Source organism: Tachyglossus aculeatus, chromosome 5 (assembly GCF_015852505.1).
Source record: "Tachyglossus aculeatus isolate mTacAcu1 chromosome 5, mTacAcu1.pri, whole genome shotgun sequence".
Taxonomy (NCBI): Eukaryota; Metazoa; Chordata; class Mammalia; order Monotremata; family Tachyglossidae; genus Tachyglossus; species Tachyglossus aculeatus.
In genome coordinates this window covers 11,932,927-12,054,822 of record NC_052070.1, presented here as the reverse complement: position 1 = coordinate 12,054,822, position 121,896 = coordinate 11,932,927, and the positions used below count along the sequence as shown (strand labels likewise).

At 44.4% G+C, this 121,896-nt stretch overlaps 2 protein-coding genes and 1 non-coding gene across 4 annotated transcripts; 1 reads left to right on the top strand and 2 right to left on the bottom strand.

Annotated features, from left to right (window-relative positions):
• Positions 1-602: 602 nt before the first annotated feature.
• NDC80 (NDC80 kinetochore complex component) lies at positions 603-59,647 on the bottom strand. 2 transcript variants are annotated; one of them, XM_038747157.1, is made up of 17 exons: positions 59,404-59,647; positions 48,662-48,823; positions 47,127-47,213; positions 43,947-44,067; positions 43,670-43,842; positions 41,348-41,450; positions 38,444-38,533; positions 32,028-32,121; positions 28,727-28,833; positions 27,441-27,585; positions 26,184-26,389; positions 24,874-25,026; positions 20,617-20,706; positions 15,131-15,223; positions 7,734-7,864; positions 6,112-6,214; positions 603-2,432 (listed from the first exon to the last, which is right to left on the bottom strand). In XM_038747157.1, the coding sequence occupies exons 2-17, from the start codon at positions 48,760-48,762 to the stop codon at positions 2,280-2,282; spliced, it is 1,950 nt and encodes a 649-aa protein (XP_038603085.1). In that variant the 5' UTR covers positions 48,763-48,823; positions 59,404-59,647; the 3' UTR covers positions 603-2,279. The 2 variants fall into 2 exon arrangements, with proteins under 2 accessions (XP_038603085.1, XP_038603086.1); XM_038747158.1 differs by having other exon boundaries at positions 48,662-48,820.
• Positions 59,648-59,902: 255 nt separating this feature from the next.
• METTL4 (methyltransferase like 4) lies at positions 59,903-108,597 on the top strand. The gene is made up of 10 exons (XM_038746552.1): positions 59,903-60,003; positions 68,487-68,588; positions 71,620-72,055; positions 73,579-73,641; positions 80,993-81,362; positions 85,297-85,366; positions 98,235-98,409; positions 99,644-99,759; positions 100,480-100,571; positions 108,178-108,597. Exons 3-10 carry the CDS (start codon positions 71,690-71,692, stop codon positions 108,321-108,323), a joined length of 1,398 nt encoding a protein of 465 aa, XP_038602480.1. The 5' UTR covers positions 59,903-60,003; positions 68,487-68,588; positions 71,620-71,689; the 3' UTR covers positions 108,324-108,597.
• A 3,477-nt stretch (positions 108,598-112,074) lies between these two features.
• On the bottom strand, positions 112,075-112,181 carry LOC119929179. The gene has a single exon (XR_005451316.1). It is a non-coding gene; the product is annotated as a U6 spliceosomal RNA (small nuclear RNA).
• Between the last annotated feature and the right edge of the window lie 9,715 nt (positions 112,182-121,896).

Sequence of the window (121,896 nt, the reverse complement as noted above, 5' to 3'; positions counted from 1 at the left end):
CTTGTATCCCCCCAGCGCTTAGAACAGTGCTTTGCACATAGTAAGCGCTTAACAAATGCCATTATTATATATATATATATATATATATATATATATATCTTACGACATTTGTGCAACCCAGCCCTTCCCCACCCAAACATCACTACGACATATTAGAAAAACCCAGATATACAAGTCAACTGCGGAGAGGGAAGGTTGAGGGGAAAGGGGCTAAAACCAGAGATTTATACATCTCTCTACACACTCCCTCCTCCCCACCCACCAGATGTGACAACTTAGGCAAATGAACCAAAACCAAAAGTCATATTCAAAAAGAAGATCATGTGAGAAAACAAAAGACGAGTATCAGAGGAAAAATAATCAATTGCCAACTAAAAAATTTGGAAAAAATTCCACAGGAAAGTCTTCAAAAAATTAAGTAGTCCATTCCAGATTGAGGCTTAAGACTTACAAACAAAAGCACCAACTAAGAACGAAAAATAAATCAGTACGATGACTGAATAGGGAAGAAGCACAATAGCCATTTATACGACAAAGGGAAGGAGTAGAGAAGTAACTGATTAAAGAAAAACAGAGTTGAATTGAGCGTAAAAACAATTTTCCAATGCAGTCCTTTAATACCATATAAAAATGATCGTTCCGTTAATATAAAATTTATCACACTGTCAGATCAAGAAAATGAAAGGAAACACGGAAGGCGCGAGTGCCGACCGGAAAGGGAAAAAGTCAGAGAGAATCCACAGTGGGGAAGGAAAAGGAGGAGCACAACTGAAAGGGAATGGAAAGGAAGGGCCAAAAAAGGAGAGTGAAACGCTTCAAGAAATACAGAGGACGGAAAAACGGGCAAGAGACGTAACCGGGAGAAAACAATGGCACCAATAGAAGACTATGTACAACAGTTGTGACTCCTTTTTGGAATCAGAGAGTAGAAACTATAACTTCTTCGTAAAAGTGGCTTAGCATTTGCAGGTTAAAACAAAACCGAAAAAAGAAAGGTTTACATGGGCCGCTACCTTACCCTTCAGGTTTTGGGACTTCAAAGACTCTCTTCCATATGTCCGGTTGGCGAGAATCCGGCTCCCTCATTAAATCTGGATACCTAGGATCTATCCCTCCGGGAGGCTTTGCAAAATTTCAAATCTTCTAAGCTACGCTGAGGCTACGCCTCAGTTGCCTAGCTTTTATTCCACAGTGAGGCCGTATTTCAAAGTAACCGTAGAACTGTGGGTTTAGAAACACCCTGCACCTCAAAACACCGGCCAGAGCCCACCCTCTTGCCGTAAATAAAGCTCCCTAGGAAGGAACTGCAGCTGCTTGGATGCCCTTTCCAAACAGCCCATCATCCTGTCCTACGGTGAAAGCCCCGGCTACTATCCCCTTCCCTCACTTGTCGGTCCTGGGCAGCGTAACGGTCAGCAAAAGCATTCAACAATTGCCCTAATTCCTACATCTCTTCACAAGCCTCAGTTTCCCCACAACTCTGTCTCCCCACCCGCCTCCCACCGAAAAAGAGAGAGATGACTTTTAAGTTCTAACGGCTGGCTATCCTTAGTCTGACTTGCGTACGCTTTGCTAATGGCATTTTGGCTTCATTAATTCCTTTCCTATCCTCAGTCTATCTGACTTGTGTATGCTTTGGAACGGCATTTTGGCTTCATTAATTCCTTTCCTATAGCCCCAGTTGCAGGTGCATGGAAGTTACGGCAATTCCCAAAGCCAACCGATCGTCATCGTAAATATAGAAAGGAATGGATGCTCTGGGCACTTAGTTCAGTTCAACGTCCCTACTTTCTTCTTCTTTCTGGGGGGTTTTGAAGCCCAAGCCCGTCCTTGGTCTTCCAAGAGAAGGTAGATGCTACTACCGCCTCTGATGTTTTACTTTTGGTCAGGGGGACACACACAGACTCCGGGTCCAGTTCACTTCCAGCATTTTTCTCTTCGAATGGAGACTGCAATCTTCAAGAATTTCAGATTTCTGAACACCCGAATCCCTGCGTTTTTACCTCATCACCTGGATAGCGCCTTCCAATTCCCCGCAAGAAGCACTAGTGGACTCCTCTCTGATCACCCTCGCCAATAAAATACTGACGACAATAAAAGCCACTCATTCAATGAGGAAGTCTACTCCGTGGGCATTTTGCCCACTCTTTTTCAAGTTGCCAAGGCACATAGATATTAACAAAGAGGAGAGGGCCTGACTCTAGCACACGGACGGCAATTGCGAGAAGAGACACATTTATACATATTTCTACATCAGAAGGGAGTGAGAGGGCCGTCGATCACTCGCGAGTCGGCATTTCTTCTTCCGTCTCCAAGATGGCAGCCTTCTGTTTATACTTGTCTATGATTTCATTCAAATCTTTCAAGGAGTCTTCGGACAGAAATTCTTCAAATTCTCTGTCCGCTTTGACAATCTGTTCCTCGAGGTATTTCTACGGAAAAGATGTATAGATCGATAAATTTAGTTATATTAACGGCTGTCTACCCCTCTAGACTGTAAGCTCACTGTGGACAGGGAATGTGTCTCCCAGCTCTGGTGTATTGTAAAAATAATGGTGTTTTTTAAGCGCTTCCTATAATAATAATAATGTTGGCATTTCTTAAGCGCTTACTATGTGCCAAGCGCTGTTCTAAGCACTGGAGAGGTTACAAGGTGATCAGGTTGTCCCACGGGGGGCTCACGGTCTTCATCCTCATTTCACAGATGAGGGAACTGAGGCGCAGAGAAGTGAAGTGACTGGCCCAAAGTCACACAGCTGACAAGTGGCGGAGCCGGGATTTGAACCCATGACCTCTGACTCCAAAGCCCGGGCTCTTTCCACTGAGCCACGCTGCTTCTCAGATATTTGTTAAGCGCTTACAAAGCACCGCTCTAAGCGCTGGGGGGATACAAGGGGATCAAGTTGTCCCACGTGGGGCTCACAGTCTTAATCCCCATTTTACAGATGAGGGAATTGAGGCACAGAGAAGTTAAGTGACTTGCCCAAAGTCACACAGCTGACAATTGGCGGAGCCGGGATTTGAACCCATGATGTCTGAGTCCAAAGCCTGGGCTCTTTGAGCTTATTGTTCTAAGCGCTGGGGTAGATGAGGTAATCAGATCGGACGGAGTCCATGTTCAATATAGGGCTCACAGTCTTAATCCCCAATTTATAGGTGAGGTAACCGAGGCCCAGAGAAGTTAAGTGACTTCCCCGAGGTCACAGAGCAGACAGTACTATCCCAAGTGAGAAGCAGCGTGGCTTAGTGGAAAGAGCCCGGGTTTGGGAGTCGGAGGTTGTGGATTCTAATCCCACCCCTGCCACTTAGCTGTGTGACCTTAGGCAAGTCACTTCTTTGTGCCTCAGTTACCTCATCTGTAAAGTGGGGATTAAGACTGTGAGTCCCATGTGGGACCACCTGATTACCCTGCATCTACCCCAGTGCTTAGAACGGTGCTTGGCACATAGTAAGTGTTTAACAAATGCCATTGGTATTAAGTGCTTAGTACAGTGCTCTAAAGCAGCATGGTGTAGTGGATAGAGCCTGGGCATCAGGAGTTCGTGGGTTCTAATCCCTGCTCCGCCACTTGTCTGCTGTATGACCTTGGGCAAGTCACTCCACTTCTCTGTGTCTCAGTCACCTCATCTGTTAAATGGGGATTGAGACTATGAGCCTCATGTGGGACACGGACTGTGTCCTCCCTTATTTGCCCTGTATCCACTCCAGCGTTTAGAACAGTGCCTGGCACATAGTAAGTGCTTAGCAAACACCGTAATTATTGTAATTATTCATAAATGGCATTGATTTATAAAGATAAGGCAACTAGTAGCACCATTTTTTGCGTGCCCACTTGGTGTCATGCATAATACCAGAGGCTTGGGAAGAGTGGAACAAAATCACTTGTGGTCTGACCATAAAGAGCTTACACTCTAACAGGAGAGAAAAACCGAATTATTTACCACTATGGGGTGGTTGGGGGTGCAAAATACCCAGAAAGAACACACATACTTGAGTGCTAAGGTGTAAAATAATTTCATAAATGCTAGAGATTGGCTGAAGGAACAGCAATCAACTGTATTTAATAATAATAATAATAATGGTATTTGTTAAGCGCTTACTACGTGCCAAGCGCTGTATTTGAGTACTTACTGTGTGCAGCGATGTACCAAGTATTTGGGAGAGTGCAATGTAAAGGAATAGGCACGCTCCTTGCCCACAAGGAGCTTACGGTTTATAAGTCAATCAATCAATCAATCCATCGTATTTATTGAGCGCTTACTGTGTGCAGAGCACCGTACTAAGCGCTTGGGAAGTACAAGTCGGCAACACATAGAGACAGTCCCTACCCAACAGTGGGCTCACAGTCTAGAAGGGGGAAAGGCTCTTGAGATATGAACTGAAGGAAGTTTATTGGAGAAGGTGGAATTTTAGGAGGAATTTTAATATGTGGGAGAGGGAAGTAAGATGGAGGAACAGCAGGGTTGAGGGGACTGAGGAGAGTTGAGAGTGACGTCTAAGGGGGCTGGCTTGGGAGGAAAAAGAATGGAGTTGGGGGGAGAGGAAGCCCATCGTGGGCAAGTAATGTGTCTACTGACGGGGTTGTATTGTACTCTCCCAAGAATTCAGTACAGTGCTCTGCACACAGTAAGGCTCAATAAATACTGCTGATCAGTAAGGGGTCAGATAATGGAGAAGCTTGGAGTTGACTAAGGAGTTTGATTCAGAGAGACAAAGGAGGCTAATGAAGGGTTTAGAGAAGACTGATGCTTCAGGAAGATGATCCGTATAGCGGGATTTGGAAAAAAAAAAAATAGCTGTTAAGCACTTACTACGCGCCAGGCACCGTACTAAGTTCTGGGATGGGTACAAGCTGATCAGGTTAGACACAGTCCGTATCCCAAATATGGGGCTCGCAATCTTAATCCCCCTTTTACAGATGAGGCACAGAGAAATGACTTGCCCAAGGTCACACAGCAGACTGATTATCTTGTATTTACCCCAGCACTTAGTACAGTGCCTGGAACATAGTAAACACTTAAATACCACCATTATTATTATTATTATTACAAGTGGTGGATCTGGGACTAAGAATCCAGGCCCTTCCGACTTCCTTCTGACACTGCGGTTCAGAACAGAGCACGCTCGTGTGTGCGAGAGATGGAGAAGAAGCTAGAAACTGGGATCCTTACTGTACATGACTTTCAGAACTTAAATTTTTGCTTCAAGAGAGCCAGACAGTGGCGGGGAGGGAAGAGAGGAAAAAAAAAAAAACTCAACAAAACACGCTATTTGTAATTAAAGACTTCATTAAAGAATTATTTAAATAGGATCTCTCAGACAATTCAGCTTGATCTTTCTATTGGACAGTGTCTCTACAAAAAGAACATTGTAAACCCTGGCAAAAATTAGTAATAACAATAATCATGGTGTTTGTTAAGCACTTACTATGTGCCAGGCGCTGTACTAAGTGCTGGGGTGGATACAAACAAATCCCGTCGGACAAAATCCCTGTCCCACATGGGGCTCACGGCCTCAGTCCCCATTTTACAGATCAAAAAAGTCACCAGTGTGGTGCCAACCGGTGAGAGCCGCATTAACTTACTATATTTCGAGTAGTTCTGAATTGAAGGGATTACACGCTACACTCAGGGAGAAGGTTGGAGGAAGCTTGTCCACAATTTTCCCATTAGATTGCTAGCTCCCTGAGGGCAGGAAATGGATGTTTTGGTTCTGTAGGTTCTCCAAAGCACCTCATGCAGTGGCCTTTCTCACTCAGTATGCACCTGTTTAGGAGTCAGAAGGACCTGGGTCCTAATCTTGTCTCCGCCACGTGCCTGCTGTGTGGCCTTGGGCAAGTGACTTCACTTCTCTGGGCTTCAGTTACCTCATCTGTAGAATGGGGATAAGAATGGGAGCCCCACATGGGACAGGGACTGCGTCCAACCTCATTATCTTGTATCCACCCTAGTACTTAATACTATATATATATAGTATAGGATTTAATATATATATATATCTATATATATATCTATATATGTGTATATATATATATATATGTATATATATATATTAAATCCGTTCATTGAAATTACTTTGAACCTAGATAGGAGTCAGTTTCCCACCACTTACTTCCACAGATTCTACATGAGTGGCGACGACTTCCAAGAGACGTTGCACATTGATACCGATTTTCCATCTTTCCTCAGTTGTCGTCTGCAGGACCACCTGATATCTATGGGGAAAAAAAAAAGTTGATAGCGGTTGAAGGAGGTTTCACTATAGGTAAATTCGCCTAGACTGAATTTTCTGTAAAAGAGCCAAAGGAAGGCATTATATACACATAATGAAAACTGAAGTTCAGTGAAGACTCCCAATATATCCGCATACTCTTTTCAACGGGTAACCTTCCTACCCTGCTAAGGAGAAGTCAGGTTTTTAATCAATCAATCAATCAATCGTATTCATTGAGCGCTTACTATGTGCAGAGCACTGTACTAAGCGCTTGGGAAGTACAAATTGGCAACATATAGAGACAGTCCCTACCCAACAGTGGGCTCACAGTCTAAAAGGGGGAGACGGAGAACAAAACCAAACATACTAACAAAATAAAATAAATAGAATAGATATGTACAAGTAAAATAGAGTAATAAATAGATATAAACCTATATACATATATACAGGTGCTGTGGGGAAGGGAAGGAGGTAAGATGGGGGGGATGGAGAGGGGGACGAGGGGGAGAGGAAGGAAGGGGCTCAGTCTGGGAAGGCCTCTCATTTAACAATGAGCTTGCTTCTCCAGTTGAAGTTCACTGAAAATTACCCAGTGGTCAATCAATCAATCGTATTTATTGAGTGCTTACTGTGTGCAGAGCACTGTACTAAGCGCTTGGGAAGTACAAGTTGGCAACATGGTCTAGAGACATCTTTTTTTTTTAACCTTCTGTAGCAATTACAAGGAGTCTAAAAAGTTGTTTCCTGCTTGCTTGCTCACCCACGCACCTGCCGACCCCCTGCACACCTACCATTATGTAAGACGGCAGTGCGGTCTAACGGATAGAGTTCGGGCCTGGAAATCAGAAGGACCCGGGTTCTAATCCCTGCTTCGCGCTACCTGTCTGCTGTGTGACCTTGGGTAGGTCACTTCACTCCTCTGGGTCTGTTACCTCGTCTGCAAAATGGGGATTAAATTATAAATTACTTATTGATGCATATTAACGTCCATCTCTCCCTCTGGACTATAATCTCATTTTGGGCAGGGAACGCGTCTATTAATTCGGTTGTACCGTGCTCTTCCAAGCGCTTAGTATAGTGGTCTGCACATAGTAATTGCTCGATAAATACCTCTGATTAAGGCTTTGAGCCCCATGTGGAACATGGACTGTGTCCAACCTGATTACCTTGTATCTATCCCAGTGCTTCGAACAGCGCCTGCCACGTCGCAAGCACTATGTATATAGGTTTGTACGTATTTATTACTCTATTTTACTTGTACATATTTATTTTATTTTGTTAATATGTTTTGTTTTGTTGTCTGTCTCCCCCTCCTAGACTGTGAGCCCGCTGTTGGGTAGGGACCGTCTCTATCTGTTGCCAACTTGTAAGTACGCTTTTCCCAAGCGCTTAGTGCGGTGCTCTGCACACGGTAAGCGCTCAATAAATACGATTCAATGCATGCATGAACTTTTTTTTTTAAAAAATACATAAATTGGGAGACTGATTCTGAAAATGCTCCTTTGAAAAACTGTACTTACTGGCGCTGAATATCATTCAGTTCATTTGTAGCTTCGCTGAGGCCTTCATTTACCACGCTCTCAAGTAAATGTTTGTGCTTCTCCAGGGACTCTAGCTCGGAGGCACACTTCTTCTCCTCTTCTTCTGCTTCCTTCAGGGATGAGAACACACCAGAAGTCGGTTCAGCCCCGTTCGTGTCCCTCTGTCCCCGCAGAATCTCCTCGCATCTACCCCCGAGCTTAGCACATAGTAAATGCTAACATTAAACATTAATGCTAACGTTAACATAGTATGTGCTAACATTAAAACCACCACCACAACCACATATGTCAGTGTCGTTTCAGGGTGACTTTAGAACAACAAATAACCCTCAGTGAAGTGCAAAGAGAGAGCAGCCCGCCGAAAGACCTGTTTGCAGAACTGGAATAGAGCTTGTAACAGAGTCAGGGCCTTAAGTGCGTGGATGCCTATTGCGAAGGAGTTTTCACTAGGTTTTTTTTTATTTGTTCTTTTAGATTCTTTCAAGAAGAATTCTCACGGCTTTAAAATTAGATTAGTGAGAAAATTCCAGTGTTGGAAGTCACTGAAACAAAATGTAGAAATCCTGAAGTAAGTTGGGGGGTGATAAGAAGGGGGAAAATATTTGCAAAGCCATAAATCAAAGGCTTCCGTTGCTTTCAATATTATAAACATAATATATATGTACTTAATATATACAATATATATATTATATATATATAATATATATGTACATAATATATGTACTTCTCAAGCACTTAGTACAGTGCTCTGCACATAGTAAGCGCTCAATAAATACGATTGATGATGATGATGATGATAAACAGGCTTTTCGACTGTGAGCCCACTGTTGGGTAGGGACTGCCTCTATATGTTGCCAATTTGTACTTCCCAAGTGCTGAGTACAGTGCTCTGCACATAGTAAGCGCTCAATAAACACGATTGATGATGATGAAAGTTCGTGAAATTAGGAGCTCTCAGTCTATCCAAGCAGAAAATACTTGTAGCTAGATAACACCCAAGAAATGGGCTTGGCTGTGGTCATATGGATCCAACTTGCATGTACGGAACATTCTGGTCTAAGGCCGCAGCTACATTACTGAGGATTAGTGATTTTGAAGCTAGCAGTGGATTTCTGTTCCATTTTAGGGAACGGAATGGACTCACTTGAAAAGAAAACTAGTGTTTATGTGGAGTCTTTCTCTCTCTCCCTCCCCTGCCCCCAAGAAAGTTTCCAGGAAATGCTAACTCGTCTGCAGATGATACTCTTAATGGAGACTTTCAATTCTCCAAAATGGCTGCAACTGAAAACTGTCAAAGAGGAAGAAAAAAAAAAAAAGTCTGGTGGTCAACTGTTCTACCTACATGGCAAATGATGATTTTAGGTAGTTTTATACCTGAGGCATGTTTTCTAAATTCAACAGACTGTGGGATAACCAAAGTTTGTTCCTGATGTTGCCCAACACAGGACATCCCAACCAACTGGAAATGAGGCATGTCACCGAGGTCAAAAGCCTTGGTTTTACTGACTCTCCTCACTCTCCAACCCCTCCTCCTCCGTCTTGTGTTCACTTCTGCCCTCACCCTCCGCTTTTTGCTAACCCCCTGTATGTGGGGTCACTCAAGGCTCTCTTTGGGGTCCTCTTTTCGCTTTACTCTCACTGCTTCGGGGGAGCTCAGCCGCTCCCATTGCTTCGGCGGCCCCCACTCCCCATCTCCTGGAAACATTATAATAATGAAGGCATTTGTTAAGCGCTTACTATGTGCCAAGCACTGTTCTAAGCACTGGGGGGGATACAAGGTGATCAGGTTGTCCCAACGTGGGGCTCACAGTCTTCATCCCCATTTTACAGATGAAGGAACTGAGGCTCTGAGAAGTGAAGTGACTTGCCCAAGGTCACACAGCAGACTGAGCCCCTTCCTTCCTCTCCCCCTCGCCCCCCTCTCCATCCCCCCCATCTTACCTCCTTCCCTTCCCCACAGCACCTGTATATATGGATATATGTTTGTACATATTTATTACTCTATTTATTTATTTTACTTGTACATCAATCAATCAATCAATCGTATTTATTGAGCGCTTACTGTGTGCAGAGCACTGTACTAAGCGCTTGGGAAGTACAAATTGGCAACACATAGAGACAGTCCCTACCCAACAGTGGGCTCACAGTCTAACATATCTATTCTGTACATATCTATTCTATTTATTTTATTTATCTATCTATGTATTCTGTACATATCTATTCTATTTATTTTATTTTGTTAGTATGTTTGGTTTTGTTTTCTGTCTCCCCCTTTTAGCCTGTGAGCCCACTGTTGGGTAGGGACTGTCTCTCTATGTTGCCAATTTGTACTTCCCAAGCGCTTAGTACAGTGCTCTGCACATAGTAAGCGCTCAATAAATACGATTGATGATGATGATGATGATGTGGTAACCTCGGCTTCACTGACACTGTCCTCTCCTGCTTCTCCTCCTCAGTCTCTTTCGCCGCAGGCTCCTCCTCTGCCTCCGGCCGCCTAATTGTGGGGGTCCCTCAAGGTTCAGTTCTGCATCCTCTTCTATTCTCCACCTATACCCACGCGCTCGAAGAGCTCATTCCTCCCTCCCGGCTTCAACCGCCACCTCTTTGGGGATGATCTTGTCCTAAAAAGCACATTTAGTCCGTGTGCCCTCTAGGCTGAAAGCCCGTTGTATCGTACTCTCTCAAGTGCTTAGTACAGTGCTCTGCACATAGTAAGCGCTCAATACGATTGATGATGATGATGATGCTCTGTAAACTAAGTGCACAATAAATACCATTGTTTGATCTCTTCTCCCGCTTCTCCCGGCACTCTCTCAAGTGCTTAGTACAGTGCTCTCTGTAAACTAAGTGCACAATAAATACCATTGTTCGATCTCTTCTCCCGCTTCTCCCACACTCTCTCAAGTGCTTAGTACAGTGCTCTGTAAACTAAGTGCACAATACCATTGTTTGATCTCTTCTCCCGCTTCTCCCGCACTCTCTCAAGCGCTTAGTACAGTGCTCTGTAAACCAAGCGCACAATAAATACCATTGTTTGATCTCTTCTCCCGCTACACCCCCGTTGTCTATTTCTTTGAAGCCAGCCTGCTCAACTTCCCCACCTCCAACATGTTGCACACGCTCTTCATCATCATCACCATCATCAATCATATTTATTGAGTGCTTACTATGTGCAGAGCACTGTACTAACCGCTTGGGAAGTACAAGTTGGCAACATCTAGAGACAGTCCCTACCCAACAGTGGGCTCACAGTCTAAAAGGGGGAGACAGAGAACAAAACCAAACATACTAACAAAATAAAATAAATAGAATAGATATGTACAGATAAAATAGAGTAATAAATATGTACAAACATATATACATATATACAGGTGCTGTGGGGAAGGGAAGGAGGTAAGATGGGGGGATGGAGAGGGGGACGAGGGGGAGAGGAAGAAAGGGGCTCAGTGTGGGAAGGCCTCCTGGAGGAGGTGAGCTCTCAGCAGGGCCTTGAAGGGAGGAAGAGAGCTAGCTTGGCGGATGGGCAGAGGGAGGCCATTCCAGGCCCGGGGGATGACATGGGCTGGGGGTCGATGGCGGGACAGGCTCTTCCTCCTTCCTGGAGCTCATTCATTCAATTGTATTCATTAAGCACTTACTGTGTGCAAGACACTGTACTGAGCACTTGGGAGAGGACAACATAACAATAAACAGACACCTTCCCCTTTTCTTTATGGTGTTTGTTAAATGCTTACTATGTGCCAGGCACTGTTCTACGCGCTGGGGTCGATACAAGATATCAGGTTGGACACAGCCCCTGTCCCACATGGGGCTCACAATCTAAATCCCCATTTTACAGATGAGCTAACTCAGGCACAGAGAAGTAAAGTGGCTTGCCTAAGGTCACAGAGCAGACAGGGGGTGGAGCCGGGATTAGAACCCAGGTCCTTCTGATTCCCAGGCCCGTGCTCTACGCAATAGGCCAAAACCCACCTCCAAGAAGCATCTCCCATTCATTTTTCTTCTCAGATCAAACCCCTGGAAGTATCGCCTTTTAGACTGTGAGCCCGCTGTTGGGTAGGGACTGTCTCTCTATGTTGCCAACTTGGACTTCCCAAGCGCTTAGTACAGTGCTCTGCACACAGGAAGCGCTCAATAAATACGATTGATGATGATGATCACCTCAACACCTGATGGGCCACCACAGCAGAAAAATCCACTGAAGTATACACAGTATACTTCTATATGTTGCCAACTTGTGCTTCCCAAGTGCTTAGTACAGTGCTCTGCACACAGTAAGCGCTCAATAAATACGATTGATGATGATGATGATCACCAGTTAATGACCTCCAGGGCACCGTTGGTGGTTCTGTGCTTCAGATAATACTAGGTTTATCTTCAAACTAAGTGAGAAATGATGATTCTAGCCTGCCAGCACTTTGCTTACAGAAACTCCTGTCTGTCTGACAGTACTTCAAATTGATCACCCCTTCAGCCAGAGATAATAATAATAATAATAATAATGATGGCATTTATTAAGCGCTTACTATGTGCAAAGCACTGTTCTAAGTGCTGGGGTAGATACAAGGCGATCAAGTTGTCCCCCGTGGGGCTCACAGACTTAATCCCCATTTTACAGATGAGGTCACTGAGGCACGGAGAAGTTAAGTGACTGGCCCAAAGTCACACAGCTGACAAGTGATGGTGATAAGAACAGCAGTCAAATACCCAGGTGTCACAACCATTAATAAGCAGGGTGATATTACTATATTCATTCAATCGTACTTATTGAGCGCTTACCATGTGCAGAGCACTGTACTAAGCGCTTGGGAAGTACAAGATTGCAACATATAGAGACGGTCCCTATCCAACAGCGGGCTCACAGTCTAGAAGGGGGTGACAGACAACAAAACAAAACATATAAACCAAATAAAATACAATAAACATGTACAAGTAAAATAAATAGAGTAATAAATATGTACAAACACATATAATAATGATGATGGCATTTATTAAGCGCTTACTATGTGCAAAGCACTGTTCTAAGCACTGGGGAGGTTACAAGGTGATCAGGTTGTCCCTCAGGGGGGCTCACAGTCTTAATCCCCATTTTACAGATGAGGTCACAGGCACAGAGAAGTTAAGTGACTTACCCAAAGTCACACAGCTGACAATTGGCAGAGCCAGGATTTGAACCTTGAACGAGCTGTCTACACGCGCTGCCTCGAATTCCTCAACACCAACTCTCTCCTCGACCCCCTCCAGTGGCTGGCTTCCGTCCCCTTCATTCCACGGAAACTGCCCTGTCAAAGGTCACCAATGACCTCCTGCTTGCCAAATCCTAACGGCTCATATTCTGTCCTAATCCTCCTCGACCCCTCAGCTGCCTTTGACACTGTGGCCCACCCCCTTCTCCTCAACACGCTATCTGACCTTGGCTTCACAGACTCCGTCCTCTCCTGGTTCTCCTCTTATCTCTCCGGTCGTTCTTTCTCAGTCTCTTTTGCAGGCTCCTCCTCCCCCTCCCATCCCCTTACTGTGGGGGTTCCCCAAGGGTCAGTGCTTGGTCCCCTTCTGTTCTCGATCTACACGCACTCCCTTGGTGACCTCATTCGCTCCCACGGCTTCAACTATCATCTCTACGCTGATGACACCCAGATCTCCATCTCTGCCCCTGCTCTCTCCCCCTCCCTCCAGGCTCGCATCTCCTCCTGCCTTCAGGACATCTCCATCTGGATGTCCGCCCGCCACCTAAAACTCAACATGTCCAAGACTGAACTCCTTGTCTTCCCTCCCAAACCTTGCCCTCTCCCTGACTTTCCCATCTCTGTTGACGGCACGACCATCCTTCCCGTCTCACAAGCCCGCAAACTTGGTGTCATCCTCGACTCCGCTCTCTCATTCACCCCTCACATCCGAGCGTCACCAAAACCTGCCGGTCTCAGCTCCGCAACATTGCCAAGATCCGCCCTTTCCTCTCCATCCAAACCGCCACCCTGCTCGTTCAATCTCTCATCCTATCCCGAATGGATTACTGCACCAGCCTTCTCTCTGATCTCCCAACCTCGTGTCTCTCCCCACTTCAATCCATACTTCATGCCGCTGCCCAGATTATCTTTGTCCAGAAACGCTCTGGGCATATCACTCCCCTCCTCAAAAATCTCCAGTGGCTACCAATTAATCTGCGCATCAGGCAGAAACTCCTCACCCTGGGCTTCAAGGCTGTCCATCACCTCGCCCCCTCCTACCTCACCTCCCTTCTCTCCTTCTCCATCGCAGCCCGCACCCTCCGCTCCTCCGCCGCTGATCTCCTCACCATACCTCGTTCTCGCCTGTCCCACCATCGACCCCCGGCCCGCGTCATCCCCCGGGCCTGGAATGCCCCCAATCCCTCCGCCCATCCGCCAAGCTAGCTCTCTTCCTCCCTTCAAGGCCCTGCTGAGAGCTCACCTCCTCCAGGAGGCCTTTCCAGACTGAGCCCCTTCCTTCCTCTTCCCCTCGTCCCCCTCTCCATCCCCCCCAATCTTACCTCCTTCCCTTCCCCACAGCACCTGTATATATGTATATATGTTTGTACATATTTATTACTGTATTTATTTTATGTGTACATATCTATTCTATTTATTTTATTTTGTTAGTATGTTTGGTTTTGTTCTCTGTCTCCCCCTTTTAGACTGTGAGCCCTCTGTTGGGTAGGGACTGTCTCTAGATGTTGCCAATTTGTACTTCCCAAGCGCTTAGTACAGTGCTCTGCACACAGTAAGCACTCAATAAATACGATTGATGATGATGATGATGAACCCATGACCCATATACATATATACGGGATATACATATACACTGTACCTGGGTAAGATATATTTGGATTAAAGAGATGATGCTATTATTTCGAAGCTTGACATCACATTAAAAGCGCAGTCCTGTCAGTTTACACGCAGAAAAGATGTACTCTTTTGGGGAGGGATTTTCTAGTTTTGTCAATTAGTGCCTAATGGAGTAAGAGGGAGAACGGGCATTGAGTTTCCATTTTACAGATGAGGAAACTGAGGCCCAGATGGGAAGTGACTAGCTCAAGCTCATATAGAAGGGAAACACAACGGCTGGGATTAGAATCCAGATTCTCCCGACTCGCAGGCCCTGGCTCTTTCCACGAGGCCAGATTCATGGGAAAAAACAGAGGGGCGGTGACTTGTTTTCAAAGAGGGAAGGACAAAGTGGAGTTGGAAAAAAAAAGACAGCTCAATTCCTTCCTCAAATTTTATATTCAACAAATGGAAAGCCCCTCACAATACTAGCATTGTTTCATTGCCTCTGCTGTGGTAAGAATCCTGGCAGTTACGGCTGCATATACGGGAACAAGAGAATGGACAACAACTTCCCAAATACTAGATCCGTACCTTTATTTTCTGCTGGTAAAGATCGTCCAACTTTTGTATTTCTTCTTTCAACATTTTTACAGTCCTCTTGCTTTCTGCCACCATTGTGTTCACCTGGAAGACAATTTCGTTTTAAAAAAATGAGCTGTTACTACAGTTCTAGGATGCAAATACTTCAATTTCCCTAGCAAGAAATGGGCAGTACGATTTTACTCTTCTTTCACTGACCTTTATTCATTCAATCATATTTTTTGAGTGCTTACTGTGTGCAGAGCATTATACTAAGCACTTGGGAGTAACAATAAACAGACATGTTACCTGCCCGCAGTGAGCTTACAGTCTAGATGGGGAGACGGACATTAATATAAAAAAATAAGTTGCAGATACGGACATATGTGCTGTGGGGCCGGGAGGGGGGGATAAATGAAGGGAACAAGTCAGAGTGACCCAGAAGTGAGAGGAAAAAGAGGGAAAAAAGAGGATTTAGTCAGGGAAAGCCTCTCAGAGGAGATGTGGCTCAACTAAGGCTTTGAAGGGGGAGAGAAATAATGGTCTGTCAGATAGAGAAGCGCGGCTCAGCGGAAAGAGCCTGGGCTTTGGAGTCAGAGGTCATGGGTTCGAATCCCGGCTCCGCCACGTCTGCTGTGTGACCTTGGGCAAGTCACTTCACTTCTCTGAGCCTCAGTTACCTCATCTATAAAATGAGGACTAAGACTGTGAGCCCCACGTGGGGCAATTTGATCACCTTGTTTCCTCCCCAGCACTTAGAATAGTGCTTTGCACATAGTAAGCGCTTAACAAATGCCATTATTATTATTATTATTATAGAGAAGCAGCATGGCTCAGTAGAAAGAGCCCGGGCTTTGGAGTCAGAGGTCATGGGTTTGAATCCCAGCTCTGACACATGTCTGCTGTGTGACCTTGGGCAAGTCACTTAAACTTCTCTGAGCCTCAGTTACCTCATCTGTAAAATGGGGACTAAGACTGTGAGCCCCATGTGGGGCAACCTGATCACCTTGTATCCTCCCCAGCACTTAGAACGGTACTTTGCACATACTAAGCGCTTAACAAATGCCATCATTATTATTATTATTATCGAGAAGCAGCATGGCTCAGTGGAAAGAGCCCGGGCTTTGGAGTCAGAGGTCATGGGTTCGAATCCCAGCTCCGCCAATTGTCAGCTGTGTGACTTTGGGTAAGTCACTTCACTGGGCCTCAGTCCCCTCATCTATAAAATGGGGATGAAGACTGTGAGCCCCACCGTGGGACGACCTGATCACCTTGTTAACCTCCCCAGCACTTAGAATGGTGCAGTAAGTGCTTAATAAATGCCATTATTATTTATTATTTATAAGAGGAAGGAGGACGTTCCAGGCCAGAGGTAGGATGTGGGCGAGGGGTCAGTGGCGAGAGACGAGATGGAGATACAGTGAGAAGGTTAGCATTAGAAGAGCAAAGCGGGTGGGCTGGATTGTAGTAGCAGAGTAGCGATAAACTGCCTTCCTCTTTGTTTTTAGGACCGCTTCCTGTTTTTGCAAATCCTTCCACTTTCATTTTTTCATTGCTGAAAATTTACACTTTTACAGAGAACTCTCAAATAAGAGCCATCGGCTTCAACTGGGACAATTTGAAACAGCTCAACTACTTGGTGACAGAACTGGTCCATGGGATAGGACACACTGGACCAACAAGGTCTCAATTTTAATTTATAAATATCAACATTTTTTGCTATATACTCTATTAGTCTATTATTTATTAGTCTATTATTTGCTATATACTCTATTAGGGATGAAGACTGTGAGCCCCACGTGGGACAACCTGATCACCTTGTATCCTCCCCAGCGCTTAGAACAGTGCTTTGCACATAGTAAGCGCTTCACAAATGCCATCATCATTATTATTATTATTATTATTAGTCCTGCGTATAAAATCCATTAGAAAAAAGTGACAAATAGGTTCATAACCATGTATTACTGAACACTGGAGGACAGATTCTCCAGGGTGAGAAGAAAATAGAATTTAGCCCAAAAATAGGGGAATGAGTAAGATAGTTTTATTCTCCCTCAGCACAGGTCTTGATTTGGGGCTAATAATAACAATAATAATATTTATTAAGTTCTTACTACATAGATAATAATAATAATAATGACATTTATCAAGCGCTTACTATGCACTACTATCCCTAAATTCTGGGGGATACATGGCAATCAGGTTGTCCCACGTGGGGCTCACAGTCTTCATCCCCATTTTACAGATGAGGTAACTGAGGCCCAGAGAAGTTAAGTGACTTGCCCAAAGTCACACAGCTGACAAGTGGCGGAGCTGGGACTTGAAAATGTAAGATGTAAGAAAATCTGGTCCCACTGGGGCTCACAGTCTTAATCCCCATTTTGCAGATGAGGGAACTGAGGCCCAGAGAAATTAAGTGACTTGCCCAAGGTCACACGGCAGCTAAGTGGGAGAACCGGGATTAGAACCCAGGTCTTCCGACTCCTAGGCCCGTGCTTGTTCCGCTAGGCCAAGCTGCTTTCGTGGCCTTGAAGTCTTACCGTACACTAGAATTTTAAAAAGTAAAGGATAAAGTTTCATTAAAATAATAATACTTTAAAAAACAAAACAACAAAACAAAAGCCACAACATTTCAACAGCTTTGGCTGTTTTTGTCCAGGGTCTCATCTAAACAAAAACACCCAAGGGGTGAAGGAGGGAGAGGGGGAGAAAGCCACTTTTCTCCTCCTAAAATTGATGGTGACTTGTACTTGAAAAGGGGATTCATTTAAAAAGTCTCCCCTGCCGTCAGATACCACGACAATAGGAACAGAGGTCTGGAATTCATGTTTACTGGGGAAGTGAAACAAAAAAAAACTTGCCCCATACAGTAGGTGCTCAGTAAATGTCACCAAAACAGAAGGGATCAATCAATGGTATTAATTGAGCACTTATTGGTAGTAAGAGCGCTTTGCACATAGTAAGAGCTTAACAAATACCATCATTATATGTATATATGTATATGTATACATATACATATATATGTATATATGTTTGCACATATTTATTACTCTATTTATTTATTTATTTATTTAATTTTATTTGTACATATCTATTCTATTTATTTTTTTTTGTTAGTATGTTTGGTTTTGTTCTCTGTCTCCCCCTTTTAGACTGTGAGCCCACTGTTGGGTAGGGACTGTCTCTATATGTTGCCAATTTGTGCTTCCCAAGCGCTTAGTACAGTGCTCTGCACATAGTAAGCGCTCAATAAATACGATTGATTGATTGATTGATTATTATTATTATTGCTATTATTAAGCACTGTTTAGTTTTGTTGTCCGTCTCCCCCTTCTAGACTGTGAGCCTGTTGTTGGGTAGGGACTGTCTATCTGTTGCCGGATTGTACTTCCCAAGCGCTTAGTACAGTGCTCTGTACACAGTTAGCACTCAATAAATACGACTGAATAATGAAGGAATGAATTTTACCGTGTGCAGAGCACTTGAAGTGCTTGGGAGAATACAGTACTATTAATAAACAAACCAACAACAAAGAAAGCGTTGTAGACACATTGGTAGACAAATCCCACAAGGAATTTACATCTAGAGGATGTTTTTGAAGAACTGTCCAATCCATTAATGGCCTTAAGTGCCAAAAGTTTTGGGGAACTCTCATTTCACACCTCTTCCATGAAGTCAAAACCAGCGTCTGTATCAGTTCTGAATCCCTCCCTCAAAAAAGCCAAAGCTCAACTTGAAGGAAAAAAAAAAAAATAAAAATCAGTCCTCAATATTTGGCAGTCAAAACCAGAGTCTGTATCAGTTCTGAATCCCTCCCTCAAAAAAGCCAAAGCTCAACTTGAAGGAAAAAAAAAATATAAAAATCAATCCTCAATATTTGGCACTTTGCAGCTCTTTCCTCAAAGTTCCTGATGAAGGCCCAAAAGGATTTATCTGCTAACAGAAACGCCACACTCCTTTTACTACTATTGTGTACCTATTTGTTATTTATATTTATTCATTCATATTAATGTCTGTCACGCCCCTAGACTGTAAGCTCGTTGTGGGGTGGAGAACGGGAAGCAGCGTGGCTCAGTGGAAAGAGCACAGGCTTGGGAGCCAGAGGTCATGGGTTCTAATCCCAGCTCTGCCACATGTCTGTTGTGTGACCCTGGGAAAGTCACTTAACTTCTCTGAGCCTCAGTTACCTCATCTGTAAAATGGGGATTAAGACTGAGCCCCACATGGGACAACCTGATCACCTTGTATCCCCCCCAGCGCTTAAAATAGTGCTTTGCACACAGTAAGCACTTAAATGTCATCAAAAAAAATTTGTCTGTTTATTGTTCTGTTGTAATCTCCCAAGTGCCTAGTACAGTGTTTTTCACACAGTAAGTGCTCAATAAATACGATTGAATAATAATAATAATAATGGTGGCATTTAAGTGCTTACTATGTGCAAAGCACTGTTCTAAGCGCTGGGGGGGAGATACGAGGTGATCAGGTTGTCCCACGTGGGGCTCAGTCTTCATCCCCATTTTACAGATGAGGTAACTGAGGCACAGAGAAGTTAAGGACCTGCCCGAAGTCAAACAGCTGACAAGTGGCGCAGCCGGGATTAGAACCCAAGCCCTCTGACTCCCAAGTCCAGGCTCTTTCCATTGAGCCACGCTACTTCCCTAATGAATCAATCAATCGTATTTATTATTTTTTATTTTTTTTATTTTCTTTATTTTTTTAATGGCATTTGTTAAGCGCTTACTATGTGCAAAGCACTGTTCTAAGCGCTGGGGAGGATGCAAGGTGATTAAGTTGTCCCACGTGGGGCTCACAGTCAATCCCCATTTTACAGATGAGGTAACTGAGGCTCAGAGAAGTTAAGTGACTTGCCCAGCATCACACAGCAGACATGTGGCGGAGGCGGCATTCGAACCCATGACCTCTGACTCCAAAGCCCGTGCTCTTTCCACTGAGCCACGCTGCATTTATTGAGCTCTTACTGTGAGCAGAGCACTGTACTAAGCGCTTAATGAATAGCATTGACGCTAGCTGAGTGCTTCTCGGGATTGGTGTCTAATAGGAGTGATCTGTTTATAAAATATTTTCTCTGAATCCACATGAAACGTGACACCTTACTAGGATTATTTTAGCCTAAAGTTATTTCAAAACAAAAAAGAAAACCCCAACACGCCCCCCCAAAACAAAAAACACCAAACCTTTCCTATTTCTTCAATTGAAAAGCAGAAAAACCCCAACAACCTTTTCAAAGTTTGCAAGTCATCCAAGTTTTGTCCATTATTCTGTTAACAGCTTCTGCTGAAAAAGCAGCTCCCCCTCAACTTTCCCAAAGTCACGTCTGTTTCACAAGTTTTATTTGTTTTTAAGTGACTTCATTTCAATATTTTAGAAATACCCTACTGCATCAGACAGCTGGGCCTCCAGCCCAATATTCAGTCTCTAATAATGGAACGAAAGGTCGCTGGGACAACGATTAAGATATAACATTGCCCTGGACTTACTTGTTCCAGAGCATCCTCCAAACTGATTTTCTTATGGAGCGCTTTACTGATTTCATCTTCGGTTTGGTTTAAGCGTTCCTTAAGAGGCACCTTGAAAGCAGAAGAAAACATTTTTAACCCTCGCACGGTGGAGAGTGGCTAAGGGTTCATAAAGATAAATACTCCAAAAATACAAGTTATTTGGTACTAGGAATAGTTTTCCTGTGATCAATTCTGTGTTTGAGTCATTTTACAGTGCCTGGATCACTCTCAAAAAGATAAAGAGAATTACAAACTTCATACTCTTCATTACAATGCAGTAGTTTAACCCTCGCACGGTGGAGAGTGGCTAAGAGTTCATAAAGATAAATACTCCAGAAATGCAAGTTATTTGGTACTAGGAATAGTTTTCCTGTGATCAATTCTGTGTTTTAGTCATTTTACAGTGCCTGGATCACTCTCAAAAAGATAAAGAGAATTACAAACTTCACACACTTCATTACAATGCAGTAGTCCCTTATATTTCCAATTTCCGTGGTTCTGCTGATCCTTGCATTGTTCCATTATCATCTATCCCTCACCCCACAAAATAATAATGATCATGGTATTTGAGCTTAGAACAGTGCCCCAGCACTTAGAACAGTGCTTTGCACGTAGTAAGTGCTTAATAAATGCCATTATTATTATTATTATTATTATTATTATTATTAAGCGCTTTCTATGTGCCAAGCACTGTCCTAAGCGCTGGGGTAGATACGGGGTAATCAGGTTGTCCCTCGTGGGGCTCATACTTTTAATCCCCGTTTTACAGATGAGGGAACTGAGGCACAGATAAGCGAAGTGGCCTGCCCCAGGTCACACAGCTGACAAGTGGCAGAGGCGGGACTGGAACCCACGCCCTCCGACTCCCAAGCCTGTGCTCTTTCCAGATGTGCTCGAGCAGAAGCTAACGAGACGTACTTCCCAAGCGCTTAGTACAGTGCTCTGCACCTAGTAAGCGCTCAATAAATACGATTGATGATGATGATTTGACTCAAAAGTGATCTTCAGATTTAAGCAGTCGCTTTCTACCTCCCGCTCCCTCTTTTTAAGCTGCTGAGAAGCAGCGTGGCTTAGTGGACCGAGCATGGGCCGTGGAATCTTTGGCCCTACTGAGAGCTCACCTCCTCCAGGAGGCCTTCCCAGACTGAGCCCCCTTTATCCTCTCCTCCTCATCCCTCCCACTCTACTACCTCCTTCCCCTCCCCACAGCACCTGTATATATGTTTGTACAGATTTATTACTCTATTTTACTTGTACATATTTACAATTTATTTTGTTAATGATGTGCATATAGCTCTAATTCTATTTGTTCCGATGACTTTGACACCTGTCTACATGTTTTGTTGCCTGTCTCCCCCTTCCAGACTGCGAGCCCACTGTTGGGTAGGGACCGTCTCTATATGCTGCCGACTTGTACTTCCCAAGCGCTTAGTCCAGTGCTCTGCACACAGTAAGCGCTCAATAAATAGGATTAAATGAATGAATGAGTGGACGTGGGTTCTAATTCTCTCTCCCCATCTTACCTCCTTCCCTTCCCCACAGCACCTGTATATATGTTTGTACATATTTATTACTCTATTTATTTATTTCACTTGTACATATCTATTCTATTTATTTTATTTTGTTAGTATGTTTGGTTTTGTTCTCTGTCTCCCCCTTTTAGACTGTGAGCCCACTGTTGGGTAGGGACCGTCTCTAGATGTTGCCAATTTGTACTTCCCAAGCGCTTAGTACTATGCTCTGCACACAGTAAGCGCTCAATAAATACGATTGATGATGATAATTCCCGCTCTACCACTTACCTGCTGCGTGACCTTGGGTGAGTCACTTAACTTCTCTGTGCTTCAGTTCCCTCACCTACTTAAAACGCAGACCCCATGTAGGACCTGATTTTCTTGCACCTACCCCGGTGCCTGGCACATGGTAAGCACTTAGAACTTAGCATTTACTTAGCACTAACCCCAGCGCTTAGAACAGTGCTTTGCACATAGTAAGCGCTTAATAAATGCCATCATTATTACTTGACAAGGATCACAATTATTACCCCAACTCTCCACAAACGATTAAGCAAACCGAGGACAGTAGGCATAGCTGCTACATTTCTTCTTTACACTATTGCTACGCATCTGACCACACTACGGTAAAAACACATTTTAATAATATTTGGTAATTACAGTGAAGTGATTATTTATTACTATGGGGAAAAAACACAAACATTTTAATGATATTTAATAAATGTGGCATTTAAGTGATTATTCTGTGTCAAGCACCGTTCTAAGAGCTGGAGTAGATACAAGTTCATCAGGTCCCTGTTCCAAGGGGGCTCACAATTAGAGAAGCAGCGTGGCTCAGTGGAAAGAGCCTGGGCTTTGGAGTCGGAGGTCATGGGTTCAAATCCTGGCTCCGCCAATTGCCGGCTGTGTGACTTTGGGCAAGTCACTTCACTTCTCTAGGTCTCAGTGACCTCATCTGTAAAATGGGGATGAAGACTGTGAGCCCCCCGTGGGACAAGCTGATCACCTTGTAACCTCCCCAGGGCTTAGAACAGTGCTTTGCACATAGTAAGCGCTTAAACCCGCTTTTCTAGACTGTGAGCCCACTGTTGGGTAGGGACTGTCTCTATGTGTTGCCGACTTGTACTTCCCAAGCGCTTAGTACAGTGCTCTGCACACAGTAAGCGCTCAATAAATACGATTGATTGATTGATTAATAAATGCCATCATTATTATTATTAATTAGTAAGAGGGAGAACAGGTATTGAATCCTCATTCTTCAGTTGAGGAAACTGGCCCGGACGAGTTCATTCAATTGTATTTACTGAATGCTTACTGTGTGCAAAGCACTGTGCTAAGCGCTTGAGAAACTGCGAATGGTTTTTGGAACTGCCCATGGTCACGGAGCAAGAAAGTGGCAGAATCAGCATTAGAGCCCAGGTCCGTTCTTCTTTCCACTGGGCCACACTGTTTTAAAGAATTAGCAATTAAAATTTAAATGGAGTAAAAAAATGGAAGTAGAAAAAAACAAACAAACAAAAAAAACAAAGCACAACCTATCAATCTTTCCTCCCTCTCCCCAACTTGAGTCTTTGGAAATATGGCCAGCGAGAGAAGTTATTCTGCTGTTACATTTAATAATAATAATATTAGTTAAGCGCTTACTGTGTGCCAAGCACTGTTCGAACATATGTTTCGATTATACACTTCGTATAGAGTAAGACGGAGGAAAGGGGAACAGTTACCGTGTCGTGAAGGGGTTTCAAAGCAATGGAGCCGAGCGTGCAGTAGCATGAATTTATATGTACTCCAGCAGCATGAACTTATATGTACTCCAGCTCTTAGAACAGTGCTTGACGCAGAATAATCACTTAAATACCACATTTATTAAACATCATTAAAATGTTTATTCCCTTAGTAAGAAATAGACTAATCACTTCACCATAATTACCAAATATTATGCATGCAGTTTTTTTTGCAGCATGCAAAAAAAAAAATAAATGCAGTGCTGAACCTCTGCTTGAACCTTGCAGAAACCTATCTTCCTTTCCCCTCTCCCCCATCATATTTATTGAGCGCTTACTGTGTGCAGAGCACCGTATTAAGCGCTTGGGAAGTATAAATTAGCGATCTATAGAGACGGTCCCTACCCAACAACAGGCTCACAGTCTAGAAGGGGGAGACTTTATTAACACTGCAAGGGTATCCGCTTCTAACAACCCTAAACAGTTTGCTAACTAATAATAATAATGTTGGCATTTGTTAAGCGCTTACTATGTGCAAAGCACTGTTCTAAGCGCTGGGGGGGATACAAAGTGATCAGGTTGTCCCATGTGGGGTTCACAGTCTTAATCCCCATTTTACAGATGAGGTAACTGAGGCTCAGAGAAGTTAAGTGACTTGCCCAAGGTCACACAGCAGACATGTGGTGGAGCCAGGATTCAAACCCATGACCTCTGACTCCAAAGCCCGTGCTCTTTCCACTGAGCCACGCTGCTTCTCAACTAGAAAGCTTTTTAAACTGGAATCAAGATCTTTGACTTCCACAACTTATCACGCTGCGAAATGACGAAGTCTTGGGTTATTTCTAATAATCTTTACCCTGTTTCCACTGAAAACGGTTTTGAAGAGCGGTACTTTTGGATGAAACAATGGGTTTGCAGAAACGCAATGACTTGCGGTAGGAGAAATGCCTGCACGTTCTTCGGTTCATTAGATACACACCCACGCGGCATCCACTTACGTAGATTTGAGTTCTATATTTCACTAGGCAATTTGGGCCCGCTTCGGGGTTAAACTTGATTTCGTAGTCACAGCCTTTGGAATTCTCGGCACTCTGGGGGATGAGTTTTAGTTTTCTAGCCAGTTTGTGATATTCTGCTAATTGGGTTTCAATCTGTGAAGGAGAGCAACAAAAAGACACGTCAGAAACCATGCCCACTCTACCCAAACTGGAAAACAAATCGCTCCTTTTCTGCCTTCAGTTTGGCAGCAATCATTCACTCATTCGTATTCATTGAGCGCTTACTGTGTGCAGAGCACTGGACTAAGCGCTTGGGAAGTACAAGTTGGCAACATATAGAGACAGTCCCTACCCAACAGCGGGCTCACAGTCTAGAAGGGGGAGACAGACAACAAAACAAAACATATAAACCGAATAAAATAGAATATGTACAAGTAAAATAAATAGAGTAATAAATATGCACAACTGTGTATACATATATACAGGTGCTGTGGGGAGGGGAAGGAGGTAAGGCGGGGGGATGGGGACGATCAATGGTATTAAGTGAGTAAGCGCTCAATAAATACGATTGATGATGATGATGGTATTTAGTGAGTGCTTACTATGAACAGAGCACTGTTCATAGTTGTAATGAACACAACCTTGGTGTCATCCTCAATCAATCAATCGTATTTATTGAGCGCTTACTGTGTGCAGAGCACTGTACTAAGCGCTTGGGAAGTACAAGTTGGCAACATATAGAGACAGTCCCTACCCAACAGTGGGCTCACAGTCTAGAAGGGGGAGACAGAGAACAAAACCAAACATACTAACAAAATAAAATAAATAGAATAGATATGTACAAGTAAAATAGAGTAATAAATATGTACAAACATATATACAGGTATATATGTACTTGGTGCTTAGAAGATCACAACACAGCAGATAACTTCCCCACCCACTTCGGCGGACCATTTCAGAAGAGAGCAGTCTTTATTGACTCATTTGGGAAAGCCAATTTTCTCTAGCTTCTCAATTACTAACCCAATTTACTCGACTGCATCATGTTTTCTGCCTCTTCAGAAAGGTGACAGTTTTGCCGCCATGCTTTCTTGGAAATAGAGGAGGGACTCTTAGATTTCAGTTTTACAGGGCCCTTCACATACGATACGAACACAACAGTGTAGACGGATCAGGGCATTCGTAGAACACCACAGCGGAGAGGTTCAAGCCCAACCGACTAGCTCTACGATGAGTCCATTCCGCAAAGCAACTCTAGCTTAAATCAGCCATGACCATTATGAAAATAAATGAAAATATCCGTGTCATACCCCCTCTTTGCCTCGAGCATACTTTAGTTCCTCATTCCAGAGCTGCTGCTGCTCGGCCTCCAGCTCTTTGGTCAATTTGTTGATGGTTTGCTGCAACTCATTTCTTTCATGATTTATTCTTTCAATGTCCGCGACTGAGTACTTCTGGTTATCAAAAGTATGCTGCAGTTTGGCATTCTCCTGCTTTATTGCTTCAAGCTCCATTTCTGCATTAAGGAAACCACATTTCTTCAACTTCACTTATCAGGGAGGACTTCGCGGGCGGATATTAACAAGTCCTACGCTAGGCTTGTTTCGAACGGTGACACTGGAAGCCTGTCCGTTCCAAAGACAAGTGCTCTTGATGAAAAAGGAAGCTTCAGAGTGGAAAAAAAAAAATCAGGAATTTTGAAAGTTTCTAGTGGAAAACCGTGTAAGTCGACAATTGTGAGATTTGAAATATTAATGAGTCAGGATCTCTCAAAAGGGAGGTTAGAGAAATATTACGTAGCACTGACAAGAACTGCAAGACTAGAAATGGGGGAGTAGTAATTAGTGAATATAAGGATCATATGAACATTGGAGGAAGAAGCCGGCCCCCTCCGCTTCAAAGTATTTGCTCTTAATGAAGAGTAATCTTTGGCAAAAATTTCCTCCTTACCCAGGAAGTGGACAAGAACCTGCCAAACGAAAGAAAGCATTTGCCCCACTTCACATCTTATGCTCGATTTCAGAATTAAATGTACCTACAAACATACATCCAATTGCATTTACTGAGCGCATACTGTGTGCAGGGCACTGTAGTAAGTGCTTAGAAGAGCACAATACGATAATAAACAGTGACAATCAATGCCCACGAGCTTACAGTCTAGAGGTGGGGAGACAGACACCAAATTCAAAGAAATAAAATGACAGATATGTAAGTAAGTGGTGTGGAGCTGGGAAGGGGGAAGAGAAAAGGGAGCAAGTCAGGGTGATGCAGAAGGGAGGGGGAGATGAGGAAAAGTGGGGCTTAGTCTGGGAAGGCCTCTTGGAGGAGATGGGCCTTCGGTAGGGCTTTGAAGTGGGGGGAGAATGGTTATCTATCAGATTAGAGGAGGGAGGGTGTTCCAGTCTACAGGCAGGACCTGGGCTGGGGGTTGGCCGCGAGACGGGCGAGATCGAGGCACAGTGAGAAACTGCTAGGCCTCCGAGGTTTGCAAATAAGGGCGTTAATGCAAATCATCAGTTTCCTAACCGGGCTATTTCAGGGGTTGGCCTACCGGGCTATTTTCCCACCTGCTGCGGCAACCTCCTCTGAAACATCTTTCACCTTCTGGTCGAGGATGCCCGCATGAGACTCCAAATTGGTCATATAAGCCTGATATTTCTGAACATCTCCTTGTAGGGACGCTTTCAGTTTCCTCAGCGATACTAGACGATTCTTGGAGAAGAGAAAGAGGGACCGATAAAACTTGTTTATGGAAAAGCACCTCTCAGATCCACACATCGGAGATCGGGCATATCGTGGTCCAGTTCAAGCGATAAATTAAGGTAACGGTGTTTAATCCCCAGCCAAAGTCCATTGGGAACCTGCACCTCATTTTTTTCCTTACAGGGGAACATTTGGCAAATGTAAGAGAGTTTAACTCAGAAAACACTTGTAAACATTTTGGGTGAGGAGGTAAAGACCGGAAGGAGATTATTTGCAAAGTTTCGTCTTGGGTAACAGTGCACTGACTTATTTTAGGAGGCTCATAAGAGTCTGAACCTGGCATTTCAAAAACAAACAAAAAAAACAAGTTCTTGTCACTCAAGACCCACATGGGTTAATTCATTCAGTCGTATTTATTGAGTGCTTACTGTGCGCAGAGCACTTGGGAAGTACGAGTTTGCAACATATAGAGACGGTCCCTACCCAACAACGGGCTCACAGTCTAGAAGGGAGAGACAGACAACAAAACAAAACATGTGGACAGGTGTCAAGTCACCATAATAATAATAATAATTAATTATAATTAGAGTAATAAATTAATAGATTAATAGATGTCCATCATCACCACAGCAGCAGCCAGAAAAATAAGAAGAGTACCCATGTGCTGTGGAGAACATGCAAATTCTTTTTTATCAAACATTTCTGGTTCAGCAACTTGGCAAATTTTCACCAACTAGCAAATCTGCTAACATTAACAGTCTTATGCAAATAGAGAGGTATCTTGCACCATACATTAATTAGTAAGCTTCTTCAACACCTCAAGGGACAACCATATTTTCGATAAACCGGAACAAATATTTCCATAGAGCTTCTTAGTCTTGGCTTAAGGAAACTTTTACAAGGAACATTTATCTATTCCTCTGATTAAGATCAAATGGCGATTTATGTTAGGAGCCTGATTTATTTGATTTCTGTTAGGAACCTGAAGATGACAAATCCAGTTCAGTTTCCATTTCCCCATTGGGTGAGGTTCCCCCAGAGAAAAACATGTTTATTTGATTTCTGTTAGGAACCTGAAGATGACAAATCCAGTTTAGTTTCCATTTCCCCATAGGGTGAGGTTCCCCCAGAGAAAAACATGTTTACTAACCGGCTCATTCTCTCTCTCTCTTTCCAGTCTCGCAATTTCTATATTCAGTCTTTTGTTTTCCGTTGTTATGGATTCCAAGTGGGATTCGGCCACATTATATAAATCTTCTGCAAGGAAGATAAAAGGTATAACTGGTTATTGTCCCGAAATAACATACTTTGCATTATATTGTCCCGGAGCAGCAAATCAGATAAGCAACTCCACAATTAGGAAAACAAAGACAGAACATTTTAAACGCATCCGGTTTCTCTCTTCCCCATGTGGCTCAGTTGCAGAAATCAATCAATCAATCATATTTATTGAGCGCTTACTGTGTGCAGAGCACTGTACTAAGCGCTTGGGAAGTACAAGTTGGGAAGTACAGAAAGCTCCTAAACCAGGATTCCGAGGAAAAACTAAAAATGAAGAGGTCCCGAAACAAGCTTAAAGTCTTTGGACGCTTTGTCGGCAATAAAGTTTCCTCCTCTGGAAATAATACCTATGTTTTGGATTAAATTAGCTCAGGTAGTCATCATCCTTACCTCACCTTAATCAATGACTCCCTTGGCTTTTCACATAAATTGCTAATTGCAAAGAAGGAGGGGGAAAAAGAAAGCTAATGTAAAACCTCTGTGCAATTTATGAAATTAACAGGGCCAAATGCACACTGCAACTAACCTTCATCATCATCATCATCAATCGTATTTATTGAGCGCTTACTATGTGCAGAGCACTGTACTAAGCGCTTGGGAAGTACAAATTGGCAACACATAGAGACAGTCCCTACCCAACAGTGGGCTCACAGTCTGAAAGTCTAAACCTTCTAGCTTTACCTCATTCTCCACCTTTCTAATCACGGTCGCCTCGCTCTCCCCGTTTGGAACTCCCTCTCCTGCTAATAATAACAACAATAATAATAATAACGATAATTATGGTACTTGTTAAGCACATACTACTGATAATTATGGTACTTGTTAAGCACATACTACGTGCCAAGCACTGTTCAAAGCACTGGGATAGAAACAAGGTAATCAGGTGGATACAGTCCCTGTCCCGCAGGGGGCTCGCGGTCTTCACACCCATTTTACAGATGAGGCAACCGAGGCACTGAGAAGTGAAGTGGCTTGCCCAAGATCACCCAGCAGGCGCGTGACAGAGCCGGAATTAGAATCCAGGACCTCCAACTTCCAGGTCCGTGTGCTTTCCACTAGGCCACGCTGCTTCCAACAGTTGCCAGTCCTCTTGATATTCAAAGCCCTCTCTAAAAGCCACCTCAAGGCATAATCAGTCAATCAATCAGTCAATCAATCGTATTTATTGAGCGCTTACTATGTGCAGAGCACTGTACTAAGCGCTTGGGAAGGACAAATTGGCAACACGTAGAGACAGTCCCTACCCAACAGTGGGCTCACAGTCTAAAAGGGGGAGACAGAGAACAGAACCAAACATAGCAACAAAATAAAATAAATAGGATAGAAATGTACAAGCAAAATAAATAAATAAATAAATAAATAGAGTAATAAAATAAATAGAGTAATAAATAGAGTAATAATATATATCATATATATATATATGATATATTATATATCAGTCATATATATTGAGCGCCTGCTGTGTGCAGGGCACTGTACTAAGTGCTTAAGAGACAATAATTTAACAATATAACAGAGTCGGTAGTCACGTTCTGTGCCCACAACAGGCTTATAATAAATCCAGCAGCCACCTCTGCCACTTATACTCCTCCTCAGCACTTACATTCGATGACCAAGCAGCGTGGCCTAGTGGAAAAGAGCCCGGGCTTGGGAGTCAGAGGACGTGGGTTCTAATCCCGCCTCTGCCACTTGTCAGCTGTGTGACCTTGGGCAAGTCCCTTAACTTCTCTGGGCCTGTTACCTCATTGCAAAATGGAGATTAAAAGTGTGAGCCCCACGTGGGACAACCTGATTACTCTGTATCTACCCCAGTGCTTAGAACTTGGTTAGTGCTTAACAAATGCCATAATAATTATTTTTATTATTAATTATTATTCCTTTGATTACTCTGGAAATACTTTTTTTTCCCCCGTCTCCTCCATTACGATCTAGGCTCTTTGTGGGCAGGGGATATGCCATTTGGTTGCTTTGTGCTTCTCAAGTTCTTCTCAGTGGGTGCTCAGTGAACACTATTACTGCAGCAGTCTAATAGAAAGAGCATCAAGCGCTTAGCACAGTGCTCTGCACACGGTAAGCGCTCAATAAATACGATTGATGATGATGGTCTAGACGGCAGGTTCCAGCCCTGGCTCTGCTCCTGCCGGGGATAAATCGGGGCCGGGCACATAGACCTCACCGTGCCTCGGTGGCTCAATTCATAAAGCGGACAGAACGAATGCCTCTTTCAGAGATCATCAATCATCAATCGTATTTATTGAGCGCTTACTATGTGCAGAGCACTGTACTAAGCGCTTGGAAAGTACAAATCGGCAACATATAGAGACAGTCCCTACCCAACAGCGGGCTCACAGTCTAAAAGGGGGAGACAGAGAACAAAATCAAACATACTAACAAAATAAAATAAATAGAATAGATATGTACAAGTAAAATAAATAGAGTAATGAATATGTACAAACATATATACATATATACAGGTGCTGTGGGGAAGGGAAGGGGGTAAGACGTGGGGGATGGAGAGGGGGATGAGGGGGAGAGGAAGGAAGGGGCTCAGTCTGGGAAGGCCTAAGAGATGTTAAGTATAAAATAATAATAATATCTATCTAATTTGGGTTGTATTACTCCCACTGCCACCTTAGCTCCTTCGCATTATTAAGCGCTTGGGTTCTTCTCTGCGTCCCTCACCCACCCCCTTTAGAGTTTATATAGATATCTTTAAATTCTGTGGTTTTCCCCCTGCCGATAATTCATTTGAGTAGGTCTTCCTCACTAGATTGTAAGCGCTCTGAGGGCAGGGATCATATTTACTATTATACGCTCCCAAGTGCCTAGTATTTTGTTACTCTATTTATTTATTTTGTTACTCTATTTTGTTACTCTATTTATTTTGTTACTCTATTTATTTATTTATTTTACTTGTACATACCTATTCTATTTATTTTATTTTGTTAGTATGTTTGGTTTTGTTCTCCGTCTCCCCCTTTTAGACTGTGAGCCCACTGTTGGGTAGGGACTGCCTCTATATGTTGCCAACTTGTACTTCCCAAGCGCTTAGTACAGTGCTCTGCACACCGTAAGCACTCAATAAATACGATTGATGATGATGATGATAGTACAGTGTTCCACATAGAGAAAGAGTTCTCTCGATGCTTTTAATCAAATTTAGCACTTACTTAGCTTTGCCTCCAGTTCTGCATCAAATTCTTCAAAGGAATCTGCACCAGTCATGAAATGCTCATAGCACTTTATAGTGTAGTCCAAAAACAACTGAAACAAAAATTTTAAAAAAATTGCATTTATGAGAAAGCCAAGATTCCATATCACCGTTAGCTACCCAGCGAACGTTCCTACCTAGAATCTGAACTGTTAAAAATGAAGAGGTACCAAAACCCCACTTGCCCTAATATCCAGAGAGTCCATAGCTAATTTTCTATTCTACCCAGTACCAAAACAAATAATTTGGGCCCAGTCATTTTTCAGCATGAAATAGTATCAAAGGTAGGAAGGCTGGATGATAATGACAAATTTGAGAGTGACAACTCTTCTTCGACTGTGAGCCCACTGTTGGGTAGGGACTTTATATGTTGCCAACTTGTACTTCCCAAGCGCTTAGTACAGTGCTCTGCACACAGTGAGCGCTCAATAAATACAATTGAATGAATGAATGAAAGGATTAAATTCCTGTTCTCCCTTCCCTTAGATTGAGTCCCATGTGGGATAAGGACTGTGTCTGACATCGACTCCACCACTTAGGACGGTGCTGAGCACACAGTAAGCATTTAAACATAATGCGAATCATTGATGGATCCTATTTAGCAATTTTTATTAAAATGGTATTTGTTAAGCGTATTTTGGGTGCGGCAATAAGTGCTGAATAGATACAAGTTAGTCAATTTGGACACAGACAATGCCCCATGTGGAGGTCACTGTCAACCCCCCACTTTACAGATGATGTAAAAGGCACAGATAATAATAATAATAGGTATTTGGTATTAATTGGTATTAATAACATGGTATTTGTTGAGTGCATACTATGTGCCAAACACTGTTCTAAGCACTGGATAAGTTAATCAATCAATCAATCGTATTTATTGAGCACTTACTATGGTGCAGAGCACTGTACTAAGCGCTTGGGAAGTCCAAGTTGGCAACATATAGAGACAGTCCCTACCCAACAGTGGGCTCACAGTCTAAAAGGGGGAGACAGAGAACAAAACCAAACATACTAACAAAATAAAATAGAATAGATATGTACAAGTAAAATAAATGAATAAATAGAGTAATAACTGCAAAAGAGACTGAGAAGTTAAGTGACTTTCCCAAGGTCATATACTAGACAAGCGATGGAGCTGAGACTAGAACCCAGGTCCTGACTCTCAGACCTGTGATTTAGCCTCTAGGCCACACTGTTGTAGTCATTCATGCATTCAATCGTATTTCATCATCATCAATCGTATCTATTGAGCGCTTATTATGTGCAGAGCACTGTAATAAGCGCTTGGGAAGTACAAATTGGCAACATATAGAGACAGTCCCTACCCAACAGTGGGCTCACAGTCTAAAAGGGGGAGACAGAGAACAAAACCAAACAAAATAAAATAAATAGAATAGATATGTACAAGTAAAATAGAGTAATAAATATGTACAAACATATATACATATATACAGGTGCTGTGGGGAAGGGAAGGAGGTACGAAGGGGGGGATGGAGAGGAGGACGAGGGGGAGAGGAAGGAAGGGGCTCAGTCTGGGAAGGTATTTATTGAGTGCCTTCTGTGTGCAGAGCACTGTACTAAGCACTTGGAGTACCAGAAGAACAATAAACAGATGCATTCCCTGCCCACGTTAATATAAATAAATTCCAGATATGTACACAAGTGATCGGGGGCGGGGGGGGGGGGGGGAGAGAAGGGAGGGGGAAATGAACAAAGGGAGCAAGTTGGGGAGATACAGAAGGGAGTGGGGGGGAAGAGGAAAGGGGGGCAAGAGGAAACACGCCCCAATACTTCTTTGAAGGGAGGGAGAGCGATTGTCTGTCGAAAATGAGGAGGGAGGGAGTTCCAGGCCAGAGGCGGAATGTGGGCGAGGGGTTGGTGGCGAGGCAGGCGAGATCTAAGTACAGTGAGAAGGTTACTCATTCATTCAATTGTATTTATTGAGCGCTTACTGGGTGCAGAGAACAGTGCCAAGCGCTTGGGAAGCACAAGTCGGCAACATATAGAGATGGTCCCTACCCAACAACGGGCTCACAGTCTAGAAGGGGGAGAAAGACAACACAAAACATGTAGACAGGTGTCAAAATCGTCAGAACAAACAGAATTAAAGCTATATGCACATCATTAACAAAATAAATTGTAAATATGTACAAGTAAAATCGAGTAATAAATCTGCACAAACATATATACAGGTGCTGTGGGGAGGGGAGGCAGGTAGTAGGGCGGGAGGGATGGGGAGGAGAGGAAAAAGGGGGCTCAGTCTGGGAAGGCCTCCTGGAGGAGGTGAGCTCTCAGTAGGGCTTTGAAGGGAGGAAGAGAGCGAGATTGGTGGATGTGCGGAGGGAGGGGATTCCAGGCCAGGGGAAGGATGTGGGCCGGGGGTCGACGGCGTGATAGGCGAGAATGACGTACGGGGAGGAGGTTAGCGGCAGAGGAGCGGAGGGTGCGGGCTGGGCTGGAGAAGGAGAGAAGGGAGGGGAGGTAGGAGGGGGCGAGGGGATGGATGGACAGCCTTGAAGCCCAGGGTGAGGAGTTTCTGCCTGATGCGCAGATTGATTGGGAGCCACCGGAGATTTTTGAGGAGGGGAGTAACATGCCCAGAGCGTTTCTGCACAGAGATGATCTGGGCAACAGAGTGAAGTATAGACTGAAGTGGGGAGAGACAGGAGGCCGATGCAGTAATGCAGTCGGGATAGGATGAGAGATTGAACCAGCAAGGTAGCGGTTTGGATGGAGAGGGAAGGGCGGATCTTGGTATGTTGTGGAGGTGAGACCGGCTGGTTTCGGTGACAGATTGGATGTGTGGGGTGAACGAAAGAGCGGAGTCAAGGATGACACCAAGGTTCCGGGCTCGTGAGACGGGAAGGATGGTAGTGCCGTCTACAGTGACGGGAAAGTCAGGGAGAGGGCAGGGTTTGGGAGGGAAGATAAGGGGTTCAGTCTTGTACATATTGAGTTTTAGATGGCAGACAGACATCCAGATGGAGATGTCCTGAGGGCAGGAGGAGACGCGAGCCTGGAGAGAGGGGGAGAGAGCAGGGGCAGAGATGGAGATCTGGGTGTCATCAGCGGAGAGATGATAGTTGAAGCCGTGGGAGCGAATGAGTTCACCAAGGGAGTGAGTGTAGAGAACAGAAGGGGACCAAGAACTGACCGTTGAGGAACCCCTACAGTAAGGGGATGGGAGGGGGAGGAGGAGCCCGCAAAGTAGATTGAGAAAGGTTAGCATTAGAGGAGCAAAGTGTGCAGACTGGGTTGCAGTAGGACAGTAGCGAGGGGAGGTACGAGGGGGCAAGGGGATTGAGGGCTTTAAAGCCAATGGTGAGGAGTTTCTTTGATGCAGCAGTGGACGGGCAACCACTGGAGTTTCTTGAGGAGTGGGGAAACATGTCCTGAAATTTTTTGTAGAAAAATAACCCGGGCAGCAGAAGCATGGACTGGAGTGGGGAAGAGACAGGACGTTGGGAGGTCGGCATGGAGGCTGATACGGTAATACAAGTGGGACAGGATAAGTGATTGTATTAAGGTGGTAACAGTTTGGATGGAGGAAAGGGAGGATTTTAGCGATGTTGTGAAGGTGGAACCGACAGGATTTAGCGGTGGATGGAATGTGAGGGTTGAGAGAGAGATGAAGGTTTGAGTACAGTCTCACTGGGATCACTGTTGACTGGCAGGACATTTTGGATTCTATCACCTATAAAATGGGGATGTGCTCCCTGCTACTTCACCTGCCTGCCCTATGTGGGACGGGAAGGAACTGTGTCCAACATGATTATCTTACATCTACCACAGTGCTTAACAAATACCCCTATTATTATTAATCCCCATTGTCATCAAGATGGCTGAGTTGTTGGAAGAACATTCCCTAACAACAATAACCAAATTTTCTAAAAATACCAATCGTCAAGTGTTTACTATGGGCCAAGCATTGCATTAAATGCTGAGGCGGATAGAATAATAATAACAATGATGATAATAGTGGTTTTGCTAAGCCCTTATGTGCCAGGAACTGTACTAAGCACTGGGGTGGATATAAGCAAATTGGATTGGACACAGTCTCCCTCCCTCCCTCCCACCTCTCTCCCTTGTCAGATCAGACACTGTCCCTTTCCATCATGGAGATAGAACAGGCATTTAAAACACATTTTACTGAGCTTTAGAGAAGTTAAAATTGCTTGTCCAGAGTTACACAGTAGGTAAGTGGCAGAGGCGGGATTAGAAACCCGGCTGCTTCCTAATCCTGCATTCTTTCCACAAGACCACCTTGCTTGGTTAACAGCCGTCTAGACCAAACACATCATGGAAAAACCAAGCAGACTCCTTTTATGATCTCCTGATTTAACCAGGCACTTAGAAGAGAGATTTTCCCGCACTGTTTCCCCACTCACTATAGAGACCTGAGGAAAATCTTTGCTCGTGTTCAGCCTAATGTTCACATGCAGCACTATTTTCTGTCAGACTTTTGATTCTAGCTCATTTTTAATTCCTAAAGATATCTTTCCCTCTCAGGGTCACAATGGGAGAGTTTTGGGTCCTCTACCAGCCTCGACTATGGGAGGGAGAGTCACGCAGAGGCCTATCCATTCCATTTCTAGTTTGGCCAGTGGCTGGGCATGTTGCCCCGCTCCTCAAAGGTCTCCAGTGGTTCCCTATCAACCTTCGCATGAAGTAAAAATTCCTCACTCCCAGCTTCAAGGCTGTCCATCCCCTCGCCCCCTCCTCCCTCACCTCCTTTCTCTCCTTCTCCAGCCCAGCCCGCACCCTCCGCTCCTCCGCCGTTAATCTCCTCACCGTACCTCGTTCTCGCCTGTCCCGCCATCGACCCCCGGCCCACGTCATCCCCCGGGCCTGGAATGCCCTCCCTCTGCCCATCCACCAAAACTAGCTCTTTTCCTCCCTTCAAAGCCCTACTGAGAGCTCACCTCCTCCAGGAGGCCTTCCCAGTCTGATCCCCCCTTTTCCTCTGCTCCTCCTCCCCATCGCGACTCCCTCCCTCTGCTCTACCCCCTCCCCGCCCCACAGCACTTGTGTATATATGTGTACATTTTATCATTCTATTTATTAAGGACGTGTATATATCTACACTTTTGTTTATTTTGATGCTATGGATGCCTGTCAACTTGTTCGGCTTTGTTGTCTGTCTCCCCCCTTCTAGACTGCGAGCCCGTTGTCGGGTAGGGATTGTCTCTATCTGTTGCTGAATTGTACTTCCCAAGCGCTGCACACAGTAAGTACTCAATATATACGATTGAATAATGAATGAATGGCTAGCGAGTGGCAGGCCATCTGCTACAAGTCAAAACTCCCCCGTGCTGGGCACCATCATCATCAATCGTACTTATTGAGCGCTTACTGTGTGCAGAGCGCTGTACTAAGCGCTTGGGAAGTACAAATTGGCGACATATAGAGACAGTCCCTACCCAACAGTGGGCTCACGGTCTAAAAGGGGGAGACAAAACCAAACATACTAACAAAATGAAATAAAACCAGCAGCGGCAGGGGAGAGAGTTGAGGGCGGAGACTCAGCTTTACTGCGTGGAAGGAGGCAATGGTAAACCAATTCCAGATTTTTATCAAGAAAAACTCTCTGGATCCGCTACCAGAACGATTGCAGATGGAGGTGGGGCTTTCTGGGAGAGATGCGTCCGTGGTGTGGTTATGGGTCGGAGGAGACCCGACAGCATAAGACAAAGATATTTTAAGGAGAATGGTATTTTATTAGACCATCAACATTTATATCATTTACTATTTATTGAATTAAATTACCTCCTTCCCTTCCCCACAGCACCTGTATATACGTTTGTACATATTTATTACTCTATTTATTTTACTTGTACATATCTATTTATTTTATTTTGTTAGTATGTTTGGTTTTGTTCTCTGTCTCCCCTTTTTAGACCGTAAGCCCAGTGTTGGGTAGGGACTGTCTCTATATGTTGCCAACTTGGACTTCCCAAGCGCTTAGTACAGTGCTCTGCACACAGTAAGCGCTCAATAAATACGATTGATTGACTGAATTCATAGCGATGTAGTCGGTAATTTTTTATTTAATAGCACACACACAAGAGTGCAGGAGTATAGTCTATTATAAGACTGTAATAAGCAGCATGGCGCAGTCTTGTTAGGAGTCCGAAGCTCATGGGTTCTAGTCCCGGCTCTGCCACTTGGGTATTGTGTGACCTTGGGCAAGTCACCTCACTTTTCTGTGCCTCGGTTTCCTAACTGTGAAATGGGGATTGAGACCGTGAGCCCCACGTGGGCCAGGGACTGTGCCCTGTGCCATTTGCTGGTATCCACCCCGATGCTTAGAACAGTGCGTGCCACGTAGTGCTTAGACACCACAATTATTATAATAATAATAAGCAGTTATGATACCTTATTATGAATAATTCCATCTTCAGTCTCTCCGCCCCAGGGCTGTCCGTCTTCAAATGATGGGGAACTGTCCTTCTTGGCGTGATAGAGCTATGTGAGGTAACGAATCCAATAGTTAGCTGATGTTCAAGAATAGAGGCCTATCTTCCCAATCAATAAACTACCTAAAATATCAGGGAAAAGGATATTAAAGGTAAGTCTTTAATCCATTCTCTACTCTTGCTCGACATTAGCATAACCCAAACCATAAAAAATTCAAATGCAGTTGTGGTTCCTGCTTCTCTATACTTTTGCTAAGTTTTACAGTGATTCTTTATAGATTAAGTGTTGCTACTAAAGATATACTATTAGTATTGCCCAGTCTAGAGGCCCAGTTGTGAATATGAGCGATTACCAAAAAGGGAATGACTTCAGATCATTGCAGAACAGCCTGGTTATACTTTTTATCTAATACCATGAATGCCATTCTTTACTTCCAAAGAGCTCAATGCATTTTCTAAACTTTTATATTAACATCCCCCCTGAAGTCAGCAGATGGCAATTCTACCCAAGTTGGAGCAACGGAGAAGGAGGCTTAAGGCTTTTCCATGGATAACCACTGGAAAGAGAATTTGAATTTCTTGACTTCCCCAGTGTTCCATGTATATCATCTTTTAATTAGAATAAAATTAACTCAACCCCAATTATAATAATAATAATAATAATAATAATAATAATGGTATTTTATTAAGCGCTTACTATGGGCAAAGCACTGTACTAAGCGTTGGGGAGATTACAAGGAGATCAGGTTGTCCCACAGGGGGCTCACAGTCTTAATCCCCATTTTACAGACGAGGGAACTGAGGCCCAGAGAATAATAATAATGGCATTTATTAAGCGCTTACTATGAGCAAAGCACTGTTCTAAGCGCTGGGGAGGAGACAAGGCAAATCAGGTTGTCCCACGGGGGGCTCACAGTCTTCATCCCCATTTTACAGATGAGGGAACTGAGGCCCAGAGAAGTGAAGTGACTTGCCCCAAGTCACCCAACTGACAATTGGCGGAGCCGGGATTTGAACCCATGACCTCTGACTCCAAAGCCCGGGCTCTCTCCCCTGAGCCACGCTGCTTCTCTTGCCCGCCAAACTGTATCCAAAAAATTATAAATAAAAATCGACTGAAAATCTCATCTTTAGGCATAACTTCAAGAAATTCCTCTCTAAATGAGAACATCTTCTCTTCTGCCCCCACCTCTCCAGTTATTTTTTTTTCCTCCTAGGTAAATAGTAGTATAAAGAGAAGCTTGGAGAAGCTGCTGTGGCTCAGTGGAAAGAGCCTGGGCTTTGGAGTCAGAGGTCATGGGTTCAAATCCCAGCTCTGTCAACTGTCAGCTGTGTGACTTGGGGCAAGTCACTTAACTTCTCTGGGCCTCAGTTACCTCATCTGGAAAATGGGGATTAAAATTGTGAGCCCCCCCGTGGGACAACCCGATCACCTTGTAACCACCCCGGCGCTTAGAACAGTGCTTTGCACATAGTAAGCGCTTAACAAATACCAACATTATTATTATTATTATATAAAAGTATCCACAGTAAGACTCCTTCCTTCCAGGCATTTATAGCCTTCTGAGGTTAAGCCCCCAAATGGCTCATAAGCAAAATCAAATTGCAGGGTGATCATGAAAAGGGATGCGTGGCTATGGGCGAGGGGGTGAGGTTGAGGGAGATTTATTCAGTGAGGTTGAGACTGTGGAAGGAAAAACTATGTTGGGAAGTTGCCCAGGGGTAATTTGTGGTGTCCCTGCAGTTCAGGGTGGGGGTGGATGGTTGGGCAAGCTCCATATGGCTTCGGAGTCAGAGGTCGTGGGTTCTAATCCCGCCTCCGCCACTTGTCAGCTGTGTGACCTCGGGCAAGCCACTTCACTTCTCTGTTCCTCATTTACCTCAATCTGTAAAATGAGGATGAAGACTGTGAGCCCCACATGGGACAACCTGATTACCCAGCGCTTAGAACAGTGCTTGGCACATAGAAAGCGCTTAACAAATACCAACATTATTATTATTATTATAATATGGGCAGGGATCACGTCTACAAACTCTGTTACTGGACTTTCCCCAAGTGCTTAGTACAGTGCCGTGCACACATTAAGGGTTCAATAAATACCACTGATTAAGCAGAGGTAATCAATGCTTCCTATTCTTCACAGCTCGATAAAGAGCATTGCTTAGAAGCACTGGTGGATGATTCTATCCAAATTTTACCCAAATGGGTTATATCTGTTCAGTACCCTTCCCCCTCTGGGTACTTAGATCAGCTAAATTCGTGTGTGGAATGGATATAAAACTCCTTTCCTTTGAAATCAAAGTGACAACTAAACGATTACTTCAGGATAGAATTATAGGTTTTAATTCATTTATCTTGGAAGTTGTTTTTTTTTTTCTGGTATTTGTTAAGCGCGTACTTTGTTATTTTGTTGGGTTTTTTTTTTTTTATAAATTAGGGTTTGTACTTAAAATCCTTCATTTCAAAAACCTATGACAATTTTCAAGTTAGCCTAGTGAAAAGGGCACAGGACCAGGAGTAGGAGGCCTGGCTTTTCAGCCCGGTCCTGCTACCTGACTGCTGTGTGGCCTTGGGTAGGCCGCCCATCGTCTATGGAAACTGCGGACACCTCAACTTGAAATGTGAAGTTTTGGCCAAGATAATTACTCATCCCAGCCCTGGACCACCAGATCTTTACTTTTATAGGGTCATGAGACTATAAAACATATTTTCAACCATTCAAATCAACTAACTGCAACCATGACATCTACAGAGGGAGTTCTTAACGGACTGGGGAGGGAGAAAGAGGAGGGCTGGAGGAAACAAAAATTCTGAAAAATGTAATCGCGGGCTAAAAACTTCTCTATGGAAAGTTGACAATACCTTGACACAGTCGATCAGCCAAACCAAGGCGGCCACAATCTGAGGCCACGTGTGCGGTGCCCCCACGGTGTACATGGAGCTTTTGGATATCGCAAAGGGATACCTACAAAAGAAGAAAATAAGCTAGTTTTTTTTCCAGAGTTCGTTCTCCGTCGAACGGGCACGAACAAAGCTAAAGAGGGCCAGCTTCATAACCACAACCTTTTTAAGTTGGTATATGTCATCTGGTCCACTGTCCCTATTTACTGACGCAAATGAATGTGCTAAACTGTGAGGTAGATAGATCCAAATGAGCTGGGGGAGTACGTGTAGGCATGGAGTCATAAAAGAGCGGTTTCTATCGCCTATCTCCCGCTGATCATCACTCGCATTTATTGAGCACTTACTATGTGCAGAGTACTGTACTAAGCGCTTACGGGAGGGGGTCATCTTCGACAGGAGGCCTTCCCAGACTGAGCCCCTTCCTTCTTCTCCCCTTCGTCCCCCTCTCCAACCCCCTCATCTTACCTCCTTCTCTGCCCCACAGCACCTGTATATATGTATATATGTTCGTACATATTTATTACTCTATTTATTTTACTTGTACATATCTATTCTATTTATTTTATTTTGTTAGTATGTTTGGTTTTGTTCTGTCTCCCCCGTTTAGACTGTGAGCCCACTGTTGGGTAGGGACTGCCTCTATATGTTGCCAACTTGTACTTCCCAAGCGCTTAGTACAGTGCTCTGCACACAGTAAGCGCTCAATAAATACGATTGATTGATTGATTGATAGGGGGCCTGTCTCCGTAAGACCAGCCAGGACTGTGTTATTCGATGACACTGGCTCTTCTCCACGTAATTGAAGGAAAAAGAAATAAATTCTGAGATGAGGTGTAGTCTTAATCAAGGGTCCTTGAGGGCTTAGTGTGTACAGAGCACTTTACTAAGCGCTTGAATGTGCCAGGGATGATGGATGCGCCTCAGACCTGAAACTTCAGAACCCAGAACCCATCCAGAGCACGGGGTTATAATAATAATAATAATAATAATAATAATAATGGCATTTGTTAAGCGCTTACTATGTGCAGAGCACTGTTCTAAGTGCTTGGGGGGAATACAAAGTGATCAGTTTGTCCCACATAATAATAATAATAATGATGGCATTTGTTAAGCGCTTACTATGTGCAGAGCACTGTTCTAAGCGCTGGGGGGGAATACAAAGTGATCAGTTTGTCCCACGTGGGGCTCACAGTCTTAATCCCCATTTTACAGATGAGGTAACTGAGGCTCAGAGAAGTTAAGTGACTTGCCCAAGGTCACACAGCAGACATGTGGGGGTGCTGGATTCGAACCCATGACCTCTGACTCCAAAACCTGTGCTCTTTCCACTGAGCCATGCTGCTTCTCAGAGTAGGAATGGCTTGTTCGGTGACACCCGCTGGGATAGAGAAGCAGCGTGGCTCACTGGAAAAGAGCCCGGGCTTTGGAGTCAGAGGTCATGGGTTCAAGCCCCGGCTCCGCCAATTGTCAGCTGTGTGACTTTGGGCAAGTCACTTAACTTCTCTGGGCCTCAGTTACCTCATCTGTAAAATGGGGACTAAGACTGTGAGCCCCATGTGGGACAACCTGATCACCTTGTAACCTCCCCAGCGCTTTGAACAGTGCTTTGCACATAGTAAGCGCTTAATAAATGCCATTATTATTATAAGAAATGCCACACAGTCAGGCTTTTAAATAATAATAATAATTGTGGTATTTGTTGAGAGCTTACTATGGACCAGGCACTCTACTAAGTGCTGGGGTGAATACAAGCAAATAGGGTTAGATGTGGTCCCCGTCCCACGTGGGGCTCACAGTCTCGGTCCCCATTTTCCAGATGAGGTAACCGAGGCCCAGAGAAGTGAAGCGACTCGCCCAAGGTCGCACAGCAGACAAGTGGCAGAGCCGGGATTAGAATCCATGAACTTCTGACTTCCAAGCCCGGGCTCTATCCACTATGACATGCTGCTTCTCGTACACTTGGGATCCCCATCATAGGTATAAACGCATCTTTACTCTTACATAAGTTCCTGTGTTGCTTCATTCATTCAGTCGGATTTGAGCGCTTACTGTGTGCAGAGCACTGTACTAAGCGCTTAGGAAGTACAAGTCGGCAACATATAGACAGTCCCTATCCAACAACGGGATCACAGTCTAGAAAGGGGAGACACCCGGCATTTATTAGTCCCAAATTTCAGAGGAGGGAATCTGTTTTTTCTCCTTCGCCACCTTATTGGTTTAAACATTTGCCTTCCCCGATACTCTTCAAATAGGACTAATGTGAAAGTCGAATGCACAAACCCAAGGTCTTTGAAGATTCGAGGAACCTCTTCCTCAAACTTAGCATCAGGAAGCTCATAAGAGGGGCACAAGAAACGATAAATAAAAGTGAAGATCTTTAGGAAGTCTTTAACGGACGGTGCTTGAAGAGATTTCATGGACACGTTGAAAGCGTAGTCATTTTCTGAAAGAAACTGAGCCAGGAACAGTAATTAGAAGAAAAGAAAGCATGGTGGGGTTAGAAATGCAGATATTGCCTGTCCATTTTGTACATCCAAAAAAAGACAGGGCAGGGTACCTCGCAGAGTTGACGGATGGACTGTTGGATAAATGCCTTGTCATTAAGTGGCCTGGGATCCTTGATTTTTTCCGTGCCAAATATACCATACTGGCTGTTGCGTGATCCAGGACCACTTGTTCTGGAAAGAAAGAGAAAGTTGTTTGACATCTTTACACGTACACCCAGCCCAACTCGCTCTCTAATCTGAGCAGCCCATAAACTTCCTTCCGACTCCTCCCCTTCTCAGCCTCTCCCCGATAGTCTTCCCATTCAAGGACATAGGTCCCTGCTTTCTAGTAGTAGTAGTATTTATTAAGTGCTTATTGTGTGCAGAGTTGTGTATTAAGTGCTGGGAAAGAGTATTCAGCCTAGTCTCCCATCCCACTCCAAAGGCCTTTTAAAATGCGGGTATCCCGCCCAGATTTACCCGCATTTTATACATATTTATTACTCGATTGATTTATTTTACTTGTACATATCTATTCTATTTATTTTATTTTGTTAGTATGTTTGGTTTTGTTCTCTGTCTCCCCCTTCTAGCCTGTGAGCCCACTGTTGGGTAGGGATTGTCTCTATATGTTGCCAACTTGTACTTCCCAAGCGCTTAGTCCAGTGCTCTGCACACAGTAAGCGCTCAATAAATACGATTGATGATGATGATGTCTTCCCCTTCTAGACTGTGAGCCCACTGTTGGGTAGGGACTGCCTCTATATGTTGCCAACTTGTACTTCCCAAGCGCTTAGTACAGTGCTCTGCACACAGTGAGCACTCAATAAATACGATTGATTATGATGAGGATGATGATGTCTCCCCCTTCTAGACTGTGAGCCCACTGTTGGGTAGGGATTGTCTCTATATGTTGCCAACTTGTACTTCCCAAGCGCTTAGTCCAGTGCTCTGCACACAGTAAGCGCTCAATAAATACGATTGATTGATTGATTGATTGACTGATTTGCCCCAGGTTCTCCCAGCCCTTTCAGCCGCTAGCTTTGTTTATCTCAAGTCCTTATTGCACCCACCAACCCTTTACAGTTTAAGTCGAGATCCTTAAAGATCATCGAGCTTAGTTTCTTCTCTCTAGGCAGAGAGAGAGCACTTAGAATCTCCTAGTGGCCTTCTAGTATTAAGTATTAAGTGCTTAGTACAGTGCTCTGCACACAGTAAGCGCTCAATAAATACGATTGATTGATTGATAGTATTAGTCCAGACCAGCCTGCTTAATCTACTTCCAGTAAAGGAAAAGATATTTGGCTTTCCAAATATCATCATCATCATTTTAGACCGTGAGCCCACTGTTGGGTAGGGACTGTCTCTATATGTTGCCAATTTGTACTTCCCAAGCGCTTAGTACAGTGCTCTGCACATAGTAAGCGCTCAATAAATACGATTGATGATGATGATGATGGGTATTTATTGAGTGCTGGCTATGTGCAGAGCACTGTACTAAGCACTTGGGAGAGAATCCAAAAGAGTTCGCAGACACGCTTAGTGCCCACAGCGAGGAAACTTACAAGCTAGAGGAGGAGACAGACATTAATGTAAATAAATTCATTCATTCAACCGTATTGAGTGCTTACTGTGTGGAGAGCACTGTACTAAGCGCTTGGGAAGTACTAGTTGGCAACATATAGAGACGGTCCCAACCCAACAACGGGCTCACAGTCTAGAATCATTTTTAACATAATAATAATAATAATAATGGCATTTATTAAGCGCTTACTATGTGCAAAGCACTGTTCTAAGCGCTGGGAAGGTTACCAGGTGATCAGGTTGTCCCACGGGGGGCTCCCAGTCTTCATCCCCATTTTACAGATGAGGGAACTGGGGCACAGAGAAGTGACTTGACCAAGGTCACACAGCTGACAACTGGCGGAGCCGGGATTTGAACCCGAGAACTCTGACCCCAAAGCCCGGGCTCTTTCCATTGAGCCACGCTGCACAGAAGTGCGTTTTCACGATCAGAACGATGAAGAGTAGAAAGCGCTCGCGCCTGGAATGGCCTCCCTCTGCCCATCCACCAAGCTCGCTCTCTTCCTCCCTTCAAGGCCCTGCTGAGAGCTCACCTCCTCCAGGAGGCCTTCCCAGACTGAGCCCCTTCCTTCCTCTCCCCCTCGTCCCCCTCTCCATCCGCCCCATCTTACCTCCTTCCCTTCCCCACAGCACCTGTATATATGTTTGTACATATTTTTTACTCTATTTATTTATTTATTTATTTTATATGTACATATCTATTCTATTTATTTTATTTTGTTAGTATGCTTGGTTCTGTTCTCTGTCTCCCCCTTTTAGACTGTGAGCCCACTGTTGGGTAGAGACTGTCTCTAGATGTTGCCAATTTGTACTTCCCAAGCGCTTAGTACAGTGCTCTGCACATAGTAAGCACTCAATAAATACGATTGATGATGATGATGATGGCTTTTTCTGTCTGGGACGACACATAGATGGTCAAAGTGACCACAGCACAGTGCTGATGTCAGCCCTTAGTGTTAGAACCCAGCTGACGGCCGTCCCGGTAGCCGCTCCCGGTCGCTTCCGTTAGCTTGTCCGCTTCCCGGAAAGCTCCGGGGGCTTTCTTTGGCAAGGAACTGTCACAGCTAACCGCACGGCTTCCGAAGACATTCCCCTACTTTAGAAGCCCAGAATCCACATTTTCTGCTTCACCGCGGCCGTGCTTTTTTTTCCTCTCCGAACCAATATTAGGGCTAAATAATTTTATAAACTTGGCTGAACTGACTGGCCTACTGACACAAAGAAGGCTCCTGAGTGCTCAAGAGTATTTTGCAATTCATCACTCGACACACGTCGAGAAGCGGCACGGCGCAGTGGATAGAGCACGGCCCTGGCAGTCAGAAGGTCGTGGGTTCTAATTCCGGCTCGGCCACTTCTCTGCTACGTGACCTTGGGCAAGTCACTTCACTGGGCCTCAGTTACCTCGTCGGTAAAATGAGGATTGAGACTGTGAGCCCCACAGGAGACAGGGACTGTGTCCAACCCGATTTGCTTGTATCAACCCCAGAGCTTAGTACAGCTGAGTGCTTAACAAATACCACTATTATTATTATTATACGTACAGAGCTAAGTCGTAGATAGCAAACAAAATAAAGATGCAAATCCCTGATCTTAAAGAGCTTATATTCTGAACAGAGGGTTGGGTGTGTGTGTTAAATAAGATTCCTGTTAAAAAGCAGCATCATTACCTTTTACCAAAGAAGCTGACTCTTCTTTCCGACGTACCAGATTGGGGTTTACTTACACTCAGTTTCCCAAATGTCGGTCTTTCTTTGCTTTAACAAAAAGAGTCACATATCTTTTAAGACACACAGCACAACGTCCACTTGAATAACAGTTCAATATAAGAATAAGATCTACTCGCTAGAAGGCATATGGTTCTCCCCCCTCCCACAAAGGCTATCTTTGAAAAACCTCAAGCCGTTCCTATCCAAGCTACATTGATGATTCCCAAACAAAATCAGATTTAAACGGTACTGCTTTCCCACACTGGTGCCCTCTAAGTCTCCCCCAAGGACTGACAATGGCAGGGGTGGAGACTCAGGGAGCAAGTTTTTGGTTTTTGTTCCTTAAAAAAAGCAAACTGAACGGGTTCAAGTCAGGTAGCCTCAGGACCCAGGAATAATAATAATAATTATTATTATTACGGTATTTGTTAAGCGCTATGTGCCAAACACTGTTCTAAGCACTGGGGTAGATACAGGTGGTAATAATAATAATGATGATGGCATTTGTTAAGCACTGACTATGTGCTAAGCACTGTTCTAAGCGCTGGGGGAGATACAAGGTAATCAGGTTGTCCCACATGGGGCCCACGTTCTTAATCCCCATTTTACATATGAGGTAACTGAGGCCCAGAGAGATATAAGGTAATCAGGTGGTCCCACGTGGGGCTCACACTTTTAATCCCCATTTTACAGGTGAGGTAACTGAGGCCCAGAGAAGTGAAGCGACTTGCCCATGGTCACACAGCAGACAACTGGCAGAGCCTGGATTTGGGCCCGGGCTCTTTCCACTAAACAACGCTGCTTTCCTAAGTTTAAAAAGGGAAGGGCCGGGGTGGGGAATAAAGAAAATAAAATCAAATGGCTTAGCTGGGCAAGAGCTAGGAGTGCTAAGGCGATTTCTCGTGTGCCGATTAGCCAGCCTACACATCTCTCACCCTGCTAATCGATCAGTGGTATTTATTGAGTGGAGAGCACCATGCAGTAGAGTTGGTAGATAGGATCTGTGCCTACAAGGGGCAGATAGACTATAATAATAATAATGATGGCATTTATTAAGCGCTTACTATGTGCAGAGCACTGTTCTAAGCGCTGGGCTAGATACAAGGTAATCAAGTTGTCCCACGTGGGGCTCACAGACTTAATCCCCACTTTCCAGATGAGGTAACTGAGGCCCAGAGAAGTGAAGTGACTTGCCCAAAGTCACCCAGCCGACAAGTGGCGGAGCCGGGATTTGAACCCATGGCCTCTGACTCCAAAGCCCGGGCTCTTTCCTACTGAGTCACGCCGCTTCTCTTTAAAATAAATGACTTTAAAATAAATGACAGATCGGGGAAGTGGCAGAGTGGAAGGATACGGACAGGAGTGTCAGGGGGCTGGGGTGGGCATCAACGTGCTTAAGGGCCAGAGGGTAAAGGGCAGAGGTGATGGCGGGTACCGCTTTGGCGTAACCTTTCTTTCCCAAACAGGTGACAGAATAGAGCGAGGGGGAGACTTACGTTTGGGGAGTGTGGAGGCCCAGTTTATTGGAATCCTGCGCTCTGAGGGCCTGCATGGACTGCCGGCCGGCGCCGCTGCCGGTCAGCGTGCTGCGTCTCATCCCGTCAAGCTACGCCGACGGCCACTAGTAACAACCGGGTGGTCGAGGAAGGCAAGACCTACTTGGTTCAAAATAAAACGATTATCTCTTCGAACCGGAGAAGAGTTGCAGTTCCAACTTCCACACCTCCCCGCGCTTCCTGCCCTGGCCTACTCCTGGCTCATCGTTCTCCTTCAACAATCGTATTTATTGAGCGCTTACTGTGCGCAAAGCACTGTACTAAGCACTTGGGAAGTACAAGTTGGCAACATAGAAATCTCCATGGGAATCCTGCGCTCTGAGGGCCGGCAGTCCGGTCAGCGTGCTGCGTCTCATCCCGTCAAGCTACGCAGACGGCCACTAGTAACCACCGGGTGGTCGAGGATGGCAAGACCTACTTCGTTCAAGATAAAACGATTATCTCTTCGAATCGGAGAAGAGCTGCAGTCCCAACTTCCACACCTCCCCGCGCTTCCTGCCCTGGCCTACTCCTGGCTCATCGTTCTCCTTTGGGGCCTGTCACGCCCCTCCTCAAAAATCAATCAATTGTATTTATTGAGCGCTTACTGTGTGCAAAGCACTGTACTAAGCGCTTGGGAAGTACAAGTTGGCAACATAGAAATCTCCATTGGAATCCTGCGCTCTGAGGGCCGGCAGTCCGGTCAGCGTGCTGCGTCTCATCCCGTGAAGCTATGCCGACGGCCACTAGTAACAACCGGGTGGTCGAGGATGGCAAGACCTACTTGGTTCAAAATAAAACGATTATCTCTTCGAACCGGAGAAGAGTTACAGTCCCAACTTCCACACCTCCCCGCGCTTCCCGCCCTGGCCTACTCCTTGCTCATCGTTCTCCTTCGGGGCCTGTCACGCCCCTCCTCAAAAATCAATCAATCGATCAATCGTATTTATTGAGTGCTTACTGTGTGCAAAGCACTGTACTAAGCGCTTGGGAAGTACAAGTTGGCAACATATAAATCTCCAGTGGTGGCCTTCGAATCAAGCAAAAACTCCTCACCCTGGGCTTCAAGGCTGTCCATCCAACACCTCTCCCCCTCCTCCCTCCCCTCCCTTCTGTCCTTCTCCGGCCCAGCCCGCACCCTCCGCTCCTCTGCCGCTAATCTCCTCACCGTTAGGCCTCGTTCTCGCCTGTCCCGCCGTCGATCCCCGGCCCCCGTCCTCCCCCTGGCCTGGAACGCCCTCCCTTCTCACATCCACCAAACTAGCTCTTCCTCCCTTCAAAGCCCTACTGAGGGCTCACCTCCCCCAGACTGAGCCCCACTTTGTCTCTGCTCCCCCTCCCCACTATTTATTTTTTATTTAATCTATTTATTTATTTATTTATTTATTTAATTAATTTACTTGCACATATCTATTCTACTGATTTTATTTTGTTAGTATGTTTGGTTTTGTTCCCCGTCTCCCCCTTTTAGACGGTGAGCCCCCTGTTGGGTAGCGACTGTCTCTATATGTTGCCAATTTGTACTTCCCAAGCGCTTAGTACGGTGCTCTGCAATCAATCAATCAATCATATTTATTGAGCGCTTACTATGTGCAGAGCACTGTAATAAGCGCTTGGGAAGTACAAATTGGCAACATATAGAGACAGTCCCTACCCAACAGTGGGCTCACAGTCTAAAAGGGGGAGACAGAGAAAAAAAAAACCAAACATACTAACAAAATAAAATAAATAGAATAGATATGTACAAGTAAAATAGAGTAATAAATATGTACAAACATATATACATATATACAGGTGCTGTGGGGAAGGGAAGGAGGTAAGGCAGGGGGGATGGAGAGGGGGACGAGGGGGAGAGGAAGGAAGGGGCTCAGTCTGGGAAGGCCTCTGCACATAGTAAGCGCTCAATAAATACGATTGATGATGATGATGATGATCTACCCCCCTCCCCGCCCCACTGCACTTGTGTCTATTTGTACATATTTATTACTCTACTTGTTTCATTAATGATGTGTATACAGCTATAATTCTATTTAATTATATTGACGCCCATCTACTTGTTTGGCTTTGTTGCCTGTCTCCCCCTTCTAGACTGTGAGCCTTGTTGGGTGGGGATTGTCTCTATCACCGATTTGTACTTTCCAAGAACTTAGTAGGGTGCTCTGCCCACAGTAAGCGCTCAATAAATACAATTGAATGAATGAATGAGCCTGAAAATCTGCCCTTTTCGCTACGACGCGCTTCTCCTCCTCCACCACCGCCACAGCCCAACTCGGACCTTTCCCTAAACTCAAACGTAATAAGGCCCTGCTGAGAGCTCACCTCCTCCAGGAGGCCTTCCCAGACTGAGCCCCTTCCTTCCTCTCCCCCTCGTCCCCCTCTCCATCCCCCCATCTTACCTCCCTCCCTTCCCCACAGCACCTGTATATATGTGTATATGTTTGTACATATTGATTACTCTATTTATTTTACTTGTACATATCTATTCTATTTATTTTATTTTGTTAGTATGTTTGGTTTTGTTCTCTGTCTCCCCCTTTTAGACTGTGAGCCCACTGTTGGGTAGGGACTGTCTCTAGATGTTGCCAATTTGTACTTCCCAAGCGCTTAGTACAGTGCTCTGCACATAGTAAGCGCTCAATAAATACGATTGATGATGATGATGATGGTAATACGGAGAAGCAGTGTGACCAAGTGAGAAGAACACAGCATGGTTCAGTGGAAAGAGCCCGGTCATGGGTTCTAATCCCGGCTCTGCCGCTGGTCAGCTGTGTGACCTTGGGCAAGTCACTTCACTTCTCTGTGCCTCAGTGACCCCATCTGTCAAATGGGGATTAAGATTGTGAACCCCATGAGGGACAACCTGATCTCCTTGTATCCCTCCCAGCGCTTAGGACAGTGCTTCACACATAGCGCTTAACAAATGCCATTAAAAAACAAAACAGGCCTGGGAGTCGGAGGGCCTGAGTTCTAATCCCGGCCCCACCACGGCTCCACTGTGTGACCCTGGGCAAGTCACTTCACATCTCTGAGAAGCAGCGTGGCTCGGTGGAAAGAGCCTGGGCTTTGGAGGCAGAGGTCAGGGGTTCGAATCCCGGCTCCGCCGGTTGTCAGCTGTGTGACTTTGGGCAAGTCACTTCTCTTCTCTGGGCCTCAGTTCCCTCATCTGTAAAATGGGGATTAAGACTGTGAGCCCCCCCGTGGGACAACCTGATCACCTTGTAACCTCCCCCAGCGCTTAGAACAGTGCTTTGCACATAGTAAGCGCCTAATAAATGCCATTATTATTATTATTATTGTTATTACTATCTCTGTGCTCCCTCATCTGGAAGGGATTCAATACCTATTCTCCCTCCTATCTAGACCGTGAGCCCACGTGGGACAACCTGCTTACCTTGTGTCTCCCCCAGTGCTTAGAACCGTGCTTGGCACATAATAATAATAATTATAATGGCATTTATTAAGCGCTTACTACGTGCAAAGCACTGTTCTGAGCACTGGGGAGGTGACAAGGTGCTCAGGTTGTCCCACGGGGGGCTCACAGTCTTCATCCCCATTTGACAGATGAGGGAATTGAGGCCCACAGAAGTTCAGTGACTTGCCCACAGTCACACAGCTGACAATTGGCGGAGCTGGGATTTGAACCCATGACCTCTGACTCCAAAGCTTACTCTGGAGTCAGAGTAAGCGCTTAACAAATAGCATTATCATTATTATTATTATCTCCTCCAAGAGGCCTTCCCTGACTAAAACCTCCTTTCCCCTTCTCCCATTCATTCAGTCGTATTTATTGCAGCATCACTTTGATTTACTCCCATTATTCACCCCCCGCCCCCCAACCCCACAGCACTTATATCCATCTCCGTCATTTATTTATTTCTATTAATAGCTGTATCCCCCCAACCTCCAGACTGTCAGTTTGCTGTGGGCAGGGACTGTATATATGTTTGTACATATTTATTACTCTATTTATTTATTTTACTTGTACATATCTATTCTCTTTATTTTATTTTGTTAATATGTTTGGTTTTGTTCTCTGTCTCCCCCTTTTAGACTGTGAGCCCACTGTTGGGTAGGGACTGTCTCTATATGTTGCCAACTTGTACTTCCCAAGCGATTAGTACAGTGCTCTGCACACAGTAAGCGCTCAATAAATACGATTGATTGATTGATTGATTGACTGTGTCTGTTTATTGTTCTACTAACTCTCCCAAGCATTTAGTGCAGTGCTCTGCATACAATTAGCACAATAAATACGAGGGATTGACTGTGGTGCTCAATCAATACGATGGACTGACAGTGATGCTCAATAATCATAATAACCAATAAATACAATTAATTCATGGACTGACGAATTCACGGATTCCCGAAGGCGCTCAATAAATACGAGGGATTGACTGGTGCTCAATACATATGAGGGATTGAAGGTAGCGCTCAATAAATGAGATGAATTTACAAATTCACGACAGTGCTCCATAAATACGAGCGATTGACTGTGGTGCTCAATAAATACGAGGGATTCACGGTAGCGCTCCCTAAGTACAATGAATTTATAAATTTACGAATTCACGATAGCGCTAAATATGAGGGATTGACTGTGTCGCTCAAAAACTACAAGGGATCAAAGGTAGCGCTCACTAAATACAATGAATTCGGGGATTTACAAAAGCGCTCAGAAAACAGGAGGATTTCATTCATTCAATCGCATTTATTGAGCGCTTACTGTGTGCAGAGCACTGTACTAAGCACTTGGGAAGTACAAGTCGGCAACATATAGAGACGGTCCCTATTCAACACTGGGCTCACAGTCTAGAAGGGGGAGACAGACAACAAAACATTTACAAGAGCGCTCAGTAAATAGGACGATTTGACGGATTTATGAAAGCGTTCAGTAAATAGGCTGATTTAAAAAAGTTACAAAAGTGCTCAGTCATTGCGGTTTTAGGGATTTACGAGCGCTCAGTAAATAGGATGATTTGACAGATTTCCGAAAGCGCTCAGTAAACAGGAGGATCTTACGGATTTGGGAGCGCTCAGTAAATAGCTGATTTTATAGATTTATGAAAGCGCTCAGGAAATAGGCTGATTTTAAGAAGTTCAGTCATGACGATTTCTCAGCGCTTACAACAATGCTCAGCACCTAGTGTTTAACAAATACCACCATTGACAAATTGCCAAAAGCGCTCAGTAAATAGGAGGATCTGACGGATTTACGAGTGCTCAGTAAATAAGAGGATCTGACGGATTTAGGGACGCTCAGTAAATAGGCTGATTTGGCAGATTTCCGAGCACGCTCAGTAAATGGACTGATTTTAAGGAGTTACGAAAGCACTCAGCAAATAGGACGCTTTTACCAATCTAGGAGAGCGCTCAGTAAACAAGACGATCGGACGGATTTAAGAGCACTCAGTAAATAGGCTACTTTGACAGATTTATGAAAGCGCTCAGTAAATAGGCTGCTTTTAAGGAGCTACGAAAGTGCTCAGTCATGACGATTTCCCAGTGCTTACAACAGTGCTCAGCACCTAGTAAGCGCTTAACAAATACCACCGTTTATGAACTGCCGAAAGCGCTCAGTAATAATAATACTAATAATGATGGAATTTATTAAGCACTTACTATTTGCAAAGCCCTGTTCTAAGCGCTGGGCGGATACAAGATGATCAGGTTGTCCCACATGGGGCTCACAGTCTTCATCCCCATTTTACAGATGAGGGAACTGAGGCGAAGTGAAGTGACTTGCCCAGTCACCCATCTGACAAATGGCGGAGTCGGAATTCGAACCCACGACCTCTGACTCCCAAGCCCGGGCTCTGGCCACTAAGCCACACTGCTTCCTTGAAAATAGGACTTATGAAAGCGCTCAGTAAATAGGGTGATCTGATGGATTTAGGGGAGCTCAGGAAATAGGCTGCTTTGACGGATTTATGAAAGCGCTCAGTAACCAGGCTGATTTTAAGGAGCGATGAAAGCGCTCGGTCACGACCGTTTGATGGATTGCCCAAAGCGCTCAGTAAAGAAGCAGTGTGGCTCAGTGGAAAGAGCCCGGGCTTTGGAGTCAGAGGTCGTGGGTTCAAATCCCAGCTCCGCCAACTGTCAGCTGCGTGACTTTCCCAAAGTCACTTCATTTCTCTGTGCCTCAGTTCCCTCATCTGTCAAATGAGGATGAAGACTGCGAGCCCCCCGTGGGACGGCCTGATCACCTTGTAGCCTCCCCAGAGCTTACAACAGTGCTTTGCACATAGTAAGTGCTTAATAAATAATAATAACAAGTGATAGCATTTATTAATGAGAACAATAGCATTTATTAATGATAATACTAGCATTTATTAATAACTAATAATAACAATGATAGCATTTATTAAGCGCTTACTTTGTGCAAAGCACTGATCTAAGCACTAGGGAGGATACAATAATAATAATAATAACAATGATGGCATTTATTAAGCACTTACTACGTGCCAAGCACTGTTCTAAGTGCTGGGGAGGTTACAAGGTGATCAGGTTGTCCCACGTGGGGCTCACAGTCTTCATCCCCATTTTCCAGATGAGGGGACTGAGGCCCAGAGAAGTGAAGTGATTTGCCCAAAGCCACACACCTGACAGTTGGTGGAGCTGGAATTAGAACCCATGACCTCTGACTCCAAAGCCCGGGCTCTTTCCACTGAGCCACGCTACTTCTATCATTAATAAATGCCATCATTATTATTAATTCATTCATTCAATCGTATTTATTGAGCGCTTACTGTGTGCAGAGCACTGTACTAAGCGCTTAATAATAATGATGGTATTTGTTAAGCGTTTACTATATGCAAAGCACTATTCTATGTGCTGGGGGGATACATACAGCTAACAATTGGCAGAGCCGGGATTTGAACCCATGACCTCTGACTTCAAAGCCCGGGCTCTTTCCACTGAGCCAGCTGCTTCTTCTTAATAGGACGATAATAATAATAATAATGACATTTATTAAGCGCTTACTATGTGCAAAGCACTGTTCTAAGTGATGCGGGGATACATACAGCTGACAATTGGTGGAGCCAGGATTTGAACCCATGGCCTCTGACTCCAAAGCCCAGGCTCCTTCCACCGAGCCAGCTGCTTCTCCTTAATAAATAGGATGGTAATAATAATAATAATAGTAATGAGGATGGCATTTCTTAAGCACTTACTATGTGCAAAGCACTGTTCTAAGCGCTGGGGTAGATACAAGGTAATCAAGTTGTCCCCCGTGGGGCTCACAGTCTTAATCCCCATTTTACAGATGAGGTAACTGAGGCCCAGAGAAGTGAAGTGACTTGCCCAAAGTCACACAGCTGACAATTGGCGGACCTGGGATTAGAACCCACAACCTCTGACTCCAAAGCCTGGGCTCTTTCCACTGAGCCACGCTGCTTCTATCATTAATAAATGCCATCCTTTGTGCTTTGCACATAGTAAGCGCTTAATAAACGCCATCATTATTATTATCCTTATTATTAATTCACTCATTCAATCATATTTATTGAGAGTTTACTGTGTGCAGAGCACTGTACTAAGCACTTAATAATAATGATGATGGTATTTGTTCAGTGCTTACTACGTGCAAAGCACTGTTCTAAGCGCTGGGGAGGTTACAAGGTGATCAAGTTGTCTCACAGGGGGCTCAGTCTTCATCCCCATTTTCCAGATGAGGGAACTGAGGCCCAGAGAAGTGAAGTGACTTGCCCAAAGTCACCCAGCTGACAAGTGGCCAAGGTGGGATTTGAACCCACGACCTCTGACTCCAAAGCCCGGGCTCTTTCCACTGAGCCACGTTGCTTCTATCATTAATGCCAGCATTATTATTATTAATAAATAGGATGACCTGACGGATTGACGAGTGCTCAGTACACAGGCCGACTTGGGAGACTGAGGAGCGTGCTGAGGGACCACGGCTTTCCAAAAGCGCTCAGTAAATAGCGCTCCTCCTCCCTCTCCCCCCTTCCCCCCACCTTACCTCCTTCCCCTCCCCACAGCACCTGTATATATGTTTGTACAGATTTATTACTCTATTTTACTTGCACATATTTACTATTCTATTTATTTTATTTTGTTAATGTGCTTTGTTGTCTGTCTCCCCCTTCTAGAGAAGCAGCGTGGCTCAATGGAAAGAGCCCGGACTTTGGAGTCAGGAGTCATGGGTTCGAATCCCAGCCCCGCCACTTGCCAGCTGTGTGACTTTGGGCAAGTCACTTCACTTCTCTGGGCCTCAGTTCCCTCATCTGTAAAATGGGGATTGAGACTGTGAGCCCCAGGTGGGACAACCTGATCACCTTGTATCTACCCAGCGCCTAGAACAGTGCTAGACATAGTAAGCGCTTAATGAATACTATTATATTATTATTAAGAGCACGGGTTTAGGAGTCAGGGATCGTAAATTCTAATCCCAGCTCCTCCACTTGTCTGACTTGTGGGCAAGTCAGTTCACTTCTCTAGGCCTCAGTTACCTGTTACTTCATCTGTAAAACGGGGATGAAGACTGAGAGCCCCCCGGTGGGACAACCTGATCACCTTGTAACCTCCCAGCATTTAGACAGTGCTTTGCACATAGTAAGTGCTCAATAAATGCCATCATTATTATTATTATTATTACTTTCTGTGCCTCAGTTCCCTCACCCGTAAAATGGGGATGAAGACAGAGCCCCCTGTGGGACAACCTGATCACCTTGTAACCTCCCCAGTGCTTAGAACAGTGCTTTGCACATAGCAAGCGGAATGCAATCATCATTGTTATTTTCTGGGCCTCAGTTCCCTCACCTGTAAAATGGGGACGAAGACTAAGAGCCCCTCATGGGACAACAACCTGATCACCTTGTAACCTCCCCAGCACTTAGAACAGTGCTTTGCACACAGTAAGCGCTTAATAAATGCTATTATTATTATTCTAGAGTGTGAGCCCACTGTTGGGTTGGGACCGTCTCTAGATGTTGCCAACTTGTCCTTCCCAGGCGCTTAGTACAGTGGTCTGCACACAGTGAGCGCTCAAAAACTACGATTGAATGAATGAATGACATAGGATCAAGCGCTCAAAACTACGATTGAATGAATGAATGACATAGGATCAAGCGCTCAAAAACTACGACTGAATAAATGAATGAATGAGGATCAAGTGCTCAAAAACTACGACTGAATGAGGATCAAGCGCTCAAAAAATACGATTGAATGAATGAATGACATAGGATCAAGCGCTCAAAAAATACGATTGAATGAATGAATGAAATAGGATCAAACGCTCAAAAATACGGCTGAATGAATGAAATAGGATCAAGCGCTCAATCAATCGTATTCATTGAGCACTTACTGTGCACAGATCACTGTACTAAGCGCTTGGGAAGTACAAGCTGGCAACATATAAAGACGGTCCCTACCCAACAGCGGGCTCACAGTCTAGAAGGGGGAGACAGACAACAAAACAAAACATATTAACAAAATGAAATAAATAGAATAGATATGTACAAGTAAAATAGAGTAATAAATCAGTACAAACATATATACAGGTGCTGTGGGGAAGGGAAGGAGGTAAGGCGGGGGGGATGGAGAGGGGTGGATTGAATGAATGAATGAATTAGGATCAAGCGCTCAAAAATACGACTGAATGAATGAATGAAATAGGATCAAGCGCTCAAAACTGTGATTGAATGAATGAATGAATTAGGATCAAGCGCTCAAAAATACGATTGAAATGACTGAATGAATGAAATAGGATCAAGCGCTCAAAAACTACGATTGAATGAATGAATGAGGATCAAGCGCTCAAAAACACGACTGAATGAATGAATGCAATAGGATCAAGCGCTCAAAAACTACGATTGAATGAATGAATGAATGAAGGAGGATCAAGCGCTCAAAAATATGCTTGAATGAATGAATGAGGATCAAGCGCTCAAAAACTACGACTGAATGAATGAATGAGGATCAAGCGCTCAAAAACTACGATTGAATGAATGAGTGAATTAGGATCAAGCGCTCAAAAATACAATTGAATGAATGAATGAGGATCAAGCGCTCAAAAACTACGATTGAATGAATGAATGAAATAGGATCAAGCGCTCAAAAACTACGATTGAATGAATGAAGGAGGATCAAGCGCTCAAAACTACGATTGAATGAATGAATGAAATAGGATCAAGCGCTCAAACACTACGACTGAATGAATGAGGATCAAGCGCTCAAAAACTACGATTGAATGAATGAATGAATGAAGGAGGATCAAGCGCTAAAAAATACGCTTGAATGAATGAATGAGGATCAAGCGCTCAAAAACTACGACTGAATGAATGAATGAGGATCAAGCGCTCAAAAACTACGATTGAATGAACGAATTAGAATCAAGCGCTCAAAAATACAATTGAATGAATGAATGAGAATCAAGCGCTCAAAAACTACGATTGAATGAATGAATGAAATAGGATCAAGCGCTCAAAAACTACGATTGAATGAATGAAGGAGGATCAAGCGCTCAAAACTACGATTGAATGAATGAATGAATGAAATAGGATCAAGCGCTCAAACACTACGACTGAATGAATGAGGATCAAGCGCTCAAAAACTACGATTGAATGAATGAACTAATTAGGATCAAGTGCTCAAAAACTACGATTGAATGAATGAATGAAAGAAATAGGATCAAGCGCTCAAAAACTACGGTGGAATGACTGAACGGGTGAAATAGGATCCGGTCTTACCGAGTTCGGAGGTCGCCGAGCAGGCGGGCGGACACGAAGGCGTTGGGAAAGCGGTGGGGCCGGAGGAGTTTTTAGGGATGGAGGAGATGCCTCAGGTGAGGAGAAAGGAGAGGAGAACCCCCTCAATGGCGGCGACCGCCCCCGTTACCTCAGCCATCACCAGCCCCCCCAAGATGGCCGCCAGCGGCTTTTCCGCCGCCCGCCTTTCAAAATTCGCGCCCGGCGCCTCCGTCATCACGCCGCGACGTGCGTGCGCGCGCGCCCCCCGCCCGCCTTGGCGTCCCCTCGTCGCGGGGGGGGGGGGGGGTCCGCGACGTGCGTGCGTGCGCGCCCCCGCCCGCCTTGGCGTCCCCTCGTCGCGGGGGGGGGGTCCGCGGCGTGCGTGCGTGCGCGCCCCCGCCCGCCTTGGCGTCCCCTCGTCGCGGGGGGGTCCGCGACGTGCGTGCGCGCGCGCGCGCGCGGACGCCGGAAGTGCCTCACGCCCCCGCACCAAGATGGCGCCGCCTCCTCAGCCTCGCGCCCCGGGTCCGTCGGACTCTGTACTGAGCGCCTTCCCCAGTCCCTCAGATCCGCCTATTTACTGAGCGCTCCCCCAACCCCGTAAGCTCTCTAAACTTTCCCCCTTGACGGAGCGCTCCTGAATCCTTAAGATCGTCTTGGGGTTGGGTTTTTTTTTCTTTAATCTTTATTGTTTTCTCCTTCCTTCCTTCATTCACTCAACGGTATTTATTCATTCATTCATTCAATCGTATTTATTGAGCGCTTCCTGTGTTGCCAACTTGGACTTCCCAAGCGCTCAGTACAGTGCCCTGCACACAGGAAGCGCTCAATAAATACGATTGATTGATTGATTAATAAATACGATGGAGTGAATTTAATCTTTAGTGTTTTCTCCTTCCTTCCTTCCTTCATTCATTCACTCAACGGTATTCATTCATTCATTCATTCGACCGTAATTTAATCTTTAGTGTTTTCTCCTTCCTTCATTCATTCACTCAACGGTATTCATTCATTCATTCATTCATTCGATCGTATTTATTGAGCGCTTCCTATGTTGCCAACTTGTCCTTCCCGAGCGCTCAGTCCAGTGCTCTACACACAGGCAGCGCTCAATAAGTACGATTGATTGATTGATTAATAAATACGATGGAGTGAATTTAATCTTTAGTGTTTTCTCCTTCCTTCATTCATTCACTCAACGGTATTCATTCATTCATTCATTCGGTCGTATTTATTGAGCGCTTCCTGTGTTGCCAACTTGTCCTTCCCGAGCGCTCAGTACAGTGCTCTGCACACAGGAAGCGCTCAATAAATACCATTGATTGATTGATTGATTAATAAATACGATGGAGTGAATTTAATCTTTAGTGTTTTCTCCTTCCTTCATTTATTCATTCACTCAAAGGTATTCATTCATTCATTCGATCGTATTTATTGAGCGCTTCCTAGGTTGCCAACTTGGACTTCCCAAGCGCTCAGTACAGTGCTCTGCACACAGGAAGCGCTCAATAAGTACGATTGATTGATTGATTAATAAATACGATGGAGTGAATTTAATCTTTACTGTTTTCTCCTTCATTCATTCACTCAACGGTATTTATTCATTCATTCATTCGATCGTATTTATTGAGCGCTTCCTAGGTTGCCAACCTGTCCTTCCCGAGCGCTCAGTACAGTGCTCTGCACACAGGAAGCGCTCAATAAATACGATTGATTGATTGATTGATTATTAAATACGATGGAGTGAATTTAATCTTTAGTGTTTTCTCCTTCCTTCCTTCATTCATTCAACGGTATTCATTCATTCATTCGACCGTATTTATTGAGCGCTTCCTGTGTTGCCAACTTGTCCTTCCCAAGCGCTCAGTACAGTGCTCTGCACACAGGAAGCGCTCAATAAGTACGATTGATTGATTAATAAATACGATGGAGTGAATTTAATCTTTAGTGTTTTCTCCTTCCTTCATTCATTCACTCAATGGTATTCATTCATTCATTCATTCGATCGTATTTATTGAGCGCTTCCTGTGTTGCCAACTTGGACTTCCCGAGCGCTCAGTACAGTGCTCTGCACACAGGAAGCGCTCAATAAGTACGATTGATTGATTGATTAATAAATACGATGGAGTGAATTTAATCTTTACTGTTTTCTCCTTCCTTCATTCATTCACTCAACGGTATTTATTCATTCATTCATTCGATCGTATTTATTGAGCGCTTCCTAGGTTGCCAACCTGTCCTTCCCGAGCGCTCAGTACAGTGCTCTGCACACAGAAGCGCTCAATAAATACGATTGATTGATTGATTAATAAATACGATGGAGTGAATTTAATCTTTAGTGTTTTCTCCTTCCTTCATTCATTCACTCAATGGTATTCATTCATTCATTCATTCGATCGTATTTATTGAGCGCTTCCTGTGTTGCCAACTTGGACTTCCCGAGCGCTCAGTACAGTGCTCTGCACACAGGAAGCGCTCAATAAGTACGATTGATTGATTGATTAATAAATACGATGGAGTGAATTTAATCTTTACTGTTTTCTCCTTCCTTCATTCATTCACTCAACGGTATTTATTCATTCATTCATTCGATCGTATTTATTGAGCGCTTCCTGTGTTGCCAACCTGTCCTTCCCGAGCGCTCAGTACAGTGCTCTGCACACAGAAGCGCTCAATAAATACGATTAATTGATTGATTAATAAATACGATGAAGTGAATTTAATCTTTATTGTTTTCTCCTTCCTTCCTTCATTCATTCACTCAATGGTATTCATTCATTCATTCGATTGTATTTATTGAGCGCTTCCTGTGTTGCCAACTTGGACTTCCCGAGCGCTCAGTACAGTGCTCTGCACACAGGAAGCGCTCAATAAGTACGATTGATTGATTGATTAATAAATACGATGGAGTGAATTTAATCTTTACTGTTTTCTCCTTCCTTCATTCATTCACTCAACGGTATTTATTCATTCATTCATTCGATCGTATTTATTGAGCGCTTCCTAGGTTGCCAACCTGTCCTTCCCGAGCGCTCAGTACAGTGCTCTGCACACAGGAAGCGCTCAATAAGTACGATTGATTGATTGATTAATAAATACGATGGAGTGAATTTAATCTTTAGTGTTTTCTCCTTCCTTCATTCATTCACTCAACGGTATTCATTCATTCATTCGATCGTATTTATTGAGCGCTTCCTAGGTTGCCAACTTGGACTTCCCAAGCGCTCAGTACAGTGCTCTGCACACAGGAAGCGCTCAATAAGTACGATTGATTGATTGATTGATTAATAAATACGATGGAGTGAATTTAATCTTTAGTGTTTTCTCCTTCCTTCATTCATTCACTCAACGGTATTCATTCATTCATTCATTCGATCGTATTTATTGAGCGCTTCCTAGGTTGCCAACTTGTCCTTCCCGAGCGCTCAGTACAGTGCTCTGCACACAGGAAGCGCTCAATAAGTACGATTGATTGATTGATTGATTAATAAATACGATGGAGTGAATTTAATCTTTAGTGTTTTCTCCTTCCTTCATTCATTCACTCAACGGTATTCATTCATTCATTCATTCGATCGTATTTATTGAGCGCTTCCTGTGTTGCCAACTTGGGCTTCCCAAGTGCTCAGTACAGTGCTCTGCACACAGGAAGCGCTCAATAAGTACGATTGATTGATTGATTGATTAATAAATACGATGGAGTGAATTTAATCTTTAGTGTTTTCTCCTTCCTTCATTCATTCACTCAACCGTATTCATTCATTCATTCATTCGATCGTATTTATTGAGCGCTTCCTAGGTTGCCAACTTGTCCTTCCCGAGCGCTCAGTACAGTGCTCTGCACACAGGAAGCGCTCAATAAGTACGATTGATTGATTGATTAATAAATACGATGGAGTGAATTTAATCTTTAGTGTTTTCTCCTTCATTCATTCACTCAACAGTATTTATTCATTCATTCGATCGTATTTATTGAGCGCTTCCTGTGTTGCCAACTTGTCCTTCCCAAGCGCTCAGTACAGTGCTCTGCACTCAGGAAGCGCTCAATAATCAATCAATCAATCGTATTTATTGAGCGCTTACTATGTGCAGAGCACTGTACCAAGCGCTTGGGAAGTACAAATTGGCATCACACAGAGACAGTCCCTACCCAACAGTGGGCTCACAGTCTAAAAGTACGATTGATTGATTGATTGACTAATAAATACGATGGAGTGAATTTAATCTTTAGTGTTTTCTCCTTCCTTCCTTCATTCATTCACTCAACGGTATTCATTCATTCATTCGATCGTATTTATTGAGCGCTTCCTAGGTTGCCAACTTGTCCTTCCCGAGCGCTCAGTACAGTGCTCTGCACACAGAAGCGCTCAATAAATACGATTAATTGATTGATTAATAAATACGATGAAGTGAATTTAATCTTTATTGTTTTCTCCTTCCTTCCTTCATTCATTCACTCAATGGTATTCATTCATTCATTCAATCGTATTTATTGAGCGCTTCCTAGGTTGCCAACTTGTCCTTCCCGAGCGCTCAGTACAGTGCTCTGCACACAGGAAGCGCTGAATAAATACCATTGATTGATTGAGCGCTTACTGTGTGCAGAGCACTGGACTCAGCGCATGTCTGCTGTGTGCCCTCGGGCAAGTCACTTCACTTCTCTGGGCCTCAGTTCCCTCATCTGTAAAATGGGTGTTAAGACTGTGAGCCCCCCGTGGGACAACCTGATCACCTTGTAACCTCCTCAGCGCTTAGAACAGTGCTTGGCACATAGTAAGCGCTTAATAAATGCCATTATTATTATTATTATTATTATTATTATGCTTGGGAACTTTTCTCCCCCTGCGCTTAATACAGTCTAATCTCCACCCCCCCCCAACTTACCTCCTTCCCTTCCCCACAGCACCTGTATATATGGATAGATGTTTGCACGTATTTATTACTCTATTTATTTTACTTGTACATATCTATTCTATTTATTTTATTTTGTCATATTTATTACTCTGTTTATTTTACTTGTACATATCTATTCTATTTATTTCATTTTCTTAGTATGTTTGGTTTTGTTCTCCGTCTCCCCCTTTTAGACTGTGAGCCCGCTGTTGGGTAGGGACCGTCTCTATATGTTGCCAACTTGGACTTCCCAAGCGCTTAGTACAGTGCTCTGCACACAGTAAGCGCTCAGTAAGTATAATTGATTGATTGAGCGCTTACTGTGTGCAGGGCACTGTGCTAAGCGCCTGGGAACTTTTCTCCCCCTGCGCTTAGTACAGTTTAATCTCCACCCCCCCCACCTTACCTCCTTCCCTTCCCCACAGCACCTGTATATATGGATAGATGTTTGCAAGTATTTATTACTCTATTTTACTTGTACATATCTATTATATTTTATTTTGTCATATTTATGGCTGTATTTATTTTACTTGTACGTATCTATTCTATTTATTTTATTTAGTTAATATGTTCGGTTTTGTTCTCTGTCTCCCCCTTTTAGACTGTGAGCCCACTGTTGGGTAGGGACTGTCTTTATATGTTGCCAACTTGTCCTTCCCAAGCGCTTAGTCCAGTGCTCTGCACACAGTAAGCGCTCAATAAATACGATTGATTGATCTCCCTCCTCCCCATGCCCCCCTCCTACCTCCTTCCCTTCCCCACAGCACCTGTATATATGTTTGTACATATTTATTACTCTATTTATTTATTTTACTTGTACATATCTATTCTATTTATTTTATTTTGTTAGTATGTTTGGTTTTGTTCTCCGTCTCCCCCTTTTAGACTGTGAGCCCACTGTTGGGTAGGGAGCATCTCTAGATGTTGCCAACTTGGACTTCCCAGGCGCTTAGTACAGTGCTCTGCACACAGTAATAGCTCAATAAATACGATTGATTGATTGAGCGCTTACTGTGTGCAGAGCACTGTGCTAAGCGCCTGGGAACTTTTCTCCCCCTGCGCTTAGTACAGTTTAACCTCCATCCCCCCCGCCTTACCTCCTTCCCTTCCCCACAGCACCTGTATATATGGACAGATGTTTGTACTGATTTATTACTCTATTTATTTTGCTTGTACATATCTATTCTATTTATTTTATTTTGTCATTTATTACTCTATTTTACTTGTACGTATCTATTCTATTTATTTTATTTTGTTAATATGTTCGGTTTTGTTCTCTGTCTCCCCCTTTTAGACTGTGAGCCCACTGTTGGGTAGGGACCGTCTCTATATGTTGCCAATTTGGACTTCCCAAGCGTTTAGTACAGTGCTCTGCACACAGTAAGTGCTCAATAAATACGATTGATTGATTGAGCGCTTACTGTGTGCAGAGCACTGTGCTAAGCGCCTGGGAACTTTTCTCCCCCTGCGCTTAGTACAGTTTAATCTCCACCCCCCCCCACCTTACCTCCTTCCCTTCCCCACAGCACCTGTATATATGGACAGATGTTTGTACTGATTTATTACCCTATTTATTTACTTGTACATATTCATTCTATTTATTTTATTTTGTTAATATGTTTTGTTTTGTTGTCTGTCTCCCCCTTCTAGACTGTGAGCCCGCTGTTGGGTAGGGACCGTCTCTAGATGTTGCCAACTTGGACTTCCCAAGCGCTTAGTACAGTGCTCTGCACACAGTAATAGCTCAATAAATACGATTGATTGATTGAGCGCTTACTGTGTGCAGAGCACTGTACTCAGCGCATGTCTGCTGTGTGCCCTTGGGCAAGTCACTTAACGTCTCTGAGCCTCAGTTCCCTCATCTGTAAAACGGGGATTAAGACTGTGAGCCCCCCGTGGGACAACCTGATCACCTTGTACCCTCCTCAGCGCTTAGAACAGTGCTTTGCACATAGTAAGCGCTTAACAAATGCCATTATTATTATTATTGGGAACTTTTCTCCCCCTGCGCTTAGTACAGTTTAATCTCCACCCCCCCACCTTACCTCCTTCCCTTCCCGAAAGCACCTGTATATATGGATATATGTTTGCACGTATTTATTACTCTATTTATTTTACTTGTACATATCTATTCTATTTACTTTATTTTGCCATATTTATTACTCTATTTTACTTTTGCGTATCTATTCTATTTATTTTATTTCGTTAATTTGTTTTGTTTTTTTGTTTGTCTCCCCCTTCTAGACTGTGAGCCCGCTGTTGGGTAGGGACCGTCTCTATGTGTTGACAACTTGGACTTCCCAAGCGCTTAGTACAGGGCTCTGCACACAGTAAGCGCTCAATAAATTCGATTGATTGATTGATTGATCACTTACTGTGTGCAGAGCACCGTACTGAGCGCTTGGTAACTTTCCTCCCCCTGCGCTTAGTACAGTTTAATCTCCATCCCCCCCCACCTTACCTCCTTCCCTTCCCCACAGCACCTGTATATATGGATATATGTTTGTACAGATTTATTACCCTATTTATTTATTTTACTGGTACATATCTATTCTGTTTATTTTATTTTGTTAATATGTTTTGTTCTCTGTCTCCCCCTTCTAGACTGTGAGCCCACTGTTGGGTAGGGACCGTCTCTATGTGTTGCCAACTTGTACTTCCCAAGTGCTTAGTCCAGTGCTCTGCACACAGTAAATGCTCAATAAATACGATTGATTGATTGATTGATCACCTTGTAACCTCCCTAGTGCTTAGAACTGTGCTTTGCACATAGTAAGTGCTTAATAAATACTATCATTATTATTATTGTAGACTGTGAGCCCACTGTCGGGTACGGACCGTCTCTATATTTTGCCAACTTGTACTTCCCAAGCGCTTAGTACAGTGCTCAGCACTCAGTAAGCACTCAATAAATACAATTGATTGATTGATTAATCTCCCCCCTCCCCCTCCCCATCCCCCCCCACCTTACCTCCTTCCCCTCCCCACCGCACCTGTATATATGTCAATATGTTTGTACAGATTTATCACTCTATTTTACCTGGAAATATTTATTCTATTTATTTTATTTTGTTAATATGTTTTGTTTTGTTGTCTGTCACCCCCTTCTAGACTGTTGGGTAGGGACAGTCTCTAGATGTTGCAAACTTGTACTTCTCAAGCGCTTAGTACAGAGCTCTGGACACAAGCGCTCAATAAATACGACTGAGTGAATGAATTGTCCTGTTTACTGAGCGCTGTCGGAAATCCGTCAGATCCTCCTATTTACTGGGCGCTCTCCTGAATCCGCCAAATCGGCCTATTTACCTAGCGCTTTCGGGAGTCTTTAAGATAGTCCCATTTGCTGAGCACTTTCAGAAATCCATTAGGTCCGCCTATTTACTAAGCTCTTTGGAAATCCTTAAGATCGTCCTATTTACTGAGCGCTTTTAGAAATCCATCAGATCTGCCTATTTACTGAGTGCTTTCGGAAATCCGTAAATTTGTCCTATTTAATGAGCGCTCCTGAATCCTTAAGATCGTCCTATTTCCTGAGCACCTTTGGAAATCCGTCAGATCCTCTTATTTACTGAGCTCTTTCGTAAATCCTTAAGGTTGTCCTGTTTACTGAGCGCTCTCCTAAATCTGCCAAATCGGCCTATTTACTGAGTGCTTTCATAAATCTGTCAAATCAGCTTATTTACTGAGCGCTCTCCTAAATCAGTAAAGCATCCTACTTACTGAGCGCTTTCAGAAATTTGTAAAAATCGTCATGACTGAGCGCTTTTGTAGCTCCTTAAAATCAGCCTATTTATTGAGTGCGTTCAGAAATCCTTAAAGTCAGCCTATTCACTGAGCACTTTCAGAAATCTGTCAAAGCAGCCTGTTGACTGAGCACTCCTAAATCTGTCAGATCATCCTATTTATTGAGCACTTTCATAAATTCATAATGAAATAAGATTGAATGAGTGCTTTCATAACTTCTTCAAATCAGCCTGTTTACTGAGCGCTGCCACAAATCCGTCAAACCGTCCTATTTACTGAGTGCTCTCGTAACTCCTTCAAAGCGTCCTATTTACTGAGCGCCCAGAAATCCGTCAGATCGTCCTATTTGCTGAGTGCTTTTGGAAATTCGTTAAACCGTAGTGACTGAGCGCTTTGCAACCCCTGAAAATCAGCCTATTTACTGATGACTTTTGTCAATCGGTCAGGTGGTCCTATTTGCTGAGGCCTCCCAGCCCCACTCCATCCAATGTCTGGTCGACTCCCACTCTCCGGCGCTCAGAACTGATTGGTGTGACCTGCCCCGAAAGGTAAGGGAGGATACGTTTCTTCCTGGGGTTGGAGGGCATGGGCGGGAGAGATAATAATAATAATGGTATTTGTTAAGCGCCTACCATGTGCCAAGCAGGCTCCCTCCAGGCTTGCATCTCCTCCTGCCTCCAGGACATCTCCATCTGGATGTCTGCCTGCCACCTAAAGCTCAACATGTCGAAGACTGAACTCCTTGTCTTCCCTCCCAAACCCTGCCCTGTCCCTGGCTTTCCCATCACTGTTGACGGCACTACCATCCTTCCCATCTCACAAGCCCGCAACCTTGGTGTCATCCTCGACTCCGCTCTCTCATTCACCCCTCACATCCGAGCCGTCACCAAAACCTGCCGGTCTCAGCTCCGCAACATTGCCAAGATCCGCCCTTTCCTCTCCATCCATACTGCAACCCTGCTCATTCAAGCTCTCATCCTATCCCGTCTAGACTACTGCATCAGCCTCCTCTCCGATCTCCCATCCTCGTGTCTCTCCCCACATCAATCCATACTTCATGCTGCTGCCCGGATTGTCTTTGTCCAGAAACGCTCTGGGCGTGTCACTCCCCTCCTCAAAAATCTCTAGTGGCTGCCTGTCAACCTTCTAATCAAGCGAAAACTCCTCACTCTCGGCTTCAAGGCTGTCCATCCATCCCCTCGCCCCCTCCTACCTTACCTCCCTTCTCTCCTTCTCCAGCCCAGCCCGCAACCTCCGCTCCTCCGCCGCTAATCTCCTCCCCGTGCCTCGTTCTCGCCTGTCCCGCCATCGACCCCCGGCCCACGTCCTCCCCCGGGCCTGGAATGCCCCCAATCCCTCTGCCCATCCGCCAAGCTAGCTCTCTTCCTCCCTTCAAGGCCCTGCTGAGAGCTCACCTCCTCCAGGAGGCCTTCCCAGACTGAGCCCTTTCCTTCCTCTCCCCCTCGTCCCCCTCTCCATCCCCCACATCTTACCTCCTTCCCTTCCCCACAGCACCTGTATATATGTTTGTACGTATTTATTACTCTATTTATTTTACTTGTACCTATCTATTCTATTTATTTTATTTTGTTAATATGTTTGGTTTTGTTCTCTGTCTCCCCCTTCTAGAGTGTGAGCCCACTGTTGGGTAGGGACTGTCTCTAGATGTTGCCAACTAGTACTTCCCAAGCGCTTAGTACAGTGCTCTGCACACAGGAAGCGCTCAATAAATACGATCGATTGATTGATTGATTGACCTGGGTCTGGGCCCGGCAGCTGCTTGGTCCCCAGGTAATAATAACGACCGGTATTTGTTAAGCGCTTCCTATGCACCAGCACTGTTTGAAGCGCTTGGGGCGATGTGAGGTCGTCAGGTTGTCATTCAGTTGTATTTATTGAGCGCTTACTGTGTGCAGAGCACTGTACTAAGCGCTTGGGAAGTCCAAGTTGGCAACATCTAGAGACAGTCCCTACCCAACAGTGGGCTCACAGTCTAGAAGGGGGAGACAGAGAACAAAACCAAACCTACTAACAAAATAAAATAAATAGAATAGGTATGTACAAGTAAAATAAATAGAGTAATAAATATGTACAAACATATATACATATATACAGGTGCTGTGGGGAAGGGAAGGAGGTAAGATGGGAGGGACGGAGAGGGGGATGAGGGGGAGAGGGAGGAGGGGGCTCAGTCTGGGAAGGCTTCCGAACATGTGGGATGTGATCACCTTGTATCCCCCCCAGCGCTTAGAACAGTGCTTTGCACATAGTAAGTGCTTAACAAATTCATTCATTCATTCAATTGTATTTATTGAGCGCTTACTGTGTGCAGAGCACTGTACTAAGCGCTTGGGAAGTACAAGTTGACAACATACAGAGATGGCAACAAATGCCATCATTGTTACCCAAGTGCTTAGTACAGTGCTGTGCGCACAGAGTGCCAGAGCCTCAATAAATACGATCGATTAAAATCTTCAACCCTAGGTGGGATGACTCAAAGGAGTTTGAATTAGTTGGGATGGCTAAAAGAGTGTGAATTAGCAGGCTGGCTAGGGAACCCTCCTACCCTGAAGAAGCTCCTGTGCAAGGCCTGGTGCTCAGAAGGACCTGGATTCTAATCCCGGCTCCACCACTCGTGTGCTGGGTGACCTCGGAGAAGTCCCTTCGCTTCTCTGGGCCGCAGTTCCCTCGTCTGCAAAATCCTCCTCCTCATCAATCGTATTTATTGAGCGCTTACTGTGCGCAGAGCACTGTACTAAGCGCTTGGGAAGGACAAGTTGGCAACATATAGAGACAGTCATCATCATCATCAGTGGTGTTTATTGAGTGCTTACTGTGTGCAGAGCACTGTACTAAGCGCTTGGGAAGTACAAGTTGGCAACATATAGAGACAGTCATCATCATCATCAGTGGTGTTTATTGAGCGCTTACTGTGTGCAGAGCACTGTACTAAGCGCTTGGGAAGTACAAGTTGGTAACATAGAGACAGTCATCATCATCATCAGTGGTGTTTATTGAGCGCTTACTGTGTGCAGAGCACTGTACTAAACGCTTGGGAAGTACAAGTTGGCAACATATAGAGACAGTCATCATCATCAATGGTGTTTATTGAGTGCTTACTGTGTGCAGAGCACTGTACTGAGCGCTTGGGAAGTACAATTTGGCAACATATAGGGACATCCCCTACCCAACAGTGGGATCACAGTCTAAAAGGGGGCTCACAGTCTAAAATGGGGATTAAGAGTGTGAGCCCCGTGCGGGACATGGACTGAGTCCAACCTGACATCCTTGTGTCTACCCCAGCCCTTTTTTCAGTGCCTGGCCCGTAGTACACGCATAACAAACGCCATTAAAAAGACAATATCTCCAGAATTAGCCCCCCACGCACTAAAACCTGGACCCCAAATGCTCTGTCAGTCGCAGGCTCGCTTTTAAATATTGTTATTGAATCTCCTGTCTCCTGCGTGGGACACCCTGATTATCTTGTACTACCCCAGCTCTTTGCACGTAGTAAGCGCTCAACAAATACCATTGTTATGATTATTAATAAACCAAATTGATGTTTTTATCCCCATGCAGGAAGATGGAAATATTGCCCTGAGAAGTTGGGCTGGAGGTTTCACTCCCAAACTCAGAAGTCAAGCCCAAAATGTCCGTGGTGTGCCAGTGTTCAGCCGGCTGGCTGCTGGATCACCTGGCCTTCGTCAACGAGGCCGGCTACCAACTCCGCCAGGACAGTCGCCCTCCGGCCCCAAACGCCGGGAATTCCTCTCCCGCGGCTCCGAATCCCGCCTCGGCCTCGCTCGGGACCGATCGAAGGCCGGGGGAAGAAACCCCGGGGCGAAAATACGTATTTCGAGCCGAACTGTTCCGGGTCGATAAGCCGCACGTGGCTGCAGCCGTGGGTTGGGAAAATCCACCGGGACGCGCGGAGTGGGATTCCAAGGAAGGAAACGGCGGCGGGGAGAAGGAGGTAGATGGAGGAGGTCGGCGATCCCTCCCAGCCGCTCCGAAGGTACAGGGTTGATTGCGGAAATATACCGTCTTGACCGTAGGCTCGTTGTGGGCAGGGAATGTATCTGTTTCTTGTTGGATTGTACTCTCCCGGGCGCTTGGTACAGTGCTCTGCACACCGTAAGTGCTCAATTGGGTGAATATTTTATCATCTGGAAGCCCACTAGATAATAATAATTGCTTTTTTATGGTATTTGTAAAGCTCTTACTATGTGCCAGGCGCTGTACTAAACGCTGGGTAGATGCAAGCCAATCAGGTTGGACACAATCCCCGTCTCACATGGGGAAGCAGCCTGGCCTAAGGGGAAGCAGTGTGGCCTAATGGCTAGAGCCCAGGCCCGGGTGTCAGAAGGATCCGGGTTCTAATCCCCGCTCCGCCACTTGTCTGCTGTGTGACCTTGGGCAAGTCGGTTCGCCTCTCTGGGCCTCAAGTCCCCTCATCCGTCAATTGGGGATTCATTCGTTCGTTCAATCATTTATTGAGCGCTTACTGTGTGCAGAGCACTGTACTGAGCGCTTGGGAAGTACCGGTCGGCAACATCTAGAGACGGTCCCTACCCAACAGCGGGCTCACAGTCTAGAAGGGGGAGACGGACAACGAAACAAAACACGTGGACAGGTGTCAAGTCGTCAGAGCAAATAGAATTAAAGCTAGGTGCACATCATTGACAAAATAAATAGAATAGTAAATATGGACAAGTAAAATAAATAGAGTAATTAATCTGTGCAAACATATATACAGGTGCTGTGGGGAGGGGAAGGAGGAGGAGGGGAAAAGGGGGCTCATCATCAATCGTATGTATTGAGCGCTTACTATGTGCAGAGCACTGTACTAAGCGCTTGGGAAGTACAAATTGGCAACATATAGAGACCGTCCCTACCCAACAGTGGGCTCACAGTCTAAAAGGGGGAGACAGAGAACAAAACCAAACATACTAACTAAATAAAATAAATAGGATTGATATGTACAAGTAAAATAAATAGAGTAATAAATATGTACAAACATATATCCATATATACAGGTGCTGTGGGGAAGGGAAGGAGGTAAGATGGGGGGATGGAGAGGGGGGCGAGGGGGAGAGGAAGGAAGGAGCTCAGTCTGGGAAGGCCTCTTGGAGGAGGTGAGCTCTCAGAACGGTGAAGACTGTGAGCCCCACGTGGGTCAACCTGATTACCTTGTATCCACCCCAGTGCTTAGAACAGTGCTTGACACATAGTAAGTGCTTAACAAGTTATTATTATTATCATTATTGTTATTATTATTATTATTATTATTATTATCCTTCTGATTCCCAGACTTAGGCTCTATCTGCTAGTCCACCCTGCTTGGTACAGCGTTCTGCACACAGTAGGCACTCAATCATTTAGATGGAAAAACAGTACTACCGATACTTTTGAAGGAATGACGTGTGCAATGAAAAGGTAGAACAAGAGAAAACCATTTTGTGCCCTAAGCCCGTCACGATTCATTTGCAATATATAGCAGGAGAGCTAATTTTCTTTCTGAATTTTGTCACTTTTTAGAAGCGAAAACGATGCTCTGCGTTCAACCAAGGGGAATTGGATGCCATTGAATACCATTCAAAGGTAAGTTGGATGTTTGTAGCCGTTACGTTTGAAAATGCAGGTTGAAATGGTTTAGAACCTCTAGTGAATGACATCTGTCAGTCAATCAATCAATCGATTGTATTTATTGAGCGCTTACTGTGTGCAGAGCACTGTACTAAGCGCTTGGGAAGTCCAAGTTGGCAACATATAGAGACGGTCCCTACCCAAGGCAGTCGGATTTATTGAGCGCTTAATGTGTGCAGATCATTGTACTAAAAACTTGGGAGTGTGAGCCCACTGTTGGGTAGGGACCGTCTCTATATGTTGCCAACGTGTACTTCCCAAGCGCTTAGTACAGTGCTCTGCACACAGTAAGCGCTCAATAAATACGACAATGAATGAATGGGAGAGGACAATGTATCAGACACGTTCTCTGCCCACAACGAGCTTCCAGTCTAGAAGGAGAGACAGACGTTAATAAAAAGAAATGACAGGCATGGACATAAGTGATATGGGGCTGGGACGGGGGATCATCATCATCATCATCAATCGTATTTATTGAGCGCTTACTATGTGCAGAGCACTGTACTAAGCGCTTGGGAAGTACAAATTGGCAACATATAGAGACAGTCCCTACCCAACAGTGGGCTCACAGTCTAAAAGGGGGATGAAAAAAGGGAGCAAGTCAGGGTGATGCAGAAGGGAGTGGGAGAAAAGGAAAGGAGGGCTTAGTCAGGGAAGGCCTCTTGGAGGAGATGGCCCTTCAGTGAGAAGCAGCGGGGCTCACTGGAAAGAGCCCGGGCTTTGGAGTCAGAGTTCATGGGTTCAAATCCCGGCTCTGCCGCTTGTCAGCTGTGTGACTTTGGGCAAGTCACTTCACTTCTCTGGGCCTCAGTTCCCTCATCTGTAAAATGGGAGTTAAGACTGTGAGCCCCACGTGGGACAACCTCATCACCTTGATGATGATGATCATCATCATCAATCGTATTGAGCGCTTACTGTGTGCAGAGCACTGTACTAAGCGCTTGGGAAGTCCAAGTCGGCAACATATAGAGACAGTCCCTACCCAACAGCGGGCTCACAGTCTAGAAGGGGGAGAGAACAAAACCAAACAGATTAACAAAATAAAATAAATACAAATTTGCTACTATTGTGGTTTTGTTAAGCACTTACTAGACTCTGCCCCTTCTAGACTCTGAGCCCGTTGGGTAGGGACCATCTCTATATGTTGCCAACTTGGACTTCCCAAGCGCTTAGTACAGTGCTCTGCACACAGTAAGCGCTCAATAAATACGATTGAATGGATGAATGAACTTACTGTCTGACAAGCCCTGGACCAAAGCAGTGGAGCAGACAGAGTGCAGTTAATGCAGTGCAATGCAGTGCAACGAGAAGCAGCATGGCGTAGTGGATAGATCCGGGGGCCTGGGAATCAGCAGGTCGTGGGTTCTAATCCTGGCTCGGCCACTTGTCCGCTGCTTGGACAACCCGCTGTCGAGTAGGGACCGTCTCTATAAGTTGCCAACTTGTACTTCCCAAGCACTTAGTACAGTGCTCTGCACACAGTAAGTGCTCAATAAATGCGATTGAATGAATGAATGAATGGGCCTCGGTGACCTTATCTGTAAAATGGGATTGCGACTGTGAGTGCACAGAAGGGGTAAGGACTGTGTCCAACCTGATTTGCCTGTATCCGCCCCAGCACTTAGTACAGTGCTTGGCACATAGTAAGCGCTTTCTAGACTGTGAGCCCATTTCCAGACTGGGAGCCCGTTGTTGGGTAGGGACCGTCTCATTATGTTGCCGATTTGAACTTCCCAAGCGCTTAGTACAGTGCTCTGCACACAGTAAGCGCTCAATAAATACGATTGAATGAATTAATACCATTATTATTATTATTATATATTCTTGCAGTCAGAATAGTGATTATAAGATTGCTGTGGTCATGGACTATGTCTGATATATTGTACTCTCTGAAGCGCTTAATAATGATGATGATGGCATTTATTAAGCGCTTAATAATGATGATGATGGCATTTATAAGCACTTACTAATTTATTAAGCATTTATTAAGTGCTTAATAATAACAATGATGATGGCATTTATTAAGCACTTACTATGTGCAAAGCATTGTTCTAAGTGCTGGGGACAGGGTAATCAGGTTGTCCCACTGGGGGCTCACAGGCTTCATCCCCATTTTGCAGCTGAGGGAACTGAGGCCCGGAGAAGTGACTTGCCCAGAGTCACCCAGCTGACGATTGGCGGAGCCGGGATTTGAACCCGCGACCTCGGACTCCAAAGCCCGGGCTCTTTCCACGGAGCCACGCTGCTCAGTGCTTAGTACAGTGCCTGGCACAAAGCGAGCGCTTTAACAAATACCAGTAAAAAAATAGGAGCAGATTGGACACAGTCCCTGCCATTGTACTCTTCCCAGTTGAGGTTGTAGAGGAGCTTCACACATCCTCAGCTCCTGGGGAGAAGTGGAGACCCCTCCGTTGCTCCTGTTGGGGCAACTTACGTCCCTCTCGGGGACAATCTTTTTCCAAGTGTCACTATTCTCAAGAATTTCCCCTTTCCAAGAATTTCCTCTTTCCAAGCTGCAGTCAGTTATCCTTTTCGGGAAGCAGCCCGGCCTAGTGGCTAGAGCCCGGGCCTGGGGATCGGAAGGTCACGGTTCTCATTCCTGCCCTGCCAAATGTCTGCTGCGTGACCTCGGGCCAGTCATTTCACTTCTCTGGGCCTTAGTTCCCTCATCTGGAAAATGGGGATGAAGACCTTGAGCCCTATGTGGGGCAGGGACTGTGTCCGACCCGATTATCTTGTATCTACGTCAGGGCTTAGAACAGTGGCTGGCACATAGTAAGCGCTTAACAAGTACCATAATTATTACCATTACCATTAGTACCATCATCATCATTGTTATTATTAAGCACTTCATCATCATCAATTGTATTTGTTGAGCGCTTACTGTGTGCAGAGCACTGTACTAAGCGCTTGGAAGTACAAGTTGGCAACATATAGAGACTGTCCCTACCCAACAGTGGGCTCACAGTCTCCCAACAGTGGGCTCAGAGTCTAAAAGGGGGAGACAGAGAACAAAACCAAACATACTAACAAAATAAAATCAATAGAATAGATATGTACAAGTAAAATAAATAAATAAATAAATAGAGTAATAAATATGTACAAAATATATACATATATACAGGTGCTGTGGGGAAGGGAAGGAGGTAAGATGGGATGGAGAGGGGGACGAGGGGGAGAGGAAGGAAGGGGCTCAGTCTGGGAAGGCCTCTTGGAGGAGGTGAGCTCTCAGTAGGGCCTGGGCACTTACTATGTGCAAAGCACTGTTCTAAGCGCTGGGGACAGGGTAATCAGGTTGTCCCACTGGGGGCTCACAGGCTTCATCCCCATTTTACAGATGAGGGAACTGAGGCCCGGAGAAGTGAAGTGACTTGCCCAGAGTCACCCGGCTGACAATTGGCGGAGCCAGGATTTGAACCCATGACCTCGGACTCCAAAGCCCGGGCTCTTTCCACTGAGCGCTTAACAAGTACCATAATTATTACCATTATTATATCTAACACTTTCAAACTTCTTAGAAAAAGGTAGAGTCTTTTTTCCCCACTAAGATTAATAAAGTTCTCTGCTAGAGAAGCAGAGTGGCTCAGGGGAAAGAGCCCGGGCTTGGAGTCAGAGGTCATGGGTTCAAATCCCGGCTCCGCCAATTGTCAGCTGGGTGACTTTGGGCAAGTCACTTCACTTCTGCCCATGCTCTTTCCACTGAGCCACGCTGCAGTGGGACTGAGTGGGGGGAGAATAAAGGGAGCAAATCCAAGTGCGGGGGTGACAGAAGGGAGTGGGAGAAGAGGAGATGAGGGTTTAGTTGGGGAAAGCTAATTAAGGGGAGTCGAAGGGAGAGGAAGAGTCGAAGAAGGGGAAGGATGAGGAGAGGAGCAGTGCGAGACCGTCGGTTCCATATGTGTTGGAAATAATAGCAACGTATAATAACTTTTTTTCCCCCAAACCTGCCACCCTGAAAAATATTTGGTTTAGTTGAGATGCCCACCCCCAGCAAAAAAAAAAATTAGCATTCTGGGAGAGGGCCTGCCCGGAAAGTATCAAATGTTTGGGATCTTTTGCCTTATTTTAAGAGGTTGCGCTGGGCATCATCATCATCATCAATCGTATTTATTGAGCGCTTACTGTGTGCAGAGCACTGTACTAAGCGCTTGGGAAGTACAAGTTGGTAACATCTAGAGACGGTCCCTACCCAACAGCGGGCTCACAGTCTAAAAGGGGGAGACAGAGAAAAAAACCAAACATACTAACAAAATAAAATAAATAGAACAGATATGTACAAATAAAATAAATAGAGTAATAAATCTGTACAAACATATATACATATATACAGGTGCTGTGGGGAAGGGAAGGAGGTAAGATGCGGGGGATGGAGAGGGGGACGAGGGGGAGAGGAAGGAAGGGGCTCAGCAGCGGCTTGGGAGAGAATCGAGGGCGGAGGCTCAAGTTTAACACGCGGAAGGAAGCAATGGTCAAGCGCTTCCGGATTTTTACCAGGAAAATTCTACGGATCCACTGCCAGAACGATTGCAGATGGAGGCGGGGCGTTCTGGGAGAGAGATGTGTCCGTGGGGTCGCTATGGGTCGGAGACGACTCGGCGGTATAAGACGGGACAGGACTTTCCTCATAGGTCTGGATTAATTTAATACCAATAGCGAATAAAGACTCAGATCTCCATTCTATCACCAGTGAAGCAGCGTTGCCCGATAGGTATCTCCCCCTTTTAGACTGTGAGCCCACTGTTGGGTAGGGACTGTCTCTATATGTTGCCAATTTGTACTTCCCAAGCGCTTAGTACGGTGCTCTGCACATAGTAAGCGCTCAAGAAATACGATTGATGATGATGATGATGATGATAGGTAGAGAGAGCATGGGCCCGGGAGTGAGAAGGACTTAGATTCTTGTCGTGGGCAGGGATTGTGTCTGTTAATACTGTTAATTATAATAATAGTAATAATAATGATGATGATGATGACATTTATTAAGCACTTAGTGTGTGCAAAGCATTGTTCTAAGCCCTGGGGAGGCTACAAGGTGATCAGATGGTCCCCCGGGGGCTCCCAGTCTTAATCTCTATTTTACAGATGAGGTAACTGAGGCCCAGAGAAGTGAAGTGACTTGCCCAAAGTCACACAGCTGACAATTGGAGGAGCTGGGATTTGAACCCATGACCTCTGACTCCAAAGCCCGGGCTCTTTCCACTGAGCCACACTGCTTCTCTAAGCGCTGGGGAGGTTACAAGGTGATCAGGTTGTCCCATGGGGGCTCACAGTCTTAGTTTCTATTTTACAGATGAGGTAACTGAGGCCCCGAGAAGTGAAGTGACTTGCCCAGAGTCACACAGCTGACAATTGGCGGAGTCGGAATTTGAACCCACGACCTCTGACTCCAAAGCCCTGGCTCTTTTCCACTGAGCCAAGCTGCTTCTCTACTGTTGTATTGTACTCTCCCAAGCACTTAGTACAGCGCTCTATGCACAGTAAGCACTCAATCAGTATGATTGACTGACTAATCCCTGTTCCACCACCTGTCTGCTGTGTGACCTTGGGGAAGTCGGTTAACTTCTCTGTGCCTCATCTACCCTGTATGTAAAACGGGAATTAAGTCTGTGAGCCCCACGCGGGACGTGGACTGTGTCCAACCTGATTAGCTTGTAACTACCTCAGTGCTTATTACAGTCCCTGGCACATAGTAAGCGCTTAACAAATACCATACAAAAATAAAAGCGGTTGGCATTTCACTGGTCTAGAATTTGTGATTTTGCATCGTGGGCAGGCAGTGTGTCTGTTTATTGTTATAATGTACTCCCCCAAGCGCTTAGTGCACACAGTAAGCACCCTGTGAAGGCAATTGCACATAGTAAGCGCTCAATAAATACGATTGATGATGATATAAGATACGTACTTGTACATATCTATTCTATTTATTTTGTTTTATTTTGTTAGTATGTTTGGTTTTTTTCCTCTGTCCCCCCCTTTTAGACTGTGAGCCCACTGTTGGGTAGGGACTGTCTCTAGATGTTGCCAACTTGTACTTCCCAAGCGCTTAGTCCAGTGCTCTGCACATAGTAAGCGCTCAATAAATACGATTGATGATTGATGATGATGATGATTAGCTTGTAACTACCTCAGTGCTTATTACAGTCCCTGGCACATAGTAAGCGCTTAACAAATACCATACAAAAATAAAAGCGGTTGGCATTTCATTGGTCTAGAATTTGTGATTTTGCATTGTGGGCAGGCAGTGTGTCCGTTTATTGTTATAATGCACTCCCCCAAGCGCTTAGTGCACACAGTAAGCACCCTGTGAAGGCAAGTGCACATAGTAAGTGCTCAATAAATGCGATTGATGATGATGATGATATAAGATATGTACTTGTACATATCTATTCTATTTATTTTGTTTTATTTTGTTAGTATGTTTGGTTTTTTTCCTCTGTCCCCCCCCCTTTTAGACTGTGAGCCCACTGTTGGGTAGGGACTGTCTCTAGATGTTGCCAACTTGTAGTTCCCAAGCGCTTAGTCCAGTGCTCTGCACACAGTAAGCGCTCAATAAATACGATTGATGATTGATGATGATGACGATTAGCTTGTAACTACCTCAGTGCTTATTACAGTCCCTGGCACATAGTAAGCGCTTAACAAATACCATACAAAAATAAAAGCGGTTGGCATTTCACTGGTGTAGAATTTGTGATTTTGCATCGTGGGCAGGCAGTGTGTCTGTTTATTGTTATAATGCACTCCCCCAAGCGCTTAGTGCACACAGTAAGCACCCTGTGAAGGCAAGTGCACATAGTAAGCGCTCAATAAATGCGATTGATGATGATGATGATATAAGATATGTACTTGTACATATCTATTCTATTTATTTTGTTTTATTTTGTTAGTATGTTTGGTTTTTTTTCCTCTGTCCCCCCCCTTTTAGACTGTGAGCCCACTGTTGGGTAGGGACTGTCTCTAGATGTTGCCAACTTGTACTTCCCAAGCGCTTAGTCCGGTGCTCTGCACACAGTAAGCGCTCAATAAATACGATTGATGATTGATGATGATGATGATTAGCTTGTAACTACCTCAGTGCTTATTACAGTCCCTGGCACATAGTAAGCGCTTAACAAATACCATACAAAAATAAAAGCGGTTGGCATTTCACTGGTGTAGAATTTGTGATTTTGCATCGTGGGCAGGCAGTGTGTCCGTTTATTGTTATAATGCACTCCCCCAAGCGCTTAGTGCACACAGTAAGCACCCCGTGAAGGCGATTGAATGAATTCTTTTCCACCTCTGTATTTTTCCTGTTGTTTTACAGATCAGAGGGTTGATATTGGCAGGCACCGCAGAATTAGTCCAGAAAGGCCTCAGAGGTGGTTTCCTCCATCCCCTTTCGGGAAAAGAAGACCGTTGCGGCAAGGCCGGCCCTGAAGGGCTTGGTGGTTGCGGACTGGCTGAGCTGTGTGACATGGCGAAGCAGCTGCCTTCGGCGGATGAAAATCGACGCCAGACGGTCCGGGCGACCGATGAAGAAATGGGCATTCCCGAGCAAAATCTTTTCTCGCAGGTCACAGAGAACCGCTCCACCTTTACAAAGATATTAACGTTAATGGGACAGAAATATTTGGTGCCCCCAAAGAGCAGCTTCCTGTTGTCTGACATTTCCCGCATGGAGCCGCTTCTGAATTGTAAGTAGATCAATCAATCAATCGTATTTATTGAGCGCTTACTGTGTGCAGAGCACTGGACTAAGCGCTTGGGAAGTCCAAGTTGGCAACATCTGGAGACGGTCTCTACCCAACAGTGGGCTCCCAGTCGAAAAGGGGGAGACGGAGAACAAAACCAAACATACTAACAAAATGAAATAAATAGAATAGATAGGTACAAGTAAATAAATAGAGTAATAAATATGGACTAACATATATACATATATATAGGTCATCATCATCAATCGTATTTATTGAGCACTTACTATGTGCAGAGCACTGTACTAAGCGCTTGGGAAGTACAAATTGGCAACATATAGAGACAATCCCTACCCAACAGTGGGCTCACAGTCTAAAAGGGGGAGACAGAGAACAAAACCAAACATACTAACAAAATAAAATAAATAGAAGAGATATGCACAAGTAAAATAAATAGAGTAATAAATATGTACAAACATATATACATATATACAGTAATAAATATGACTGAATGAATGGAAAGTCTTGACTAGAGTGGGCAGGGAATATATCTACCGACTCTCTTACATTGCACTCTCCCATGTGTTTAGTACAGTGCTCCGCCCATCGAAAGTGCTCAATAAATCATCATCATCATCATCATCAATCGTATTTATTGAGCGCTTACTGTGTGCAGAGCACTGTACTAAGCGCTTGGGAAGTACAAATTGGCAACATATAGAGACAATCCCTACCCAACAGTGGGCTCACAGTCTAAAAGGGGGAGACAGAGAACAAAACCAAACATACTAACAAAATAAAATAAATAGAAGAGATATGCACAAGTAAAATAAATAGAGTAATAAATATGTACAAACATATATACATATATACAGTAATAAATATGACTGAATGAATGGAAAGTCTTGACTAGAGTGGGCAGGGAATATATCTACCGACTCTCTTACATTGCACTCTCCCATGTGTTTAGTACAGTGCTCCGCCCATCGAAAGTGCTCAATAAATCATCATCATCATCATCATCAATCGTATTTATTGAGCGCTTACTGTGTGCAGAGCACTGTACTAAGCGCTTGGGAAGTACAAATTGGCAACATATAGAGACAATCCCTACCCAACAGTGGGCTCACAGTCTAAAAGGGGGAGACAGAGAACAAAACCAAACAAAATAAAATAAATAGAAGAGATATGCAGAAGTAAAATAGAGTGCTGTGGGGAAGGGAAGGAGGTAAGATGGGGGGGATGGAGGGGGGACGAGGGGGAGAGGAAGGAAGGGGCTCAGTCTGGGCTCAGTCTTAAGCGCTTAAAGATAGAATCCTTGTCAATCAATGGTATCGATTGAGCGCCTGTTATGGGCTGAGCACTGTACTAAACGCTTGGGGGAGTACAGTACGGTGGAGTCGATAGACACGTTCCCTGCCCACAATGCGAGAGAAGCGGCGTGGCTCAGTGGAAAGAGCCCCGGCTTTGGAGTCAGAGGCCATGGGTTCAACTCCCGGCTCCGCTACTTGTCAGCTGGGTGACTTTGGGCAAGTCACTTCACTTCTCCGGGCCTCAGTTATCTCATCTGTAAAATGGGGATTAAGACTGTGAGCCCCAGGTGGGACAACCTGATCACCTTGTCACCTCCCCAGCGCTTAGAACAGTGCTTTGCACATAGTAAGCGCTTAATAAGTACCATTTAAAAAAATGCTGAGAAGCGGTGTGGCCTAGCGGAAAGAGCACGGCCGTGGGAGTCAGAGGACCCGGGTTCTGGGTTCAAATCCCAGCCCTGCCAGATGCGTGCCGTGTGTCCTTCGGCAAGTCGATTAGTCTTTTAGACTGTGAGCCCACTGTTGGGTAGGGACTGTCTCTATATGTTGCCAACTTGGACTTCCCAAGCGCTTAGTACAGTGCTCTGCACACAGTAAGCGCTCAATAAATACGATTGATGATGATTAACTTTATTTTACTGGTGTTTGTTAAGGGCTTACTTTGTGCCAGGCACTGTTCTAGGAGTCGGGGTAGATACAAAGTAATCAGTTGGGACATAGGCCCTGTCCCATGTGGAGCTCACAGTCTTCATCATCATCATCATCATCAATCGTATTTATTGAGCGCTTACTATGTGCAGAGCACTGTACTAAGCGCTTGGGAAGTACAGATTGGCAACACATAGATACAGTCCCTACCCAACAGTGGGCTCACAGTCTAAAAGTCTTAATCCCCATTTTACAGCTGAGGTCACTGAGGCACAGAGAAGTGAAGTGACTTGCCCAGGTCACACAGCAGACAGGTGGCGGAGCAAGGATTGGAACCCAGGTCCCGACTCCCCGCCCTCTATCCACGAGGCCGCTCTGCTTCTCACTTATTGCTCGCCTACTGCATGACCATGGGCAAGTCACTTAACTTCCCTGTGCCTCCGTTTCTTCAGTTGTAAAATGGGGATTAAATCCTTGTTCTCCCTCCTACTTAGACTTTGAGTCCCACGCGGGATAGGGACTGCGTCCAGCCTAATTAAATTACACCCTCCCCAGCACTTAAAACCATGTTTGACACAGAATAAGCACTTAATTAATACCATAAAAAATAAAATCAGACCGAAAAACAAGCTTCCAGTCTAGAGGATGCCAACTCCTCGCCCCCTACTCCCTGACCGATGGGTCCCCTTAGCTGATTGAGCTGATTCTCTCTTAAACCACCTACTTTTTTTATATAATGGCATTTATTAAGCGCTTACTATGTGCAAAGCACTGTTCTAAGCGCTGGGGAGGTTACAGGGTGATCAGGTTGTCCCACGGGGGGCTCACAGTCTCAATCCCCATTTTACAGATGAGGTAACTGAGGCCCAGAGAAGTGAAGTGACTTGCCCAAAGCCACACAGCCGCCAGTTGGCAGAGCCGGAATTTGAACCCATGACCTCTGACTCCAAAGCCCGGGCTCTTTCCGTTGAGCCACGCCGCTTCTCCAACTTCACCTACTTCATTCAGTCATATTTATTGAGCGCTTACTGTGTGCAGAGCACTGTATTAAGCGCTTGGGAAGTACAAGTCGGCAACAGAGATGCCCAAAGTCATCTGTAAAAGATGTCTTGTCAGCTGTGTGACTTTGGGCAAGTCACTCCGCTTCTCTGTGCCTCAGTTCCCTCGTCTGTAAAATGGGGATTAAGGCTGTGAGCCCCATGTGGGACAGTCTGATTACCTTGTATTCCCCCCCCACCAGCGCTTAGAACAGTACTTGGCACATAATAAGCACTTAACAAATGCCATCATTATTATTATTAGTACGGTTGCCATTAAAAGCCAGGAAGTAAAGGCTAAAAGATTAAAATATGAAAAAAGTAGTGTATAGCGCATTATGAGTTTTTCACATGTCAAGGTTTGGACTGAACATAGCACAGCATAACTGCTGTAACTAATGGGACATTTAGTAATGATGATGATGATGATGTTGCCAATTTGTACTTCCCAAGCGCTTAGTACAGTGCTCTGCACATAGTAAGCGCTCAATAAATACGATTGATGATGATGATGATAATAATGATAATAAATAATGGCATTTGTTAAGCGCTTACTATGCGCCAAGCACTGTTCTAAGCCCTGGGGTAGATACAAGGTAATCAGGTTGTCCCACCTGGGGCTCACAATCTTAGTCCCCATATTACGGACAATAATAGGTAATTTAGAAGTTATTTGTGTCATTGTCGCAGAAGAATCCGAGTGAAGATAACAAACCCGTCTTCACTCATTATGAAATTCAGCAAGAAAGAGAAATTATCCTAGCACAGCAGTGATTATAACTCAAAAAGGACTCCTGTAGCTTTTTAATCCCCATTCGAGGTTTTTTGTCTCTCTAGCTGATGTGCTTTGGTTTTAAAGACCAATTTGAATTTTTGTGTTGTCTTTGTAATTGGGATGAAATGACTGCTTGTTTTCTGAAATCGTGCATTGGCTTCTAGATGGAAAAAAATACGATGTCATCGTAATAGACCCACCGTGGCAAAACAAGTCGGTTAAAAGGAGTAACAGGTAACCTTTTCAAGTTTATTTGAAAGATTTGCTATCAAAAAATATCAGTAAATATCGCTTCTAGACTTGTTTTGGGCAAGCCGTGGTGTCTCAGCTCTGATACTGTGCTCTCCCAAGGGCTCAGTATGGTGCTGTACACACAGTAAGAGCTCAGTAAATCCCATTGATTGATTGATTGATCAGTAAATTTTCCGGCATAACTCCAATCCCTTGTGAGGTACGGTCCTCTAGACGATAAGCTAGAGGTGATTTTAGGGAGCTCACACCTGATGATGTCAATTTTCATAATAAAGTAGGCAAGGGATGAGGGGAGCAGGGGGACTGAGGAGAGAGTTAAATGTCTGGAACAACAGGCAAGGGCGGTGGGCATGGGGGTCAATAAAGATGGAGAAATAGTTTTGCCGGGAAGAGGAGAGGGCAGAGTTAAAGCCTGTAGGGATAAACTGGAAGCGGAAGAAGTCGGCCTGGTATCTAGATTTCCGCCAGTAGCGCTCTGCGGCTCGGACTCAAGAGCGAAATGGAAAACAAATGAGAGAAGGTAAAACCTATTACTCTCTATAGGTGCACTTGGGCCCCGCCTTACCTCCTTCCCTTCCCCACAGCACCTGCATATATGTATATATGTTTGTTCGTATTTATTGCTGTATTTATTTATTTATTTCACTTGTACATATCTATTCTATTTTCTTCTGTTAATATATTTTCGTTTTGTTCTCTGTCTCCCCCTTCTAGACTGTGAGCCCACCGTTGGGTAGGGACCGTCTCTAGATGTTGCCAACTTGGATTTACCAAGCGCTTAGTACAGTGCTCTGCACACAGTAAGCGCTCAATAAATACGATTGATTGAAGGAGACGGCCCAGGCAGGAGATCCGGGGCTGTGGGTTGGTGGTACGAGATCGACGAAGGGTTAGGAGAATCAGAGAGTCGAGGTCAGCAGGCAGGGTGGTGTTGAGAACGTCTATTTCATTCAGTTGTATTTATTGAGTGCTTGCCGAGTGCAGAGCACTGTACTATTTGGTCATCGAGGGAGGGTAATAACAATAATAATGATAGCATTTATTAAGCGCTTACTATGTGCAAAGCACTGTTCTAAGCGCTGGGGAGGTTACAGGGTGATCAGGTTGTCCCACGGGGGGCTCACAGTCTCAATCCCCATTTTACAGATGAGGTCACTGAAGCCCAGAGAAGTGAAGTGACTTGCCCAAAGTCACCCAGCTGACAAGTGGCGGAGCCGGGATTTGAACCCTAGATCTCTGACTCCAAAGCCCGGGCTCTTTCCACTGAACCACGCGGCTTCTCGTGTTGGGATGTGAAGGCTAAGTGGGACATGAGGAGTTGAGAAAATTGGACGGGGTCAGAGAATCGGAGCTCTCCGGGGGAAGGGTACAGATTTACTGGGAGGAGGTGGGTGGGCGAGGAGGTTGTGGTCAGATTGCGGGATTTCAGGGTTGGTGAGGGTAGAGATTGTGGGGCGGTTAATAATAATGATGGCATTTATTAAGCGCTTACTATGTGCAAAGCACTGGGTAAAGACGAGGAGACGGAGCGGGAGTCCAACTTGGTGAGTGGGCGAGGTAGGATGGAGCAGGAGGTCAGCGGAGTTGAGGAGTGGTAGAAGGAGGGGTCTTCTAGACTGTGAGCCCACTGCTGGGAAGGGACCGTCTCTGTATGTTGCCAACTTGTACTTCCCAAGCGCTTAGTACAGTGCTCTGCACACAGTAAGCGCTCAATAAATACGATTGAATGAATGAGTGAATAGAAGGCGGGCGGCAGAAGGGTCATCGGGAACACCTTTGTGGTTAGTGAAGTAGCAGCGTGGCTCAGTGGAAAGAGCTCGGACTTTGGAGGCAGAGGTCATAGGTTCAAATCCCGGCTCCGCCACTGGTCAGCTGTGTGACTTCGGGCAAGTCAGTTCACTTCCCTGGGCCTCAGTTCCCTCATCTGTAAAATGGGGGTTAAGACTGTGAGCCCCCCGTGGGACAACCTGATCACCTTGTAACCTCCCCGGTGCTTAGAACGGTGCTTGGCACATAGTAAGCGCTTAATAAATGCCATTAATCAATCAATCAGTCATATTTATTGAGTGCTTACTGTGTGCAGAGCACTGTACTAAGCGCTTGGGAAGTACAAGTTGGCAACATATAGAGACAGCCCGTACCCAACAGTGGGCTTACAGCCTAAAAGGGGGAGACAGAGAACAAAACCAAACATACCAACAAAATAAAATAAATAGAATAGATATGTACAAGTAAAATAATAAATAGAGTAATAAATATGTACAAACATATATACATATATATCATCATCATCATCATCAATCATATTTATTGAGTGCTTACTATGTGCAGAGCACTGTACTAAGCGCTTGGGAAGTACAAGTTGGCAGCATATAGAGACAGTCCCTACCCAACAGTGGGCTCACAGTCTAAAAGGGGGAGACAGAGAACAAAACCAAACATACTAACAAAATAAAATAAATAGGATAGATATGCACAAGTAAAATAAATAAAAAAATAAATAGAGTAATAAATATGTACAAACATATATACATATATACAGGTGCTGTGGGGAAGGGAAGGAGGTAAGATGGGGGGATGGAGAGGGGGACGAGGGGGAGAGGAAGGAAGGGGCTCAGTCTGGGAAGGCCTCCTGGAGGAGGTGAGCTCTCAGCAGGGCCTTGAAGGGAGGAAGAGAGCGAGCTTGGCGGATGGGCAGAGGGATTGGGGGCATTCCGGGCCCGGGGGAGGAGGTGGGCCGTGGGTCGATGGCGGGACAGGCGAGAACGAGGTACAGTGAGGAGATTAGCGGCGGAGGAGCGGAGGGTGCGGGCTGGGCTGGAGAAGGAGAGAAGGGAGGTGAGGTAGGAGGGGGCGAGGGGATGGATGGACAGCCTTGAAGCCCAGGGTGAGGAGTTTCTGCCTGATGCGCAGATTGATTGGTAGCCACTGGAGGTTTTTGAGGAGGGGAGTAACATGCCCAGAGCGTTTCTGGACAAAGACAATCCGGGCAGCAGCCTGAAGTATGGATTGAAGTGGAGAGAGACACGAGGGTGGGAGATCAGAGAGAAGGCTGGTGCACTAGTCCAGACGGGATAGGATGAGAGATTGAACGAGCAGGGTGGCAGTTTGGATGGGGAGGAAAGGGCGGATCTTGGCAATGTTGCGGAGCTGAGACCGGCAGGTTTTGGTGACGCTCGGATGTGAGGGGTGAATGAGAGAGCGGAGTCGAGGATGACACCAAGTTTGCGGGCTTGTGAGACGGGAAGGATGGTAGTGCCGTCAACAGAGATGGGAAAGTCAGGGAGAGGACAAGGTTTGGGAGGGAAGACAAGGAGCTCAGTCTTCGACATGTTGAGCTTTAGGTGGCGGGCGGACATCCAGATGGAGATGTCCTGAAGGCAGGAGGAGACGCGAGCCTGGAGGGAGGGGGAGAGAGCAGGGGCGGAGATGGAGACCTGGGTGTCATCAGCATAGAGATGATAGTTGAAGCCGTGGGAGCGAATGAGGTCACCAAGGGAGTGCGTGTAGATTGAGAACAGAAGGGGACAGAGCACTGAACCTTGGGGAACCCCCACAGTAAGGGGATGGGAGGGGGAGGAGGAGCCTGCAAAAGAGACTGAGAAAGAACGACCGGAGAGATAAGAGGAGAACCAGGAGAGGACGGAGTCTGTGAAGCCAAGGTCAGATAGCGTGTTGAGGAGAAGGGGGTGGGCCACAGTGTCACAGGCGGCTGAGAGGTCGAGGAGGATTAGGACAGAGTAGGAGCCGTTGGATTTGGCAAGCAAATCCGTTCTAAGCGCTGGAGGAGATACAGGGATATCAGGTTGTCCCACATGACAACGCTACAGAGTAATCGGGTTGGACACGGTCCCTGTCCCACATAAGGCTCACCATCTTAATCCCCATTTTAAAGATGAGGTAACTGAGGCACAGAGAAGTTGCGACTTAATAATAATAATAATAATTGGCATTTGTTAAGTGCTTACTATGTGCAAAGCACTGTTCTAAGCGCTGGGGAGGGTACAGGGTGATCAGGTTGTCCCACATGGGGCTCACAGTCTTAATCCCCATTCAGTCGTACTCTCTCCCAAGTTCTTAAGATAGTGTTCTGTACAAAAGCAGCGTGGCTCAGTAGGAAAGAGCCCGGGCTTTGGAGTCAGAGGTCATGGGTTCAAATCCCGGCTCTGCCACTTGTCAGCTGGGTGACTTTGGGTAAGTCACTTCACTTCTCTGGCCCTCAGTGACCTCATCTCTAAAATGGGGGTTAAGACTGTGAGCCCCTGTGGAACAACCTGATCACCTTGTATCCTCCCTAGCGCTTAGAACAGTGCTTTGCACATAGTAAGCGCTTAATAAATGCCATCATAATTATAATTATAATTATATAATCATCCATTATATAGTTATTATATATAATATAATTATTATTATAAGTGCACAATAAATATGATTTATTGATTGGGTGGATTTGCAGACTGCTTAAAAGAACTCCCTGTAGATTTTAAGCTCGTTGGGAGCAGGGAATGTATCTACCTACTCTTTTGAATCGTACTCTTTCAAGCGCGATTGTAGTACCATCTAAAAGCAGCGTGGCTCAGTGGAAAGAGCCCGGGCTTCGGAGTCAGAGGTCATGGGTTCAAATCCCGGCTCCGCCACTTGTCAGCTGTGTGACTTTGGGCAAGTCACTTCACTTCTCTGTGCCTCAGTGACCTCATCTGGAAAATGGGGATGAAGACTGGGAGCCCCCCGTGGGACAACTTGATCACCCTGTAACCTCCCCAGCACTTAGAACAGTACTTTGCACCTCTATATATGTTTGTACATATTTATTACTCTATTTATTTATTTATTTGACTTGTACATATCTATTCTATTTATTTTATTTTGTTAGTACGTTTGGTTTTGTTCTCTGTCTCCCCCTTTTAGACTGTGAGCCCACTGTGGGGTAGGGACCGTCTCTATATGTTACCAACTTGGACTTCCCAAGCGCTTAGTACAGTGTTCTGCACATAGTAAGCGCTCAGTAAATGCGATTGATGATGATGATTGATGATTACTCTATTTATTTATTTATTTTACTTGTACATATCTATTCTATTTATTTTATTTTGTTAGTATGTTTGGTTTTGTTCTCCATCTCCCCCTTTTAGACTGTGAGCCCACTGTTGGGTAGGGACTGTCTCTATATGTTGCCAACTTGGACTTCCCAAGCGCTTAGTCCAGTGCTCTGCACACAGTAAGCGCTCAATAAATACGATTGATTGATAGTAAGCACTTAATAAATGCCGTCATTATTATTATTGTTACCATTGATCAATTGATTGATGGGTTTGAAAAGGAGACCCCCGTCCCCTTTCCCTCCCCCACTCCAGGGCCCCAGGCCACCCATACAATTATGGGAGCAAGTGACTTGCTCAAGGTCACACAACGGACCAGTGGTGGAGTCGGGATTCGAACCCAGGTCCCTCTGACTCTCAAGCCCGTGCTCCACCCATTAGGCCACACTGCTTCTCCAAAGCAGCAGTATACAGGGCCCTTTACTAAGCTCTTGGGAGAGTATGGTAAAACAGAGTTGGTTTTCACGTTCCCTGCCCACAGTGAGTCTGCAGTCTAGAGGGGGAGACCGACATTAATAGAAATAATTAGTAATTATAATTAATTAATTATAATCAGTAATGCATAATAATATAATTAAATATACTATTATAATATAATATTATCTTCTATTATTATGTTATATACGATAATACATAATATAAAATATATAATTGCGTATTATACGCAATTTTAGACTGTCTCCCCCTTTTAGACTGTGAGCCCACTGTTGGGTAGGGACTGTCTCTATATGTTGCCAATTTGTACTTCCCAAGCGCTTAGTACAGTGCCCTGCACACAGTAAGCGCTCCATGAATACGATTGATGATGATTATGCAATATTAGACTGTGAACCCACTGTTGGGTAGGGACCGTCTCTGTAATGTTGCCAACTTGTACTTCCCAAGCGCTTAGTACAGTGCTCTGCACACAGTAAGCGCTCAATAGGATTGATGATGATTATACAATATTAGACTGTGAACCCACTGTTGGGTAGGGACTGTCTCTATAATGTTGCCAACTTGTACTTCCCAAGCGCTTAGTACAGTGCTGTGCACACAGTAAGCGCTCAATAAATATGATTGATGATGATTATACAATATTGGACTGTGAACCCACTGTTGAGTAGGGACTGTCTCTATATGTTGCCAACTTGTATTTCCCAAGTGCTTAGTCCAGTGCTCTGCACACAGTAAGCGCTCAATAAATATGATTGATGATGATTATACAATATTAGACTGTGAACCCACTGTTGGGTAGGGACTGTCTCTATATGTTGCCAACTTGTATTTCCCAAGTGCTTAGTCCAGTGCTCTGCACACAGTAAGCGCTCAATAAATATGATTGATGATGATTATACAATATTAGACTGTGAACCCACTGTTGGGTAGGGACTGTCTCTATATGTTGCCAACTTGTACTTCCCAAGCGCTTTGTGCAGTGCTCTGCACACAGTAAGCACTCAATAAATATGATTGATTGATTGATCGGTCGATCGATTATTATATAACATGCAACATATAATATAATGACGCAATATATAATAATATCATCAATTATTAATTGATAATAATTATTAATAGAAATAATTAAATTTCAGGTATGGACATAAGTGAGCCCACTGTTGGGTAGGGACTGTCTCTATATGTTGCCAACTTGTACTTCCCAAGTGCTTAGTACAGTGCTCTGCACACAGTAAGCACTCAATAAATGCGATTGATTGATTGATTGGTCGATCGATTATTATATAACATACAACATATAATATAATGACAATTTATAATAATATCATCAATTATTAATTGATAATAATTATTAATAGAAATAATTAAATTGCAGGTATGGACATAAGTGAGCCCACTGTTGAGTAGGGCCTGTCTCTATATGTTGCCAATTTGTACTTCCCAAGCGCTTAGTCCAGTGCTCTGCACACAGTAAGCGCTCAATAAATACGATTGATGATGATGAAGTGCGTGGCTCAGTGGAAAGAGCAAGGGCTTTGGAGTCAGAGGTCATGGGTTCAAATCCTGGCTCCGCCACTTGTCAGCCGGGTGGCTTTGGGCAAGTCACTGCGCTTCTCTGTGCCTCGGTTCCCTCAACTGTAAAACGGGGAGGAAGACTGCGAGCCCCCCGTGGGACAACCTGATCACCTTGTCAATCAATCAATCAATCAATCATATTTATTGAGCTCTTACTGTGTGCAGAGCACTGCACTAAGCGCTTGGGAAGTACAAGTTGGCAACATACAGAGACAGTCCCTACCCAGCAGTGGGCTCACAGTCTAGAAGGGGGAGACAGAGAACAAAACCAAACATATTAACAAAATAAAATAAGTAGAATAGATACGTACAAGTAAAATAGAGTAATAAATATGACAAAATAAAGTAAATAGAAATGTACAAGCAAAATAGAGTAATAAATCTGCACAAACATATATCCATATATACAGGTGCTGTGGGGAAGGGAAGGAGGTAAGTTGGGGGGGGTGGAGATTAAACTGTACTAAGCGCAGGGAGAGAAAAGTTCCCAAGCGCTTAGCACAGTGCTCTGCACACAGTAAGCGCTCAATCACCTCCCCAGCGCTTAGAACAGGGCTTTGCACGTCGTAAGCGCTCAATAAATGCCATCGTTATTATGGATGACGGAGGGGCCATTAGGGTTCACAAATGAGTGAGCAAATCAGGGTGACGCAGAAGGGATTGGGACAAGAGGAAATGAGGTTTGATGGATTCCGTGGTGCGTATCGTTGGCATCCAGATGACGCAGACGAACCTTAGGGAACCTGTCCAAAATCATTCCAAAAATCCGTTGTGTCCTCAAACGTGGCGTTGACCACTGGAGAGCAAACCTTTGGCGAGTGCCCATTGCTTCTAGGGGGGAAAAAGAGTCATATAACCCCTGGCTAACATTTTATAGTCCGGTGCTATAAAAGGAGGTGAAAAAAAACCATAGCGATTCAATTATAAAGGCCTTTGTGTCATTGTCAAAACTCTGCTTATGTTTTTAAACAGCGTGGTCTAGTGGCAATAGCACCGACTTGGGAGTCAGTGGACTTGGGTTCTAATCCTTCAAGGCCCTGCTGAGAGCTCACCTCCTCCAGGAGGCCTTCCCAGACTGAGCCCCTTCCTTCCTCTCCCCCTCGTCCCCCTGTCCACCCCCCCCGTCTTACCTCCTTCCCTTCCCCACAGCACCTGTATATATGTATATAATAATAATAATGTTGGCATTTGTTAAGCGCTTACTATGTGCAAAGCACTGTTCTAAGCGCTGGGGAAGGATACAAAGTGATCCGGTTGTCGCATGTGGGGTTCACAGTCTTAATCCCCATTTTACAGATGAGGTAACTGAGGCTCCGAGAAGTTAAGTGACTTGCCCAAGGTCACACAGCAGACATGTGGCGGAGCCGGGATTCGAACCCATGACCTCTGACTCCAAAGCCCAGGCTCTTTCCACTGAGCCATGCTGCTTCTCTGTCTATATATGTTTGTATATATTTATTACTCTATTTATTTATTTTATTTACTTGTACCTATCTATTCTATTTATTTTATTTAGTTAGTATCTTTGGTTTTGTTCTCCGTCTCCCCCTTTTAGACTGTGAGCCCACGGTTGGGTAGGGACTGTCTCTAGATGTTGCCAACTTGGACTTCCCAAGCGCTTAGTCCAGTGCTCTGCACATAGTAAGCGCTCAATAAATACGATTGATTGATTGATTGTCTCCCCCTTTTAGACTGTGAGCCCACTGTTGGGTAGGGACTGTCTCTATATGTTGCCAACTTGTACTTCCCAAGTGCTTAGTACAGTGCTCTGCACACAGTAAGCGCTCAATAAATACGATTGATTGATTGATTTAATATTCTATTTATTTTGTTAATGATGTGCATCCAGCTTTACTTCTATTTATTCTGATGACTTGACCCCTGTCCACATGTTTTGTTTTGTTGTCCGTCTCCCCCTTCTAGACTGTGAGCCCGCTGTTGGGTAGGGACCGTCTCTAGATGTTGCCAACTTGTACTTCCCAAGCGCTTAGTACAGTGCTCTGCACACAGTAAGCGCTCAATAAATACGATTGAATGAATGAATGAATGAATGACTGGTGTGATTGTGATTAGAGAAGCAGCGTGGCTTAGTGGAAAAAGCCCGGGCTTGGGAGCCAGAGGTCGTGGGTTCTAATCCTGGCTCCGCCACTGGTGACTTTGGGCAAGTCACTTCACTTCTCTGTGCCTCAGCTCCCTCATCTGTAAAATGGGCATTAAAACTGCGAGCCCCGAGTGGGACATCCTGATGACCTCGTATCTACCCCGGCGCTTAGAACAGTGCTCAGCACATAGTAAGTGCTTAACAGAAACCATCATTATTATTATTTTCACTGTCTTTCATCTCCTCTAGCCGGTGGTATTTATTGAGCTCTTACTGTGTGCAGAGCATTGTATTAAACGCTTGGGAGAGTATACAATAAGTACGATTGAATGAATGAATTCATAATAAGGATGGCATTGAGAAGCAGTGTAGCTCAGTGGCAAGAGCCTGGGCTTTGGAGTCAGAGGTCATGGGTTCAAATCCCTGCTCCACCAATTGTCAGCTGTGTGACTTTGGGCAAGTCACTTGACTTCTCTGGGCCTCAGTTACCTCATCTGTAAAATGGGCATTAAGACTGTGAGCCCATGTGGGACAACCTGATCACCTTGTAACCTCCCCAGTGCTTAGAACAGTGCTTTGTGTGTAGTAAGCGCTTAATAAATGCCATCATTATTATTATTATTATTTATTAATGATAGAAGCAGCGTGGCTCAGTGGAAAGAGCCTGGGCTTTGGAGTCAGAGGTCGTGGGTTCTAATCCCGGCTCTGCCAATTGTCAGCTGTGTGACTTTGGGTAAGTCACTTCACTTCTCTGGGCCTCAGTTACCGCATCTGTAAAATGGGGATTAAGACTGTGAGCCCCACGGGGGACAACTTGATTACTTTGTATCTACCCCGGGGTTTAGGACAGTGCTTTGCACCTAGTAAGCGCTTAATAAATGCCATCATCATCGTCATCATCACACAGTAAGCGCTCAATAAATACGATTGAATGAATGAATAAATAATAATAATAGTAATAATAATGGCATTTATTAAGCGCTTACTGAGCCCACTGTTGGGTAGGGACCGTCTCTATATGTTGCCAACTTGTACTTCCCAAGCGCTTAGTACAGTGCTCTGCACACTGTAAGCACTCAATAAATACGATTGATTGATTACTGTGTGCAAAGCACTGTTCTAAGCGCTGGGGAGGTTACAAGGTGATCAGGTTGTCCCACAAGGGGCTCCCAGTCTTAATCCCCATTTTACAGATGAGGTAACTGAGGCCCAGAGAAGTGAAGTGAGTTGCCCAAAGTCACACAGCTGACGATTGGCGGAGCCGGGATTTGAACCCATGACCTCTGCCTCCAAAGCCCGGGCTCTTTCCACTGAGCCGCGCTGCTTCTCAATCGTATTCAGTAAATACGATTGAATGAACAGAGTTGGTAGACACATTCCCTGCCCACAATGTGCTTATAGTCTGGACTCTTCCAGGCACTTAGTACCTTGGGCAAGTCACTTAACCTCTCTGTGCCTCAGTGACCTCATCTGTAAAATGGGGATTCAGATTGTGAGCCCCACATGGGACAACCTGATCACCTTGTATCCTCCCCAGCGCTTAGAACAGTGCTTTGCACATAGTAAGCGCTTAACAAATACCAAAATTATTAATTATTATTATCAGTACAGTGTTTTGCTCACAGTAAGTGCTCATGTGAGCCCACTGTTGGGTAGGGACCGTCTCTAGATGTTGCCAACTTGGACTTCCCAAGCGCTTAGCACAGTGCTCTGCACGCAGTAAGCGCTCAATAAATACGATTGAATGAATGAAGGAATGAATGAAATGTAACGGATTGATTGATTGAATGAGTGGCGTCTGTGCCTTTGACTTCTAAAAGTCTTAGTCCAGTGCTCTGCACACAGTGAGCGCTCAATAAATGCAATTGAATGAATGAAGGAATGAATGAAATGTAATTGATTGATTGATTGAGTGGCGTCTGTGCCTTTGACTTCTGAAAGTCTTAGTCCAGTGCTGTGCACACAGTGAGTGCTCAATAAATACGATTGAATGAATGAAGGAATGAATGAAATGTAAATTGATTGATTGATTGAATGAGTGGTGTCTGTGCCTTTGACTTCTGAAAGTCTTAGTCCAGTGCTCTGCACACAGTAAGCGCTCAATAAATACGATTGAATGAATGAAGGAATGAATGAAATGTAATGGATTGATTGATTGAATGAGTGGCGTCTGTGCCTTTGACTTCTGAAAGTCTTAGTCCAGTGCTGTGCACACAGTGAGCGCTCAATAAATACGATTGAATGAAGGAATGAATGAAATGTAAATTGATTGATTGAATGAACGGTGTCTGTGCCTTTGACTTCTGAAAGTCTTAGTCCAGTGCTGTGCACACAGTGAGCGCTCAATAAATACGATTGAATGAATGAAGGAATGAATGAAATGTAAATTGATTGATTGATTGAATGAGTGGTGTCTGTGCCTTTGACTTCTGAAAGTCTTAGTCCAGTGCTCTGCACACAGTAAGCGCTCAATAAATACGATTGAATGAATGAAGGAATGAATGAAATGTAACGGATTGATTGATTGAATGAGTGGCGTCTGTGCCTTTGACTTCTAAAAGTCTTAGTCCAGTGCTCTGCACACAGGGAGCGCTCAATAAATACGATTGAATGAATGAAGGAATGAATGAAATGTAATGGATTGATTGATTGAATGAGTGGCGTCTGTGCCTTTGACTTCTGAAAGTCTTAGTCCAGTGCTCTGCACACAGTGAGCGCTCAATAAATACGATTGAATGAGTGAAGGAATGAATGAAATGTAACGGATTGATTGATTGAATGAGTGGCGTCTGTGCCTTTGACTTCTAAAAGTCTTAGTCCAGTGCTGTGCACACAGTGAGCGCTCAATAAATACGATTGAATGAATGAAGGAATGAATGAAATGTAACGGATTGAATGAGTGGTGTCTGTGCCTTTGACTTCTAAAAGTCTTAGTCCAGTGCTCTGCACACAGTGAGCGCTCAATAAATACGATTGATCGATTGATTCTAAAATGAAATTAATCAAAGGCTGTTTTAATTGTGGCCACCAGATGTCAGCCTTGGCTCATCCATGATTCTCGTGGCATTTTCATCATCATCAATCGTATTTATTGAGCGCTTCCTGTGTGCAGAGCACTGTACTAAGCGCTTGGGAAGTATATATATTTATCAATCAATCAATCGTATTTATTGAGTGCTTCCTGTGTGCAGAGCACTGTACTAAGCGCTTGGGAAGTCCAAGTTGGCAACATCTAGAGACAGTCCCTGCCCAACAGTGGGCTCACAGTCTAAAAGGGGGAGACAGAGAACAAAACCAAACATACTAACAAAAGAAAATAAATAGAATAGATATGTACAAGTAAAATAAATAGAGTAATAAATATGTACAAACATATCTACATATATACAGGTGCTGTGGGGAAGGGAAGGAGGTAAGATGGGGGAGATGGAGAGGGGGACAAGGGGGAGAGGAAGGAGGGGGCTCAGTCTGGGAAGGCCTCCTGGAGGAGGTGAGCTCTCAGTAGGGCCTTGAAGGGAGGAAGAGAGCCAGCTGGGCGGATGGGCAAAGTTCTCCGAAGTTCTCATTCATTTTCATGGGTTTCCTCTCATTAATTGTCACATATTTGATGACCCTGTTTTCTGATCCTATGTAGGTACGGTTACCTACCGTCCTGGCAAATCAAGCAAATTCCCATCCCCAAACTGGCGGCTCCCAACTGTCTGGTGATCACCTGGGTGACTAACAGACAGAAACACCTGAGTTTCGTTAAAGAGGAACTTTATCCTGGCTGGTCCGTAGAAACACTTGCCGAGTGGCATTGGGTGAAAGTAAGTGCCGTAGTTGTTCGGTTTGTTTGTAGCCCCCTCCTTCCTCTCCCCCTCCCCATCCCTCCCCTGCCTTACCTCCTTCCCCTCCCCACAGCACCTATACATATGTATATATGCATATATGTTTATGTACGTATATGTATATATGTTTGTACGTATTTATTAATCAATCAATCGTATTTATTGAGCGCTGACTGTGTGCAGAGCACTGTGCTAAGCGCTTGGGAAGTACAGGTTGGCAACATATAGAGACCGTCCCTACCCAACAGTGGGCTCACAGTCTTACTCTATTTTACTTGTCCTTTATTTTACTTTACTTCTAGACTGTGAGCCCACTTTCTAGACTGTGAGCCCACTGTTGGGTAGGCACCGTCTCTATACGTTGCCAACTTGTACTTCCCAAGCGCTTAGTACAGTGCTCTGCACACAGTAAGCGCTCAATAAATACGATTGATTGATTGTACATATTCTATTTATTTTATTTTGTTAATATGTCTTGCTTTGTTGTCTGTCTCCCCCCTTCTAGACTGTGAACCCGCTGTTGGGTAGGGACCATCTCTATATGTTGCCAGCTTGTACTTCCCAAGCGCTTAGTATAGTGCTCTGCACACAGTAAGCGCTCAATAAATACGATTGATTGATTGTACATATTCTATTTATTTTATTTTGTTAATATGTCTTGTCTCGTTGTCTGTCTCCCCCTTCTAGACTGTGAACCCGCTGTTGGGTAGGGACCGTCTCTAGATGTTGCCAGCTTGTACTTCCCAAGCGCTCAGTACAGTGCTGTGCACACAGTAAGTGTTCAATAAGTAATAATAATAATAATAATGACAATGACATTTGTTAAGCACTTACTATGTGCAGAGCACTATTCTAAGCGCGGGAGGGGGGGAACACAAGGTGATCAAGTTGTCCCACGTGGGGCTCACAGCCTTAATCCCCATTTTACAGATGAGGTAACTGAGGCTCAGAGAAGTTAAGTGACTTGCCCAAGGTCACACAGCAGACGTGGTGGAGTTGGGATTCCACTGAATGAATGAATGAATACTGCCTTTTAACTGTGAAAATCATTTATACCAGATGCTAGTTAAGAGGCCAAGCCCTCATTCATTTCCTGAGGTACGAACAATCCCGTATTTTTGAATATGCTAAATGAGTAGAAAGTATACCGTATGTTTTTGCAATATCATCAGTATGCATTTTCTGAATGTGCCTTTTTGTTCCTTTGCGACAGATTACCAGATCGGGCGAATTTGTGTTTCCGTTAGATTCACCTCACAAAAAGCCTTACGAAGGTCTTGTTTTAGGAAGAGTCCAAGGAGGAACCGCATCACCGTTGAAGAATGAGAGGTATTTTCCTAGATCAACAATATATAATGTTTAAACTACCTTGTGAAGGGAAAAGTAGGCCTGTGTATCCCTTTATTTCTGCATATTTCATCAATCGTATTTATTGAGCGCTTACGGTGTGCAGAGCACTGTACTAAGCGCTTGGGAAGTACAAGTTGGCAACATATAGAGATTTGAAAATTAACAGATTAGTTTCGGTGGTTAGGTTTTTGCCTTGCTACATTTTGTTTTTCTCAGAGCCTGGGCAATCTGATAAGCTGTCCTTTAATCATCATCATCATCAATTGTATTTATTGAGCGCTTACTATGTACTACTATTAATGAATCAATCCATCCTATTATTTGAGCTCTTCCTATGTACAGAGCACCGTACTAGCCACTTGAAAGAGTACAGTGCAATGCAATACAGTAGCATAAGTAGACGTATTCTCTGCCCACAAAGAGTTTACAGTCTCATCACAGGAAATCACAATATGTCTTGTGCTTCCCAAGCGCTTAGTACAGCGCTCTGCACACAGTAAGCGCTCAATAAAGACGATTGATTTTAATCCTTAGATATTTGATTTCCTCGAGGTGTCTTTCTCAGTTACACGAATTTATATTATAATTAAATTATAATTTATAGTTCATCAGTGGGGAGAGAGAATCAAAGGGATGAGCCTCTATATCGAACACGGGTTTCATCAGCATGACATGTTTCTCCTTCCGATGTCGTCCTAGGAAACCTGAAGCGGAGACGTCTCCGATCCCAAACCACAAAGTAATCGTCAGCGTGCCCTGCGTCCTTCATTCTCACAAACCTCCCCTTTCCGGTAGGCCTCTCGTTGAACAGAAATTAGAAGAAAAATTTCGAAAATCGATAAGCGGGTGCTGTTCGTAGATTGTAACGGCCCGTCTATTGTGAATTTGTAAAACGGGGATTAAGACTGTGAGCCCCACGTGGGACAGCCTGATCACTTTGTATCCCCCAAGCGCTTAGAACAGTCATAGTAAGCGCTTAACAAATGCCAACATTGTTATTATTATTATTAATTTGCCGCCAGCTGCTTCTCAAGTGAACTCCAGCCGGATGGATTGGGGGGCCCCTCTCTGTGGAATTAAAACGCGGATATCCAAACTCCTCTTTTTATCAGTAGCTTGCCGGGGGGAGGTGGGTAACGTCTGACGGCGTCCCTTGGAAATTCCTTGTGGCTTCACCCCTTCCTTTGACCGACTTGCAGGGAAACGTTTGCCGAACGGTCCAAATCGGCGTCGAGACCGGGAACCCTGTTCGGAAAGACTGGACGTTGTCAAATGTTGCCAACTGGGGATACGGAGACCTCAAACTGGCTGAAAAAGGAAGGCAGTATTAAGCTTTGGTTCAAAAGGGAGTCGTCCAAGGATTTGGCACCATTTTTGTACCGGGCCGAGGAAAGATGAATTATTGAATGTATTCAGGGCTCCTTTCCACTGGCTCACCTTCTGTACATATTTATTACTCTATTTATTTTACTTGTACCTATCTATTCTATTTATTTTATCTTGTTAGTATGTATGGTTTTGTTCTCCGTCTCCCCCTTCTAGACTGTGAGCCCACTGTTGGGTAGGGACCGTCTCTATATGTTGCCAGCTCGGGCTTCCCAAGCGCTTCGTACAGTGCTCCGCACACAGTAAGCGCTCAATAAATACGATTGATCGATTGATTCTGTCCCAACCGATCCATTTGCTAATTGCTGTGGGGCTTATTTCCCACACTGGCAACAAACAGCGGTCGCGGGGACCTAAAGTCGTCTCCCGCCGTGGCCGACGTTGGTAAAGATTTCGGATCGAATGGATCGCCGGGTTTTAAATCGTCCGAATGCGCGAGGTGAAGGGTGGCCTTAATGGAGTAGGTAACGCGCGATAAAAGCGAGTTAGGGCTGCCAAAACTACTTCCCGATCTCTGATTTCGAGCTGTTTGAATTTGAAGGAACGCCGCATTTTCATCTAGCCTGTAGAGAGCAGTTGCATCCCTCTATTTGTCCTTCCGTCACCGTCGTTCGGACTCTGAGTTCGGGAGGAAAGGACCTGCCCGATTTGCATTTGTTATTTACGGTCGAAGGAATAACGAAAGTATCAGCAATTAAACGTGTGGCCCGTGGTTTGATTGCATGCTACATCTATAGATGCTTTTATCAGCGTAACATCTGTTGGATCAGTTTATCAGTAAAACATGTTATCTTATCAGTAAAACATCTATATAAGTACCTATAGAACATGCGTTGGTACCCGTAGAGCAGCGGTATGATTTATTTCTCTCGGGAAAGCGGAAGGTGCAAATAAAGTAAGCCATCGAGAAGAGGCATTTCCGATCCCGCGCTGCATATAATAATGAAACCGTGACTGAAGGGGTTTTTGGTGACTCACGGTCGGTGCTTAATGCTTACAGCTTTAATATGCCACTATAAATGTTTTTAAACAGTTTTCTCAACATTAAAACAAAAATCCAAATTCACTCGAGGTTTGAATTGAAGTAACGTCAGTTTTAGGGGGGTGTTTATTTAAATTTCATGTGTTATTTCAGCCTGGCCCCGTGGATAGAGCCCGGGCCTAGGAGTCGGAAGGACCTGAGTTCTAATCCTGGCCCTGCCATCATCATCATCATCATCATCAATCGTATTTATTGAGTGCTTCCTATGTGCAGGGCACTGTACTAAGCGCTTGGGAAGTACAAGTTGGCAACAGATAGAGACAGTCCCTACCCAACAGTGGGCTCACTGTCTAGAAGGGGGAGACAGAGAACAAAACCAAACATATTAACAAAATAAAATAAATAGAATAGATATGTACAAGTAAAATAGAGTAATAAATATGTACAAACATATATACAGGTGCTGTGGGGAGGGGAAGGAGGTAAGACGGGGGGATGGAGAGGGGGACGAGGGGGAGAGGAAGGAAGGGGCTCAGTCTGGGAAGGCCTCCTGGAGGAGGTGAGCTCTCAGTAGGGCCTTGAAGGGAGGAAGAGAGCGAGCTTGGTGGATGGGCAGAGGGATTGGGGGCATTCGAGGCCCGGGGGATGACGTGGGCCGGGGGTCGACGGCGGGACAGGCGAGAGTGAGGTACAGTGAGGAGATTAGTGGTGGAGGAGCGGAGGGTGCGGGCTGGGCCGGAGAAGGAGAGAAGGGAGGTGAGGTAGGAGGGGGCGAGGTGATGGACAGCCTTGAAGCCCAGGGTGAGGAGTTTCTGCCTGATGCGTAGGTTGATTGGTAGCCACTGGAGATTTTTGAGGAGGGGAGTAACAGGCCCAGAGCGTTTCTGCACAAAGATGATCCGGGCAGCGGCGCGAAGTATGGATTGAAGCAGGGAGAGACACGAGGATGGGAGATCAGAGAGAAGGCTGAGGCAGTAATCCAGTCGGGATAGGATGAGAGCTTGTACCAGCAAGGTAGTGGTTTGGATGGAGAGGAAAGGGCGGAGCTTGGCAATGTTATGGAGGTGAGACCGGCAGGTTTTGGTGACGGATTGGATGTGAGGGGTGAACGAGAGAGCGGAGTCGAGGATGACACCAAGTTTGCGGACCTGTGAGACGGGAAGGATGGTAGTGCCGTCAACAGATTTATTAAGTGCTTACTATGTGCTTTGCACTGTTCTAAGCGTTGGGGTGGTTGCAAGATGATCAGGTTGTCCCACGGGGGGGCTCACAGTCTTCATCCCCATTTTCCAGATGAGGGAACTGAGGCCCAGAGAAGTGAAGTGACTTGCCCAAAGTCACCCAGCTGACAGTTGGCGGAGCCGGGATTTGAACCCAGGACCTCTGACTCCAAAGCCCGGGCTCTTTCCACTGAGCCCCGCTGCTTGTAGTCTCTCCCGAGACTACAATATAGCAATAAACAGACCCATTCCCCACCCACAGTGAGTTTACAGTCTAGTAAGCGCTTACCAGAGGAGCAGCGTGGCTCAGTGGAAAGAGCCCGGGCTTTGGACTCAGAGGTCATGGGTTCAAATCCCCAGCTCCGCCAACTGTCAGCTGGGTGACTTTGGGCAAGTCACTTAACTTCTCTGGGCCTCAGTTGCCTCATCTGGAAAATGGGGATTAAGACTGTGAGCCCCCCGTGGGACAACCAGATCACCATGTAACCTCCCCAGCGCTTAGAACAGTGCCTTGCGCATAGTAAGCGCTTAATAAATGCCATTATTATTATTATTATTATTATTATTATTATTATTATTACCAAATGCCATAAAAAAAAACCCTAAAACAGACCATCCTAAACCAGCACAGTTTTATTCTTAAAACTGCTCCTTCCAGAACAAACTCGGCACGATTGCCGTCCCTTCCAACTCCCCAGAGAAGAAGCTTCTCCTTTCTTTCCGCGTCCCTTAAAAATTAATCGGTTAAATGCCGGACATTTTCTCGTTTATAGCCTCAAAGTCCCAGACAATTCTGTTGGCAGATGATTCGACGCGATGATCATTTCTTCCTGTCAGGGCCAGAGTTTCCGTCACATGTCATCAATTAAGAAGGGAAGAATGTTTCGCCTTTAACTTTTTTTTTTTTGATGGCATTTATTAAGCGCTTACTATGTGCAAAGCACCGTTCTAAGCGCTGGGGAGGTTACAAGGCGATCAGGTTGTCCCACGGGGGGCTCACAGTTTTAATCCCCATTTTCCAGATGAGGGAACTGAGGCCCAGAGAAGTGAAGTGACCTGCCCAAAGTCACACAGCTGACAATTGGCGGAGCTGGGAACTTGGGGCTGCCGATAAAATTCATCCCAACTGGAGTCACAGCGAGGCCTGGTAAGCGCTTAGTACAGTACAGTAATCAATCAATCAATCAATCATATTTATTGAGCGCTTACTATGTGCAGAGCACTGTACTAAGCGCTTGGGAAGTACAAGTTGGCAGTAAGCGCTCAGTCAGTACGATTGAATGAATGAATGGCAGAAAGGGGCCTGCGAGTCGGAGGACCTGGGTTCTAATCCTAGCTCTGCCTGCTCTGTGATCTTGGGCAGGTCACTTCACTTCTCTTTTAATAATAATAATAATAATAATAATGATGGCATTTGTTAAGCGCTTACTATGTGCAAAGCACTGTTCTAAGCGCTGGGGGGGGATGCAAGGTGATCAGGTTGTCCCACGTGGGGCTCACAGTCTTCATCCCCATTTTCCAGATGAGGGAACTGAGGTGCAGAGAAGTTAAGTGACTTGCCCAAGGTCACACAGCAGACACGTGGAGGAGCTGGGATTCGAACCCGCGACCTCTGACTCCAAAGCCCGAGCTCTTTCCACTGAGCCACGCTGCTGCCCTTTTAGAGAAGCAGTCTTTGAGACTGTGAGCCCACTGTTGGATAGGGACCGTCTCTATATGTTGCCAACTTGTACTTCCCAAGCGCTTAGCACAGTGCTCTGCACACAGTAAGTGCTCAATAAATAGGATTGATTGATTGATTCCCTGCCTCAGTTGCCCTGTCTATAAAATGGGGCAGTCAACACCTGTTCTCCTTCCTCCTTAGACCGAGATTCCAGGGTGGGAGGGAGACTGTGTCTGACCTGATTAGCTCGTATCCACCCCGGCCTTTAGAACAGTGCCTGACATGTAGTAAGCGCTTAATGAATAGACTGATAATAATAATATCAACAATCCCACTGTTGGTTTGATCTGGCACTTGGTAATCATGGACTACCTAGCCTACTCTTTGGCAACCGGATTAAAATAGGTGATGGGCTCTACTCAGTAATAATAATAATAATAATAATGATGGCATTTATTAAGTGCTTACTATGTGCAAATCAATCAATCATATTTATTGAGCGCTTACTGTGTGCAGAGCACTGTACTAAGTGCTTGGGAAGTACAAGTTGGCAACATATAGAGACGGTCCCTACCCAACAGTGGGCTCACAGTCTAGTAGGGGGGTCACAGTCTAGTAGGAGGCTATATACTATATATAGTAGGATATATATATATACGCTATATCTATCGATCTATCTATAATAATAATGGCATTTATTAAGCGCTTACTTTGTGCAAACCACTGTTCTAAGCGCTGGGGAGGTTACAAGGTGATCAGGTTGTCCCACGGGGGCCTCACAGTCTTCATCCCCATTTTACAGATGAGGTAACTGAGGCCCAGAGAAGTGAAGTGACTTGCCCAAAGTCACACAGCTGACAATTGGCCGAGCTGGGATTCGAACCCATGACCTCTGACTCCAAAGCCCGGGCTCTTTCCACTGAGCCCCGCTGCTGCTGTAATCAGGAAATGTTTCTGACTGGTTCATCTTTAATAATAATAATAATGGTATTTGTTAAGCGCTTACTATGTGCAAAGCACTGTTCTAAGCGCTGGGGAGGTTACAAGGTGATCAGGTTGTCCCACGGGGGGCTCACAGTCTTCATCCCCATTTTACAGATGAGGTCACTGAGGCCCAGAGAAGTGAAGTGACTTGCCCAAAGTCACACAGCTGACAGTTGGCCGAGCTGGGATTCGAACCCATGACCTCCGACTCCAAAGCCCGGGCTCTTTCCACCGAGCCCCGCTGCTGCTGTAATCAGGAAATGTTTCTGACTGGTTCATCTTTAATAATAATAATAATGGTATTTGTTAAGCGCTTACTATGTGCAAAGCACTGTTCTAAGCGCTGGGGAGGTTACAAGGTGATCAGGTTGTCCCACGGGGGGCTCACAGTCTTCATCCCCATTTTACAGATGAGGTAACTGAGGCCCAGAGAAGTGAAGTGACTTGCCTGAAGTCACACAGCTGACAGTTGGCCGAGCTGGGATTCGAACCCATGACCTCTGACTCCAAAGCCCGGGCTCTTTCCACCGAGCCACGCTGCTGCTGTAATCAGGAAATGTTTCTGACTGGTTCATCTTTGTACCTCAAAGATAAATGCTGATTTCAGATGCAACCCTAGATGATATTAAAGGTGAAAATAGGCTGTTAGGGGAGAGAATTCACGGTTTGGAAAATGAAAGAATTGTGGAGGTCATTGTCCTCTCAGGCTCCTGGGAAATTTTTCTTTTCCAAAAACAGCATCTTTTAACTGCATGTTTATGAAAACGCCAGAATTCCTCAAGCCAGCACCTGTGGGAGTTTGAAAGTCCGGCCAGGAAAACCATTTCCATTTTGGCATTAATAACCGCCTGTCCGGTATTTCACTTGGTTTGTCGAACTGCTGTATACATACCGAATATTATTTTACGAGAGAAAAGTGGAAGCCGCAAAATGCAATTAAAAAATGGGGGATTTGATAGAGGTCTGACAAATCTCAGAAAGAACAGGGAAATGATCACTCTCCTCATGAGGCAAGCGGCATTTGCTTCTAATTTCTTGATACGACAGCATTTTAAAGATTGTATCATTTAGGTAATCTCATCTTTCTACTTGTTTCCTTGGCTTTTTTTTCCATAATTCCCCCCCACCCCCCCCCACCCGGGGATTTTTTTGGTGCTATTTAGTATCACTGTAGCTGATGCAATAATTTCAATACAGCCGATTAGCATCTTAATCAAGATTGTGAATTGGTTGAAATATCTGGTGCTAATTGAGTATCTTTTTAACCAAAATGAATCCCATCACAGCCGTTTAAGGATTCCACTCTTAGTAAAATTTTTGCAGATGATAATCCTTTGCAAGTAAACCGCACTTCCAAGAATAAGGAAAAGTTGTATGATTAATAGGGAGGACTTGACTTCAGAACTCAGCTGATGATAGCAGAATTATTAGGTGATGAGTGATAATCTTGAGCCTGCTTTCTTATGCAAACATAATGGAACGAGTCTGGTATTACAAAGCTGTTACAATTTAGTGTCATTCACTCACTCGGTCGTATTTATTGAGCACTTCATGTGTGCAAATCACTGTACTAAGCGCTTGTCAGAGTACAATATAACAATAAACAGACACGCTCCCTGCCCACGACGCACTGATGTGGTTTTATTTTTGAAATCTTCACATTGAAACCAACCTTGCGCGTATTCCCTCGGCACTAATGCCCTTCCCTGCAGTGTTATTTTTGAGAAGAAATCCCACCCCCGGCCCCGCACGCCCAATTGCTCCTGATTTAATTGTTCCTTTAAACATTCAAAAAAAGGATACTTCCATTTTTCCTTTTCCCGTGCATCGACAACATTTATTAAAAAATAGAGAAAGTTAGTACTCGGGAGATGTTATGTTGACAGTGCTGAAAAATGGAAAAGTCACCTGTGTTGAAATCCCTATTCCTCGCCTCCAAATGAAAACCAATAAATCAGGGCTATTGAAGGCTCCGATCGTATTGTTCGCAATCTCAAGGGCACTTATTTCGAATGACTCGCTAACTATAAATAGCAAAGGCTTGTTGATGAAATCCTTGAAATTAATTTGCTGTCTTTTTTTAATGAAACGTTCCCTGTTTTCATCTCTCTGTAGCTGAAAGGAAATTGATTTTTCTTTTTTAATCTTTTTTTTTTGGACAGAGGTTCTAGCAGACTATCTCAAGCCAGATGTGGAATGCTTGGAGTTGTTTGCCCGCAATCTGCATGCCGGGTGGACCAGCTGGGGTAACGAGGTGCTCAAATTCCAGCACGTTGATTATTTCGTGGCTTCCGAGATCGGGCACTGAGGACCGTCTCTCGTCGTCAGGAATATTTCTCCCCCGGGGCGCCCTCCCATCGCCTCGGGCCACGTTGCCTTTTTTTCTGACCCTCTCTGTTCTTAGGGTGTACGGTCAGTGGGACTCAAAATGTTTTATGGTGGGACAGACTCTTTCTGTTTCTGCTCAGGCATTTCACACTTCAGTTGCACCGTGGTTCCATTTGTTTTGGACTTGTTTGTGGCTTTGAAGGCGAGGGAGAGAGAGAGTACAGTGCTCTGCACACAGTAAGCGCTCAATAAATACGATTGATTGATTTTGATTGATTGATTCCCTGACAAGGCCCTCATTTCCTCTTCTCCCACTCCCTTCTGCATCTCCCAGCCCCACTTAAGTACATGTCCATAATGTATTTATATTCATATTTGACAGTCAGTCTCCTCCGTTCTGAGCCTTATTGAGGGCACATCTCCTTCAAGAGGCCTTCCCCCCTTGTCTCCCTCTCCATCCCCCCCGTCTTACCTCCCTCCCCTCCGCACAGCACCTGTATATATGTTTGTACATATTTATTACTCTATTTTACTTGTATGTATCTATTCTGTTTATTTTATTTTGTTAATATGTTTCGTTTTGTTCTCTGTCTCCCCCTTCTAGACTGTGAGCCCACTGTTGGGTAGGGACTGTCTCTATCTGTTGCCAACTTGGACTTCCCAAGCGCTTAGTACAGTGCTGTGCACACAGTAAGCGCTCAATAAATACGATTGATTGATTGATTGATTGATTGAGTGGCAACAGAAGCCCTGGACCCTTGTCGTAGACCCCGCCAAGAACATTCTGAATCAGTAGCCTGCAAAGCCCAAATCGAGCCATTGGTGCTCTGGAGGTTTTACTATGGTTTCAGATTCTGCAGTGGGTCATTTGTGAACCTTTCTTAATTTGATTTGTTTTTTTTTTAATGTAGAACTAGGTCATGTCTGTATGGGATCATCATCATCATCATCAATCGTATTTATTGAGTGCTTACTATCAATCAATCAATCAATCGTATTTATTGAGCGCTTACTATGTGCAGAGCACTGTACTAAGCGCTTGGGAAGTGCAAATTGGCAACACATAGAGACAGTCCCTACCCAACAGTGGGCTCACAGTCTAAAAGGGGAAGACAGAGAACAAAACCAAACATACCAACAAAATAAAATAAATAGGATAGAAATGTACAAGTAAAATAAATAAATAGAGTAATAAATATGTACAACCATATATACATATATACAGGATACTTACTACATACTTACTATGTGCAAAGCACTGTACTAAGCACTTGGGAAGTACAAATTGGCAACATATAGAGACAGTCCCTACCCAACAGTGGGCTCACAGTCTAAAAGGGGAAGACAGAGAACAAAACCAAACATACCAACAAAATAAAATAAATAGGATAGAAATGTACAAGTAAAATAAATAAATAAATAAATAGAGTAATAAATATGTACAACCATATATACATATATACAGGATACTTACTACATACTTACTATGTGCAAAGCACTGTACTAAGCACTTGGGAAGTACAAATTGGCAACATATAGAGACAGTCCCTACCCAACAGTGGGCTCACAGTCTAAATAAAATAAATGATGAAAATAAATGATTGGATTCTGCCTTTGACAGGGGGTTAGGATCTCTAACTCAGCCATATTGGCACCCCCTTCTAAAATGGCTCGTCGCGCGGGCCCCGTTATTTTCTTTTTTTCAATAATTTACAAAAATAAACCTGGAATTCTCTCATGGGAGGAGGAGGAGTGGTGTATGGCCGAGAAAGAGGACTCTCCTCATTCCTTGAGCCAGAGGAAACAGGATATGAAAACTTCACTGGGGGTCAGGGGTCAGAGAAGGTATCCTGAGGGCAGGAAGGGACGCTGGAGAAAGGAGAAACTCTTTCTCACGGCCTCTCTTGGTGCCTTATTTCCTCTTAATACTCCAGTAGTGGTTACTCACCTGTTGGAGAAGGGATAGGAAGCAGTCCCCACAGGCCACAGGAAATGGTTCTGTGGCATAAATGCTGCCTCCTCTCTCTTCCCCGGCAGACAGGGGCCCTGGAAGCCGAGGTAACCAACTCGGTTGTGTAGTAATGAGGGTATTTGTTAACCACTTACTGTGTGTCAAGGGGTGGGCATAAGGAGGCAAACCTCTGGAAAAAAAGATCATTTGCATTAACATTGGGCCACCCTGAGGAGCAGTGCGGCCTAGTGGAAAGAGCCCATGCCTGGAAGCCAGAGGATCTGGGTTCTCACCACAGCTCTGACGTTTCCCCTGGCCTTCGGCAAGACCCTTAACTTCTCTGGGCCTCGGTTTACTCATCTGTAGAACGGGGATTCAGCACCTGTTCTCCCTCTTATTTGGATTGAGAGCCCCGTGTGGGACAGAGGCTGTGTCTGACTGGATTAACTTGGCTCTGCTTAGAGCCGTGCCTGATACCTAGTAAGTGCTTAACAGGTATAAGAAGAAAAATACTAGCACACCTTTGGCTTTTAGCCTTTCTGTGTTGAACTGCGACAAAAGGCACCATTGGAGCCCACCCGAACGGGAGCTGACAGCCCCCGGTTTCCCACAGAAGGAGGAAGAAGGCTTCCAAGCAAATCACAGGCCTCAGAAAAATTCCTGTCACCTAGAATGTCTCTCTTGCTTCCCCTCTCTTCCCCAGCCAGCAGACTGCCCAAATCAATCAAACAATGGTATTGATTGAGCACTTATTATGTACAGAACACTGTACTAAGCACTTGGGGGACAACCGAATTAGCAAACACGTTCCATGCCCACCAAGAGCTAAAGTGAAGGTAACTAGTCTTTGAGAACAGAGCAGGGAAAGGCTGGAAGAAGAAACCTTCCCTTCAATAACGCTCAGTCCTAAGGATTTCCATTCTATTTCCCCTTACTGGTTACAATCGATCAATCGTATTTATTGAGTGCTTACTGTGTGCAAAGCACTTGGGAGAGTACTAGGAGGCAATGTGGCCTATTATGCCCACCCCTACTTAACCGTAAGGATTCCCCTGAGACGTTCGGGCCTCCAATTACATTTTTTTGAAGCAGCGTGGCTCAGTGGAAAGAGCCCGGGCTTTGGAGTCAGAGGCCATGGGTTCAAATCCCGGCTCCGCCAACTGTCAACTGTGTGACTTTGGGCGAGTCACTTAATGTCTCTGGGCCTCAGTGACCTCATCTGTAAAATGGGGATTAAGACTGTGAGCCTCCCGTGGGACAACCTGATTACCTTGTAACCTCCCCAGCACTTAGAACAGTGCTTTGCGCATAGTAAGTGCTTCAAAAATACCATCATTATTTATTATTATTATTATTTCTTTTTAAGGAAAAGTCCTTTAAAGAAAACACACTTACCCCAGACATACACAGCTGTAGAGGTGTTTGTGCTGATCATGATGGCTGGTAATCAATCAATCATCATCATCATCAATCGTATTTATTGAGCGCTTACTATGTGCAGAGCACTGTACTAAGCGCTTGGGAAGTACAAATTGGCAACATATAGAGACAGTCCCTACCCAACAGTGGGCTTACAGTCTAAAAGGGGGAGACAGAGAACAAAACCAAACATACTAACAAAATAAAATAAATAGAATAGATATGTGCAAATAAATAAATAGAGTAATAAATATGTACAAACATATATACATCTATACAGGTGCTGTGGGGAAGGGAAGGAGGTAAGATGGGGGGGATGGAGAGGGGGACGAGGGGGGAGAGGAAGGAAGGGGCTCAGTCTAAAAATATGGAACGCTTCACGAATTTGCGTGTCATCCTTGTGCAAGGGCCATGCTAATCTTCTCTGTATCGTTCCAATTTTAGTATATGTGCTGCCGATTCAATCAATCAATCGTATTTATTGAGCGCTTACTGTGTGCTGAGCACTGTACTAAGCACTAGGGAAGTGCAAGCTGGCAACATATAGAGACAGTCCCTACCCAACAGTTTGGCTCACAGTCTAGAAGAATAAAGAATAAACACTCCTGTTAGCCTTCAATAAATACCATTAATTTGACTGATTAGATCTGAACACGTTTATATCACGTACAGCGTTTCTAAATCTTTATATTCATTTGTAATAATAATAATGATGATGGTACTTGTTAAGCGCTTACTATATGCCAAGCACTGTTTTAAGCGCTAGGGTAGATTCAAGTTAATCAGGTTGGACGCAGTCCCTGTCCCACGTGGGGCTCACACTCTTAGCCCACTGTCGGGTAGGGACCGTCTCTATATGTTGCCAACTTGTACTTCCCAAGCGCTTAGTAATAATAATAATAATAATAATAATAATGGCATTTATTAAGCGCTTACTATGTGCAAAGCACTGTTCTAAGCACTGGGGAGGTTACAGGGTGATCAGGTTGTCCCACGGGGGGCTCACAGTCTTAATCCCCATTTTACAGATGAGGGAACTGAGGCTCAGGGAAGTGACTTGCCCAAAGTCACCCAGCTGACAATTGGCGGAGCTGGGATTTGAACCCAGGACCTCTGACTCCAAAGCCCGGGCTCTTTCCACTGAGCCACGCTGCTTCTTAGTCCAGTGCTCTGCACACAGTAAGCGCTCAATAAATACGCTCGATGGATTAATCCTCATTTTCCAGATGAGGGAACTGAGGCCCAGAGAACGGAAGTGACTCGATCAAGGTCACGCAGCAGACAAGTGGCGGAGCCGGGATTAGAAGGCAGGTCCTTCTGACTCCCAAGGCCGGGCTGTAGCCACTGAACCACGCTGCTCCTCTAGTTCATTCATTCAGTCGTATTTATTGAGCGCTTACTGTGTGCAGAGCACTGTACTAAGCGCTTGGGAAGTACAAGTTGGCGACATAGAGAGGCGGTCCCTACCCAACAGCGGGCTCACACTCTAATAAGACCCTAGTGGAAATGAACGTGGGTCCTGAGAGTCGGGGGGACCTGGGTTTTAATCCCGCTCTACCGCTTGCCGGCCGTGTGATCTTGGGCAGGACACTTCATTTTTCTGTGGCTCAGTTTCCTCATCTGTATAATGGAGATTAAATACTTGCTCTCCCTCCTTTCGACTGTAAACCTTGGGTGGGACAGGAACTCTGTCTGACCTGAATATCTTGGATCTACCCCAGTTACCCCAGCGCTTCGAATAGTGCTTTGCACATAGTAAGCGCTTAATAAATGCTATTATTATTATTATTATTAACATACCATAATTATTATATTACAGTATTATTGGGAAGCAGCGTGGCTCAGTGGAAAGAGCCCAGGCTTGGGAGTCAGAGGTCATGGGTTCAAGTCCCAGCTCTGCCGATTGTCAGCTGTGTGACTTTGAGCAACTTAACTTCTCTGTGCCTCAGTTACCTCATCCGTAAAATGGGGATTAAGATTGTGAGCCCCTCATGGGACAACCTGATCACCTTGTATCCTCCCCAGCGCTTAGAACAGTGCTTTGCACATAGTAAGCGCTTAACAAATACCAAAATTATTATTATTATTATTATTATATTACTATAATCGTATTGTAGATCATTATATTATTAGTTATTAATTTTATACATACAAATTCTTTAATCATTATATTATTACTGTGAGCCCCCCCCATGGGACAACCTGATCACCTTGTATCTACCCCAGCTCTTGGAACAGTGCTTTGCACATAGTAAGTGCTTAATAAATGCTATTATTATTATTATTATTATTATTATTATTATTATTATTGTTCTCTGGGCCTCAGTTACCTCCTCTGTAAAATGGGGGTTAAGACTGTGAGCCTCCCCATGGGACAACCTGATCACCTTGTATCTACCCCAGCTCTTGGAACAGTGCTTTGCACATAGTAAGCGCTTAATAAATGATATTATTATTATTATTATTATTATTATTATTATTATTATTATTATCATTATTCTCTGGGCCTCAGTTCCCTCCTCTGTAAAATGGGGGTTAAGACTGTGAGCCTCCCCGTGGGACAACCTGATCACCTTGTATCTACCCCAGCGCTTAGAACAGTGCTTTGCACATAGTAAGCGCTTAATAAATGCTATTATTATTATTATTATTATAATAAAGTAAGTGCTCGACAAATGCCATAATTATCATTATTTATTATCACTACAGTTGCTATTATTAGAGTAATAAGAGTGAATTTAGGGTTAACTGTGCCTCCTGTTGACTATTTTAAAATTAGTGTGTTGACAGCAATTTTATATCACCGTTGTAATGGTGTTCGGTCTCTAAATAGTTGCGTGATTGATTCCAAAGGTAAACCTTTTTTATTAAGATATTGGCATTTCTGTTAAAATACTTTCGTGTTGTTTTAAATTAATTGAAAAATAAAAATAAATTACTGTCCAAGACTCCAGACAGCTTGGTACTTCTTTGTTTCTTGTAATGTTTATGAATTCTTACCGAATTCGGAAGTATTTTGTGAGAAGCAGCGGGGCTCAATGGAAAGAGCACGGGCTATGGAGTCAGAGGTCATGGGTTCAAATCCTGGCTCTGTCAATTGTCAGCTGTGTGACCTTGGGCAAGTCACTTAACTTCTCTGTGCCTCAGTTAACTCATCTGTAAAATGGGGATGAAGATTATGAGCCCCCCGGGGGGCAACCTGATCACCTTGTAACCTCCCCAGTGCTTAGAACAGTAAGCGCTTAGTACAGTGCTCTGCAAACAGTAAGTGCTCAATAAATATGATTGATGATGCTGTGCACATAGTAAGCGCTTAATAAATGCCGTTATTATTATTAATTTTTTTTCACACATTCTTGACTCTTCCATTTAAAGTACAAATGCAAGTATTTTTGGGGGAAAATCTAGACCAGCTAGTCAATAGGATCTCCCTAGTGTAGGATTAATTCTTACAACATCATTTCTTTTTCCTTCTCTCTCATAGTGACATAATTTGAATGAATACCATTAGAAAAAAATCTCAAACATCCTCTTCCTCCCTTAGTTTTTGTTTGGAAATGAAAGTTAGAAGTGTTGTTTTTATTCAACATTGAGAGGAAAGGAATTTTCTGCTAAAAAGTGTCAATGACAGTTGGTGACTATGGAATGTTAAATTGAGTTTAAAGGTTTCATGAGGCATTCTCTAAGCTCTGCCCCCCATCTGAGAATTCCCCCCATCTTACCTCCTTCCCTTCCCCACAGCACCTGTATATATGTATATATGTTTGTACATATTTATTACTCTATATATTTATTTATTTAGTTTACTTGTACATATCTATTCTATTTATTTTATTTTGTTAGTATGTTTGGTTTTGTTCTCTGTCTCCCCCTTTTAGACTGTGAGCCCACTGTTGGGTAGGGACCGTCTCTATATGTTGCCAACTTGTACTTCCCAAGTGCTTAGTACAGTGCTCTGCACACAGTAAGCGCTCAATAAATGCGATTGATGATGATGATGATGAGAATTTAATCATTTAGAGCCATTCTTGTAAAATTTTAATCAGTTTCTGGTTGTTCGCCGCAGAGTTTTAGGATCAGAATCCACTGTGAAATCGTTTCTCTGTAGGGATTTCTGGAAAAGGACGATCTTGATATGTGCATCACGGCCAAGTAGAAGGACCCGGGTTCTAATCTCAACTCTGCCAGGAGTCTGCTGTGTGACTTTGGCAAGTCGCTTAACTTCTCCGGGCTTTGGAGTCGGAGGTCGTGGGTTCGAATCCCGGCTCCACCGCAAGTCTGCTGTGTGACCTTAGGCAAGTCACTTAACTTCTCTGAGCCTCAGTTACCCCATCTCTAAAAATGGGGATTAAGACTGTGAGCCCTACATGGGGCAACTTGATCACATTGTATCCCCCCAGCGCTTAGAACAGTGCTTTGCACGTAGTAAGCGCTTAACAAATGCCATTATTATTATTATTATTATTATTATTATTATTATTATTATTATTATTATTCTCTGGGCCTCAGTTACCTCATCTGCAAAATAGGGATTAAAACTGTGAGCCCCACGGGGGACAACTTGATTACCTTTTAGACTGTGAGCCCACTGTTGGGTAGGGACTGTCTCTATGTGATGCCAATTTGTACTTCCCAAGCGCTTAGTACAGTGCTCTGCACATAGTAAGCGCTCAATAAATACGATTGATTGATTGATTGATTGATTGTATCTCCCCCAGCGCTTAGAACAGTGCTTGGCACATAGTAAGCGCTTAAAAAATACCAGCATTATCTTAATCCCCGTTTTACAGATGAGGCAACTGAGGCACAGAGAAGTCAAGTGGCTTGCCCGGTGTCACACAGCAGACAAGTGGCGGAGCTGTGGATTAGAACCCATGTCCTTCTGATTCCCAGGCCCAGCTCTATCCCCTGCACCGTGGACGCTTCTCATGAAATTGAAAGTGAACCATTATATCTCACAAACTCCTGCAATAAAATCAATCAATCGTATTTATTGAGCGCTTACTGTGTGCAGAGCACTGTACTAAGCGCTTGGGAAGTACAAGTTGGCAACATATAGAGACGCTCCCTAATACAGAGAAATGTTTTCCATTTTTCCAGAAGAACATTTTCAAAAGAGTACTGTCACAGGTGGGCAAGTCTCATCAGCACATTCAAAGGTCAAAGAAATTCGTGGTTCCACAAGACTCCCTGAGAATTCATTTCACTGGATTATGGATTTCTCTCATCTTGAAAGCGAATAGTGTGTTTTAATCCAATCCATTTGACCATTCCAGTTATTGTCATTGACGGATTCCAAAGAGTCAGTTGATTCCTAGTATTTTCTGATGGTTTACAGTGTGCAGAGCTTTGGAGTAAGTGCTGAGGAGAGTAACATAAAATAGGCTTGGTAGACACAATCCCTGTCCAAATAATAATAATGACAATTATAATAATTATGGTATTAAGCACTTACTATGCGCCAGCAAATAGTGTGTTTTAATCCAATCCATTTGACCATTCCAGTTATTGTCATTGACGGATTCCAGTGAGTCAGTTGATTCCTAGTATTTTCTGATTGTTTACAGTGTGCGGAGCTTTGTAGTAAGTGCTGAGGAGAGTAACATAAAATAGCCTTGGGAGATCCAATCCCTGTCCAAATAATAATAATGATAATTATAATAATTATGGTATTAAGCACTTACTATGTGCCAGCAAATACTGTGTTTTAATCCAATCCATTAGACCATTCCAGGTATTGTCATTGACGGATTCCAATGAGTCAGTTGATTCCTAGTATTTTCTGATTGTTTACAGTGTGCGGAGCTTTGTAGTAAGTGCTGAGGAGAGTAACATAAAATAGGCTTGGGAGACACAATCCCTGTCCAAAGAATAATATTGATAATTATAATAATTATGGTATTAAGCACTTACTATGTGCCAGTAAATAGTGTGTTTTAATCCGATCCATTTGACCATTCCAGTTATTGTCATTGACGGATTCCAACGAGTCAGTTGATTCTTAGTATTTTCTGATCGTTTACAGTGTGCGGAGCTTTGGAGTAAGTGCTGAGGAGAGTAACATAAAATAGGCTTGGTAGACACAATCCCTGTCCAAATAATAATAATTATAATAATTATGGTATTAAGCACTTACTATGTGCCAGCGAATAGTGTGTTTTAATCCTATCCATTTGACCATTCCAGTTATTTTCATTGACGGATTCCAACGAGTCAGTTGATTCCTGGTATTTTCTGATTGTTTACAGTGTGCGGAGCTTTGGAGTAAGTGCCGAGGAGAGTAACATAAAATAGGCTTGGGAGACACAATCCCTGTCCAAATAATAATAATGATAATTATAATAATTATGGTATTAAGCACTTACTATGTGCCAGCGAATAGTGTGTTTTAATCCAATCCATTTGACCATTCCAGTTATTGTCATTGACGGATTCCAACGAGTCAGTTGATTCCTAGTATTTTCTGATTGTTTACAGTGTGCGGAGCTTTGTAGTAAGTGCTGAGGAGAGTAACGTAAAATAGGCTTGGGAGACACAATCCCTGTCCAAATAATAATAATAATAATAATTATAATAATTATGGTGTTAAGCACTTACTATGTGCCAGCGAATAGTCATCATCATAATCAATCGTATTTATTAAGCGCTTACTGTGTGCAGAGCACTGTGCTAAGCGCTTGGGAAGTACAAGTTGGCAACATATAGTGTGTTTTAATCCAATCCATTTGACCATTCCAGTTATTGTCATTGACGGATTCCAACGAGTCAGTTGATTCCTAGTATTTTCTGATTGTTTACAGTGTGCGGAGCTTTGGAGTAAGTGCTGAGGAGAGTAACATAAAATAGGCTTGGTAGACACAATCCCTGTCCAAAAATAATAATAATTATTATAATAATTGTGGTATTAAGCACTTAGTATGTGCCAGCGAATAGTCATCATCATAATCAATCGTATTTATTAAGCGCTTACTGTGTGGAGAGCACTGTGCTAAGCGCTTGGGAAGTACAAGTTGGCAACATATAGTGTGTTTTAATCCAATCCATTTGACCATTCCAGTTATTGTCATTGACGGATTCCAATGAGTCAGTTGATTCCTGGTATTTTCTGATTGTTTACAGTGTGCAGAGCTTTGGAGTAAGTGCTGAGGAGAGTAACATAAAATAGGCTTGGGAGACCCAATCCCTGTCCAAATAATAATAATGATAATTATAATAATTATGGTATTAAACACTTACTATGTGCCAGCGAATAGTGTGTTTTAATCCAATCCATTCGACCATTCCAGTTATTTTCATTGACGGATTCCAACGAGTCAGTTGATTCCTGGTATTTTCTGATTGTTTACAGTGTGCAGAGCTTTGGAGTAAGTGCTGAGGAGAGTAACATAAAATAGGCTTGGGAGACCCAATCCCTGTCCAAATAATAATAATGATAATTATAATAATTATGGTATTAAACACTTACTATGTGCCAGCGAATAGTGTGTTTTAATCCAATCCATTCGACCATTCCAGTTATTTTCATTGACGGATTCCAACGAGTCAGTTGATTCCTGGTATTTTCTGATTGTTTACAGTGTGCAGAGCTTTGGAGTAAGTGCTGAGGAGAGTAACATAAAATAGGCTTGGGAGACCCAATCCCTGTCCAAATAATAATAATGATAATTATAATAATTATGGTATTAAACACTTACTATGTGCCAGCGAATAGTGTGTTTTAATCATCATCATCATCATCGATCGTATTTATTGAGCGCTTACTGTGTGCAGAGCACGGCACTAAGCGCTTGGGAAGTACAAATTGGCAACATCTAGAGACAGTCCCTACCCAACAGTGGGCTCACAGTCTAAAAGGGATAATAATATTATAATGATAATAATATTATAATGATAATTATAATAATTATGGTATTAAGCACTTACTATGTGCCAAGCGCTGGGGTAGATGCAAGGTAATCTGGTTGTCCCACGTTGGGCTCACGGTCCTCATCCCCATTTTACAGATGAGGTCACTGAGAGGCCCAGAGAAGTGAAGTGCCTTACCCAAAGTCACACAGCTGACAAGGGGCAGAGCCGGGATTTGAACCCACCTCTTCCAACTCCCAAGCCCCTTCTCTTTCCACTAGGCCACGCTACTTCTCCGGGGCAGACGGACATTCCCATCATACCATTTAGACTGTGAGCCCACTGTTGTGTAGGGACTGTCTCTATATGTTGCCAACTTGTATTTCCCAAGCGCTTAGTACAGTGCTCTGCACACAGTAAGTGCTCAATAAATACAATTAATTGATTGATTGATTGATTGATTCCCATCATACCTCTTGAAATTAGCTCCTTTCCTCACATCGCGGCTCGTGCCACTGGCAAGCCAGGAAAGATGAACTATTTTCACCAGTCTTTACAAATTCCCTGCTCCCTGCTCCAGTCCTTACTTCATCATCATCATCATCATCATCATCATCAATCGTATTTATTGAGCGCTTACTGTGTGCAGAGCACTGTACTAAGCGCTTGGGAAGTACAAATTGGCAACATATGGAGACAGTCCCTACCCAACAGTGGGCTCACAGTCTAAAAGGGGGGGACAGAGAACAAAACCAAACATACTAACAAAATAAAATAAATAGAATAGATATGTACAAATAAATTAAATAAATAGAGTAAAAAAATATGTACAAAGTAAAAAAATATGTACAAGTAAAAAAATATGTACAAAGTAAAAAAATATGTACAAGTGTATTACTTCACTCTGCTGCCCGGATCATTTTTCTAAAAAGTCATTGGGAATACTGCTTACGTTTCCCCTCTCATCAGTCACCTTCCGGGGTTGCCCATCCATCTTCTCATCAAGCAGAAACTGCTGCTTTAAGGTAGTCAATCAATCAATCAATCATATTTATTGAGCGCTTACTGTGTGCAGAGCACTGGACTAAGCGCTTGGGAAGTCCAAGTCGGCAACATATAGAGATGGTCCCGACCCAACAGTGGGTTCACAGTCTAGAAGGGGGGGAGACAGACAACAAAACAAGACATATTAACAAAATAAAATAAATAGAATATGTACAATCAATCAATCATTCGTATTTATTGAGCGCTTACTGTGTGCAGAGCACTGTACTAAGCGCTTGGGACGTACAAGTCGGCAACATCTAGAGACAGTCCCGACCCAACAGTGGGCTCCCAGTCTAGAAGGGGGAGACAGACAACAAAACTAAACATATTAACAAAATAAAGTCTGTCAGCTCCCTCCTACTTTATTCATTCATTCATGCGAGGCAGCATGGATTCATTCATTCATTCAATTGTATTTATTGAGCGCTTACTGTGTGCAGAGCACTGTACTAAGCGCTCGGGAAGTACGATTTGGCAACATAATTGGTTGGATTGGTGGAAAGAGCCCAGGCTTGGGAGAAGCAGCAGTCGAGAAGCAGCGTGGCTCAGTGGAAAGAGCGTGGGCTTGGGAGTCACAATGGGTTCGAGTCCCGCCATTGGGTTTAAAGCTTTTAACCACCTTTCCCCCTCCTACCTCACCTCGCTGCTCTACTGCTCCAACTCAGCCCCCACACTTTGTTCCTCTGGTGCTAACCTTCTCACTGGGCCTCCATCTCGTCTATCTCGCCGCCGACCTCTCGCCCACATCCTACCTCTGGCCCGGAATGCCCTCCCTCCTCATATCAGACAGGTAATTAATAATAATGGCATTTATTAAGCGCTTACTATGTGCAAAGCACTGTTCACAGGTAATTGCTCTCCCCCACTTCAAAGTCTTATTGAAAGTCCATCCCTTCAGGAAGCCTTCCCTTTTTGAGCTCTCCTCTTCTCCCACTCCCTTCCACGTCACTCATACTTGCTCCTTCATTCATTCTCCCTCCTTTCCCCGCAGGACATAAGTATAGATCTGTAATTTATTTATATAATAATGATGGCATTTGTTAAGCGCTTACTATGTGCACCGTTCTAAGCACTGGGGAGGATACAGGGTGATCAGGTTGTCCCACGTGGGGCTCACAGTCTTCATCCCCATTTTGCAGATGAGGTAATGAGGCACAGAGAAGTGAAGTGACTTGCCCAAAGTCACACAGCTGACAATTGGCGGAGCCGGGATTAGAACCCATGACCTCTGACTCCCAAGCCCGGGCTCTTTCCACTGAGCCACGCTGCTTCTCATCTATTTATTTATATT

What these genes read in the sequence shown, in the direction of transcription:
- NDC80 (XM_038747157.1), bottom strand. Translation starts at nt 48,762, where the DNA reads ATGAGACGCAGCACGCTGACCGGCAGCGGCGCCGGCCGGCAGTCCATG. An exon ending in GAGAGAGAGAGAATGAGCCG is followed by an intron (nt 27,586 to 28,726) that starts GTTAGTAAACAT and finishes CTCTTCTCCAAG; the next exon opens with AATCGTCTAGTATCGCTGAG. An exon ending in ATGCTCGAGGCAAAGAGGGG is followed by an intron (nt 25,027 to 26,183) that starts GTATGACACGGA and finishes TCTCCTTCACAG; the next exon opens with ATTGAAACCCAATTAGCAGA.
- METTL4 (XM_038746552.1), top strand. Translation starts at nt 71,690, where the DNA reads ATGTCCGTGGTGTGCCAGTGTTCAGCCGGCTGGCTGCTGGATCACCTG. An exon ending in CATGGAGCCGCTTCTGAATT is followed by an intron (nt 81,363 to 85,296) that starts GTAAGTAGATCA and finishes ATTGGCTTCTAG; the next exon opens with ATGGAAAAAAATACGATGTC. An exon ending in TCACAAACCTCCCCTTTCCG is followed by an intron (nt 100,572 to 108,177) that starts GTAGGCCTCTCG and finishes TTTTTTGGACAG; the next exon opens with AGGTTCTAGCAGACTATCTC.